Raw genomic sequence first — 110,181 nt, forward strand, 5'->3', positions numbered from 1 at the left:
TGCCGCGGGGTCCTCCAGGGCCCGGCACAAAGCCGGTTCTGATTCACCCACGGGGGCTCCGGGGAGAAGCAGGAGCCGCGGGGCCGGCGGTGAGCGCTGGCAGCCACAGGGCTGAGTCACGGCCGTGGGCCCACGCGCGCCGCAGCAGGCGGGCCGCCCCGTGACTCAGCCTCACCGGCAGCACCGCGCACGGCTCGCCCGCCGCGGCGGCAGGGTGGGCTGGCTGCTCGCAGGGATGCTCTGCACGGCGCCTGGCTGCTTCTCCCCGCTCCAGCATCACAATTGCATCCTGCCCGCCCTGGCCGCTGCCGCGGGGAGAGCCCCGCAGGGATGCCCTAGCTGAGCCCTGGAGATGCTGGATGCCACCTCTGTCCTCTCCCTGGTGACAAAGGCACCTGCAGCCGGGCAGGAGCTGTGCTGCAAAGCAGAGCCTGCGCATCACCCAGCTCCAGGTCCACAGTGGAAGGAAGGGGTCAGGGACCACAGAGGAGGGCAGGGGCTTGAGGACCATGGAAAATAACAAGGGGTCAGGGACCACGGCAAACTCCAGGGGCTCCCACCAGCCACCCAGTGAGAGGCGGATGGAGGCACCATCCCACTGGAGGCTGGGGCTCACACAAACTGCTTATTATAACGCTACTGCCTGGCCTGCCTGGCCGTCTGCCTTTCCAACTATTCGCCTCGCTCGCTAATCAAAGAGGTTGTTCCAAGAAAGCTGGAAGAGGAGAAGGAATGTCTCACTCGGTCGTGGCTTCCTTTGGAAAGTCTGGAAAAACTGTGGCATCTTGACGTGCGTGAAGGTCTGACTGGCGAGAAGCATTTTCCTTCCAATGCTGCTATAAAGATGTGAATCATGAGCCGGTAATGCTCCTGGCAGAAAGAAAACTGATTCCACTGAGACGTGGTGCTGGCAGTGGTTCTGCCGTATCTCTTGGATGGAAAAGACAAACATTTATCTTAGAGACATCGCTGGGGAAGAGCCGCCAGTGCTGCCGAGAACCTGGCGGCGGCCGGATCCTGCCTGTGCCCAGGGTACTCCCGCCAAGGGGAGCCTCAAGCAGGTTTCCCAAAGGTTTCCCAAAGCCCGGCGGTGGCGTTGCCAATATCCAAACGCAAGCCAAGGGGGTTGCAGTCTCCTTTGGTTGCCCTCCACAACCTCAACCCCTCGGCGGCATCTCCTTTTCAGGGATGAAAATATGCCATATCCCAGCAGCTCGTTTGCGATGATGTCCATTTGATTTCTCCTTTTTTACAGGCATCACGTCGGATATGGCAGGGAGAGGCAAGGAGGGGATGCCTGAGCAGATCAATTTTTTCTCACTGTGAGCTCAAGTCCAGAGCTTCTTGCGGTAATGAGCCAAACTGCACCTCTGCAGCCACAACCACACCATGGCAGAGCACGGGCCTTCAACCACACATGGAGAACGTGGGGATTCATTGCCCCTTTCATCCCAAAAGGACCTAAAACCTTTGGAAAGGTCTGCCAGGAGCTGGGGGGGAGCCTGTTGCTCCACCTGCAGTGGGGTGGAGGTCTCTCTGTGCCACCATCCCCATCCAGCCTGTCCCCTGCTGTCCTCACACACCCAACGCTGGGGCCAAAACCCCACCAGACTTTGCCCCCAAAATGCCCCGTGCTGCGATCGCAAGATCCCTGTGGATCTGGCATGTTTACCAAGCCACTCAATCGCTTCCCAGGTGGCCCCCAAAATCTGCCAGCCTGGTTCTCCACCACGGAGCTGGGGCTGCTGCCCTCCCCACTGCACCCACCACGCTGGTGGCAGCTTGCCTGACCGGCTCAAGCCACCGCTTACAGACCCCAGAGCAAACAAAAACCCCCTTTCCATGCAATTCCCTCCTTCTTGGGACCTTCGAGGATTTCAGAGCCCAGAGGGAACCCCGGTTTACACCATCCCCAGCCTTCGGGCCATGCCCTCCCTGGGGTGCTGTGGCAGGGGCCGAGCTCAGACTTCATCCCCGCTTCACTGTGCGGCCTCGGAAGAGTTTCAACATTAAAGCATTGATGTGCAGAGTGTGGCTTCAGCTCATGTCGGCTGAACATCCCCCGTCTCAAGCCAGAGCACTCTGTCTGCAGAGAGCCCCCAAATCAATATATTTTGCCCAAGCCATGAATGTGCAGGACACTGAATCACGAGGGCAAGTAAAGCCGTGTCCTGAAGAGCTTCCAGGTGCTTTGGGGACACCTCCCTCGGTCAATACCCATGGGATGAGGACCGCCCATTTGCAGGTGGCAAAGGGGTTCGGACCCAGAGTTGGGGTTTGCAGGTGACATCGGATCTTCCTGGTGGAGATGGGACGAAGGATGGGGAGCAAGCCCACCTCTCGGGATGTCTGCCTTGGGCAGAGCCTCAGGCTGGAGACCAGCCATGCCCCAAAGGATGGGCTCCTTGAGAGAGATGGGAAAAGCCTGGACATTGCCCCCAAGAGGTCACCGTTTGCTTTAGCATGCCTGAGTGATGTTCAGGGCAAGAGGCAGAGGAGACAGGGCAGCCCGGAGCCCTGGGAAGGTTATTTTCTACCCCAGGGGGTGTCGAGCAAATGTAACCCCGGCAAAACGGGGGCTGGAGAGCTGGTGGGGGGGTGGTTCAACCGAGAAGCTCATTTGGCTGCTGGAAACGAAAGAGGTAAGAGGGAGGTGGGTGGTGGGCCAGGACCTGGGGGGGTCCCTTGAAGCAGAGGAGAGAGCGGAGGGATGGCAGGGTGCTCAGGCGCTGCCTTGGGCCGGCCGAGAGCCCGTGCAGCGCGGGAGGCAGTTCGGTGCTACGATACAGTGAATTCCCCTGCAATTATTATGTATACGCCCAGCCCTCCCGCACGGGTTATCTCATTTGGCTGGTCCTTTAACGCCTTCATTAGTGGTCATTTAATGACAGGACGCAAAAATGAGCCGTTCCTAAATACCGATATACGTATGCAAAATATGCAAGGAGCAATTAGCGCTGCTAATGAGAGAGGGAGGTGTGGCAGCAGCAACGGGAAAAATACAGCAAGGTCCCAGCAAACCCAAGCCCCGACCCAGCTCAGCCGGCCTGCTGTGACCTGGAATTATTATTTCGGGACACGGAGAGAGAAAATGAAACACGGGTGGGTGAACTGACGGTGAACGGCTGCTTCGCACCCATGGGAGAGACACGGGGTGTCCGAAAACACCCCGTACTCACAGCGAAGGTGGTCAGAGGGGATGGGAAGGGGGTGCCGGCACCACTACTGCTTCAACTCTGGATCTAAATTCAGCGGCACGGGGAAGCCCCATGCTTCCCGGCATCTCTCCAGTGCTGTTTGCATGGAGACGGGAATCGATGGGGCTGAGCATGGGAACCCAGCGCTCCCGGGGCCGGGGAACGCCGGCTGGTGCTTCCCAGTAGCTGTGATTAATTGTTGTTAATATTAAATTCAGCGCTTTTATGCAGGACGGAGAAGTGTTTAGGCAGAAGCCCAGCTCCTGTCCCACCTGTCATTGAAAAACATTGCAATTAAGCCATAGTGGAAGGAAATAAGAGTAAACGCATCCTCTGTAAGCGGCTTCAGCTTTCCACGGACATCTGTGTCCCACCGTTTCCTCTTCGGCTGGCCGAGCTGCTTCTCTTTTCCCTCTTCCCATGACCTGTACGTTGCTTTTTCTCCTTAATCCTGCCCACAGCTCCCGACGGCAGGGGCTCGGGCAGGGAGGAACGGAGCCCCAGCTGCCTTTGACCCATCGCTACCCGTGGAAATTTCACGTCAGCAGCAGCTGCAGCCCCAGCCCCGGCCAAAATCAAGGCTCTGCTCCGGGTACTTGCACACCTAGCTGGTCCCCGATGCTCTCCTTGCTCCTTTGGAGCCGGTGCCGGGGCAAAGTGCTAAATCCTAACGCTCTGCCAAGGAGGTGGCTTGTTGGCAAAGCTGGGTACAGGAGCACGGTGTGCCCCAGTAAAATCATTAGGGGGACAGCAGGAGGCCAGGCGTGGGGTGCTCTTGGTACCTGCTCGTGCTGTGACGAGAGATGCTGGGAGCTGGGGAAAGGCAGGAGAGGGGCCGGCTCCCCACTGGCACTCTGAAGCTCCATCGGCCAGAGGAGCACAGCACAGCTGGGAGGTGCTGCCAGACCCCAAATCCCGCCAGGAATGCCGGGAATGGGCACCATGAGTACCAGCACCCCCAGATGAAACATCGCATCCTGCTTCAACCGCTTTTTGCCACATTGAAGCAGAAAACTGAAGAGTCTTGGAAACCGTGAAGAAGGGTTTAGAAACTCTGGGGGTGCCCATAGAAAACCCCCTCCATCGGCAGAAACCCGAACGCTCTGTGCTTTCTGCTTGATCAAGAGTTGCTACTGCCCCAATATAAAGGGTTTATCAACTTGTTTCCACCTTGCAGCGGATCTGGATGGGATTCTCAGCAGTTGAGATCTGCTCCTGCTTAAGTCAACTGTGACTGACCTCAGCCAAACGTTCCCGCAGAGCCGTCCCTGGCTATGGACCCCATGGCCTCGAGGTCTGCGACAGAGCTGTGCCCGCAAGCGTGATCATGGGGCAAAGCAGAATGGGGCCAGGGAGGGGTTTTCCATCCCAGGACAGGGTTTTCCCATGGCGTTGTCCGCCTGGTTTATTCCGGCTGTGGCTGTCCCCCAGTGAAGGACGAGGCGGGATGCTGCGGGGCGGGATGTGGGGCTGGTGGTGACGGGTCAGCCCTTGCCAGAGGACACTGAGAGGAGCCGCGCTGGTGGTGGATGAAGGGGGACCCTCCTCTGCCTCTCCCCAGGGACCAACAGGGCTGCGACGCAGCCAGAAGACACGAGTAAAATCTAGGGAATGCCGGGAGAGATGGGTGGGAGCGGCAGCAACGTAGACCGGGTATGCCATGCCACGGCAGGTTAGAAACAGCGTGGCCAGCGTCCCCGTCCCCTCCATAGCAGCTCCTGAAACCCCTGACATGGCCTGGGGGAAGGCAAAATAACAAGATAAGACTTCGGGCGAGGGGCTTGGAGATAAAGAGACGCACCTGCGGCAAGTACGGTACCGGTGCCAGGAATGCTACATTGAAAAATTTGGACCCAGTGTGATAAAGATGATGTGAAAAGCGCGCCAAGAGCCGAAGCCGGCTTTGCAGAGCCACGAAGGAGGCCGGCAGAATTGCCCCGGGTCGGGAGGGATGGGGAGGGATGGGGCAGCACCAGGTGTGCCTAAATTGGGGTGGATCTGGGACTCTGGCAGCCCCAGAGCCCGGCCGGCTGGGGGACACTGCAGGTGGGGACAAAACGCAGGGGATTGCAGGAACGCCGCGGCTTCACCCGGCGCCGGACGGCAAAGTCCCTGCGCTGGATCCAGGTTCTGGCCACGTCCCTGGGCTCTGCCGATGCAGCGGGGAACGGACAGGCTGTGCCAGGACCACGGTGCTGATGGAGGACTTTTTTTCCCTCATTGCTCGCAAACGTTGTCATCTTGTATATGAACCCAAAATGCCAAAATGGGAGTCAGCTCCAGGGCGGTTCAGCTTCTGCACAGAAACGAGCTGGTCAAGGGCAGCGCTGCCGTTTGCAGAGGTGATTTCGTCCTGTTTTGAGGGGTTTCAACATGGCCCTTCATGGCAGGTAGAATATACTCCCATTAAAAAATTACAAAAAAAGATTTCTTTTCAATTGGTCGCTTCCCATGGATGAGAGGAAACCTTTCAGTCTCAGCTAGTGGCCAAACATCCTTTTTTTAGCTTTGATATACATTAGAGAGCGGAAAGGAGTGCAGACAGTATCTTCCTACGAGCAGTGGATTCAAACTATATAAAGGTGTCGTCGTCTTTTTTTTTTTTTTAAATAGCTGCTAAATAAGTTTCGCAGCCCAGTGCTGTGCTCCAGCACAACAAAAGATCCCAGTCAACATGAGGCAGCTGACCTGAGACCTCCTCAGGAATCTTAATTCCTGAATTTCTCAGCTTTTTTTTTTTTTTTTTTTTTTCCCCCTTCTCCTAACATAACGAATCTCGATGAGCCAATTACAGACATCTTGACATAATGGCATTTTTTCGGTAACAAACGCTGTAGTTTAAAGTCCGCTCTGTAACCACTCAGGGATGTACTTATATCTACACGTGCAAATAATCCCATGCGGGTCAGCAAAACTAACCGCATATATAACGTCAAGCGTGTGTGAAAAGTGTCCGCAGGATTGAGGCCAGCGATTGCAAAACAGTTTAAACTATAATCCTCCATTTTCATCAGTTTCTTGAAAAAATTCTGCTGTGGGCTTGAAATCCTTCCTGTTTTGTCGAGCCAAAGGTGACTTTTCTCCCCAGGCAGCCGGAGCAAAAAACTTTCCCGCTGGTTTTAAGTTGTCAGGCTGCAAAAATCGCATTTCCCACTAAGGATGTTCTGCCCTTTTAATTCAGAGAGCTCAAGGTTGACATCTTTTGTGTAAATAAAGCTAATTAAAGACAGTTATTATTTGCTATACATAAAAGTCCTCCAACACCGCAGTCCGGTGGCTTTGGCTGCTTTTGCTAAATAAAGCTTTGAGCTTTCACTACGCTGCAGAAACGCTGAATACAGCATTAACAGCCTACTGAGGGGTTTCTTCAGCCCTGCTTGTATCTCCCGATTTTCTGTAGGATTTACGGCTTTATAAAGCGGAGATCTTTCGGAGCGCGGGATCTGCCAGCTCTTCGCCTTGAGCTGCTGCAGAGCAGGAGGTGGATGGGGTGGCGCGGCCAGCCCAGGACATCCCGGCCGTCAGCCCCACGCTGCGGCAGCACCCATCGCCGCTGGGAGCATCCTTTATTCCTATCAACGGGCTCTTCATTTTTCAGCCCGCACGCCTGGCTTTTAAGAATAAGTCTGAGGCTGGAGCAAAGTGACGAACTTGGGTGCCTCCCGGTCTAAGCAGCCCCGGCTGCGCGGATGAGACAAGGCAGGGTGAAAAATCTGGTTAAAAATCAACACGTCTCCATTCAAGACAAATTGCCTCGAAAGCAGCATGGCACGTGCCTTGAGTTTTAACCGACCGCCACAAGAAAAGGAAGTAAGAGATCCAGGTTAAGGGCAAATCCTTCATTAAGAGTTCGAACGGTTCAGATAAAAAATAAAAGATGGCAATCATTATTTGGGTTATAATAAAATGGGATTTAATAAATATGTGTCACGACCGTGAAAGGAGAATAGAATATTTTCCCTGCTTTTTCACGGAGCCGAAGCTGAGGAAGGAACTGAAATGAAGGTGGTGAAAGAGGAGAAATGAGCAGACAGGAAAAAGCCACTTAGCACAATAAATCTGCTTCTCAGCCCTCACTTTCCCGTTTTGTGGCTGGAGACTTTTCTGTCTCTAAGGCCACGCGCCTGTGCCTCCCGAAACCCCTGCAGGGATTCACAGGAGCATGTCACATCCCTTGCAGTACTGGTATCCCTCTGCCGCTGCCCGCTGTGTCTCGGCCTTATGGGGCAGAGGGGATGCTGTTCTCGCTACCATACAGAAACTTCACCTGAAGATGGTGGAATAAGTTTGCTTTTTTTTAAATATTTTCAGCCGCAATTCAGCTTTGCAGCTTATTCAGGAGCAGGTTCTCCAGGCACCCAGGAGTGGAATATTAACAACTGAGATGTTTTGATTAGACACACAGACACACAATCTGCTTGTTTGTTTGTTTGTTTGGATTGAAGTAATACTGAGAGGCAATTTCAGCTCCTCGTTTTGTTCCCTAAGTGTGCCAGGAAATAATTTACCAAATTAACAGACAATATGTGGGACGGTTTCAGCCCTGCGGTGACAGGACGGGGTCACACATGGTGGTAGCGCAGCAGCCAGCTGGGTCTGCACCAAATTCCCTTTCAGAGATATCCTTTGGTAAATAACTCCTCTGTCTAAATTTACCGACACATAACCTCTGAGCAGTTCTCCCAGGTACCAATCATGTGGAGCCCCCGAAAGCTGCAGCCTGCAGGAAACCTTTGGTGGGAAATTGCCGAAAAGCCTGTGATGGGTCACGGTTTTTCCCCTGACTGTGTCATTAGGAGTTTAGCACATGCCACGAAGCACGAGGGTTATTTGATTTTTGCTTATCAAGTGTGACTGTCGGTACTCCCGCTACCCAGTTCAAGGAGATTCCGGGTTTATAAAAGGATTAGGGCCCCGTTCCTAAATCCTGATTGCATCTAGCCAGTAATTGCTGGATTGTATCCTTTCTCCCTCTGCGATCTTTCATCGTGTTCTCTACGCCGCTTTGTTTCGCCCCGCAACTCCCCTTTTTAACAAAGATTTGCTGTCTTTTCAGCACCCCAGGACAAATATTTCTCCTTTGCTGCAGAAGCATGCACCTTCTCTTACCTTCATCAAAAAGTATTTAACGAATTCGTTTAGTGAAGAACAGCAGAACCCAGACCTGAGTGACTTCACATTTCATTTCCACACCATACCGCAGTTGTCAGGGCAGCAACACAGGTAAAAACGACGAGGAGATGTGATAACCATCTCTGCCAAAGCGTTACGCATTAGTGTTTTCAGCAACGTTTTCATCCCATCTTGTTCCCTGGAAACAGAGCCGGGCGCCCGGCAGAAACACGCATTCACGCTCAGCTTTAATCGGGATCATTTGGGAGGTGTTCGTTGCTCTTTTGGCACTCATGGTCCATCGATAGCCCCCAAAAAGTCCTGAATACTCCGAGAGCACCAAGCGCTCCATGGATATTATTTGAGAGTGTCAAAATGCTAAAATTAATTTAATTCTTTTGTAATTTTTAAGTACTTGAGGCTGAAGCCCCAACAATAGTATTTTCTTCGTGCAGTGTAAATAAAACCTTTAAGTCATGAAGCACGGAGTGCAGCAGCCACCGGTTTAGAATGAAATCAGTTTTTAATCCATGCAAATGCTAAATATCTCACCTAGTAGTAGAATCAGCGGACTGCGCTGGGCCACCCTAATTTCAGTCACCACGCTAACATAGCAGGGGTTAAACAGCAGCGGTCAAATTGCCCTGGGTAATTTCTTTTTGTTTCATTAAAGGCTTAATCCTACCACCACAGCAATAAATTGAATTAATGACCGGTTCCCGTGTTCGCAGACAGGAGACTTGTACTCTTTCTGTGCTTGGAGAACACAAGCATGTAGAAACCACCTTAAATACAAACTAAAAATTGATACAATACTTTCTCAATGCCTTCCGCTTCATACTTGTCACATCATTGCTAAATTACTCAGATATATCCGCTCCAGTTGGAGTAGGGGGGGATTGTTCATATTCCTAGACAGCGTCGGAGTTGCAGCCCCGCAGGTGAAATCTTGGGTACAGCTGGGAAGAATGCTCTCTTCTACCCTTCGGGGGGGAGGGGGGAGAAGAGAAAATCACCAAAAATCCACTATTATGGAGTTGGGTTATTCTTTAAAACGATTCTGGCACCCACATTGCAGAATAACAGACTTGTAGTTAAAATACACTGTGACAGCCTGAGCCAGGGGAAGAGAAAGCGAAATCTATTCAGGGATGCAGCTGGGAACACTCAGCTCAGACGGGAACGGCTCTCCCCACGTCCATATCGGGGTCACCTTGCCACGGCCGATCAACCGGGGCAAGGGATCAAGTCACAAAAACGCCCTGGCGATGCTCTTCTCCCCAGAAACCTGGATTTAAAAAGGGCTTGGCGTGTGCACAGCAAACGTTTTACGAAGTTTTACATTGTGTAATTCCTTGCGGCACTCAGAATCCCGCAGCCAGGATTTTCTGCGGATTTGCAGCAGGTCTTTCTTCCAAACCTGTGGCGTGTACACAAGATGATTGCATAAGCCTGTAATTGTGCCGGTAAATTCTCATCCCCACCTCCTTTTCGGTTGAATAATCCAAAGCCCTAAATATAAAATGTGTTGTAATTTGCAACTGCGCTGTTGCAAAAAAAATCAGAAAATGGGAAAATTGCAAAAATGAGCGTTTTTCCAAATCGTTTCCTTCATAGTACTGTAGGACAATCCCCTACCAAGTGTCACCCTAGGAGGAAACTTTCCTGCAATGTTCTATGAACAGTTGAGGCTAGTTTAGTTCTGAATAGTAAACTCGTTTAGAAGAGTTTGGTTCTGAGGGTCTTTTTGCTGCTCCCATAAAAGGGAACTCCCCTATCCATCAGGATCTCCCCCCAGAAGCTGTGCTATGCAGACAGGTTGTCTAAATAAGCCATCTGTGAGAGCAGTAAGGTTTTATTTTCTGTTTCTCTACAGCATTGGCTTCATAAACCTGATTTTGCAAGATCATGTAAATTGCGGTGTTCTACAGGTAAAGGAGCGTATAGGAGACCTTTGTGGTTAGAGTGGAGCAGGTCATGTTGCAGCACAGGAGACCGGCACATGGGCATCCAGCCCTTCTTTCGGAGGAGGGAGGAAAAGTTTCCAGAGAAAGTAAAATACAGCCAGACCTTCCCTACGGCAAAGGGGTTTTGTTGCCCCTCCACCCAGTAACAGTTGGATATCTCCCTTGCTCCCAGTTCAAAAGGGGTGACTGGTTTTTCGTTCGCCCAGTAGAACAGAAGGTAAAGCCAGCCGAGAATGGTTTTAATGGAGGTGCCAGCAGCAGTCATTTGCTTGGAGCAGGAAGAGTGTGAAGGGAAAAGCGGGAGCGATCCGGGGAAGGCGGCACACAACCAGCGCCTGCCTGACGGCCTCCCGAAACTCTATTTTTCACGGGTGGCTTTTTGGGGTATGCTAAAAATTACTGATGCTTTGTCTGCAAGATAGAAAGCTGTGCACCTCCAGAGGGGGTGAACGGGGGAATTAACACTACAGTTATTTTTCTACTTCTTGGCCTGACTTGGAGCCACAGAAACTCCTCCCTAATTTATATCACATAGGGACTATTTTTACATGCCTTTTCGCTGCCTTCCACCTACTCAAGGAAGTCCTGGTGATGACTTTACAGTGTCACATCCCACTATTTGACTGCAACTGTTGGTCATTTTCACTGGTTTTAGCTGTCTCATGCTGTGCTATAGAGCGGCATTACGGCACGGCAGCGAAAGTGACTCAACACTACTTTGGGAATCCCAGATGAGCGCCGCTGTAGCTGACCCCAATCGGTATTTTATAGCTTCTACCCTGTCTTCTTGCCATCGTTTCTTAACGGCATAAGACTTTGCTTTAGCCTGGTCGTACCCAGGCTCCCTAAACTCCGTTATCTCCCTAATTTCAATGTCCTGAGAAGCTGCAAGTAGATGGAGTGGGAGCCTGACGCTTGGCTCATCTAGGTGCCATCAATGACTGCCACTTGTACAGCCTTTCTCCTGACATTTATTCTTCAGTGCTTCCACACTCAGACAGTCCCATTCATAGCAAACCTAACACTCCTGTTTCAAGTAAGAAAACGCCTTTTTTTTGTTTAAAAAAAAAAAAAAAAAAAAAGACAGAGTGTCATGCAAGTTCCTCCAGCAAGTGTTTGTAGTTATAAAAGCGTGTTAGATGCAGCTGTATTTGCAGACAACAGTGGTACTTCCTCTCTTCGGAAACAGAGCAAGTTTCTATTTCAGGCTGTGCTGACTCAAGGGTGAGGTACCCAAGCTGACTCAGCAGCTTGGCAAGCCCGGAGAACTTCTGGTTATGAATGGAATGAGCAATAAATTTTAAGTTTGTCTTCATCTTACAGAAACATATATTTGAGCGAAGCCACCTCCTGGTGGCAAACATTTTTGCCAAATCAGCGGTCCAGCCTGTACTGCTTTCAGCAGAGAAGGCCGCTCGAACGGGACAAACACAAAATCCTGGTCCTATGGCAGCCAGTGATCCCCACGCAGCTGGGCTGGGTTTTATCCTCCCTCTTGAGGTCCGGCTCACATAAAAAGGTCTTCTACTGCTCACTCGCTTATTTTATCTGTGCATCTCATCTGAGATATGAAATTGTGTCAGTTATATGAGTAGTTTGAACTGCAATTTTAGAAGGATGAAAAACAGAGAACACAAGCCCAACCTGGCTGCCCCGAGGAAGTGAGAACTCGCCACTTACTCAGCTTCTGTGGCTTTGTATAGAAAAGATCTCAAAGGTAATCCTCGCGCTCTTCTTTTATGGAAGAGTGACATAAGCACCATGATACTTTTCTAATTTTAAAAACCACGGAGGAGTAACAATCCTCCAAAATATTTTCTAATGTTTACCTGTTAGTCTATGAACAGAAGTCAGAAAAGTTGTGTTTTTTTTTTTAAATCCGTAACATGAGTTCTTTCACCTAGAGGTCCCCAGGATTCAAAGCAAAGCTCATAACGAATGCCACACAAGCCAGCAAGGACGCAGAGGCAGAGGTTTGTTAGAAAGCGAGAATCTTGCTATTTGTTAAGGTAAGAAAGGAGGGAATGGGGCATCTGGGCTGTCACCCTTGAGCCTTTCTGTCTCTGGATGGACAAAACAGGTTTTAACGTGCTTTCTTCCAATATTTATACTGCCTCCAGAGCCAGACAGGATTAATAGTCTCCACCCATGGCATCCATGATGCCCGCTCTTTCAGGCTGCAAGTTTTCCTTTGACAGCACACAATAAAAGCCACAAAGTTCTAACCAGCATTCCTCCTCCCCAACTACACCAACGATACTGGCATTAACATACGCTGTTGTTCTAGCCAGCAGTTCCCATGTCATATTCTTCTGCCTGGTGAAGGCGGTTTGTGAAGTCTAAAAAAGCATCATGTGGGCTGTCACATTTCAGAACCCCCCCCTCAACAGTTTCGCACAGCTCCATCAGCCAAGCAGTGAAGCACAATATTATGAATGTCAAACAAAAGCTAATCATTAGAGCTGCCAAAGCTGTGCCTCTGCTAAGGGAAGTAAATTCAGTTCTATAGACTAAATATGTATATTTAGTGGCATGAAGTTAAAAGAAATGTGCAAGTAGGATACGCGTTTGCCCAGCTATTGCTCTGTGAAGTATTTCCTTGAACTCGGCCTCTGAGAAAGGAAATCGGTCAGAGAGTATTTTGGAAGGGCAGTTGGAGTTCTCTACAGGAGAACAGCACAACCCAGAGCTACCAGACACCGAAATGAACCCAGGAGTCAAAATAATACCGCCCCGTAACTCCCAGCTCCACCGAGATGTGCTGACTGTGGTTGCTAAGAAAGTCACCAAGAGGAAGCATCTTCCTTAAAGGACGCTACAAATACTACCCACGCAGACGCTGCCTTAGAGGGACACGCTGACCGTATCACATTCCCTGGGGTTAAACTCCTGGATAAAAAATATCAGAAGGTGGGGGGAGGGGAGAGGGGAAGGATACAACTTCAAACCACTTCTTGCCCTCCAGAACAAATTTTACTCACACTTGAAATAAATACAAGCATCACTGGCATTTCTTGATTACTGCTTATGCATATTTAATCGGCTTCTTGAATTCAACAGAGAAAAATCCTCATGATAAAAGCAAAGTGAAAGTGAAATAATACCCAATTTTGAAAATTCAGTCTTCCAGGAGGCAGCACTAGGTTTTTCCCAGCCAGTACAGAGCTAACAGAAGCAAACATGAGGGAACTGTTCTCCCTGCTGCTATACACAGCGCCTGTTTCCACAGAACTGGGTAACAGCAGAGGAAGCAGGGGAATGGCTGGGCTGGTGAGTGGTCGGTGACTGTTTCACCCAGAGATCAAAAGGAGGAGCAGGATAGGAGTCTATGAGTGACAAACCTAGTGGGAGCATCCTCTGGGGAACAAGAATTCTGAGCAGTCTCGAAATCACCATCTGAAGCTTACCAAAGGAGGGTTTTGACAAGTCAGATGTCTTCCTCAGTCCCATTTCACTGTCCTTCAAACTAGTAAACGAAAGCTGGGAAAGAGGAGACTACTTCATTAGGGGAGATCAAAAGCAATCTCTGACTAGTAGCCAGACAAAATTAGGGATCATGTGGGTACCTCAGTTACAACTTGTGATGTAGCCAGTATCTTTGATGTGATGCTGGTTATTCTAAGGACACACAAAGTCCTGCTTCATTGAGGACAGGGGGAACAAGACGCACTTCTCTCGTTCCTCAGCCTGTGCTTTGCTTCTGCTCATCCTCCGTCTCCTGCACGCACATAGCTCCGTGCCCCAAGCGTCGGCCTCTTCCGCGTGCATGCAGGGAAAACGCGTACGAGCGGCCCCTCTCCTCTGGCTGCGTGAGCACACTGCTGCGTGTGAACCCTCTCGGTAGAGCACACGCACCTGCACCATCTCCTCCCCACGCGCTCACCTACTGCTGCACACACACCAACCGCTGCCTCACAGCTTTATTTTTTTTTTTTAATCCCACATCTTCATTTTAGATGAAAACTGAATTAAAGCTTACCCAAGGAAATTTTAATAACACCAATTTGAAGGGCCTCAACTTTTACTACACTTGAGACAAAGAATGTTTTACCTATTTACCGTCCTTGCACTCTTAAATCACCTGGGACCAAAGGAACTGAGTGAAATCATGACTTTGTTGATACCAGAGGGAAAACTCACATCTTCAACTGGAGGAAAATGTACCCTGATGTTCTTTTCAACGACATCCTGATTTACTAAGAAATAGTACAGGCTTAAATTATTTCCTGTTTCCCCCCCCCAAATATTTGAGCTCTTTGTAGTTTCTACCCTTTTCGGAGGGGTGTTAAGGAAATGCAGCTGACCCAGACTGGCAGTTGAGTGAGGATATCACGAGCAATAATAAGCCAATTCTATCATAAAGCAGGGTTAAAACCAAATTCTGCTGGAATCTCAAAGTTCAAATCACCCAATTCCTACAACAAAGTAAGTCTTACAGGTTTACATAACAAACTTTAAAAACACTGGTAATTTTATGTTAAATTGTTTGCCAGTGAGGTAAAAAACTTTTTTCTTTTTCCCCACTGTATTTCTACAATATCTTTGAATCCTTGGAAGCTGTCGCACTTATTTAATCCTCCAGATTACATAAATTCACTGTCCGTTATAAAGTAAGAATGTAACTTAAAGTACATTTAGATGAATCAATAAAAAGGTTGCAAAGAAGTCTTAGTAAATTTATCAATTAATAGCCAAGCCCAGGAGGCCATCCTTCCTTTCCGCCCTGTCAGCTAAGGGATTACTTTCTTCCCAACAATGTTTATGTGAGAGCGGCATGGCAAGCAGCACTCGCTATAAAATATTGATCAGCTGGAATTCAAGAGAGGGCTATGTCATAGCTAAAACAAAACAATTATCACTATTGATTTGACTTTTTTATTATAGGTTGATTTGGTATTTGAGTACATCGGGAAACACAAGTTTCTTCAAAATAATTAATAATAATAAACACACATTTTACAGCATGGTTACTGCGCATCAAGTAATATCTTTACAAAAGAAAAAGAAGGAAAAAAAGTACAGGTTGCAGTTCCGTGTGGCCACATATTCACTATTTAAAGGAAGAAAGAAAAAAAAAAAAAAAGAAAAGAAAGGGTACATTTTACCCAGCGGTGCTGTCTTGAGAGAAGGGACTCGCTGCTGGAGGAAGGCCGCCTGGTGTGGGGCGCTTGGCGGGCAGTCAGCTGGGAAAGGCTCACCTGGGGAAAAAAAAAAAACCAAAACAAACACAAAACCAACCAAACAAAAAACCCCAAACAAACAAAAAGGAAAACAAAGAGTAAATGGGATTCAGGGAAGCGGGGAGGCACAGCAGAAGGCCGGGAAGAAACCGGGAGAAGCATCGGAGCTGAGGGGATGATGATGGAGAAGGAAGAGGTGGTGGGACCATCACCTGTGGGCAAGGGCGAGAGGTGGCGAGGGAGGGCGACGGGTGGCGAGCCGGGGAGGAGCCGGGGGGAGCGGGGGGGGGGGGGGGGGGAGGCGCGGAGGAGCCCCGCGAGGGGAGGGAAGGCCACGGGCCCGCTGTGGGGAAGAGATAAGAGAGCCGCGGGAGCGGGGCCGGCGAGATAGCGGGGCGAAGCGAGGAGAAGAGAAAAACAAACCGGCGAGTTTCCAGCGGGGATGCGGGAAAGTGAAATTGTTTGTCCGATATAAGCGCCTGTTTGTCTGCGCATGGCAAATGTCCGCCGGGCCAACGGCTCCCCCCCGGTCAGTGTACAAACAGGGCCCTGAGGGCGGCGGGACCCGCCGGGAGGGACCCACCGCCGGCGACAGGGACCTCCCCCCCGTGAACAAACAGGGCCCTGAGAGCGATGGGGACACCTCCCACTGCCGCCGCCGCCGCCGCTTACCCCGCGCTGTCCCGTCCCGTCCCTGTCAGCGCCCCTCCCGCCCGCCGACTCACGGGGTGGGGGACACACAAGTCACCTCTGAGGGACGGGGCGCGAGCCGGTCCCCTCAGGCACCGAGCGCGCGCCCCCCCGCCCGGGGAGAGGCGGGGAGGGGAGAGGGGGCGCGCGCCCCCGCCGGCCAATGGGGCGCGGCGCCGCGGCGGGAGCGCGCCCCCCCCCCCCCCCCGCCCCTTTTCCCTTCCCGTGAGGAAGATGGTGGCGGCGGCGGCGGCGGCCGGCGGCTGAGCGCGCCCCCGCCGCTCCTCTCCTCTCCTCTCTCCTCCCTCCGCCGGCAGCGGCGGCGCGCAGGCGGGCGGGCCGGCCCCCGCCAGGGCAGGGAGCTCCCCGCGGCGGCGCGGCACCACCCCGCCGGGAGGGGGGACGGGAGCAGCCCCGCCGGGCCCCGCGGCAGGCGAGGAGGAGGCGGAGGAGGCGGAGAGAGGCGGCCGAGTCCCGCGCTGAGGGGCGCCGCGGGGGCACTCGCTGAGGGCCCGAGGCCCCGTTGGCGGGGAGGGCCGCGGGGGGCGGGCGGGAGCCGGCCGTCCCCTTGGCGGCGGCCGTGAGGGGAGGAAGCGGCGGCCGAGCTGCAAAGCGACCGACATGGAGGAGCGGTCCCCTCCCGGCGGGGGCCCGGCGTTCCCCCCGCGGGACTGAGCCAGCGGGCGGCCGCCCCGCGCCTCGGCGGGGCTGCGGGGAGCGGGGCCAGCGGCGGGCGGCAGCCCCGGCCCGGCCCGGCCGGCGGAGGAGGAGGAGGAGGAGGGCGGACGAGGCGAGGGGACTATGCGGGGCTGCCCGCGCCCCAGCGCCCTGCGTGCCCAGCCCGGCCAGCGGCGGAGCGCCGCGGCGCTGCCCGGCCGCCCCTCCGCCCCGGCGGCGGGAGGAGACTAAAGGCGACTTGTCCCGGTGGCTTTCCCAACCCGAGAGACCCAAACTCTTGAGCGGGGGCTCTTCAAGGGAGGAATTGACAACATGGCTTCCCCACCGCACCAGCAGCTGCTGCATCACCACAGCACCGAGGTGAGCTGCGACTCCAGCGGGGACAGCAACAGCGTGACGGTGAAAATCAACCCCAAGCAGCACCAGGGCTGCTCCTCTTCCAAGCACTGCAAGTACAGCATCTCCTCCAGCTGCAGCTCGGGGGAGTCCGGGGGCACCCGCCGGACCGGTGGAGGTGGCGGCGGCGGCCACAGCCTCCGCCGGCAGAAGAAGCTGCCGCAGCTCTTCGAGAGGGCTTCGTCCAAGTGGTGGAACCCCAAGTTCGACTCCAACAACCTGGAGGAGGCCTGCATGGAGAGATGCTTCCCGCAGACCCAGCGCCGGTTTCGCTATGCCCTCTTCTACATCGGCGTGGCCTGCCTTCTCTGGGGCATCTACTTCGGCGTACACATGAGAGAGAAACAGATTGTTTTCATGGTGCCAGCTCTGTGCTTCCTCTTGGTGTGCGTGGCCTTTTTCGTGTTCACCTTCACGAAGACTTATGCCCGCCATTATGTATGGACTTCGCTGGTACTCACCCTCCTGGTTTTTGCTTTGACTCTTGCTCCACAGTTCCAGGCGCTGAAACCTATCTCAGGAAGTGGTGACATGTCCAACCGGACTGCCCCGGCAGATCCCACAGACACTTGTCTTTCTCAAGTAGGCAGTTTTTCTATGTGTATCGAAGTGCTCTTGTTGCTTTACACGGTGATGCACTTGCCCTTGTATTTAAGCTTGTTTCTGGGACTGTCGTATTCGGTCCTCTTCGAGACCTTTGGTTATCACTTCCGCGACGAGAACTGTTTTACACCTCTCCGAGCCGGTGCGCTTTACTGGGAGCTGTTGAGTAAAGCCTTCCTGCACATCTGCATCCACGCCATCGGTATTCATTTATTTATCATGTCCGAAGTCAGATCAAGAAGCACATTCCTGAAAGTGGGGCAATCCATCATGCATGGAAAAGACTTGGAAGTGGAAAAAGCCCTGAAAGAGAGGATGATTCATTCTGTTATGCCAAGAATAATAGCCGATGACTTAATGAAGCAGGGGGATGATGAAAGTGAAAACTCTGTCAAACGTCATTCCACCTCAAGCCCCAAAAACAGGAAGAAGAAGCCCTCCATACAGAAAACCCCCATAATATTCCGTCCTTTTAAAATGCAGCAGATAGAGCAAGTGAGCATTTTGTTTGCAGATATTGTTGGCTTCACGAAAATGAGCGCCAATAAATCTGCCCACGCTCTGGTGGGACTCCTCAATGACCTCTTTGGACGTTTCGACCGGCTGTGTGAGGACACTAAATGCGAGAAGATAAGCACTTTGGGAGACTGTTACTACTGCGTAGCTGGCTGCCCGGAGCCCCGGGCAGATCACGCTTACTGCTGCATCGAGATGGGCTTGGGTATGATTAAAGCCATTGAACAGTTTTGCCAAGAGAAAAAAGAAATGGTCAACATGAGAGTCGGTGTTCATACCGGGACGGTCCTGTGTGGCATTTTGGGAATGAGGAGATTCAAGTTCGATGTGTGGTCCAATGATGTCAATTTGGCCAATCTGATGGAGCAGCTCGGGGTGGCTGGAAAAGTCCATATTTCAGAAGCTACTGCGAAATATTTGGATGATCGTTATGAAATGGAAGATGGAAAGGTGATTGAGCGAGTTGGTCAGAGCGTGGTAGCCGACCAGTTAAAAGGTACGTGCTTTTTTTGTGCTCAGTCTTTTTTTTTTTTTCTTTTTTTTTTTCCCCTTATGAGGGAAAATATATTTTCCCTAGTGCATGTTTTGTGCTTCCTGACTTGCAGATTTAACGCGTTTTACATTTAACTCTGTGTGCTGGTGATCACAAACACTGTGGGAATTACGGAATAAAATATGCCCCGGAGATAAGCGTGAAAGATCTTCTGGGGCACTCAAAATGTACTTAGACTTCAAAACTCCTTAGCGCTCCTTGCGAGAGTATCACGTCGTAGGGAGGAGAAGGTTAATGTGTTTGCTGTCTGCAAGAGGTTTTTGTTTTACTGTTGTGTGTCATCCTTTAATTCAGTAAGTAAACTTGGTAATTGACTTCATGTGCCATACATAGAGCATATGTGTTTTGCAAAATTATGTATATCTGTGAAAAGTTTTTTTTGGCATTGGGAGAGTTGGGACTGCGAAGGCATTTGGGAAAAATGACAGCTGGATTCACAGAAAGAAATGAGCACTGTAGATTTGGCAGTTTGATATAGCAAGTTGTTACAGTTCGAAGTTAGGCTGGAAAAAGTTACTCAGGTGGTTCAGTGAGCTGGCAGATGCTCTCGTTTCTGCAGCTCTAAGGATTTGGGGATGAAGCTGCAAATTTGCCATTTGGAAAAGAAAATGAGGGATCCTTCGGTTCCCCTTTGGCTTGGCTAAGGCTCTGGTTTTCGTTTTTCTACAGGGTATTCATTTTGAAATGAAACCCTTGACTGCTTTCTAGCAGCACTTCGAAGCGCGTGCAGGAGGATTGTACATGCTGAGGGTTTAATTGTCTCTTTAGTAAAAGCTGTGTTTCTAGGGCCGTGCCTTTGTCTCATGGAGGTTTGGTTGTCCGCAGTGCTTGTAGTCCAGGGTGGGGAGCAGGCGAATCAAGATGGGAGCGGGATATGTTGGCAACCCTTTTATGCTACGTGAGTTTATTCATTCCCTTTATAAAGGTACCCATTTTTGTAAAGAATGTGTTGAAAACAGAGTGGAAGAAACTGAAGGAGTGACAGGACAGCGGTGTGATGGAGGAAGGAGAGATTTGTTGCAACAAATAGAAAATGAGGCCAGGATGGTTGTAGAAAGGTCAGCGAGTAAGGACGGGGGGGAGAGTATTGCAAAACAGTGGTGGAAGCAGTAACGGCAGGCCGCTCGCCTGTGGCAGGTGCTTATTTTGATGTGACACAAATACTTATTTTTGGTGAGCTAGCTGTCCGCATGCATATGGCAACAGGGATGAAATGAGAGGCTTACAGGCAGGAAAAACATCGACAGTGACATTGGTGGCTGGAAGCCATAGAACTGTAGCAGATGTGTGTCCCTGGGCTTTGGCTTTCTGTTTCTGCATCTAAAAATACAAATTCAGTTAATTTCTTTGGAAACTGTTGACACTGATGTATTTCAGTGGAAGCCTGCTTTCAAGAAAGAAGGATCATACATAATCTCTCTGTTACTCTAAACCGAATCTTGCTCTTCTGGTGAAAACAAATTTAATAGCTCGTAGAGAAACAGCCCTGCAATGTTTAAGTTCTGAATTTCCCTCTTCCATCTACCTTAACAGTCAGATGCAGTGCGAAGGCTGTGTTGTAGCAACAAATGAAATGAAGTATTTTTGTTAAATTTATAACTGTACTTGATATCATTAATCAGAAAGTGACGTGAAGTTACTTGTGGAGACCAATGGTACTGCTCTTAAATATTTTTATTTATATGTTTATATTTTCTAGGACATCACAAGAGCACTGTGTAGAGCAATTATACCCCGTGCCAGGAGTGTTTTTTTCATGGTCTTTCTCAGACTTCTGTTCTGTCCTTGGTTACATCTATTGCGAGAGGGCATATGTAGGCTGCTGTGTCTCGCCAGTACAGTGGTTTGGATTTTGCAGCTCTGAATGCCTTTCAGAGGTCCTGCTTTAGCCAGGGCACTACAGATGAGCAAACTGAAATGCAGTCTAGATAAGATGAAGTATGTTTTGTGAACTGACATTTTAATGGTCTCTTCTTTACCTTGAAACCTAGCTGTGAAAGCAATTGGAGCATGTGGTAAGAATGAGTTTAACGAGGAATATGGGTTGGGATTTTTCCCCTTTCCGTTCTGCATTTTGTTGTGGAACTGTAATTAGCTTGTGTTTCTTATCAATGTCTTATATAGTCATAGAAATCAGGCTGTGTTTACTTTTAAACCCAGCAGACCTCTGCCACGACTGCTGTTATGTGCAGGTCTGTGGCACACGTAGTCCCTTTCCTTCCTGTGCCCAGACCCTCTGCAGTGGCACACGGCGGGTGCTGCTGAGCTGCCACAGTACTTTGTTCCGCAGTCAGATTACTTCCCTGATAGGTAAATGGCATCAGGAGCAGGGGGGGGGGGGAAATAAAAGCAGTCTAACAGCAGTGCCACAGGCTGGCGTCTAGAACCTGCTGCAGGGGAGGGTTTTGTTAAGGAGCAGCTCTGAGATTTAATAGAGTAAACTGAGATTTCACCTCTTAATTAATTGTCCTCTGCCAAGCAGCTGCTCAGTTTTGTGAACGGAGGTGCTGTTAGGGGGTTTTGCTTTACTATTTTTCCTGAGAATTTGTTGATAGTAGTGATAGAGAAGAGGAAGTTTGTTATGGTTGTTTAATTATGTCATACGTCGTACGCTTTTCAAGTATGAAAGTGCTGCGGAGATAACAGACATAAGCATTGTTTCCCTACCAGTACTACACTTCTCAGCTTCCTTTCAACCTTTGGTATCTTAATGATAGCCTATTTTTTATGTTGTATGTCTAGTATATTGTCTCTTAATTGTCAGAGCTGCTGCGGTAGTCATAGCTATCTTTCTGAGGCTAAGTCGACATGATCAAGTAAACTCTTTATGGGGCAAAATGGGAGGTGCTGAGGACTCGGTGTCCACGTTATGCTCATTTCCGGACTTCTGCCTAAGCCTAGTTCTGGCCTGGGTCTCTGGACAAAAGTACCTCTGTGGTTGGAGCACATCAAGCGTGCTCCTGGAGCAAGCCTTCTGGTTCGGTTCACTCGGAAGGAATCCAGCTAACAACTCTACAGTGCGTGCCGAAGCGGGATACACAGGAGTGAATTGGGCAAGCTGTTTTAAAACTACGCTCCCAATTCCGTTTGAAATACTAACGTAGATGTACCCTGAGTTGCCCTAGTGCTGCTCTCCTTGTTTTTTGGAATAGACGAGGCAAAACCGAATTTCTCTCTCCTTGTGCTGTTTTGTGGTTCACTGAAATCTCAGCATGGAAATATCTTTTCTTCTTCTTTTGATGCTTCCTTGGCTCCATATTGCAACAAGTGGGGCCCTGGTGTGTTCCCTCCTGTTTCTGCCATTGGAATTCAGTAGATGGGGTCTAAAACAAACCAATAAAGAGAGCAAGCCATTGATGACCTTACAAGGTTTTTGCCCGTTTCTGACTGCTGTTTGTTTTAAGATTGCCATCTGTTTTCACAGTGCCTGATCCCCTGGATGTGGTGATTTTTTTGAGGTCCACAGATAAACCCTAGACATTAATTATATCTTCCATAATAATTTTGCCACAGGATTTGAGACAATTCACATTTTCTGTTTTCTTGCTGATCTTCCTAGCAAATAAGTTTATTGAAGACTATGAGATCCCGAGAGTCATGTAATACACGTTAATGTGTCCCTTCTGAGCTTTGTGGAGTCAGAGATCTCTTCTCAGGATATAAAAAGTTCTGCTTATGGAAATATTTTTGTTTTGCTCTGTTCTTCTTGGTTGTTTGCATTTCTCTTTCTTGTTACTGAGGAGGTCACAATATTGCTATTTGCCAGCCAGCCAGCAACTCTTCCAGAAATACCAGGGTCACCGGCATCTCTTTTTTTGAGCGCTCAAAATACGTAAGCATGTTGGGGCAAGAATGCTTTCCCTGTGTTTATAGAGCATAGCACAGCAGAACCACAATTTCATTTGGGGCATTTGTATGTATGCTGATACTCTAATGAAAGTAATTGTTATTAAAGTTTCCATAAAAATGAAAAATTAAAAAAAAAATCCCAAACTTTCTGCAGCAAGACCCCTCCTTGTTCAGTTTGCCTCAAGGAATGGCTTTATCGCTGAGTTTCTGTTAGAAGCCCTTGAAGATACAGACACACTTTTCTCTCTAATTTTGCTGTTTGCTTCATCATGGAAAAAATGTAAGTGGCTGTTGTGTGCTCTGTCGCCTGGCTAAGCGAACCAAGGAGTCAATGGCTTCAGAAGGAAGGTCAGCTTTCACGGCACTTATTGCCTGAAAATCCACCGGTTCACCTGTGGCAACTGGTAGCTGTTCCTGATAAAGCCTATCAAAGATCTGTAGCTTACTGTATTGTCTTCTGCTGTTCTCCGTGTTTCTTTTAGTATCTCCTTTACTTTTCATTATTTTTTAAGCAAAGCAAATCAGTTATGAAAATCACCGTTATGAAACCTTTTAACATCATTTAAGGCTGTTATTTCTCCATAAATAGCCTGGCTCTATACATGGTGGCAACCTGCGACCTGTGGGATGCTTTTCCCTTGGCAGACCACGGGATACAGCTCTGCCTGGTGACTTGATACTCTGCTGCTTCTTCAGGTTTGGGTTACAGGGAGCGGGTGTTCCTGAAAGACAAAAGTCTCAGATAAGGTTATGAAGAAAGAGGTCATTGAATTTTCCTTCCCTTCCTCCTCTCTATGGCAGATCGGGGGGAGACCCCAGTTACACCCTGACGGCTGCGGAGTCTTTCCTGCCTGCCCCATCTTTCTGTCTTTTACCAGACCTGTGCGCGCAGGACCCGTAGCTGTCCTGTGCTTCTGGAAGTTCATAGGTAGATGAAAGAGAAGATGAAAGTTTTCCTTATCTTTTTGAGCCCGGTTTGCTGGGCGTAGTGTAAATCTAGAAGGCTTGTGCTCGTGCCAGCAGGAGAGCTCTGCACAAATTCGGCTCGGCCAAGAGCAGTGGTAGTCTAACTGGTAGGTGTTTTGGGGGCAAGGACAGGAGGTACGGCTGCTTGTCTGGTTTGTGTCTTGCCACCCGCTGTGCAGGTCTGCCTGTTTGACCTCTAGCTTCATCGTGTTCAATAAATGTAGATCCCTAGGTACTGGCTTTTTATGTTTATTGAACTCATTTGTGACAGACATTGTAATTCTGGATTTCATGTTTTCCGATACTAATCTGACAGCCGGGCAACAACTGATAGATAGAACAAATGTCAATTTTTTTTAAAAGTGATAATGAAGTAAGCATGTGAACATACTTCCACTTTCCCACAACACAGAATTCTGAGTGCTGACTGAGACAGAAATTTTAGCAAAGAGTCAGTTTATCAATTTTGCGTAGTCTGACCTACTAATTGTTGGTATTCAGGTAGTGGTTTATGATCTTATTTTCAAGTGTGAGACTGAAAATAAAGTGTCATACATGGGTTGACTTCACTGCTGTATTTAAAAAATGAAAAGTACTCAGTGACAGATAAAGAATTATAATTAGAGGTAATTTGCATGAAGGCATATTGCCAGGAAGAAGTAAATTCTACATTGATTTAACATTTTGACGTGGTCTGTAATTTTACCATGTAATAGCAAAACGAAAAGGAGGTAAATAGTGAATACAGTTGCTCAACCAGGTTCTTGTCAAGTCTTCACTTGGTGAAGATGTGTTTCATAGCTATAAACAAAAGAATGAACTTTGTATGAAAACCTGGTGATTATTGAGCTTTCCAAATATCTTACATGATACAATGACATAACTTTTCCTGAAAGTAAATCTATGTATTTGTGCTTTAGTACTGATCAGCTTTAGTGCCAGGTAGGTTTTGTGACTTCTGCAGAATGGTCACAATTTCTACAAATTTTGGGGAAGATTTGCTGAGTTGCTCTTGGTTTTATTTGTGCAAGGCCAAGTAGAAAAATATCTCAATTAAAAAAAATATCATATATAAGCTGGTTTTATTATTTAAGGGATACTCGGATGTTGGCTTTTGAGGCTTTGAGTTTCGATAACATACTTAAGCTCTAATTTGACTGCACACCGTGAAAAATAATTTATAAGTATAGCTAGCATCTATGTAAGATTCTCCACTTTGTACAGGGTGGAGACTGACTCTAACCATATACTTTGTTTAACAACATGGGCTCCGGTTTCAATTTATTGTGTGTCCTGACACTAATTAACAAATAAGTCAAGGCAGTGCTGGCTGTAAAGTGTTGGAGCTCTGCCTGGTTAAGCCCTGTATGAGCCCTGCAGAGTGAACCAACGGTTTCAGTAGACCTGGAAACACTTACATCCTACAAGAGTTGAAGTGAGCGTGACAGGAGTGGGGCTTTATTCTAGAACGTAGGAAAGGTGAGGGCTGAAATCTGAGGTGCTGTAATATGGGAGGGACACCATGGCTTCGGCTGCACTCGGTGACGATCATCTGCGGAGTCTTTCGTTTATGTTTCTGTCTTGGGGCTACCCAAAGTATAGGTGCTGCAATGTAAACAGATACTCTGTGAGTAACAAGTCTGAGCTCTATTCTTCCTCCTTCCCGTTTACATCAGTAAACCTTAAGAGGTAGGTGGGGGACTATTCAAATGCAAGAAAACTTCTTCTTTAAATAAAAGCCTTGACATGGTGGCTTTTTGGGGAAAAAGATTGATGGAAAAGACAAAACAAAGTCAAAGACATAATTTATATTCATCTTCTGTCATGAGGAGGATGCATGGTTTGAATGGGTTGTTTAAAACTCTTTTTGCAGTTATTTCACAACACGTACTTCACTTTTCCCCCTGGCAGGCAAAGTATATAAGAATTTACATTCACCACTTTAAAACAAAGTACAATTTCAGTGGATTTCAAGTTGCTGTGGATTGTCCTGGAGTATTACTAAAATTAGCAAACTGAAATTATTTTCTCCCATCCACAATTTGTGTGTAAGCTGTCTCTCTCTTGATCCTGAATCACAAGCTCGCTCCATCCATCTTGGCTCTGTAAGGAGAGACAGCCATTCCTCTTTCCGTTACAGCTGACACTTGAAAATTCTCTGCTATTTTTAGGTGATTTTCAGTCGCATTTATGTCCTTTGACAAGAAAGAAAGGGAAAAAAAAATCCTAGCCTTTAAATTTGTAACTTCCAGTGGGAGTTGCTATTGCAAAGAAGGCAGCTAGTCAATATAGCCTCATTAACACATTTTAACAGGTTCTGTTGTATAAGCTTGCGTTATTGTGATGCCTCTTTCATAGATTTGTAGAAAATGGTTGGAACTGGATTTAAAGCAGAGCCATGCAGGTTTTGAAAGTGTAGATGCTTGCTCCCAAGTAATAATTATTGAAAATACAAAGTGGCAGTCAGAAAAGCCGTATAGACTGGAGATCATACCCTGGTGTGACAGCTCTTTCTTTGCCCCAGCGTCATGTCGGGGCACTGGTGCAGGACCGATTTAGCTGCTTAGGCTCATCTTAGTAGGCATTTGTCAGTATTGTACTGTACCAGAAACCTATACTGCCCTTCCAAGTCAAATTGTTTTCATCAAATGAATATTCTCTTTCTTTTTTTTTTTTCCCCTCAAATGTTTTAACCTAGAGCAATAGGCTTACTAGTTAGATGGCTTTAGGGATAGATATTTTTCATGGTTCTGAAATTGCTACAAAATGTTCTAGGTGTATTTCTTCAGCTAGCATCCCTTGGGCACAAAATGCCCCTTCCAGTTGCCTGAAAACTTTTTGGGTTTGTATTTGCTACAGTAACTTAATGCGGGAATTCTTAGCAAGCCATAAAAATAACAATGTTTATATTGCAAGTCTTTATTTCACTGATAGCACTTGCTGTTCCTCTGGTTGCACTTCTAAAGCTGTTGTCTTCAACTCGACTTGATAAATTTAGAAATCACGTTATTGTCATAAAATAACATTACTTATAAAATGCCCAAAATTGGAGCAGCGCAGAGGAACTAGTGGAATAAAGTCTGCTAGCTTGCCAATGGACCTTTCCTTCTGTCTGCTGCTTAATGTACGCAGAGACATGCAAACAGAGGTAAAAAGAAGGAAAATGTCCTTTGCTATACATGTAACATCTACTCAAAGAGCATTTTGCTTTCCTTTTGCTTTTTTTTTTTTTCTCCCCCCCTCCCCCTTCAGCTGTCAGTTGAAGATAACTCAAATTCACTGGTGTGGATGTCATCGTGGGCTGGAAGATTCCTGCTGGCCACGTGGTTCCTCCTTAAACCAGAGGTCCTCCCATTGCACGGGGAGGAGAGGGGCCACGCAGAAAGAGAGCCGAAAAGCATCCAAATCCAGCTGCCTGTAACTAAGTCTATAAAGACTTTGTTTCCTTCCCGTCTTGTTATTTTATAGGCCTTAATAGAAAAATTGCGCTTTTTTCCTCCTGAAAAGAGAGGGAGAAGGAGAAAGTGGAAAGCAAAGCTAATTGTTAATCAATAACAACGATATTAACAACTATTCATATGTTTTAAGAGCCAAAATGGTGGTGGTTTGGTTGATGGTGCTTAACTGTACAATAAGCAAAAAAAGTCTATAATTGAAATCAAACATGCTGTTAAATGTTGATTCAGCCTACAGGAAACATAGGAAAACTGCTTCTGATATTGGATGCTTAATTCTTTATGATAAACAAAGATATTTGAGTCAGAAATGGAATCTTGTTTGCTTTTAAATGTGCAGTTTTGATATTTGACTTAACTGCTATCCCATCTATTAGACATATGCATCTATTTATTATTTCTTTTTCTTTACAGGGTATTACACTAGGTATACTATTTTCAAAAGGCCTCCCGGGAAGCTTTTGCGTAGCTGTTCCCAGTAGTTCTTGAAATCAAATCCTCGCATTCTTTAACTGTTGCTTAATGGACATGTGAAGTCTGCCCTGTAAGGTACTAAGTGTCTTTAATCTCTGACCGACTTGGACGAAAGCACAACGGATAAATCTTGTGGAAATGCTCAGGGCCCGACAGGCCTGGTGTTAAACACAGGATGTAGTGAGGAAATGTTTCTCTAAGGGCGTTATTTGCAAAGAGCCCAGGTACAACATTAGTTCCAAATTTCCTTTGTTTAGACAGCGTGACACTTAGTAAGAGCTGTCTGTGTTTCTAGGAGGTCCACGCTTGGACTGCAGTAGGAGAAGAAATGGCCACAGGCTTCCAGAAGAAAGATGGAGGCTTTCAGTGTTGCATGTGTCCATGGTGAAATTACACTGGCAGATAGTCAGATTTTCATCCAAGGCTTTTGTAACCTTTCCCATCTATTTCCAGTTTTTTAAATTTGGTTCTGATTTGATAACAATATGTAGGAAAGTAAAAGGATTTTACTTGTTTTGCTCTGACTCCCTCTTTGGGACTGACCTTGCTACTAAGATACAGGTTATGAAAGAGATTCTCTCTCGTATGTACATATAAGTTACTAATGAGATAATATGAATAATATTTAATGTTTTACTTGCTGCTTGGCAATGTGGCATCAACTAGAAGCAGAGAGCATTCTTAAAAATACCGCATGAGCATGAGAAAGTTTATTATAAGTTGTTTCATAATCCCAATAAACCGTTTAAGAGAAACACACACACCCCATGCCTCACCCCAGGTTCTGGAATCCATAACTGAATTTTTCTGCTGAGGATGTTAAAATAACATATACATCTTAGGTTATGAAACATTGCTGCTGCTGGAATTTGCTGTGGATACAGAGGTAAACAAAAGGTCTGTTAGTCTTCAGTGAAGTCACATTTTCTTACCTGTGTTGGATACTTTAGTTCAGTATTTGACGATAGTTTTCCACAAAGAAGTCCAAAAATCTTAATTACATAAGGCTGTTGTGAGTTACTTGGTTTTTATACATACATATATATGTGTGTATATAGCATTTCAGTAAATATGTGCATCCTTAGGATGTTTCTTCTGTGAAAACACTCCCAAGTTGTCTCTACAGTCCGTTATTTCTGAATAATCGGATGCTTGAATCATGTTTAATCAGCTCAGAAAGCGTGCTTAATTCTTGTAGTACGGCTGGCTGGATGTTCATCAAATGGGTGGTGTTCTTTAGTAAAAGTTTTGCTCAGCTATCTGTATTTGTTAGGGAGCATCATAAAATCTACCTGTTGATAATAGAAGGTGGGAGCCGCATCCGAGAGAGATTTTCCAAGCACGCTTGTCTTCAGCCGTGCTTGCTTTGGCACGGCGTGGGACCTGCCCAGCTCTGCAGCGCTGCTTGCAGGAGACCCGCTCTGGAAAAGGAAGGTGGTTGCTGCCCGTGGCCTCTTGCTTTCTCTGATGGGAAGGGATGGAAAAAAAAAGGAGATAAAGGATGTCAATTTTAAAAATGTGGAGGCGAAGGCTACCGAGAGGAAGGTGCTGGTCTCTGTGCCCTGATGAAACACTGGGACTATGCTGTGCTTTCTCTCTTACTCCTGCTCGGAGATAAGAGACAGTTTGGTGATGGCTGTTTGCTGTTCAGGTGTTGGTAATGATTTTGTGTCCGTAACCGGGTACTGAAACTGAATCAGACCATAGGGAAGGCATTTTTGATCAGGCGCAGTGTTTTCTAAGTATTATAAAAAAAAACAACGCATGCATGATGTGGCTATATTTAAAATGTAGTACATCTGTTAAGTGTTTAATTCTTTCCAAGATTTCAGGAGGTGACAAAGTTGGAAATTGTCTTAAAATTTAGATTAAGATATTTTTTTTCCAAGTTGGGATATTTGCCTCCCAGGCTCCTGCACTTACCAGTGCATCTTTGAAGTAGTGTATTTGATAAACAATTAAATAAACTGCATTACATATGTATTTTGGGACTTAGATTATGATTTGCCTTGTATGAGCCTAGTATCGGCCGTAGACAAGCACGCAGCCAATACGGTCATAAATTTGTGTGAGCTGTTCTGCTGCTGCTGTAATGGAGAAGGCTTTGCGGCGTTAGATTGTGCTGACAGTGTGTTATTTGTCTTACCCGTTTGGAGTAAAGGATTTGTTAATTCTTGCAGTGCTTAGTAAGCACAGGAGTTGGACCATGCCCCACCAGTGTCTGGTGCAGCTTTTTAAACACTAAATCCTCCTAATTCAAATGGCACTCTTTGTTAAAGTTTACAGTTAAAATTCTTTTGTTTCAAAGAAGAGCCAGTTGTTTTTAACAGAATTACCAGTTTGTGGAAATAACGTGTGTTTCAATGTGATCTTTGGGACTTTATGGTAACACAGCAGTCTGTATGCGTGTGAAATACATAATACTTAGTTCAGGAACTGCAGTTAATATACACTGAGTATGTCTATAGTTTATCGAATCTATAATCAAAACTATATTTATAGTTTATCAAAATAAGACAACTTTAAATGTAGCAAATGACTTTCACAAATATGGGTAAAGCAAAATGGGGTTCTAAAAGTCCTTGCTGCTGTATTTAGGAGAGTCAATATAAAATGAACACAAAGTAAAAGAGTTAAAGCTGTAAACACAGACTTTGGGATCAGAGGAGGGTGGATGGGAGTATTTATAAGATTTTTTTTATTGCCCTTTCAACGCATATGTAAAATTACAACTCTGATCCAATGACTGTTAGAAGATGATCTTACAGAAAATTAGCCAGTGAAGTGTAGCTGATATTAGATGGTCATTGAAAGGGTTAATCCTTTGATCTTTATTTATAGAATGAGGCACTTCTCAGACAAGAAGGGTATTGAATTAATTAAGAAGTCTGTGCTGCTACCTGGGCTTCTCAGCTGATGAGGGGCTGGTGGCGCTGAGCCCCAGCGAGGTGCACTCTCGCACAGCGAAGGCAGAAAGCAGCGAGCCGGCAATGCTGATAACGTATTCCAGATGTGCCGTCCCGCTCCACGCGGCAGAGGGAGTGTGCATTGTGGGAGCAAGGAAAGAAGGGATGGCAGCTTGAATTCAGTGTTGGGCCATAATCTAGCAAAACCAGCAAGGATCCCATCCCCACGCTTGACTCGGGAATGGCTTTGCTAGGGCCTTGTAGAATAAAGAAATGGTTTTCATTTTTTGAGCATGGTTAGCTTTTTTTTTTTCGTGATGTGACTTTGCCGTGTCTTGTAAATTGAAGAGAACTCCCTTCTAAATGCCTTTCTTAAAAGAAAGCTTAAAATAAATGTCTTGATTTATATACACTTGGATATTTTTATACTAATATATAGTGGAACCATAACAAGCAGAGGATGAAATTTTACTCTCTAGTATTTACTCTTTCCTTTCCCTTGTCAGGGGATAAAAATCTACCACACAGACACAGTAGACAAACTGGAAAGATCACTGGGTATTTTAATAACCAGTGTGGATTAAGTGTGTGTTACTTGTACATGGATGCTGTGGTAAGAGTGAGCTAAGTGTTTGGTTTGAAAATGGTCTGGAGTCCCCATCTTTAGTTCATTAATGAGTAAACTCCTCATCTGTAACTGCGTAGCTCATTCCTGAAAAAACGTTGTCTAGACATTGGACTGGCTGAAGGTATTCTTTTTCTGATGTGCCCCTTCAGTAATCTGCCAGGGGAGGTAAGTCACCCCTAGTCGAACTCCAGTTATCGCTGTTGTCAGGTGGCTTGGTGTTTGTGTTTGGTGGTGTTCCTGCTTGCTCTAATAAAGCTTCTGGAATAGTTTACTTCAGTTTCCTGTTCCGTGAAGTTTAGCTCTTGCTAATATAAGTTGGGTTTGTGTTTTGTTGTTGTTGTTTTGTTTTGTTTTGTTTTTTTAACGTGAAGTTTACCAGCCACATCCTGAAAATGTGACGGTGAAGCGTTGGCTTGCTGTAACTGAGATTTTTACTGTGCATTCTACTATGTGACTCCCAAAACTCAGGTTTAAATCCCTAGCAGTCATACATGTGTTCACTTCAAAAATATATTTGTGGTAGAATGAGCAACATGAAGTGCTGGTTTGTGCCGAGGTCAGGTAATGAGTTCATTTATTGATGAGAAGCTGCGCTAATGCTTTGTTGACAGTGATTCCCAAAATGCTGAATTTGAGGTTTGTCCAGAAATCCGGGTGTCTGCTACTGTAGCAGAGTTAAATAGACTAAATAGTGAGTACTTAAAATTAGTATTACTGTTCTGTGTGACACAGGGTGTATTGCTTGATAATTCTGGCTTGGACGCCTTTTGTCTGCAAATATTCTTTTTGTGCTGAGATGGGAATATTTTCTCATATCCCATCATGGTTCCACATTTTGTACCTATAGCATTTTTCTCCCCATGTTGAACTAATGGGGAATATAGGGGAAAATTGTACTTTCCCTTTTTACTATGGCAGTATAAATAATTTGTAAAATAATTTGAGGTCTTGAAAAGGTAAATGTGTATTTGGACATTAGAATGAGAAGAGCTAGGGGGACTGTAGGGCATCATTGTTTCAAAAACCCGGATGGAGAATTGCAGGTTCGGCACAGTAGCACTTGAAATCTCTTCATGGATACAGGAAGGTGCAGTATTTGTAAGGAAGAATGTCCACATTATCTCCTCAGTAGATTCTCATTGTGCAGTCCGGTGTTCGTTTTGCTCTCTTGTGCTTGGGTGGCAGATACTCGTTAGTGATGTTTTCCCAGTTGCTCCTCTGCATCTTTTTGTTAGGTTTTCAGTTCCCGCACTTGTGGTTGGAGCTGAGTCGTAGAGCAGAGAAGTTGTCATGAACTAGATTTTTTCAGTAGCTTTATTTTTCTTTAATACAAAACAGATAATGATTTATCTTTCTTACTGCAATGTTATGATAGTTCTAGAAGAGAGAGGGGTTTTAAGTGACATTTATTGGGGAGGAATGAAGTGATCCTTTAATGGTCTAAAGTTTTCTGATGCTGCCTAGTGTCTGGGGCGATTCATGCTGTTTCCTGAAACGGAATTTAGCTTTTTGGCTGCTGGAGGTGGAAAGAGCATACTGCAGCAGCAACAGTATATCTGAGATGCTTTTTGTTGTTCATTTGTAATAAACTCTCTACAAAGTAAATTCCAAGACCTCTAAAACATGGAGAGGCCGCTGCTTGTCCCGGTGTGTAGAAGTGATTGATTCAGTACCTGTATCCAGCTAATATTTGACTGTTTTGAATACACAGACTATTTAGCATGACTGTTTGTGTGAATACTTCTTAATGTTGTGAACGTGTCTCCATGTGTGGAGAAACTGGAGTTTTTGAATTATCAGTATACATTGTACCAAAAAATTTACATAATTTTAGTTGCAGTTTTATCAGCCAAAACAGCAGAGAGCCCAAACGTATAATAGTAGATGAAAACCTGAAAGGTAAGCGCTAATGACAGCACAGTCAGTAAGTTATTGAGTTCCTTCATGTTTGCCTTTAAAATATACTATTATGAGATGTGGAGCTTTAATTACTTAATTTTTAAAATACATTGCCGTTTTTAATTTTAAATTTAAAAAAATAATCTATTTAACTAAGAAATTAGTTGGGAAAAAAATATATTTTAAAAGAACCTGAAATGAAAGGAAGATTGGCTAATTTTTGGCCCAGTGGGAGATGGTTAGTTCCCATGGTCTTCTGAGCACGAAGATGATTGTGCTTCTCTGTTTCGTGAGATCAGATGCTGGAGTCTCTCCGTGGAGGTTAGTTTTTGGGTTTGGATGCTCCTTTACATTCCTGACTGCAGATTTTAGGGGCCGCATAGGAGTTGAATCTTCTCAGTGAAGCACAAGCTGCTACCTACGGTAACTTGTGCGCTTGTAAAGAAAGATCAGATTTGCTGATAGATCACTCTCCCTCTCCCAAAAAAACCTGACAGCTGTTTTAAGAAGTTATTTTCAGGCTGGAACGTGAAACTTGGAAGAGAACCAGACTCCTTTATAAACAAACTTAGCAGTCGTGTCTGTCCGTCCGTCCCCCCTTTTAAAAATGACTCTGTAGTTGTAGTTGATCATATGTTAACGCTGCAGTTTATTTCCCCCTTTTTATTTACTTTAATGTTTTTTAAGGGTTGTTTGCTTATAATTCAAAAGCATAAACAACTGGAGGTAGTGGTGGACCTTGTGGTGGGAGTTGTAATAGTGTTTCCAGTGCAATTTGCTGATGTGCAATAGGAAAGGTAGGATTTACAGATACTCGTATTATTATGGTGTCTAGCCATACAAATGAAGAGCAAAACTTACTTCTGAGCAATTATCTCACATATTTTGCTGTGAGTTTCCAAGGTCCCATAGCACCATGGTAGCTTTTCTCAAAATATTGTGGCTTATTTAGCTAAATTTTCAGTGTTTGTTTTCTTTGTTCTCTTGCAACTGACGATAAGCCCTGTAGGCATTATAGCAGAAAAATATTTTAACGGGATGGAAGCTGTTAAGGGAAAATAGTTATTCCTAAGTTTTCCTTTGTGTTTTTAATTACCCATTAGATTGCATCTTCTGAGGAGGAAATTGGAGAGGAATTTTGTGATGGTATTTGGAAAAACTTGGGAGGCAGGGGGAAAGTGGAAATCAAAGGGATGTTGGGTGACAGTGTGAGGGAAGAGATTATAAGAAGTTGAAATGTGTAGAAAACTATCCTGAATTGCTTTTTGTGGCGTGTTTCTTGTTCAGTCCTTCAATCTCATAAATTTTGCTTCAGTAGTAGATGAAACATTAAAAGAAAGATGCAAACCAACTGGAGAGAGCCCATAAGAGAGCAGCTGAGACAGTTAGATGTCTAGAAATGGGCAAGAGAGTTGCAGTTCTTTTTGTTCTGGAGTGAAAAGTTGGATGGGAGAGGGATCCGTGGTCTTCAGATGTGGCGAAGGCTGCCTGCCGAGGGGAAAGGAGCCAGGGCAAGAAACCCTCTGCTGAAATTGCTGCAAAAGCACTGGGCATGTTGGAGGGGGGAACAACAACAACTGAAAAAGTAGTTAAGGAACTATCTGTAGTAGACTTTGGAGGTCTGGCCTGGGGCAGGTGAGTGCCTGGACTGGTCAGCAGTCCTTTGAGCCTTTTCCTTTGTTACCTCTGTGAAGGTAACTCGCCACCTTCTAGAAAGGATCAGAAAGCTGTGAATAGTGATGGATTGCTGCTGTAACAGCTTAGCCGTGCCGCTGTAAATAAAGATGCAGTATTTCAGCAAGACGGCAGTAAAAGAATTTTAATCCTCTTTTTGAATAATTTGGCATAGAGCTGTTGCTGATTTACTGAGGTGGGGGGAGATTGTTGTTTTGTTTTTTTTGGGTTTTTTTTTGTGTTGTGAACTGTGTGACTTGTCCAGGACACAGAATAAAAGAGAATTGTTTCTCTTGAAGTGGATAGAGATGATCTTTGCTGTCATCAAAAGCTACATGGAACAATAATGTGATGCTAAACCGCTGCCTTCCTTTCGACAAAGGTTTAGTACCCAGCAGTCTTGGTAGCCCAGCCCGATCGTGTGTTCCCAGGGGTGCCCGTGGATGCAGGTTTCCCCACACAGGTTGCAAAATGGTGACCCAGCTGTGTGTTGGTATCATGGTGCCTATTTCTGAAATGAACATGTGGTGTTGAACAGGTAATTGTACGCTTGCCCTACCTCCTCATGGCAGCAGCTGAGCAGAGCAAGGTGCATCCCAGGGTTAGTGTTCCTATTTTTTCTTTACTTTTCTTTTTTAACACTTAATCAGTCTCTGCTTCTTATTACCAAAGTTTTTTCCTATTGGTAGAAATTCAACATGCAATGATACTCGTTTTTGTCTTTGTACTCACACATATGTAGGTATATAAATAAATGCATGAATTCTTTTAGTTCGGAACAGCAAAAAAATATTTGCAAACGAATGTTTTGGGGGTTTGTTCTGCCTTTAAAGTGAAAACCATTGGATGCCGCAGCCATATAAAATGCCAAGATAGAAGCTGGATCCCTCTTTACGTTGGAGCTGTCAGTGAGGTGGTGCCGCCGGTGCAGAGGCAGCGTGTGTCCCGGGCAGGTAGATGTGACAGTCCCGGCCGGCGTTACCTGCGCACGAACGAATCTGGCTGTTGTGGCTTCTCTTTCTGTGCTTATCTGTGTTTGCCTTGGGCAGCCGGATCCAATTCCACTTCAGTTAGCCAGGCCTCAGTTCTCAGCGCTGGTGATCCCTGGTCTGAAGGTGTTTTTGTTGTGGGTACACTTGTGTGATAAGTTTTTGTGATTAGAAATGTATTTGTTGGTGGGTTTTATTCCGCTTTGGTCTGCGAGCCTTGCCATAACATTCTGTTTAGCTGGAAACTTCACTCATGCTGTCTGAACTTGCAAAAACAAACTAGACGTAACTATTTGGAAAGGTTGTTGTGTGAGCTGTTCTTTCTGTATATTTTCCAAATTTATATTGCAAACAGTAAGATGAAAGTGAAAAAAATAGGTGATTGGGGTGAAAGTATGAGCGATGGATAGTAAAAGATCCACTTCCTCTTTGCCTTTGTGTAGACAAGGGCACATGTGTGTCATGAAACATTCTCAAATATTTTCTCTTCTTATTTTTTTTTTCTTATCTACCACTACAATTGTATAGGCTTGCTTATTGATAAGTAGCTAAGTATCAAAGATTAAGAAAATAAACTACTTTTTTTGATTTGGCAAAGTTGCAAAGCGATGGAAATAATGTGTGTGTAAGAAAATATTCTCTGAGGTCGGTGAGCCTGATGACTTTATTGGTAATATTTCAGACTTAATGCCTCTCTCAGCTATGAGGGGAGACATCAAATAATTAATTTAATACCATGTTAGCAGTTCTCTCCTTGCAGTTATCTACAGGGAGACTAAATAAAAATACCTTAGAAAAAACATGTGACTAAGATCAAAATATCCTTAGGGGAGGATCACTTCAAGGGCTGTTTTTAGGTACCTAAAACTTGAGACTGTCCTTCCCCATCCCCCTCCCCCAGTTTGGTTTTGTATGGTATTTTGCTTGGGGTTTTTTGTGTGTTTTTTAAAATCAATATTGTTTATTTTCATAATCGGGAAAATTGTTGCCTTGAAGTACTATATTTTGGAGAGTCTAAGGAAGCTTTAGGGAATTGTGTTGTTTATATTAATCAATTTATGCCAGGGTTCTTACCTAAGAATTTCTTTTCATCTGTATTAGTTTTTATATGTCTTTAATTTTCTTGTTAAATTGTACAGGGCCATGTTTAATACGGAAAGGCTGCCAGTGCATGTTTGTATCCAGTTTCCTCAATAATTTGTTCTGACTTTGAGTTTGCAACTTGAGTCTTTTATTTGGTTTTGTTCAAGTCTGATGTAACAGTGCCAGATCTAATTACTTAAATTTCCAATTTTAAACCTCCTTACAACTTAAACATTTTCTACACTGAACTTTCGCGAGTCTTGAATTTATGCAGGCTACACCTTGCATTTAATTTGCAATTTGAAATCACAGTGGGAACTGTCTCTAACTCACTCAGATCTATCTGTCTATAGGTTGGAGAAATGAAGTTTTAAGCTCGGATTGGGGAAAAAAATCAAAGTGTAAATATATTTTGCTTGCCTCACTGGGGCTGTTTTACTAGAAAGCAAGCTGTGTCAAACAATTTGAAGTCCTTACTCATTCTGGTACAGCGCGTTCCCAAGAAAGGCCAGGGAGAACCGGTGGCCTCTTTCTCCAGTCTCCCACTCGTGTGGGATTAATGCGATTGGGATAGACTTGAGATTTTAGTCCAATAAACTAAATCCTGTTTTTTGACAGGAAGGAAACAGGCTTTTTAATTTCTCCATCCAGTTGCCAAACACGGAGTGGTTTTTTTTTTCAGTATTGCTGGAGTTAGATGTTATTTGCTGGAGGACGAGAGAATGCCTACCAGGCTGGTGCTCAGCCTGTGCCAGCAGTGGCCACGGCGCGTTTCTCTGTAGGATTTTCTGTTACAGGGGGTTATGTGTTTCCCTTCGGTGTTCTGCAGTGTTCCCATGCACGTAAGCTTGTGCAAATAACTAACCAGCAAATCTGCATCCCTACAAATCATCCTCCAGGCTTGGTGTTAATGCTCCTCAGGCTGCATCTCACTTGCACTCTTTCCCCCTTCTCCTCTCGTTAACGTAACTTTTATTCCAATTAAATTAGGGAAACACAAGGGAAAATGCGTACATTCTAGGAGGCTGGTTCTTCTCTGCTTCTCAGTGTTTGCTGCTAGGTGCTGCTTGGAGTTTGCCTCCCTACAACATTTCAGCTTTTCCTTTGTTTTAGGAGAGGGGCAGGAGCGAGCTAAGGGGTTTGTGAGTAGGGGAGGTAATGAGGCTTTGCTGCTTGTCATGTCATGCCGACAGTGTTCACATGGCTGCGTGGGTTTTTTTGCCTTCCTCCCTCCATGTAAATTAGGATTGTTGAATCACATTGGCTTCCCAACTGCCATTTGGAAAATTTGTTTTACCTTCTTTAATAAAATCTTAGAAATGTTTTCCTTCCCTGCCTCCAGCTTCTTACTTTTCCGCGTGCCTCTTCCCTTCCTTCCAGCTTTCCACTCTGAGATTGAAGCCACAAGTCAGGGTTGATTTAGAGTTTGGTACAACTAAAGGAGTGAAAAGCCGAAGCAAAGGGAGTAAATGAAGTAATGGGTGTAAGTAGCTGGGGTAGGATGGTTGGAAACTTGCGGAGCAGATCTGCTGATGGACAGGCATTCCTCGTCAGTCTGCAGCAGATCCGCTACAGGGGTTTCCCTGCTTCCTCCGGTCTCTCGTTTTCTTCCTTGTAGTTGTCCAGTTAATGTGCTCATCAGGAGAGGATTCCTGAAGAAACAGCCAAAAACTGGATTGAAAGGGTCACAGTCATCCTTTTAATTTGATATGGGCTGCAATCTGGAACATTATGCAATCTTGCTGTTGATGGATTGGCAGTGAATTTCCAGGCCATTCATCCTTCAAAATCTGTTTTAGCTGGTTTTAATATCATGAAAATGTAAAGATGTACGTGGCAGAGTAGCCAAGCCCTGTGTTGATTCCGCCACGGGAAAGGAGCCCGTCTGTGGTGGGCTAGGAAGCACCCATAAACCTTTTTCAATCCAAGTAGTTCGTTTTAAATCCGGATTTATGGGATTTACAATAGAGGAAAACGGAAAGTAAGTACTACAATATCTGGAGCATCTCTCTTGAACTTGAAAATAAGTGAGTACTAGGACAGGAAGAACCAGGATGACTCCAGGGAGAGCGGCTTGCCCAGGGATGCCAGCGCTGCGGCATGGAGCCCGGGGTGGGTGCTCCCCGCCTTCCCCCTGCCCAGACCACAGCCACCGACTCGGGGGGCCATAAAAGGAAACAACATTTCTTGTCAAAATACAGCTGTCCAGCCTGTTTGCTTTCTGGGAAAAATGTCCAGTAAGTCTGCTGAGCCAGCCTTGTGATGTGCGGATTAAAAGTATAAACATTTACTTACTCTTAACTAGAATCGTTGGCTTTTCAGAACCCATAGGGCAGGGGAATAACATAATGCTGCCGACTGATGAATGGTCGCCATGGAGCAATGTAAAGCCCAGACGGAGATTTAAAGTTCAAAACAGTTTGCTTTTTAAAAAAAAAGGTCTCTTATTTTATCAGGAGGAACATAGCAAACTCATTATTTGCAAAGATCATGCATCTTTTTTAAGTAAATTCAGTTTTGAATAAAGAGTAGTAAAGATTTTTTTTTTCCCCTCATTGTTTAATTTGAATTATTTTGTAACACTTTTCCCTTATTGCTCAGAGAATTTTAAATTTCTATAGGCTCTTTAAATGATGCAAGAAAGTCTTCTGTTAGCATATAATGTAAAGTGAGTGGAAAAGTAAGTATTTAAGGCTGACATATTGAAGTATAAATAGCCGTTACTGCGTGTAATGTTTCAATTGTAAAAATATTTCTTGAGGTCTATTAGTATGCACCATTGCTTGTTAAAATGATCGTGTTTTTTAAAAGTTGCATTTATATTTTGGAAAGTATACCTGAAATTGGTCACAAATAGGTCTTTGACAGCTGTGGTGCCTCAGATCCCTTACGCGCTTGTCACTTGTCTCCTGAGAAGGTCTGATACGCTTGTCAGCCAACACAAATTAACAGGCGGCGAAGTTTATCTTTCCCGGAGGTTTATCCATATTCCAGGCTGGATTTGGAGCTGTCTGTGTAATCCAAAAATGAGGAAGATGGTGGTGCAGCGGGAGCTGGGGAAGGAGCTCCAAGCATTACAGATTCTGTAATGCCGGCGTGCGCAGATCTCCCTGGGGAAGCCCCGGCGGGGGATGCTTGCCTTGCCCCTTACAGGTACTGTTAATTAACTTTTCTCACCTCGGGCATCCCAGCAGGCGAGCGGAGTTTGGTTTTGCTCCCTCTCTTTGGAACTTGATCTTTAGCACTTGTGTTTTGCAAGAATATTTACCGTACCTTGTGTCTTGAAGTACCTTGTCCCGTGGCCTCGGTTGAGGGACTCTCCTGTGGATTTCCCATTCTTGCAGGTTTAACAAAGATTGTAAGTGTTGTTTTCGCACAGTTCTTGTGTTTAACAGTAATTATACAAGCTTTACTGCATCCTATCTGTGTCATCAAGACTGGCTGGTTTCCATGCAGGCACGAAACCAGTGAGATGGGAGCTTTTAGTGTGCTTTGACATTGCACAACAGCTGTATGCTACTTAAAGCTAAAGTTTAGCTCAGCCCGCGCCAACCTGACATTTGAACTTAATGTTTAACGTGTTTTACTTTAGAAATAATATTACGGGGAGGCATCCTGCTGTTGAAAAGGCTTATTATGATAACAGGTAACACTCACCTGGAGTTAATTATAATAGCTAAATCTGCTTTGGAAATTTTGTATGTAAAACAAGTTTTTACTAAAAGTTTTGTAAAAGGGAATAGCGTGAGAGGTCATTCCAAATTTCAGCTTTTCCAGCTCTTAAAATACTGAGTTTAAAATGCAAAAATTAAGTCTTGGATTGCATTGCAGAATGTGAATACACTGGAGCCTCTCAGAGTGTTTTCTTACCTTTCTGAAATGTAGCTTGTTCAGACCGGATTAATAAATTTGTCAGTGATACGCACAGTTATAAATGTTAATTATCCTAGTCTCTGTAGATGCTGCTGCTATCTTTGCCAGCTCATGCTTTCTCTTGTTTATTCTATCTTTAATTCTGCCTGCTAATACTGAGTCATATTTTGAAGTTGTGGTTTGGAGATGCCTTTCCAGGACCACGAGCTCTCTGCCGGTGAAGCACTGTATTACATTACTTTCTCTAGTAGCGACTTCTTTTGGTGGTAACTCGCATCCCCTTGTTCTCCTCCTGAACCACCTGCAGCCTTCACGGCAGGGTGGAATTTTTGCTCTCTGGGAGAGCAGCCCAATGCACGGTTAGTTTTGCGTAGCAGCACAGGGACAGCAGCCAGACAACTTCTGTTTCTACCTGGCTGTCCTCATGATGGGATTATAATATTCATGGCAAGGGTCTCTTCATGCCACTAGCTGGGTCCAGCAAGAGGAGGTGGAGGATTAAGGGCAACTGCGTCCATTTAAACTAAGTCCGCTGGTTGTCACAGCATTAGGAAAGGCAATTGGGCACAACACAAACATGTCCCCAAGTAATGTTCGTAGTCATGTTATTCGTTGACCAAATTATGTCAGTAATTTTTATTCATTGAAAAATAAATTCTTCCTAAGAGCTTCTGTGGCCAAGAAAGAAAAGTATCCAGTTTTTTCCAGTAGTTGTTCAAATATGTACAGTGAAACATGGTTATATATTTAGCAATAAATACTTGTTCTACCAGTCCCATACCTGTGATCAGGGTGATGTAGTAGCATTTTTGTATTTATTTAGTAAATTATTTGTATATTAGTTTCTAATCTAATTATATAATAATGCTAAAGAAAATCAAGAACATTCTCTTAAGTGCTCTAAAAACAAACAAAAAAATCTCTACCCTTGTGAACTCTGGTTTGGATGCAACAGAGGATGCAAGATGGATGCAACAGAGAGGTATTGGCCACAGCAGAAATAAATCTGCATTCAGGGTATGAATATACTTAAATATTAGATTTTTAAAAGTACCATCTAATGTCCTACCTTACATATTTAAAAGTCTAAAGGCTTTGTTCATAATCATCGAACGTGCTGTGCTGATCGTGCAATACAGGTAACTGAGGCTGCTTCACACTTAACAAAAGTCTGATCTTGCCAACTTTCCTCTTACAGATTTGTTCTCTCCTCCGTGTGATCTGCTGCGTTGCTTGCAGCCTACTGCTACTTTTCCATCTCACTGGTTCTCTAATTTGTTTATTTGCTCTCTCTGACATACCTGAATCAACACTTGCCAAGCGTGGCAGAGTACGGTTGCCCTGCAGCCTGCTGTGCAGCAGGAGATCCCTGGGCACACTGTGTAGTTGGTAGGGGCTGGTTGTGGTAGTACAGAGCTCACCACAAGCTCTTTTTACCTTCTATTTTTCTCAAATGTTGCTTTCGTTTTTTTTAATCCCTTCTACAGACTTCTCATTTGCTACATTTTAAACATATTCCTGTACTTCAGTACACCTGGCTGTTTGGAAAAGAGCTATCCAAACTCATATCATAGAATCACAGAATAGTTTAGGTTGGAAGGGACCTTGAAGACCATCTCGTTCTCATCCCCCTGCCCTCGGCAGGGACACCTCCCACCAGCCCAGGTTGCTCCAAGCCCTGTCCAACCTGGCCTTGAACACCTCCGGGGGTGGGGCAGCCGCAGCTTCTCTGGGCAACCTGCACCAGGGGCTCACCGCCCTCAGAGTGAAAAATTCCTTCCTAATACCTAATCTAAATCTCCCTTCTTCCAGGTTGAAGCTATTTCCCTTCATCCTATCCTACAAGCCCTTGTAAAAAGCCCTTCCCCAGCTCTCCTGTAGCCCCTTTAGGGACTGGAAGGCCGCAATAAGGTCTCCCCGGAGCCTTCTTTTCTCCAGGCTGAATTACTATAGATAGTAGTTGTAAGCTGTACATTTATATCCCATTTTACATTTTATTGCAATTCATAAGTCCTATCAGTAATTGATTAGAAATGTTCTTCAAGGAGGCTAGACGTGGTACGATCAGGTCTCTGAAGTGCTTGCTTTATGCTCATTTCCTTTCTATTGCTAGAAAATTTAGATTTTTCTCACCTTGGTACTGAAGCCATGACACCATCACCCGGCTGTTTGAATGCGAGAGTGATACATGTAGTAAGAACATGAGAGTGGCCAGTGGATCCTTCCCTAACCCCAGAGCTCAGAAAAGGCCAGCACGCTTTGTAAGGTAGGAATCACTGATTTGACTTCTGTGAAGAGTATCTATTTCTGCCTATAGTAGTGTTAGCTCCAATATATTTGTGTAATTTATAAAGCTTTAATACCAACAGGTTTTACAGGTTGTATGTAGTTAATTCTTAGCCCACAATGATATGTTGAGCAAATGCTTAATTTCTTTTATTGCCCGAGAAATGCTGAGTGCTAATTTACGATGCAGTCGCGTTCGGGTTGAATCTTAATTTTATGTGTGTGTCACTTAACAACAGATGCTTTGGGGAGTAAAGACTCCTATAATTAGATTTGGCATATGTTTTCCTGATAGGTGAAATAGTTTGCATGCTTCTAGAATAAATATTTTCTGCAGCCTGTATTTATAATAACGGTAAACAATTGAACATGTTAGCTCTAAGCCCTACATGTTTAGTGTAAGCTGTGGCTTTTGGAACGTGTACCCTTGTGATTCAAAAATATTGAGTCCTTTCTAATGGCATTTTTTTGTTGTTGTTTTACTACTCCAAAAAAGGGAAAGATCAAAGTGCAGTCTGTTCTTTCCTGCCCTTCTAGATATACAAAACAGCTGCAAAGCACAATCAGCTATTGTAGTGATATGTGCCCGAGGTCTATAAATAGACATAAGGCTTCAAGTTTGAACTGTGCTGCTGGAGAGGCCAGGGGATTTTTGCTTGGGGTTACTAAACATTCCCTCGCTTGTTTGTGGTTTAGAGCCATAATTTCCTAGGCTGCTATATTCCAATTAAATTTGAATTCAAAATGATTTTACCATGAAGGCTTTACATGACTTCACTATTTGCAGTTTCCTCGTTCGCTGTTTTTTTAAGGTTGGGCTTTTTTTTTTTCCAACATGCAAGAATTTTGCAAATTTCTAAAGGAAACCAATTTAAATACAAGAACCAAATTGTTTACCAAAAGTATATTGCTGTGATGTATGGCCTTGGCAGGAAGTTTATGGTGGTACATATGAAGAGTGAGAATCTGCATCATGTTCCATTAAACTATGGTCTGGACTCTCCTTCAACCTGGAAAATGTGTAGTGTGGGGCTTGATAAGAGCTTCATGTTCTTTTGAACTGGAAAGTAGGCGGCTGCTGCGAGTACGCTCTGCCTCACTGTGCAAAAGAGTAATAAAATCGGTATGGCATTTTTAGAGCTGTTAGAGCTGTTCCCAGATTTTTTTAATTCAATATGCCACATACTTTTTATTCATCATGTTAGCTCGTATTGGAAGAGCTGTTGAGAGTGTGAGAGCTGGGGACTTGCTAGATGATGAGAGAAAAATTAGTGTATTTGGCAGAAGTAAGGTGTTGGAGATAATTTGGGGTTTGAGTATCCAGGATGTGGTTGAAGCTGCTGCTGGCAGAGGTGAAGGAGACTTGAAACTGCTCATCTCCTTTCCACGCTCTCTCTTCCTGAAAAAGAATATTGATTCCCATTGCCTTTCAGCAACATTAGCACCTGACAATATCGGTAGTGCTGTCCTGCTTTAAATTTAAATGAGCGGGAGTGATAAAAATAACTACTTTAGCATTTTAAATTAGTAATTTTCAGATGTAACCTTCGTGCTTTGAGTCAGGTGAACCAGTTCATCTCTTGAGTCTTTCAACGACAGGACTTGAAATTTGGTTTATCACTGTATATCAGAAATTATTTAGAAGGTCTTGCCCCATACAGGCATCTCACTGAAGGTGTTTCATGAAGCTTTCAGCACATAAATAGCATTTCAATACATGTGGTCAGCATTTTCCAAGGCCATGTGAGGTTACAGTGGAAATTCCTCAGCTAGAGAACAGAGTGGGAATTTCTAAAACACTTGATGTTAAACAGTGTTGTTTCTGAAGAAATAGCAATAAAAACATTGAAGGAATCATGTTGAGATTGCAACTGGAAAAGAGACTTCTTTTTTAATAATGCACAGGCTTATAATATTGCAGGACCCAGAGTTCCGTATAAGATGCCAGTATGTTTATAGGGCTGCTGTTCTGAATGGCGGTGATGGTTACTGAGCGGTGTTTGCCTGCGGTTTTTGTCAATCGGACAAAATTCACGATGAATTCAGATTTACCTGAACTGAAAAAATTCATCTAGTATGACGTGCTGCCTATGTATTCTTCTGCTGGATCAATGAAAGCCTAAACCAAATAGGTACATAACAGATATTTGAGACAAACAAAACTTTTCTTATAGTTTTCTATGTAGCAGCCTTTTGGCTTCACAGAATAACATAGGTTGTTCAGGGACCTCTGAAGGTGTCTTATCCAAACTCGTGCTCAAAAGAGGTTTCGTTAGAGCTGGTTGTTATGAATCTCCCCAGCTGTAACTTGTTCACATGGTACCTCGTCCTGTCGCTGTGCACCTCTGAGAAGAGCCTGGCTCTGTCTTCTTCCTACCCTCCCATTAGGTAATTGCAGTCTCCTCCTCTCAAAGCTGCTGAAACCCAGCTCTGTCCTCGCACATCATGTGCTTCAGCCTCCTAGTCATTGTGGTGGCCCTCCATGGCATCACTCCACTGCGTCAGGTGTCTCTATGGTTTGTGGAGCCCAAAACTAGTCATGGTTCTTCAAGTGCTATCTCAAGTGTCCACTGGTATGCTGTCATTACTGAGGTCTCACTGAATAGCAGCCTGGCCTACCAGTCTATTGACTGCTCCCAGCATGTCATCGTGTCCCGTTCCCCCCCCAGTTTGGCTGCTATATTCCAATTAAATTTGAATTCAAGATTACCATGAACTCAATGGTAATGTAGAGTTGTTTTCTTATGCAAAATGAGGTCTGCAAATTGAGGAGCTCCTGTTGTTTGTAGAGAGGAGGCAGGCCAAACCTGTGTACCAGCACTGGGTGACAAGTAAGTCCATCTTGAGAGATCTCCAGTATTTTACCTCTTCAGCCTCAAGAAAACAGACCATTTCTAAAGCACGGCAGAATGGGGAGGCGGAAGCACCAAACCTTGCTTTCATGTTGAGACAGTTATGAGCAGGGAGGACTCCTTTCTCCATAACCACTGCGACTCACCTGTGTGGAGGCAAGCATGATAGGAGAGGCTGAGAGAAGAAAAATCAATCATCTCCTGCCCACTTCCTGCAAATTGTATTGAGAATTTTAGCTGTTTTGCAAGGACTTGGACTCTTCCTTAGGGTAAATTTTGGTGAAACCTGGTTCCTTGTGTAGGAGAGATTCCAGAAGGCAGCTGGAGAACTTCATCATAAAACCTCTTGTACTTGATGCAGTTGATGGCCCTTTTCTACAGTAGAAGGGTGGGTTGAGCCTACTCAGTAGGGAACTTTCACGCTTGTTTGCCTCAGCCAGTCTGACATGTTTAATTTCTGCCCATCAGAGAGCTTTCTTTGTAGTACTTCTGGCAGCAGAGGGGTTTGCAGAAAGGATCTGGAGAAGGCAACATGCAACTTGATAATTGATCCTTGGAGGCCATTGCTACTCTTGGTTGTGAAGCTTGTCCTGATGTCTGTCTAACCTGTCAGTGGTTCTGAGCTGGTCCAGGCCTGTCTCCAGGGAAGAAGCTAGCCAGAAGTTCCCTTTGGACTGCCGGGCTTAGAGCCTGGTTCTGACTCCTCTCTTGCGGGACCTGCCTTGTGTTGTCTCAAGTGCAGCATAAGACTTGGAAGTTCCACTCTGCCCTCAGTTTAACACAAATCCATGGGTTTATCCCCCTTTTTTTTTTGGGAAAAATATTCCAACATGTAATTATAAGACTGACTCCTCACTAGAATGTCATTTTCAGAAGAGTGCAGTGAGGGGGTTCCTCTGGAGGCACTGCTGCAAGCGCAGCATCACCCTGTGTTCCTCAGCCACATACATCTGTGGGGTGCCCCAGGAGATACTGGGGGGTCTGCAGCTGTGGCACTGTGGGTACTTGTGCGACCTGCAAGCTGCAGGAGCAAGAGGAGCTGTGCTGGGCGCGCAGTCCGAGGGTGTTGCTCTCATTACGTGTTCTGTCACAGAGAATAAAGATGACAAGGAGCCTTTGGGGAGGTCAGTGGGTTCTTTGTTTTGGACTAGAAGAAGATGTCCTCTGATTTTCTTTTCCCAGAAAAGAGCATGTGAACTGCAGCAGTTTAGAAGGGTTGGTTTCTCAAGGCAGGTTCTCTAATGGATGCCCCTCTCTTTGGGGATCAGCGGGCTCCAGCATCTGTTCCTGGCATCTTTAGTGCGTTGGGCAAAAATGGGTTTAGCCTTACTTCAGTACCCATTGTTTTTATTTATTTGCTTTTGAGAGCAGTAGCTATCCTGTGTCTCCCCAAAATGCTGTTTTTTTCCCGTGAGATCATATTTGTTTTCTGATGTTGTTATGGGCCCCTCGGTTGAACTCCTGAAATCACCTTGTTATCTTGAACAAAGCGTAGCTGTTGTGATAGTCCTCACAGCAGTTCCCTGTTTGAGTTGGCAAATCTTTTCCTGAACTTGCTGTACTCTCCAGTAGATAAAGTGGCAACCTAAAAGCAACACAGGCTTTACACCAGAGGATCAGATTCAGGCTTCGCTGAGCGCAGCTACGTTTTTATTTATTTATTTTTTACCTCCAGGCTTCTGTGCCTGCTGGTTTGCCTTTGCGAAACTGCCCTTTGCGAAAGTGCAGCTAGCATGGATGTGTGCAGCGTGCTGCTGCAGCTGAAAAGACAAATGCTTTGCTTGTGCTTTGGTGCTAATGGGAGAGCAGACTTAAAATAATCAATTTTCCTCTAAAGTAAACAATTCTTGTGCTTCAGACATAAAGGATGAAAAGCACACCTCCTTTTAAAAGCAGAGCTTGCTCTTTAAGACTGTGGCAGTTTCATAAATTAAAAAAAAAAAATTGTATATGCCTCATATGAGAAATTCTTTTTAAGAAACACTATATGATTTCCATATTCTGTATATCCTTCGTATTCTACAAACAGGACTCCCAGCTGTTGTGCAATACCTTCGGTAGATGGCTGTGACTCTGTGGACCCTCCAGGAACTATTAGGAAAGTATTTCCTTTCTCAGTTGTAAGTTCATATGCTCCTGTTCCAGTTTCCCAAGTGAACTCTTGCATGAAATTCTGGTGGCCTGGATCAATGAGAAATTAAAACGTCCTTTCTTGGACTGGGCAGCTAACTGGGGGGGGGGGAGGAAGGCATTCAATTATGGGTTTAGCATAAAAAGTTTGGTTTAGGTTGGATTTTATGCTCTGCAGGAGGATAATGCGTTTTGTTTTGAAGTTTCATTTTCCTGAGAGATATGAATGGAGGTTTCCAGCTGAGGGAAGTGTCTTAAGTGGGAAAAAAACCTGCTGGCCACGCGTGTAACCTGTTGGGCCTTTTTCTCTTCAGCGGAGAGCTGCAGCTGTGTGCTGGGAGAGCAGGGAAGCCACCTTCGAAAATTATTAGCTGCATAAGGCAATTAATTTTGGCTTGCCCATTTTGGTACAACTTTTGATTATTTCTTTTTTTTTTCCTGCGGAAGAATTGATCCTTCTATAAACCCCAGTGGAAGACTGCTGTATTAGCAATGCATACTTGTATGCTCGTATATATTGCAATATACTTCTAATTCTAATTTTCCTGACGTTTCTATGATATCCTATGATGATGCTTTCTAAGGGAGAAAAATCTCACACTTCTACATGATACCACAGCATTGGCATGTCTTCCTTTATATTAAAAATTATTTTCACAGACTTTGTGTTTAAGTTTGTTGACAAAGCTTTTTAGATGTAATAATTTGGGAGGGTACTCTTTATTTTGGCATAAAATCATTCTATAATTTTGTGTTGGCTCAGAAAGGTGAGTGTGCAAGAGCAGCAGGAAGAGTGAAGTGCAGTCAGGAGTCCACCCAGGAGGAGGGCAAAATGCCCATAAAGAGTAGAGATCTCGCTGTACGCAAAAATGACGTGAAAACTGACACGTAGACTCGTGCGACTGAGGTTTTGATGTTAGCGACAGGGAATGTATGTACTTAGTAACCTGTGAACTTACCTGGTAAGCCACGCGCTCTGTTTAAAACCATTTCATGATCTCGGTATCTTTAATTTCATTTTGTTGGCTGTTTGATTTCAGCTTTCTTGAAGGAAAGTATCCTGGTTTGAGCTAAAACAGAATTGAAGGGTGATTTTTTAACACTGTCAGTTTTTCTGTTTGGAAGCTGCCTATGCATCTCTGAGCTTTGCAGCTGCCTTGCTAGACTCTAGATATGCCGTTGCTTCTAAACCAGCAGAAATAATACTGGTTATCTCGGGGTGATGCTAACAAGTGTTAGCAGTTGGTTATAAAATGCTCCCTTTACCTAAAATAGCATATACAAATGTGAGGGTAACAAAAAGCATATTCTTGTTCTCATTCAAACAATCTCATAGTGACTCCTAACTATTTATGAAAAAATAATTGCTTGTTATCAGTTTTAAAACAACCTACATTTTAAGATGAGTAAGCTAAAACCACTGTGATTCATCATGCTTCTCAGAAACCTTGATCCCTAACCTCAGGGAAAGAGTAATCCCACAAAATACTTCTTTCTTCATTGAGGAATTTTGTTTTTAAATGCTTGGTTCTTCAAATAAATCATGAAAGGCTTCATTAGGCAAGTGATTCGGTAGCAGTACAAAGAAATTGGATCGGAGAGGTGCCCCTTCCAGTTCTGGCAGAGTTCTGATGGCAGATGGCAACAGCAGCACAGAAGCAAATACAGGGGTCGGGGAAGTATTTAGCCTTTAGATTTCTTTCAATTTTGCCAAGTTTAGCCAAGAGCCCTTTTTTAGGATTTGGGGGGGGGGGGGGGGGGGGATATTTCTTTTGTTTCTGTGCTTTCACTTAATTTTTAGGTTTTTAGGGTCTCTTTTTAGCTTTTTTCCACAGGTATAGCTACAATTAAATATGTAGTTTTCACAATAATCTTGGAAACCTGAAATGTGATTTTTACTTTTCCCAGTGTCCTTTACTTCGAAGTGATTAAGAGACTTCTAATAACTCCACATCTAAATGAGATGGGATTTAAGTTATGCAGGTACAGCACAACACCAGCCGAAAGCCTCAAAAAATAAGCTGGAGAGGGGCTGATCCTGTAATTTCCATAGGTACCTGGGCCTCTTTATATAGATACCTTGCAGGGTTACTCTCTTGCTACGTGCTATAACACCCTTTGCAGGGAGGCTGGAGAAAGAGAAGAGACTTTCATGCTGTGTGTGTGCTGATCTCATGGTTTAATACTCTGCTTGAAGATGCCCGGGCACTACAAGGTGACACAGGAATTCGCATGGTCTAAAGTAAGCTTTCATAACAGAAACCTTCTGTCGATAAACCTGTTACGTGGTATCATTTAACCACAAAGAAAGCTTCCATAAGAAGAACTTTTCCCCCATTTCTTTCCAAAATGTGAAGCGTTTGGCATATCGTGAAATTACTGTCTCTTACATCGGTTTATCAACGGATTACTCAGGGTAGTTAGCTATCTAGCATGCAAGCATAACTGAAGCATTATTTAGAGTGTATTTTGTGTAGATGCGAGATGCCTCTTCCTAAGAGCTAGGAGACTGGCTGAATCAGTTCACTGGTAGATTAACTGGAGGAGATAGTGGGCCACTGTCTTGTGGTTTTGGTTTTTTGAGAGGAGATGAGTTTCCGTAGTGAACTATCTATTTATACCAGCTCAGAGCCCACTGATTTTCACCCCCGTTGTTTTTGCATTCCAGACGCATTCCTGTACTCCCCAGTAATAACTTTTAGCCTGAGAGAAGTTTGAAATGTAATCAGCTAGTTATTAGCACGAAGTCTGAGAATGTTTTTTCAAAGGATGAAGAAATCCAATACGGGACATGAACTGACGGAGGAGCTGGTTGTTGGGGGCTTGCTTTGGTATGAAGCAGGCTGCCAGGTTTGGTCCAAATGCAGAGAATAATAATAGATGATCTATGGAATATTCAAACCTTGGAACAACAGAAATGCTGATTTTACCCATGTCTGGTTTATGTCACTTGAAAGACTTCTACTTGCTTGTCAGCCAGTGGTGTTAGTATCTCCTTCGGTCTTAAAACTAGGTTTGATACCAGCACTGGGCAAAGTCTTGTTGCTCTTAGTATGAGGATGAACTCATTTCAAACCCAGTAACAAGCCAAAGGAATATGTCAACAGGCTTGCATTTGGAGAGTGATTTAGCTGTGTGTTATTTAATGTCATCCACACTAGGTAAATTTAGTGACAAGATGTAATAATGATAAAGCAAATCCATTGAGTAACAAGTGACAAAGCTCAATATTCATTTCATCAGGCAGTTTAACATTTGGATACACGAAAGAGTTCATTGTGTATGTTCTATATTTCATGGGCATGTTTCATCTAAGTTCTGATTATCTATCATGTTAATCTATGCATGTGATAGAGCATTTGAAGTGGATGCATACGATGAGAGGTAGTACGGTTTAAGTCTTGGCATGAGGTACCTGTTTGCTCTAATGTCTCCTGACCCAGGCGTTTGGCTTCTGTTTGCTGGGAGCTTTGAGCGATGGGATGAAGACCCTCAACAACCACTCATGTGACAGAAGGTTTTTTCCATGTCCTTGTAGTTCAGAAGGGGTCATCACCCTTCTTGCCCTTCATGTCATCTTCTAGTAATAAGACATGCAGCGTACTCCATTGGACAGTGATATAATGGGAGAGGGCAGTTGAAGATGTCCTAGAAGATCCCTTGTTATGGTTGTTTTCAACCTGTTCTGGTTTGCAGACTCCTATGCATGTGGGTGCTTTGGCACACTTAGAGACTCAAAGCCAGCTCTCAGCAGGCTCGTTTTCCTTGGCTTTCATTCACAGCCCCCTAATAAGTACTTCATAAATTCGCATAGTCTAAGGATCACAGGCTGAAAACAACTGAAAGTGGAATCGGCTGTTGGATAAGACTCTTCCAGTGGAGAGAGTGGCCGTGTCTTTCTCACCAGCGTAACCAGCCAAGAGCAAGGCACCCTTCATGCAGGGTGGTGGGTGCTGTCTTGCAACCAGCCATTGCAGGAGCTGTCATGACCTTGAGGGTCTGCTCCATGTGTAGCAACACATGGTTGGTCTCCACAGTGGGTTTAGTGCTGTGTCCCGGGTAAAGGGGATCTGTGTTGGGGATCCGACTTGGAGTCTGAAGGCGCCACTGCCATGTGAAGAGGACGGGGATGGTTAATGTGTCGTGTCAGGACTGGAGGTTGTCTGTTACACAGGGAGGAAATGGAAGGAATTTCAGTAACGTTTTGACTGTGTGAATAAACACAGTTCTGGAAATAGTTCTTTTTTTAACGTTGTTTTGTGACTTTCAAATTCTTTTTATTTTGGGGAGGGATTGTTTGTTTATGTATTTTACTTAAGGAGGGGAAATAAACTGTCTGAAAAGATGCTCTCTGCTTGGGGGAGACGCAACACAGTAGCTGTTCTCAGCAGTGGCTCTCAAATTAATCTTTCTTTTGTGCTAGAAACACTGCAGATACTCTGTGGTTGAAGTTTGCCAATTAAATTAAAAATACAGCTGTATAGTAATGCTTGCTTACATGGTGGCTGCACTTAAGGGTTTCTTCTTCACCACCTTACCAGTGTTTATACTACTACTATATATTGTTATTCTGAAACACCTCCCACAGCAGTTTTATATGCATTAATTTTATTTTTCAGTACTGAATTAGTAACCATTTAAAGCTGTCAACCACATGTAAACAAGTGGCGTGTAAGTTATGAAAAACAACTTACCTTGAATTACAGCTGCCTGTTTGCATTGCGCGAGGTGCAGTGTTGGGGGAATTGTGAAATGGCCAAATTCAGTAGTGCAACATCATTTCTATTTATCTGGTTTCTTGTAGCCCATTTGAATAAATATCTTGCTGCTCACACGATTCCCACAGCCGGCCATCCTGGTAGTGGCATTGCTGAATTGCCACGTATGTTGAAACACGCCGGCGCCACTCCAGTCCGTCTCCCACGTGGTGAGCAGCGTTTTTGCAGGCTCTGTCGAAGCTGTGCTTGCTCACTGCGTAGCTCTGCAGTTCTGACTGAAGAGCAACAGAGATTGGATGGGGAAAGAAAAAAAAAAATCCTTATTAACTGATTTAACAATAATGAAATGTATTTAACAAATGTGATCTTCAAACTGTGCTGGTAGGCTCTGATGACAGGTGAAAAAATGATCTTTTTCTTTACTTTGAAAACTGATACAGAGGTATAATTTAAAAAAAAAATTATATCCTCTTATTTTTAATGCAGGAGTTATCTGTCATACACAAATTTATCTCTTTTGGCTTGATCCCTTAAGGACAAATCTTTTGGTTTTTTTAGAGTACGGCTTAGGCTAATCAATTCAATGAAGTGTGATTCAAGGTAACGTCAGTGAATGTACTTCGATCAAATTTCACAAAAAATTCTCATTGCCTGGAGAATATTTCTGGCTCAATTAAGTATGTAGGTTTATTTGTGGAACGCAGAGGTTGTCTTTCTAAAGATGCCTCCAGTGCAAATAGGCAGGCATGGAGAAAAGGTGGCCAATGTTTGTAGGGAAGTTGAATAGCAGCAGCAGTGGTGTACATTTCCTAAAGCCCTGCCATGCCTTCTCAAAGAATTGCTTTTATTTTGTTAACTGCTTTTTGTAATAGGAAGAGATGATAGGTTTCACATGTGGCTATGCAATACTGAGGAATGGTTAAATGAGGAGGGTCATTCTTACCAGTACGTGATGGATATTTGGAAGTGTATGAGTTAAAGAGTTTTCATACATAAGGTCATAAAGACACCTGAGATGATACACTTTCACCTTGACTTAAGTGATACTGTGGGTGCTTGCTGTGTGCTTTCAATATTATTTGATCAGTTGCTTGGAAAAAAAAACCTGCAGATGACAGCATGGTGTTGGGTTTTTACTTTACCTTTGAAGTGCCAGGCAGTGAATTTTTAACAATGACCAACCAAAAAAAGCTCCACATGCAGAGCCCACCAGCTTGTAGTAGGTTTGTACGCCCTGCTTAATTGATTTAGGTTTACTTGCATTTGCATGGCTCTGCACAAGGCCATAATTAGCCTGTAGGATTGCCCTGGCTTAAATAAAATACTGATTTAGCATGTCAAATCCAGACTACCTGCATTATGCAAGAAGGAAAGAATTTGCCTGGTTGTAGTCCTGTCAACACAAAGGGATTGCACCAGTATAACAAAATAGACTTCTAAAGTCTTGTTTAAATTGGTGTGTTCTCTTGTCTGGATTCTATTAAAAAAAATGTTAGTACTGAGAGCCACAATAGCTGACTGTGTTACCAAGGGCCAGAGCCGGCTCCAGTTGCATCAGACTATTGTTTTTTTTTTTTAATTGGAACACTTTTGTGCATCCTGCATGCTTGCTATTCATAATTTCTAAAATATCAATCAAAAAGATAGGTGGCATCTTCCAGTCCCGAGTGAAATTTTCCTGTGTGGGTTTTCTAATAAGCCTCTAACTGCTTTCAATGTGGCCATGCTTTTTTAGTTTAAAACAAATACATTCCCATTCCTGGGAGCCTAGAGCTGACAAAACTTTCACTTGGAGCCTCTCTCTTTCTTGCACTGAACTAAATTCCGCCTGTGTTTTGCAGAGGCTGGTACGGCCCTCCGTAGTTCCTGAGGTATGCCAGCCAGTAGGTGGGCAGAAGAAAATTTAATACCTAAGATGTATTTCAGGGATGCTTGTGGCTTTGTATAATTGTCCTGTCTAGAGGAGTGGAATTTTTCTTGGAAAATCCTCATCTTTCCCTAGATTGCTGTTTTATAATGCTGCTGGTTGAATAGATCGTTCGAAGTCCTCGCCTTGAAGAGAGCCCCTGTCCAGTTTTCTGCTTGCTTGTTTCCCTCCCACAGTAAAACGTCACTTTAAGTTGGAAACAGTTTTTTGTTTATTCGATAATAAAATAAGAGGAAGTTTTGGATGTATATATTGCATGTCCCCAAAGGATCATTGCGCTCTTTGAATGATCTGGAATGCCAGAACTTCCCACGTGTGCAAATTCACCAGGGAAACGCTGACAGATGCGTGACAGAAAGCTTGGATTGAAGAGACTATTTGGGAAGCTTCTCCCAATGGCTTCCTCCATCATCTTGCTGATTTCCATGCTGTTCTCATGGCCTGGCCACCAGCAGTAATTTAATGGAAGTACAGGGATGCACGGAATGCAAGTGCATTAGGGAGGAACTCCTGGGTCTTGATGTGTGGTCCTGCATTTGTTGAAGTGGAAAGCTAGGCAGAAGTTAAGGTTGGTTATTGCCGTGGCCATCTGGTTTTGAACTTTGAGGTATGTTCTTATCAATGGCGAATGGGGTGGGGACCAAACACCCCCAAACCCACGTTTGCACCCAAAACAAGAAACTGCAAGAAAACATCTATCTTTAATGTCTTCAAAAGACTTTATGGTGTTGTGACCTTATAATTTTTCTTAAAGAACGCAGTCCCTGGCATGCCAGAACAGGCATGTTGTGTATCTAAAATGTATTTACATCTGCTTTACATCACGGCAGCCATGCAGAGCGGGCTGTGTGTCTCTACCGCAGCTCGCAACGTACAGTGACTGTAGCAGTGAGCAGGGCAGTGCTGGAGAGTGGCTTTACCGGGGCTGAGGTTGCTCACTGCTCATCCCTGCTGCAAAGCATCCCTTCTGTGCTCCTCTGCCTCCGCGGTTCCTTCACCACTGGCACCTCATTTGCAATCCAGCCAGTGAAACAAATGTTGAGTTTCTAAATGGACTGTATTTGTAGTTAGATTCAATTTCTAATTCATTATTCTTTAGGTTTATTTTCAGAAAAGGCATTCTGTGGTAGAAATGTTACAATTTTTGGAGAAGTTCAAACTGCCTAAAAATGCCATGCCACTGTGTGTTTGGTTGGCTCGTGTTTTGGCAGCTGTATTGTTCAAAAATCTCGTTTTCTCTCATCATGCTTATTCCTTCCCAGCTGTTAAAATTAACACAGAGGGCAAAAGGATAGTCAATGAATGTGAAAAAATAATGCCAATAAGATAATAGCAGATGCTTTTTTCAAACATGTCATTACATCATGGCATTTGTTTTCACAGAGGTATCACTGAGACCAAGACTGCAGGAGAGTTTACAGAATGGTTGAGCAGTGCAAGTGGAAGTCAGACAGTATCTTTACCAGTTAATCCCAAATATCCTAGAGCTAGAATTAGGTCCTCTTTGGTTTAAATGTAGAAACATCATATATCTTAGGTTTGATGAGGAACCCTTAGGATAGAGATGATTGTTTCTCTGCAGGACGTTACTAAATTTGCTGGACTTCAAGCTTCCCTAGTGGAGCACGCGATTTCCCCCGGCAAGACTGAAAAATCCCAGGCTTACCTTTTGACTCAAACCTGTCCTGAGTAAAAAAAAAATGAGTTCAAAATCAAGAGTCTCTCCAGGGAATGGGCTCGTCTGCTGTTCACTTTCAGGCCGCGGTCGATGGCACACGGGCACCGGCAAAGCTGGTGGAGCAGAAAATAAATCAGGGCAGTTGTAAACCCCATCGTGGGGATCAGTCTCGCTTGTCAGCCCATCTTTCATTTTGCCAGTAGAGTTTAAAAATACATATGTAAATATATTCCTGAGCCAACAGTGGTAGCTAGACCTTTGTGTTTGAGCTACATGTCCATGCTAGATTTGCAGAGGCCTTTTTCTGCCCCATGTTTTTTGGTTTTGTTTTGTTTTGGTTTTGTTGTTTTGTTTTTTTTTTTTTATCTCACTCAGGTGAGAAGAAGATAAAAGAGGCTGAAGGAGGATAGACCAGCAGTCTGCGACTTTATTGCTGCAGTTTAGCTATAAATTTAGATTGTGGGTTTGGGTATAGGGTTCCCCACTTAAAACTAGCAGATGTTGAATACCAAAATTACACATATGTTGTTGATCAGCGTTTTCCAAGCCCACTGTTGTCTGTTAGCTGATCAAAAGTAAGCATTTTGCTAAACAAAAGAGGCATAAGAAAAACAATGGTTTTCCATAATACAGAAGATGCCTCTGGTTTCTCTGACTTTTTGCAATTCTTTTTTGGAGATTATGAAGATAGGTCTGGGGTTTTGGTTTTTTTTGAGTTTCTTTTGTGTTTTCAGTCTATAAAGTTCTGTTTCTTATTATTGTTGTTTCTCCTTTCCAGAGACCTAAGATAACAAGTTGGCTCATAAATTCCCTTTCTAATTTTAGTCACAGGAAATGTTGGTCCATACGTTGAAAGTGCTTTTTCAGGTAGGCTGGTTTGTTAGAATCCAGACGTTTGGGGTTACGTGCTTTTGTTTGCGCTGAGCTGGAAGTGGTTTTTATGGCTTAGAGGGTGAGACTTGCTTCATCGGAAATGCAGCTTTGCAGGTTGGAGAAAATGACTTTTATTTTTTGTAAAGTCATCCAATGTCGCCTTGCGCGGACCTGCAGTGTGAGTGACAGAAAGTATCTATTGATTTAAAAGATGGTGATGTGCTCTTGGTTTCCAGCTATTTCACTGAAATATCTGGAGATAAAAAGCTGAAATTCAGAATTAGAGCGGGACAATTCTTAAGAGTATTTTAGGGCTTTAAGAAAAAAAAAAAACCTCATGAAATTTTTTTTAATGTCATTTTGCATAGCCATTTACCAGACCGGTAGGATGTGTTGTGTCTGACTTCCCGGGCACTTCCACCACTATTTTCCAAGAAGTCCGGATATCATAATGTGGGGGTTTTTAGATTGTATTTAATAATATTGAAGTGTTCAGTAAACCACTGCAGTGTGTAATGTTGCACACAAACCATGTCACACAGAAGTGGGGGAAATTTGTATATGTTTTATATAGGGGTTATAAGAATTAACATAAAAGTCTTCCTTAATTGTGTGTGAAGAAGTCTGCGGGCTTTGGCTCTGCGGGGACCAGATTGCTTTCAGGCATGAAGACAGCAAGAGGAAGGGATGGTGCCATGCAGGACACCTCTGCCAGGGGCTTTCTGCAAGGAGCAAGCTGCTCCTGTCGGATCTCGCAGCACAAACCGCTCCTGCTAGGTTTGAGAGATCAGGTCCGTGTGCTGAGGGAGACGTCCAGGTTTTTGGAGACTGCCCCCAGTACCTGGGGGAAGGACGGCAAGAGGGAGGCGATTCTGCCCCTCTGCTGCGCTCTGGGGAGACGCCCCTGCAGTGCTGCCTCCGGATCGGGGGGTCCCAACAGCAGAAGGACACAGAGCTGTTGGAGCGGAGCCAGAGGAAGCCCCGGAGATGCTGCGAGGGCTGGAGCCCCTCTGCTGGGAGGACAGGCTGGGAGAGTTGGGGGCGTTCAGCCTGGAGAAGAGAAGGCTCCAGGGAGCCCTTAGAGCCCTTTCCAGAGCCTAAAGGGGCTCCAGGAGAGCTGGGGAGGGACTTTTTACAAGGGCATGTAGTGGTAAGATGAGGGGGAATGGCTTCAAACTGGAAGAGGGGAGATTTAGATGAGATATGAGGAAGAAATTCTTTCCTGTGAGGGCGGTGAGCCCCTGGTGCAGGTTGCCCAGAGAAGCTGCGGCTGCCCCATCCCTGGAGGTGTTCAAGGCCAGGTTGGACGGGGCTTGGAGCAACCTGGGCTGGTGGGAGGTGTCCCTGCCCAGGGCAGGGGGGTGGGAACTGGATGATCTTCAAGGTCTCTTCCAACCCAAACCATTCTATGATTCTAGAGAGATGCTGCCCCTGAAAGAGAAGTAATTCTCAGTGATGCTGGGGCAGTTGTCTGACAGAACAAAGTAAATGTTCATTTGCTGTATGGTCATGGAAACACATTCTGCTCCTCTTCGAAAATCCTCTTTAGTTTATCTGGGAAGGTGGTGAAAAAGGTGAAGGTCTAGAAAAAATAAAAATAAGGGAACTGGGAGTTTGTAGTCAGAAGCAAGCAAAAGCAGGGGTATGTGTGGGGTATGTGTGGGGTGGGAGCTGTTACAGCCTTGCAGCTGGTGTAAAGATTAAAGTAAAGACAAAATACCGAGTTAAGTACTCCTGCCTTTCTCTCTGATCTTTCCTAAGGGGTGAGGGAGAGCAGCATTTTTTTTAGATACCGTGTCTAGTGTTATTTAAACACAACTGCTGGTAGTTCCTTCAGGAAGTGGGATGAGCTGTTTGGCGCAGCCCGTCGGGCGCAGCTGGCCGGCTGGGTTAGGCAAGTGCTTCCCCTCTTGGAGCATCTTGTGAACTTGCTGGAAAAGCCGCTCGTCTTGCGGTTAAAGATCAGGCTAAGAACTCCGCATCCCGGGCTTGACGCCTTGGAGGGAACCTGTAAGGTTGTGCCAGGGAAGCTCTGCGGCCTCCTCTGTTCAACGTGGGCAAGCAGATGTTTGAGCGTCTGGCTGTGCCTCTTTGGGGGGAAGGTGCTGTGAGCCCGTGGCCTCTTTGCGCAGCCTTCAGCACTGTGCAGTCCCATGAGTTCTGGGCTGCTTCAGAGGTTCAAGCAGAAATGGATTAATTTTTTTTAAAAATTATTAATTTTTTTTCCCCCCAATTGCTGAAATGCTCAATTGCGTTTTTCTCTCTAGGTGATCTAATTACAATGCAGCAGCTTGCTTGCAATTAAAAACGTACCTATAGGCCTTTACATGCCTAAATTTGAGAAAGCCAAAAACCTAAAGTTGAGCTTCAAAGTCAGAGCGACTTCATCGAGTCGTGATGTAGAATAACTACTAGAGCATGGCATTTCTGTTCTCACCACTGTGACAGTTCAATTGACCGAAAGATGTTTTATGGGTATATCGCGGCCTCTTCGATTATCCAGGTTGTATTTTCCAGATGCTGTTGTCAGGGAAGGACGTTCCGCTGAGCTTTTGCTTCTCTCTTCATTTCAACATGCACAAGTATTTTAATCGTTAAAGTATTAGATGCTTCAAGAAGAAAAACGTGCTGAAGTTATTTCTTAAGTGTAACAATCTTTGGCCAAATTAAGATTGCAAAATAGAAGAAAGAAATTTAAGTAATGACCCTTATTTACATTTAAAGTTACACGCTCCTTGGCACTGCATTCAGCTTGGCTACTGGGTACCTCTTTGAAGGTGCCTCAGCTCATCTGTGTTATGTTAGCTACCGAGTCTGGCTAGGAGGAGAAGGATTTTAAATTTCCTATCCATCCAGGTTCAGGTTTGCTCTCTAGTGAAATACAAAGTGAAAGTCTCTGTCCTTCAGTTTCTAATGTTTCTGTGTTTTGGGCAGTGTTTTATGTTCTCGCTGTATATTGTGGGCAGCTGATCCTTTTGGTTTAGTATTGCCATGCGGTGCCACCAGGCTCTGGGGGGTCAGGGGCCTGGCTCAGCTTTTGCCGGTTCTGAGGGGTTTTTTATGGTGGTGTAAAGTACCGGTTCCCGGCTCAATAGATGAGAGCATTGTGCTGGGGGGGAGGAAGGGGTTTGCCTGACCGCTCTGTGCAAGTGTGGGTCTAATAAAGTGAGAAAACAGTCCCTGCAAATACCGATTTGGCAACTGTTGAATTTTAAGAATGAGGGATAGTATTTGCTATTGAAAATCACCTTTAGATTCAGCAACAACTTGGACCCAAAGGATGCTAAAGCTTCTAGAATGATGGTATACTCTGTATTATTGCTTGCGTAAACATTAGACTGGGTTAGTACCTGAAAAATTATTTTAGCTTTGACAAGGGAAAAAATACGAGATGGAAAAGTTAGGAGAGAGGTGCCAGAAAGAAACTGCAAGTAGAACTACATTTCTGGTCACTTCTTTTTACTTTTATTTGCTTGTCACATTACATTCCAGAAATTGCAGTTAATTATTTTACAGAGCAAGTCAGAGTCTAATGAAATTGTACGGCAGTGTATTTTATTGTATGAGGAAACCTAAATGTAGGTCTCTGTTTCCTCTCCCTGGAGCGGCACTGCCTGAATACCAGCATTCTCACTCCCAGGTTTTTGGCAAAATGCAAAGATGATGTCTTTAAAAGGCATGGAGAAAACTTTGTATTGTATTTCTAAAAAGAGAAAGCATGAGCTAATGGACTGCAGAGAAGCATAACCCAAAAGTGAGTTATCACCCATCAGTTCAGAAAGAAAGGGGCTAAAGCCAATCCTGAACTGCAAAGCTTTTTTTTTTTTTTCTTTTGAGCTTGCTATACTGCTGCTACTTACTTGTATCAGAGTTATAAAAATGAGATATTAAATTATTGAAAGATAATAGCTAAGACTCTTCATCACGGCAGACTGCAGCAGGTGGTTAAAATGACTTCCTAGCTGGAAAGTAATTCTACTCTCACGTGGGAGTGACAGACGCTGGTTTTTACAGGATGAAGCAGTTTTCATGCAAATTCTAATTTTGTGAGGTAAGAGACTGCAAAAGTGGAGGGTTGCAAAATTAAAGCTCAATTAGTTTTGTAAATTTATACTTAATTATTTGGAAAGAAATATGATTAAACAATTTAAACAATTAAATTGTGTAGACGCTAAGGGAAATGATGGCAAGATAAATGATGAAGGAGAACTGTTAATATAAAGCTGTTTGGTAAAAGGGGCATAATTAATATAATTTGGATTTTCTTACATCAATACGAGGGATGTTACTAGTCTTACAGAGCAGGGGGCTATATCCTGGGAAGCAGTTATTCGGAAAAGGGAGGTCACCTGTTAGTGAAATGCTCTTTCCCCGTATCACAACTAAAAAGGTGAAGTGATTCATGGAGAGAGGAACAGGAATAGATAATAAGAGTTGGGATTCTATTTTTATTAAATGAATCAGTAAGACAATGACTGAAATATTGCCATCATTTTTTGGTGTCTCTTAGTGCTGAAAAGGGTTTCAAAAGCACTTGAAGTTCATTAGATAGAGACGTGAGAAGTATGACACGTTCAGTTTGCCAGAGGGAAAGTAATTTTCCTGTCTGCTATCAATAGAGGGCTAAAAAGTTTTAATTCCATTAGATGAAGCATCAAAAATTGAAACTTGGATCTTATTTTGCCAAGGAATTGCATAACAACTTTTGTATTCATCTCCCATCTTTTGAGGTCTCCTGCAGGAGAATACATCCCGTCTGTAAAAGGTGCATGGAGGGATGCCCTCTGCTTATGTAAAAATCGGATTAGACTGGCATAACAGCAACTTCTGTCCTGAAGTCATATGGAGAAATGAACTGAAAGAAAGGAAATTAATGATGTAATTAAGGACTTGAAGGACTAGAACATCTTTTCTCCCCCTGGAGGGCTGGAGCACCTCTCCTACGAGGACAAGCTGAGAGAGTTGGAGGTGTTCAGCCTGGAAAAGAGAAGGCTCTGGGGAAACCTGAGGAGCCCCTTCCAGTCCCTAAAGGGACTCCAGGAGAGCTGGGGAGGGACTCTTGATCAGGGAGGGGAGCCATGGGACGAGGGGGAATGGTTTTAAACTGAAAAAGGGGAGATTTAGATGAGAGATGAGGAAGAAATTCTTTCCTGTGAGGGTGGTGAGCCCCTGGCGCAGGTTGCCCCAAGAAGCTGTGTCTGCCCCATCCCTGGAGGTGTTCAAGGCCAGGTTGGAGGGGCTTGGAACAACCTGGGCTGGTGGGAGGTGTCCCTGCCCAGGGCAGGGGGGGTGGGAACTGTGTCATCTTCAAGGTCCCTTCCAACCTAAACCATTCTATGATTCCCTGTTCCTTCCCAGCAAGTGACTTCCCACCATGACCTTAGCCGTTTTTTTTCTCTGAATGCGGCTGCAGTTGAGGATGGCAGCATGGCCCCAGCCTGCCCCGTCCTGCTGGAACCCTGGGGCTGGCAGGGGACTGGTGGTGACACAGCCCCGGGGCAGGGAGCCCCACTCTCTGCCTGCCCCTGCCCCTGCCCACCTTACTGAACCTCCTACCTGCTCTGCAGCCACCGGGGTTTCTTGCACTACCAAAGCCAGGTTTAAGACTGGGATGTTTATACACACCCTTATTCATACTTTGGTTTATTTTTATGCATCCAGAAAATAATTTGTGGGTGAGTGCATGCATATGATTTTTTTTTTTTTTTTTATTGTTAATAGTATCATTTAGTGTTTGGGATGGTTTTCTGTTTTTATATGTTCAGGGAAGTACCGCTGATTAAAAAAAATAAAAAGGCTAACTGAAGAAAGGAGCCAAGTACAGAAATTTCCTAACACTTCTGAAATTCAACAGTAGTAGGACTAATAAACCCACACTCGTTCTATGGAGATCTTACCTGTTAACTATTTTGTCAAAAATGCACTTTACAAATGCTGCCTTGTCAATATTTAAAATGGTTGAATTCAAGAAATGAGTGTTTTGGCTCAGCATGCAGGAGCCACAACTCTCTTTATAAGAGAGTTGGCTTTATAAGCCAATCTCTTTATAACACAGATTTTCAGAACTTGAAGACAAGTGAAGGAAATGGCTTGTGTTTCTCAAAGTAAACGATGTCACTCTTTTTTTTTTTTTTTTTTTTTTCTTTCCCCCCCCCAGGGCAGAAAATGCTATATAAGTTAAATTGGTATGTTGGGTGGGTGGTTGCAGCCAGTTCCCCGTCTTTGCTTCCAAGAGCCGTCTCTGGGAAAAAGCAGAAATGCGCTGTAGGATAAAGCCTGACAGAGTACAGATTTGCACTTGGGCAGTCTGAGGTGGTCTTATTTTTCAGCATTTATTTTGAATAAATTCGGAGGGAGGGAGTGAGCCTAAGATTGAGAATGGCAGGAGAGGAAGAAAGGGTGAGCGTTGCCGTGATAAATGACAGTATGAGCATCTCATAGCGCTTTCTTCACTGCCATGTCTTGAGTTATGTCGTTGCGCAGCAACAGACACCAAAAATTGCACCGTGTTTGCTGGTTTTCACATAAAATAGCAGCTCCTCTGTTGTTGGCTTATTCATTTAATATTGTTGTGTTGCCAAATTGATATCAACATGCTGCGTGGTGGGGTGAAGGTTTGTTCACTCCATACACTGTTCGTATGGAAAGTGATGGTGTTGATTGTACTAATTCACTGTAGATGTAGCAGGAGGAGGAATACTGTTATCCTGTTAATACATTTTAGTTACATTGATACAGTTCTACTGAATTAGTGACCCCTTTTTGTATACGGAAATATTTCAGACTGAACGTAGGACTTGCAAGAATACTAAAGCAAATTGAATTTTCCTATCATAAGAAGGATTTAATAACAAAATATTAGGTAGGCAATTTTAGTAAAGTTCTTTAGTAAAGATGAAATATTTTTACACCTCCTCATTTTCCAAAACTTTCCCAGAATAATTTTTTTTTTTCCTTATTTGCTCTCCTGAGACCCCGACCTTGCTTTCGGCGCTAGGAGCAGCCCCGCTGACTTCTTACTAAAGGTCTGTTGCCATCGGGCAGGATATTGGCTTTTCTTTGTCCTATTTCAAATTACCCATCTTGAGTAACGCTCCTTGTTCAGGGACATGGTGGGGCTGGGGAGCGCGAGGAGGTAATAGAGTTTGATGGGGTTGGTTGGTTTTTTTTTATAGTTCTTGGCTGTTTTAGCCAACTTTAAACCCAGAGGCTGAAGCCTGTGGGACAAAGCGGGTGCGAGCAGCTGTGGGCTGGTGGCTTTGCCAGGGCTGGAAGGACGAGGGGTGGAGTGGGGCCGAGGAGCCGCAGCCCGCTGCCGTTTCAGGTTGGGGAGAGGGTGGATTCTGCTTTCCCGAACATGTTTTCAATTACTGGCGTACTGTCGCCTTTTCCCTTTTTCCTCGGTGTGGAGGGAGCTCAAACTGGAGATAATTTTACTGTATGCAACAGATTGACGAAATAATTATGCTGCGCAGCACAGTAAGACATAAAAAGTGCCTTTTCAAAAATACCAAAACCAAAATATATTAGTTTAGAAAGAAAAAACCCAGAGGAATAATAGTAGTGGTAAAATAATCCTGTTGCTTTAAGGTAGCTTTTAAAAATAGGAATAGTAAGCTTAATGCTGTAGCCTTTACCACAGTAAACATATAATTGTAAGCTGATTGTGGTGAATTCCTTAAATGACAGCCGCCATCAATATAAGTTTTAAAGAGGCAGCCCTACATCTGGAAGCCAGCAGCAGCTCAGGATTTTATTAAGCGGCGCAGCCAAATAAAATCCAAGCACTACTATAAGTGATATACAGTATAAATAGATGGGCTATAGCGTAACATCTCAAGTAGGCGAGTGAGTGCTCCGGAGCTTGGGGAGGCTGTGAGAACACTGGAGTTTTCCTGCAGCTTTTGAGCCCAAGGTTGAGACGGTGAATACAAGTTTCTGCGTTGGTTGTAGAAGTGTTGAGGAGCCTAACTTACTAGTGGAATAGACAGAGAAACTGCAGAATTGGTATTAGTATGGCTAACTTATTTTTGTTGGAAAGGTTATAGACAAAGTACTGTCTGTGTTACATATTACAGATGAGAAAAAGGTTTATAGAATATGATTTTCTGTCTGTAAAGAAGGTTATAAAGGAATGACCTTATCATAAGGAACAGAAGCCTGCCCTCTTCCAAGGGCTGCGACTTGACATTTATTTCCAGCTTTCATCCTGCGGACAGAGGCAATTGAGAGCAGTCGATGGCTGTGACAGTCATGTGTCTGGCTGCAACTAGGTGACAAGTATCAGAAAAAGGGAGGGGGGTGATGCGCAGCTGACCCAAATACAACCCAGTGGCCATCCCATGAGCGAGAGGTTGGCTGCAGAATCACACGGGACGTCAGGCTCCGGTACCACAAAACAACCAGCACTTTCCAGCTGGTGACCTGCACGCTTTTCAGAGCACGTCGGTGGCCTTCCTTGCTGCATGGGACATTTCCCATACAGTAGCAATAAAATTAACTCATTTGAATTCAGAAAGCAGTGTGATTAGTAGCTTCTTCTTAGTCTTTGTGCCTGGAAATAACCCAGAACACCATAACACAAAGTTTCAAAGAAGTAAAATAGGCAATGTTCTAAACAAAATTCAGATCTTTTATTTTTTGAACAGTTTTTTGATACAGCTCAGCTTGGTACAACATGGTATTTACCAGCCTGGCCTTTAATATCGGATCTGCTTTCCAATTATGCTTCAATTCATACAACAGTTGCAGAGAGCGTGTGTGGGCGTACGTGCGAGAGAGAGAGATTGATTTTGTTCTTTAAAAATGTGAAGTCTGCACTAACTATGAAAACCCATCAGGATTTCTAGCACTTAAACACCATTTCCTTTCTCAATGTGCTACCAGCATTAAGCAATCTTCACGACTTCTCAAAGGGAGAGTGCAAGTGGAGGAATACACGCTGATTTTTCAGAAGTAGAATATTAACACAGATCTCACTGGAAAACCAGGCTGCAGATCCTTTCCAGAAGTAAAGAGTTAATGTGAGAGCTCAAGTTACAACTTGGAAAGCGAATACATAAGGTCTTAGCTCTATTTTTCAAAAGTACATGAGTGAAAATGGAATAAAGAAAGGACATGTCAGTCCTGGCTGTTGCTGTGTGTTGGAGTAGTCTCTTGTGTCTGGGACAGCAGATGTGGGGCAATCCTAATTGCCACCACTTTACACAGAGCATCTGTATATTCCTGGTGGTCGTTCCCAGTCTTCTTTTGTGTGGTGTATTCCCGAGCCTTGATAACGCTTTGATAATTCCTGTATTTCATATCTGAGAAGTCCAAAGGAGTGTTAGTTTTGTCTTTCTGCAGTTCTGATTCTTAATTTCTTTTTTTTGTCGGTAGGTTTGAAGACCTATCTGATCTCTGGTCAGAAGTTGAAGGAGCCCCACTGCAGCTGTTCACAAGCGTTGCTTCCTGGCTTGGAGTCCGGAGAGGGCGCCAGGACACAGGGAGGAGCATCCTCAGCCGAGAACGCCGGGGACTCGACAAAGACTCTCAAACAAGCTGAAAAACCTAAGGTGAGTTCTCATTTCAAAGCCAAGCAGCGTAGATCTCAAACGGTGCAAACCAGGAGAGATGTGCAGATGGGGAAACCTTACATGTTTGCTTACGTATTGCTGTACATATTTATAGATGTATGGATGGATAGGTGTGTGTATAGACACCCAGTGACAAAATGAGGGAAGAAAGAAATTTACAAAGGAAAATGCCTTCCCAGTTGATGAGCAATGCCTAAACTTAGGTGAACGCTTTTTAAAGGTGGTTTGAAATAAAGAAGTCTCTTAATATTTGTATTTCAGGACTGAGAGGTCAATGCTGCTTTTTCAAGGGTCTTGATTTTATGGGGGAATAAAGAATATGCCTCATGCAGCTATAACTTCTATGATTTTCTGCTTTTGCTGCACCCTGCTTCTGCCTTTCCTCTGTCGTGCAGGTTGTGTACCTGTGAACCTTTTCATATGAGCATATAACAGACACCCCCATAAAAAGATAACAGGATTATTTGTGTGGTGGGAGAAAATGCTTCGGTAGGCTGTGAGATGGTGTTTTATCTGTTGGCTCTAAAAACCTCTATCTCGAACCAAGGGCAATGATTTATACAGATTCAGCTTTGAGAAATGATGACATTTTGTTATGTTCACACCTCTCACAAGATCTCTTGACAAGGAAATCTGTGAAACAATGTGTATTGCTTTGAAGCTTTGCTGTTACTCTCCATCTTCCAGCTCAGAACAGATTTCCCAAACAACAGATGTCTATTCTCTATTCTCGTTTGTGCTGAGTTCCTCGTCCTGGGTTGCCCGAGCTGGGCACGAATGTCAGAGACACAGGGGGTCACCTATCTGCAGGTCACTGTCCTTAGACTTCGGTGTGTTTTAGTCTTGAGAGGATCTCTTCAACACGGGTTTGAGATTGAGCCAACAGAATTGATGGGAGGGGGGAGTGACTTTCATGCTGCTCTGTTTTTGCTGCTTGTGTGTTTGTTGTCTGGACTAGGAGAGCATGAGCAGGGCACCTTTACCCTGCCTCTGTGCTTGGTTTTAAGTTTTGCAGTAAAAACACTGGATCACAAGTGAGATCAGCTGGAAGGCTGGCCCAAAGGTATGGTCCAAAGTGAAATGAGCTCCTCAGAGAGCAAGCCAGGACTGATTAACTCCAAAAGGTAGCTGTAGCCATCTTCATCCCTCCCAAAAATATGCACTGTGTGTGGTTTGACTGCGTCCAAGTTGCTGGTGATTCTTTTTTATTCCTTCTCCTGTGTAAGAAAAAATATATTTGCCATCCCTCAAGCACCAGCTTTCCAGCTCTCTCTTGTCTTTCATTGATGGTACTAGCAAATAAGGTAGGAAAATAAGTCTCAGAGCAGTCCGTGGGTGTCTGTACAAAAAAATCTGTCTGTGATGCCCCGTGCATGGCCATGCAGAGGTACAGATGTGTCAGTAAGGGGTAGAAACTCCTCTACTTAAAGTGGCAAAGGAAGAACAACATACCAAATGGAGCAGCATTGCTGAGCTGCCTGTCCGTGGAGCAGGAGGGAGAGCAGAGGGATTAAAGCAGTAAGACTAAGGGCGCTGTTCGGGGAGAAGGCGAGAGTGCTGCCTTAACGTCAGACAGCAAAGCAGGCTGTAACTAGAGGACCATGAAACTACAGCGAAGTACAGGACTGACCTGGCTGCAGCTAGGATTTGATAAAATTTGTTGTATTCATTTGTTAAAATGATCCAAGTCCCAAATGAAAGCTGTTGTTAAGGATCAGCTATGGAATGTCTTTCCTAAAACACAGGGTGACTTAGTGTGCAGAAGGGTAGGTACAGGCACGCCGCTATTCCTACACAGCCAGTGGGCCCTGTGGAGGCGTGCTGCTGGCCCCACGGTGTTTTGTTTTACTGCCCGGTCCCTGATTTTTCTGCTCTGAGACCATCTTGGCTGGCTGTTTAAACGCTGAATGCTGTTTAAATGGCCTGCCCAGTGCAAAAGTGCAAACATTGCTATCCGAATAAGTGAAGGAGAAGCTAAAAGAAGCTGCTTCAGAAGAGCATCTAGGATAAGCGCCAGCTCAGTTTCACCCTTCTTGGATACCCTGTCTCCCCTTGTGCTAAAGCTACTGCATTGAGTTTATGCCTACAGGTACCTGGTTTTATTCATCACCACGAGCACTGCAGGTCTGCCCAGTGATTTCCTAAGCAGCCTCACAACTCTTTAAAAATAGCGTGCCTGTCTTGCCCAAAATACACGGACGCTGGAGTGAATTTTGAATGACCCCAAACTCAGCTTTCCCTGCGGTCTGATAAGTATCCGTATGCTGCATGCCACAAACCGTGTCAGAATGCGTATAGCATAGTGATGAAGCAATCCTGTAAATGTTGAGCACTTGCTTAAAAACGTGTTCTGTGACTGTCATTGCAGCAGAGGAGTGCAAAGCATAGTTGCTTCTCGCCGCATGGCTAGGGACAGGTATTCCAGACCCCACAGCGCGCTTCCCAGTGAAGATGTGCACCAGCCTGCTCTCTGCTGGGTGATCTGATTGTGGACCGAGAAGGCTGGGTCAAGCTTTCAAGGAAAGTTTAATTTACCAGCCATGCCAGAGTAGGTCTTACAGTGTTAAAAAAAATAAAATAAATATATGTATATTAAAAAAAATCCTCACAAAGAACAACTGTGCAATTTAATCACAGATCATGCACAATTATTGAAAAGGAATGGGTTTCTTTTTACAGTTTTTTTTTTTTGTTGGTTTTATGCTCAGTTGGTTTTTTTTGATTGTTGTGTTTTTTGTGTTTTTTTTTGTTTGTTTTTTTTTTTTTAAAGCCTGCGGCTTGCTGGTAGGGTCTGGAGATAATAATTTGCAAAAGAATCATGACTTACATGCCAACTGTTTTAAATACAAAGCTGTAAACAGTGTCAGTGTAGGAGGAGATGACTCCAGCTCTGCAAAAGAGACTTAAGTAGGAGGGGCAAAATTACAGGCAAGTTGAAATATTTTAAAGGGAATAAGTGGCCATATTGGATGCAAAGGATGACTTTCACATTTTGGGCTTGAACGGGTGTTCTAGCGGACAAGATCTGTCAAGGAGTGTCAGGAAGGAGAATGCAACAGTAATCGATCCGTCAAAAGAATTGTATTTCCTCCTCTCCTCCAGTGTATCTGTAGTTCATTTAATTGCAAACCTTGTTGCAGTATGGATATCAAGAAAATGCATGTACATAGTTAAAATGGTGAAGATAGAGGCTAAAAACTATAAATCTATAATAGAAGCTGATTTTTTGAATGAAAACACTGTAACCCATGTAAGCGGTTTTGGTATCCATTTATTTTCCCTATTGTATTTTATAAAATCCATTACTTGACAGGGAATCATAAGCTGCTGTAAAAATGTTTTAATCATCTCTTGGTATGAAAACAGAGAGTACTTTTGCTTGTCTTAGTGTTTGCTGAAAGGGCATTAATGTATTATTCATCGTGATGAGGTCACATACGCACTGAGCCTGTGTGAATGTCTCTAATAGAGAGTGAAGTTAATGATGTTGACTTGAACACATGGGGTAAGTCAGATGGACTTCTGCCTCTTCTCAAAAGGTCGGGCTGCTTTTCTGAGATTGTTGTCTTCTGGTTTAACCCCAGGAGCGAAGCGTTTGAGGTGCTCTTGCTGATTCATTAACAAGATCAGAGAGTATTTTCTTTATTTTTTGGTAGAGGTATTTGTTTTTTATTACCATTAACTGACTTTTGCCATGGATAAATCTACTAACGCTCTAGGAGCATAGAAGTCTCGTTAGCCCATTGTCATATTTGTTTTTAAAGCCGTCTAATGTTGCCTTCTACAAAGTGGCCAAGGCATTCATGGTATTTATTCCTAGATTATTTTTAAACAAAAACATTTGAGAACCAACTTCATAGTTTCTTCAAGTATGCTGGTATTTCTTCAGACTGTACAGGTTCAGAACTGGATGTAACTTGTTTATTTGATGCCAGATTGGGAAACTCAGAGTAATTTCAGTGCCCCAACCCGGACCGTACCCCTGAGGAACGGCACATATGATGGTCTGCTGGCTGCTAAGAAGGCTCAGAGTCTGCATGAAAGTCTTTGAGAAGCGTTGTTGAGTGATTAGGTGGATCAGACATCACAGGAAGAGCCAGCTGAGAAATGCCACGCTGGAACAACCTGAAAATTAAACACACCGCATTATTCAATTTCAGGCGTTACACCTGAGGCAGAAAAGGGGCTTTTAGTGAAAAGTCAGTTCTGGAAAGACTTATGCACTTGTCTCTGGAATCAGGAGTGAAGCTGAAGGCAGACGTTGTGTTTTTGGACCAGGAGAATGATAGACTACAGAGGCTTGAACGAGTCCCTCCAGAGTGCAAAATAAACAGATAAAATGGATGTAAGGTGTTGAGTTTGGGGCAAAAGGCTCTGGTTGCTTGTTGGAAAATTTATCAAGATGTTTAGTGGATCACCTACCGCTATTTAGTACACAGTGTGCTGAATTTAGTGTGCTGTTCCCCATGTCTAGTGGGTGTCTGTACCCAGTAGTAGGCTTCTGGCAAGCCTGGTGACAGTAAACCGTCTCTGGAGCAGAGGAATTGCCAGTAGGGACCAGACACGGGGTCCCTCGGATGCAGGATCCTGCCTGTACGTTGCAGGACTGGAGACAAGTAAGAAGAGTTTACAAGATACAGATAGAGGGTTAATTCACCTTAAGACAATCACATTTTAACTCTAAGGGGTTAGGTTGTTTTAAAAGCTGAAGTGTGACATTTGAGGTTGCTTCCAAAGTGCATAACCTGCAACTATTACAAGTCCTGATGTTTTTTACTTTCCTTGTTTCCTATGACATTTGCTGGGTGTTTGGCTTCAACAGTGTACTGGAGTGGAGCCTGGGCTCCACTCTGCTGTCTTAGAGCACTATATGAAAAAGTATTTCCCTTTATTAGTTTCAGATTTGTTGCTTTCCATTTCCCCGTACTGTGCATAATGGATCATGGTGTTTTGTGCTTCTCTTGAATTTTGCTGCATTTTGTGCTAAGTCTTCATTCATAATGCCATTTGGATCCTTTTGCAGACAGCTTTTAAACAAAAAAAAAAAAAAAACAATGCACTGTTCTGACTAAAGCATATTCCATTCTTCTTGGGGAGGTCCTTTGCTAATATGTAGTGATTACAGTGTATCTGTGATCTTACACTACTAAAGCTTTCCTGGATTAGATTAAGCTTCAGTAAACAGAAAATCTGTGATTTATTTTTGAAATGGTGCATTCTGTTCCAGTCAAATTTTGCTCCCTGCTTCCCATTCTGTAGCTTTGTTTATCTTTTAGCCATGCCACAAGTATCCGAGTGGACCGAATTATAAATTGCATAATACTACAAGGACACCAGAACGTTTCTGGCTAAAATTTTTTTGTCTCATTGCAGCCTTGCCCTTCATGTAGTACCACCCTTGCTCCCCACTGCGATGTCAGCATAGACGAAGGAGCTATCCAAAATGGTTGTCAGGATGAGCATAAAAACAGTACGAAGGTAATTTAAGTATTTATCGTATTATCCCTTCTTTTCCCTTATTTCTCTGCTTCAGTTAGCTTTCTCAATTTTGTATTACTGTTCCTTTATTCAAGCCCTTAAACAGCAGAACCAGTTTTGATTTTGAGCAGTTGTGTTCTAAAATCTAGTTGAGCTCCCCTCCCACCCCCCTAAATTTTCAAAATTATTAGTAATTTTATGGGCCCAGTTTGAAACTCAGAAGCACCTAAAATTTAGACTCTTTAAATGATGCTGAGGCTACCTGAAGAAAGAGGCACAAACAACGCTACGATGCTCTCCGTCCCTTACACCAGTTGGCTGCATGTCACCTAGCCACAAGTCATGCCTATGTCTTGCCAATGTCTTCTGCATCGTCGCCCTGAGCTAAGACAGTCATTCCTCTTCATGCACACAGCTGAAATTCACAGCATCTAAATCAGTTTGCATCCTTTTTCTGACCGACAAAGCAGCATCTTACATATTCAGCGTGCTGCTGCCAAGACTGCTTTCCTTGCCTGTTGCTTAGATATTGTCACTGAAGCCACCTACTTCCCCTACAATACCAGACACTGCCTGCATGTCGTCTTCTCCGTGGCCTTCGGAGCTTCTCAGCTCTGCCTGTCACCACTTGCTCCTTCCTGAATATTAAGCGCCTGCCTAAATGCAGACCTGTGCTCATCACCTGATTGTTTTAATTTCAAATAAGTTTAATGCTTTCCCTTGTTGGGGAGAATGATTTTATAAACACATTCAGAGATAGCTATCTTGGGTTTTCCTTCACATGTGTCTTTAGCTCTATATGCAAGATGAGTTGTAATGGAAGAACTTGCCAACATTTATTCTGCTGATGAGCTACTACATGAATCTGTGTTCGTCTCTCTGCCTGTGTTTGACCTGTTGTGTCCTATGTGTCCTTAAATTGTAAGCTCGGAAGCAGGGTCTGCCTTAGTGTACTGGTCTGAAATGGTTTGTAACATGGTAGACCACGTTCTGTGCCAGGGTTCCTAGGAAACAGCCTAAGAAAAAAATAAAATAATAATCCCTTCAGCTCTGAGGGAGATAAAGCAGAGTGGCCAGCAGGTGCAGGTCTTGGAACAGCATGAGATCTTTAAGAGAGAAAACACTGTGGGAGATGTGCCCAGGCTGCCAAGATGGTATGCGTGAGATGCTTCTTCCCCAGGCTGCCTCTGCCCACGTGCCAGGGATCTCCAGGAACTGACTGCAAACAGAGATTTTCCTTGGGTACCAACTGCCTCGTGTCATATGTTGTCTTCATCAGAATTATCCTTTAAGTTTCTTCCTGACACAGCTGTATTAGCTTCATGTGAGTTAATCAGCAAGTCATCCAACCTTGCTTCAAAAAGTACAGTGCTGAATAAAATGTCCATGATTTCACTGGAAGAAGCATCCTAGCGGAGACCAAAACATGTGTCCTCCTTTGATATGGTTTAGTTATTGCTAAGTCAAAAATTGGACCATTTAAGTTGCTACCGGTAACTCTGGGATGCCTGTTTAACTGAAAGCTTAAAGAACAGCTACATGCACAAGGTTGCTGTGGCATTTGATTTCCAAATCTCCTTTGCAGTCTCAGCTTTGTTGGGCAGAAGAGCCGTAAGCTCCCTCTGCCCATCTCTGGAGTCTGTACCCTTCCCATGCCAGGTCACTGCGCCTGCCCCTGCAGTGCTGGTGTCCCCTGTCTCTATCTCGCACTCTTTCTGGCTCATCTCGCTAAGCGATGTCAACCACGTCCTCGGACCTGGCAGCCTCTGGAGCCTCCCTCTCTCTTGACGGGAGGAAACTGTTGCGTGGTGCGTCAGACCTGTGAGTGCTCAAAAGAACTGTACAGCCTGTTGCCATCAGAAACCACAGTAATGTTGGAGCTAACAACACTTAATAAATAGGGATTTTCTCCTTACACACAAGCAGTTTCACACTCTAATCCCCTCCTGTTAAGATTAACAGAGAGGAGACAGCACAGGAAAACCTTGAGCTGACTGAAGGGGAGAATTTTCTTAGGGATTTGAGCCTTTGCCAAGGAGCTAAAGAGAAAAGGCCAGGAGAAGTCCATGCTGACCTTCTCTGAAAGAGCAGAACTTTTCGCTGCGTTCTTCAGATGAACTTGAAGAACAGACAGGGAAAGCAAACAGTGCACAGGGGTCCATATCTTGTATTTGAGCTGCTCACAGCAAAAACTGTTCTCTCCGTTACGGCTTTTCAAGTAATGACATTTGCTGCAGAGGCGAGGAAAAGGAGAAGGATTCTTTACCAGGAAAAAAAAAAAAAAAAAGGTGATAACTATGACCTTCATTTGTTTTTTAGGCCTCAAGTTGTTCTGGGAAGCAGTCTGAGCAAATATCATCTTTATCATATAATCTAGCATAAATTAAAAAAAAACCCAGACAATGAAGACCCTTCACTTGTAGCAACTTGTTGGACAGTTCTCTTTGGTTTGCCTTTGGTAGTACTCCTCATTTCAGAACCAGGGAGGTTACCCTGGCACTGCAGTACGCCTTGTGCTCTGTAGCCGTGTTCCCTCTGGGTGGGCTACGTAACCTGTTACGGCTGAGAGAGGACTTGCTGTGAAGCTGCTGAATGTTTTCCTTTAGAAAAGAAACTGGTGACCTTTTATGTGAGAAGTTCTTGTGCCTCTGGCTTACCAGGAGAGTGCCCTTCTGTCATACGCAAGCACCTATCCGGTCCAAGAGATTATGCTCTGCTTTTGCTGAGATACGCGTTGCTGAAATCACCTTTCTCTTCTGTTGATTACGTTCTTTAGCAAAACATTGGCAGCACACCAAGAGAACTACTAAATTTCCTATTCTACTTCATCAGCTGCTGTCACTGGGCTGTGAACACCTGCGAGCTGCCAAAACAACTGTTGTGAGTGGTAGAAGGGACCGGACTGGGAATCCTTTCATCGCGTGGCTCCAGGGGCTCCTACCTCCATCGGGGCAACCTGCAGGGTGGGGATCCTGCATCCCTTCCGGGCGGGAGGAAGGGGAAGCACAGCCCACCTTCCTCCTGCTTTTCCTGTGGCTCCAGGGAACCATTCCAACGCACCTTGTTATGACTTTAGCTCTTGAGGTCTTGGCAGCGACAGGGAGCCAAAGCCCAAGTGCTTTCTGACTGTTCCCTGCACAAGATGACGTTCTCCTGCTGCTCCATTAGTCTTGTATCTTCACTGGTTGTGTCTGCACCTTTCGTTATACCTGCCCATATTCACCCGCGTCGTTTGCTTTACAGGATAAATACACAAGGAGGCTGAATTAATTTTGCGCAGGCAGCCGGAAACCAGATACTTCTTAACTTTAACTAAGTTGATTTTACAATCGAAGTAACATATTTCAGTGCATGGTTGGGGTGGTGATGATATTTATGGTATTTATTTATGGTCACTGTGGTGGCATCCAAGAATAGTCTTCTGGAGGAGCTTGTCACTGCCGTGCTGACTGCTGCACAGGCAGAAATGCAGAAACTTCTGTCGTGAGTGGGTTTTAGGATGAGAATAAATGATACGTGATAAATGATAAGACATGGCGGGGGGGGAGATGAGCATTCAAATATGCTGAATCTGATATATGTTTGCATTGGAAAATTATCCTGACTAACTGCAGTTCACTTTCATTCTAACCATATTTAGTTGTCTAACTTTTTTGGAATTGCTTCCGTGTATATCGGTCTAGGTCAAAGCAAATGTAAAAGAAGGAACTTCAGGTTCCACAAAAAAAAGAATAATTTTTGATTGAAAGTAATTTGTGTTCTCAAATGAAAGCAGAATTGGTAATAGTGTGTACCTAAGCTGTGTTGCAAGCTGGTGTCAAAATTTAAAAATGCACTATTAATTAATATAAAGGCAAAAGAAAACCAGAAAGAAGAAGTATATCTTAGTGAAGAAAACATAGTTTAATTTGCAGGATAATTATTTTCTTTTTTGTAGGATGATGAGATGTACAAAAGGGCTGTTCCCACAGGTAGGGGAAAGGAGGAAGCTCTGTCTGGGAAAGCAGCAGGGCTGTAGAGGTCAGTGGAAGGACCAGTGAGGCCTGGCAGAGTAAGTTGTCCCATGACCTATGGAAAGATAGCACAGTTTCAGCAAGTATTTTAAAAGCTTTTTAGAAGAATCTTGGCCTTAAGATGAGTGAAGGAAATTTGGGCTTGTGATTGGTCTTCATTGCCTATGTGAAAATGTACTTTGTTTTCTGCTCTTTGGAAACTTGTGCATAAAAAGCAAAAGGACGACACCTAAATAGGCATGCGCTTACAGAAGATGTGAATGACTTCAAGGCAGGTGGAGTTAGGTCTTTGACATGATCAGGTAAAAAGCTCAATGTGTTGAGGGAAGAACTTCTTTCAACTTTTGCCCCATTAAATCTCTTCTGTCTGCTTTCTCAACCACTGATATTCCCCATGTATGTTTTGCTTTCTGTCATTCAGGCTCCAGGAGGACACAGTCCTAAGACTCAAAATGGGCTTTTGAGTCCTCCACAGGAAGAAAAGCTGAGCAATAGTCAAACTTCGCTTTATGAAATGTTGCAAGAGAAAGGAAGATGGGGCGGAGTGAGTCTGGATCAATCAGCTCTCCTTCCTTTGAGGTTCAAAAACATCAGAGAAAAGACAGATGCTCACTTTGTGGATGTGATTAAAGAAGACAGGTAAGGAAAATCGAGCTGTACAGTGTAAAATTGTAGAAAGGAGAGAAGGCAATAACAGGGGTCCCATATCTCTAACCCTTATTTGTGCACTTTCTGTCTAATGTCAATAATTATTGTTAACATGTAACATGTTGTATGTTTTCTAATCTATAGATCTATCTAATCTAATCTATCTAGTCTATATTCTGTTTAAACTACAATAGGAACTTGATGTCAGAAACATTCTGCACAGGAATATGTAAAGCAAGGTTTTCAATCATTTCTGTGTTGAACAGTGGTTCTTCAGTCGAGTCTTCAAAAAGGAAAAGGACTCATTGAATGACTTGTCGTGAAGTTGAATTCTTATCTTTACATTCAGAAGTCCTCTTAATACGCGTAGCATGTACCTTCCTCTAACTAAAAGTGTCACACAATATATGAACCACAAAACTCCCATTTTTGTATAGCAAAAGAACAACATCTGATAACATGGTGTGACTAACTAATGCCTAGAAATCATACTGGGCTTGGAAGCAGAATTAATAGGAGTGAATGCTCATGGACCTACTACCTACCTACAGCATTTTGTAAAGTTAGATTCTCTCTCTGTTTCAAACGAAAAAAAAACCCTTATTTTGTGCAGAGGAAAATACGTTCTCTAAAATTCAGTAGTGTGTGTTTTTTTTGTAAACACTCAACTGTGTCTCCCTTATTATGGCAGTGACTTGACTGGATCAACTAAACAGATAACTTGAGTTTGTTATTATTTATGGCTATTCTTATTTTTGCTTCACTGCTTCCACTCAGATTTAGGGGTGTTTTATCTAAATATCCTTGAAACTGTAGATTCTGGGCTGCTTGGAACAGGGACACCCTCATCTTAACTGAAAACATGACTAAAGCAGGGAGAAGTGAGAAGGAGGGACACCAGTCCCTCTCCAGTCTCTTCTCTAGATTTTTTCAGATTACTTTGGTCAGCTCCAGTTAAAATTTAAGTTGCCTTTTTTTTTTTCCCTGTGCTTGGTCTGTCATTAGAGGCTGAGAATAGGTGTTAGGCTGATATTTTCAAATATTAGAAAACAGACGAATTGGGAAAGTCCATATATTGGCAAAAGTCAGCAAGAACAAATTGGATTTTTGTTGAAAATGTAACTAGCATGCTGCAAACTTTATAGAAGTAGCTTAATTTATGCTGTTGGTTTGCTGAAGATACCTAGCTCAAGTTCCTGTGTTCTTGCCGCTTTTCTCCTCCACTTACAAAATGGATAATTCTTTCTGGTTCGGAAAAAGTAAAAAATTGGACCATGATTTGACATCAGTCAAAGCCTAACGTTTTTTTTGGTCTAAATTAAATATCATCATTACCATATTAAGTGGGCCACTTCTTGTTGCCAGGGAAACTTCTCTGCCGAGTTCAGTTCATGTAAACATAACTTTCCAAAAATAATCTTCTGATTAATTAGGTCTATGCAAAATGGTTTAAGCCTACGTTTTATATTAATCCTTTTTAACGTTTCTCAATGTGAATTTATATGTAATAAGTCATTCTAAAAACATTCTTGATCCCTTACTGTAAAACATAATATATTGTTGGTCTCAACAAATCTGTGAGGATGTTTGAATGGGAAATTTGAGTTTTCTCAAGGAGGGGGGTGAAGTCCAGACTTCCCCTTGGTCATCTTATGTGAAACCCCATTCGCAATAATAATAATAATACTGGAGGTTTGCTGCTTTGGGTCGATGTTGCTACAAACCCAGCAGCAGCAAAGCGTGAGTTTCCCCTAGCGTTGGGCAGCGATTTCCACTGTGGTGCATGATGCCGTGATATAAATTCGTATTAACAGAAAGGGCGTACCCCAGATATGGCGATAAGGTGCATAAATTAATCATGCAGGCTTCCGGTAGAGCCAGGAAGAGTTAAACATATCCTAGGGAGGATTCCGGAGCCTGGACACTGCATTCGGAAGCTGCCTAGGGCTAGCCTGGAGCAAATGCTGGACACTGGTGATGTTTTTCATTTCCCAGCCTCTTTCCTAGAGTTTAGGTGCGTGGCTGAGAGTTTCATTGGTCTCTGCATGCCAAGATTTCACCTTGGAGCTGGTGTCTCAGCACAGTTCCAGTTGTCTTTAAAAATAATAATAACAAAGCCAGTGTTAGTGTCGCATGTTTGTTGTATTGTGTTGTACAAGAATACTTTTCATAGAAGTTATCAGCTTGCATCGTCTTACATCTTGGTTATATATATTTGGCAAACGGTATATAGTTTGAACTTTGAGTCTGGCTTTACTACAACCTCTATAAAAAGACCATGCTTTGTTCATTGTAATCTGCATGTTACTGTGTATTTTAAAAGAAAACTATAGAGTACAAAGAGTACAAAATGTTTAAACTGAATTTTATTTGGGATACCCTCAAAGGATTCGCGCTTTTTAGGTTTTTGTTTCCAAGAAAAATTACATATTCCTTAAGTTACAAGCAAGTAGTCACGTGCTAATCAGGCCAGTACTTACAAATGATCTTTTAAGACTTAGAGCAGAGTCCCAGGGAAATATGAAGTTCCCCCCAAGAAGCTGGGTTCTGTGCAGCCCTTCGTCCCCCCCTTGGGTCAGTTTCCTGTTTAAATACTTCTAAAATCTGTTTGTTTCTTTCATCTCCCACTTCCCAGTCTTGCTTGATTCAGGGAAGACAGAAATCCCCAGTGCTGAGGAGGCACAGCGCCTCCTGGGAAGCAGATTATGTACTGGACTGTGTTTAGTCAACTAAACCAGGATCTTCCTCTTTGAGACAGACGACGTGGAGCCGGACTGGCACGGTACAGCTGGCTGCCATCAGAAATGCTGCCTTCACCCTGGTTTCATTGTGTTATACCTTCTGTTTCGTGTTGCACTGGCAATCCGGATTGTTCTTCCCTACATCCTTAGGCCATCGCAGCTCCAGCACATCACCATGCTCTGTTTGAGCTTCCCTGGAGGAAGAAAGTGAATTCAATAATTCTTATTTTTTTAAAAAAAAAAAAAGCTTGCAAAATTCATATTATAAGATGCTCTTAGAAAGGTCTAAGAGAGGTGAGGGAGGTAGGAAAAGAAAGAATGAAAGAGAGAGGGGAACTCAAGTGGATGTGTCCTGTCATTCCTTCAGAGTATCGTGATGGTTTTAATACATTGGCCAAGGCCAGAATGTTTAAAGGTTATAAAATATCTGCCATATTCATGGTTGAAGTCTTCTGTCTTCTTGAGCTTCAGTCTGGGAATATGTGTTTGGTTGGTCTTGCATCTCAAGAAAAAAAATGCTTCCCACATGCCATCTTGTGCTGAGGAGCTTGTGCTTTCAGAAAAACCTCTTTTGCAAGCGTTCATAAAAAATAAACAGGGAAAAAAAAAAAAACAAAAAAACAAAATTCCCCCCTGAAAAAAAGAATTCAGGCACAGGCTAGCTGTGTAGGATCTTTCAGCTGCTTCAGCTGCTTAGAATTTGATCTCATGTGCATCTCTTTGCTCAGAGTTATCAACTTGAAAATAGCCCTCTCTAATTGTTGCGCTGGTGCTACAGTCTTCAAGGTGGGAATAGCACTTGGGAAGAAGCTGCCCCATTTCAGATTCTATAGCAATTTTAAAAACAGTTAGTTCACTGGAAATGATGAGTGGAACTGGTTGCTTGGAACTGAAAGGAGGTTCACAGCAAGAGGTTGTGCTGTGAAACCTCCGATGAGGGCTGCAGGGAAGAGAGGGTGAGGGGCTATCCCACCAATAAATGGCATGAGCAGGTGGGACCTTACTGTGCGACCATCCGGTACAAGGCACTCGGTGCTCTCTAAGTTGAGTCCTTTCAGCTTTTTGACACCTACTAGAGAAAGAAAAGGGTTGCAGATCAAGTGCCCTCGATGTCGTTAGAAAATTTCTTTCATAAACCTCTTACAACTAATGTAAAACTCAAAAAAAAAAAAAGTTCAAATTTTTCTCCAGAGGGTGGGGAATCATAGAATCATAGAATGGTTTAGGTTGGAAGGGACCTTAAAGATCATCTAGTTCCAACCCCCTGCCATGGGCAGGGACACCTTCCACTACAGAATATAATAGAATAAACCCACCTTTTTAGTGATTGAGGCCTCTTTTATGTTTGGGTTTAGTTTGGGTTTTTTTCTGCCCCTGGCACTGGAAGATAAGGTAAGCACCCTCTGGTAGATGCTGCCTCCTGGTTCGTTAGTCCTAGTGAGCTCGTTTCGTTATTTGTCAGTGCTTTTGTTGATGATTCTGGTGATTTCAAATCTTCTCTTTTCAGAAGTAAATGTGAGATATCTGTCTCCTCAGCTTCCATTCCTCATTAGGGGAATGTTCTCGGCTGAGTTACTGAGTTCTTCTAGCATCTTTGAAATAACAAGAAAGTGCCGTTTTCTAAAATGGATGTTTTTTGTTTCTAACAATTTGTACCTTTGTCATCCTTGGCTTGCTTTGAATGATAGAATTCCACCTAAGGCACAAATATCCCACAGCCACACGTCTCCTAAGGTTATGCCTCTGTAGCAGCAATTAGCCTTTACTATTTGCTGGATTATATTACAATTATCTGTAGTCATCTGCGGTTATAGCTGTTAAGTTTCTGGAAGGACTTGTTAGTCTCTTCCTGAAAATGCTATGTTTGCCCTGTCTTTTTTTTTTTGTTTGTTTTTTTGTAAAGTATTGCCTTTGACTGGGTGAGTGATGTGGATAAGGGGGTACCTTGGTGATTGAGAGCGAAGAAAAGCTACATTAACTTCAAAGCCAAGTGCTAGCGTCCCTACAAACAGAAACCACAGAATGGGGGGGCTCTGAAAGAGTTACAGCTGAACAAACTGATGTTGGTATCATCTTTTCTCTTTAGCCTCATGAAAGACTACTTCTTTAAACCGCCTATTAGTAAGCTGAGCCTGAACTTCTTGGATCAGGATTTGGAGATGGCCTACAGGACGAGCTATCAGGAAGAGGTGTGTTTCTCCTGCCATTGGTTTCCTTCTGTAATCTGTCGAAGCAACGCATTTCATTGCAGTGGATGGCAAAGCTCATGAAATGTTGCACGTGATTTACTACTTGTTATTGCTGCCTCTGAAAACAGTCTCCTTTGAGTTTACCTGTCTTGTGCCATGCCCTGAGTCTAGTCCAACGTTTAGGCTGGAAATTCATTTACACAATCCACTAAGATGCACTAATTACTTCTCACCTGCCTTTTATCCATTTTCAGGTTAAGGTTTTAAGGCCTTAGGGAGGCCAGAGGACTGTGCTAAGATGAAAGTAAAGAGGCAAACGTTACTTGCCTTCTCATCAAATATCCTAACTTTGAGAATGGTAACTTTGAATTTGATTCTTGTTCATGTCACAGCCTCATGGTTATCTCTCTGGAACCCAAACCTGCTCTGAACTCAAATGTCTTAAGTTCTGTAAGTGTGCTGCGTTCAGAAACAGGCAGTTCAAAACACTGCCTAATTGTAAGGGACAGCGAGTAAATTGTAAGGAACTTGGTCCCTTCATCAAAATTCTGCACTGAGTGTAAAAAGTCCTTAATCCCCCTGGGGACTAATAATATTGCAGTCTTTCCATGTCAGCACGTAGTCCTGCCTGGTTGGTACGAACTGGCAAGGTGTTTTAAGTTTACATATAGCAACATGTAGGGGAGATTTAGATTGGATATTAGGAAAAATTTCTTCACCGAAAGGGTTAGCAAGCACTGGCACAGGCTGCCCAGGGGAGTGGTGGAGTCGCCATCCCTGGAGGTATTTAAAAGACAGGCAGACGTGGTGCTGAGGGACATGGTTTAGGGGTGGGCTTGGCAGTGTTAGGTTGATGGTTGGACTCAACGATATTCAAGGTCCCGTCCAACCCAGGTGATTTTACGACATTAGGTGTCCTTGCTAACTGAGGCTGCATTTCCATGAGTAGCTGAAAAATTGCTGCCAAAAGAGGGCATTTGCTCTCCTCTCCTTGTTCCTATTCCTTGTTCCTTCTGATGGCTCAGGTGCTTATCAGGCGGCCCTGCTGTGAGCCGGTTCATTTTACTAGCCTAGCATAAAATATGCATGCTTTGTTTTTCTGTCTGTGTCTGTTTTCCGCTGGACTGAACCAGCAGCTCACAGAGAGGTTGGCAAGTGCCAGAGCCAGCGCAAGGTAAGTGTCCGGCATCAGGACAGGGAACGGGCCCTTCTCTGCCAGTAGCGTTGAGCTATTATTTTGGGTCATCCATCTGGCAGAATTGCATTGTGATAAATGTAGGTGTGGATTTCTTTTCTTCCCCATATGTCCTACATCTGAGGGCAGGTAGGATTTCTGCTTCTGTGGCTTGTTGCTTTCTGTCCAGGGCTGCTTTCTGTTCTGGGCAGCGTTGTCACGTTGTCCTTAGCAGTAGCCCCTATTTGTTTGTTTTCCAATGTTTACAAATGAGACCTAACTTGCTTTTTTAACAAAGGGAAGCATAGTTGTGTTGCAGTTCCATTTATTCAATTTATTCATGAGCTCTGTACTCATCTGTACTATTCAAGTGGTATCTCTCTGAATAAAGCTCACGTAGCAACAACAGGGAGAAGCTTCCTGTGGGATACAGCCTGCAAAATTTGCACAAACTATGCAGAAAACAGTAAATCAAGTTCTTTCCAATGGGATGTTTGGAAAGAGAAGTGAAGCAGTGGTAGTAAGCACATACAAATTGAGTTATTAAAGTGGGTATGTAGGAAATTCACCGAAGGTGCAGGACTGTGGTCTGTGCATTTTGTCAGTGGCAAGCTATTAATTTGAAAATTATTATGTAAACCTGCCTGGAAATGGGAATCTTCACTCTCTAATAGCAACTCTGCAGCATTTGGGGAAAAAAAACAGTTAAAGCCGTAATATTAGCATAGCACTGGTCAAAAACAACAATAAAAAAATCTTCTCGTGGAGAGTGAAGTGGTTTGTCAGCACTGTTGGTTCTTTAATTGCCTTGCAGTAAACTGGTGCTGAAAGTAACTTCCAACACCACTGAATTCACCTCTAATTACCCAGTGCCAACTGCCTGCTCATTTTGTGATTGTTCTCTGTAAGCAAGAGCTTGCTTAGCCTGTTCTTGTTTGGAAATTAAGGCCCTACTTAACACTGTTAGGGCACCCTTAACGCTGTCACTTTAGGATACAGTGCTGCTTTCCTTAATTCACTGTATGTGACTTTCTGTCTGGACTAACAGGATTGTGCTACAGTTCAGATTAAAAGGTAATTTTGGCACAGAAATGATGCTAGCTGAATTTATTAGGTCGCAGGGAGGTACAAATGAGGAACAAGTTCATTTCCCAATATTGCTGAGTGCAGATAGCGTTCTGAGGAGCCAATGAAATCTTCAAATTAAAGCAGGGTACAAGGCTGTGGCATTCAAACTGGGCTACTGCGTGGCCATATTGATAACATAGTTTTTGTTTTTCTTTGGAACTTGCTTTCTGTGGTCCCTTGGGCAGATAAAACCACTCATAAGCCAGGATGTGGAGCTCATGATCTAGTTTTCAGCTGGACTGGCCAAAGTAGCAGACAGCACAGCTGCACAAGCACTGGGGCCAGGACAAGATGGGATGGGAACGTGTGGAAAGGGGTTACGGAAGAGCAGAACTTAGTGTCCCGGGCTCTGATCGATTCAGATTACATAGCGTCCGGATTGCTGCTTTTAATCTGGTCTGAAAGGGAGATGTGAACTCTGCCGCAGGCAAGGAACTGTTTCTGTAGAGTGGTGTTTGGAGGGTTTTCTTAAAGAGCCATCGGAGCTAAAAGGCTTATTGTAAAATCTATTATTATTTTAAATGAAAGTCCTTGAAGAAAACTTCTCACAACATTATCTTCTGTAATTATGGTTTTTATGTTTCTTTGCATAAAATAGGCAATTTTCATATGATTTATTTCTGTATCATAATATTCTGTAACAATCACCCTAGCCCGGGGCTGTGCTGCCAGTTCTTTCTGTCAACACAGACTTATTCTTGGGGAGCTGAACTACCTCTTCTGTTTCTTGTTTCAAAACAGTACTTACAGTTGGATTAATGCGGTAGCAAAAAGTTCTGTATTCCTTTATCTGTTTTTGTGAGCGGCTGTTTCTGGTACAGTTGAATTCTGCAAAATAACTTTTATTCATTTTCATCCCTTCCCTCGATCCCTGTATTCCGTGCAGGTTATAAGGAATGCTCCAGTGAAGACATTTGCCAGCGCTACCTTCAGCTCGCTCCTGGACGTGTTCCTCTCCACTATAGTCTTCCTCATACTCTCTGTCACCTGTTTCCTGAAACACGGGATGGTCGCATCCCCTCCACCACCTGCAGCAGTCGTGGTGTTCGTCATCGCCATCCTGCTAGAGGTGCTGTCCCTTGTCATCTCGATTAGGTAAATAAAGCATAAGAAAGTCTTGAAATAGCAGTGAGAACTGAAACAGTGGCTGGCTTGGGAACATTTTGTTTGACAGCATCCCAGGAACTCGCCTGGACGGTCTGTAAGATTTGGAGAACAAGTGTTAGTGAAGCCAAGAAGGCTTGTGGCAGATCTTGTGCAAAGAGAGGTCTAGCTACAGAAATTGGAGGAGGGAAAGGTGACTCTGATAGAGGCCACTTAAGGAAACAGAGTCTGCATGCCATGCCTGCCCCTGCTTATTGTTCCTTGGCATGCCACACATGACTGCGTATCTTCTCCCCTCACAGGGCACCATTGGAGTGAGGGAATTTGAACAGAAAACTTCTATCTGTCCTTCAAAACAAAAAAAAAACAAAACCAAAAAAAACCAAACCAAAAAACAACCCTGCCTTTAAATTCCTAGTTAAAAGTACACCGTTCTGGTGTTAAAACTGAAATAATTTATAGAAATGAAAAGATCAGTCCTGTTCTCAAAAAAAAAAAAAAAAAAAAAAAAAAAAAAAGAAATTGCAAAAGTCACATTGCATCTGTCCAGAATTAGTTTTCTTAATGATCTCTATTTCAAGTCTCATGGGTTTAATATTAAAATAGTTTGTGTTTTCTCCGTTTGACACATAATTGGAGTCAGCCTTTCCCCTGAGTCCTGGGCTGTGTGACAGTCAGCTGCTGCTGGAGAAGGGAAGGGGCACTAGTTTGTCTCTGCAGAACGGGCGGCTTCGCAGGACTGTGATCAGCGGTGCCAGCCCCCACACTGCCTCTTCCCAGCCAGCGGCGAAGAATCCCCAGTCCATGAATTCTTATATGTTCCTGCAATCCCTGCTCATCTGCCTCTCCTGTGCCCTGGGAGGGGAGCCTTGGCTGCATGTGCAGATTCCCAATGTTTAACAGTGACTCCTCATTCCTGATTGGTACCCGGGCACCCAGAGGATGGGTGTTCCGGACTTCGAGGATGCTTGTGGGCCTTACCCCAGCATTTGTAACTCGTCGCTGAGTGCAATTCCTGTGTAATGTGGGGTTTCCCCAGGCACACTGGAGTTCCTAACGCGTTCAAGCGCAGCAGAAGACTGCAGTTGTGCATGCGTTCAGAAAAACTCATGCTCTCCTGGGTGTGTTGGCTGACTTATAGAGATACCACATGTAACCTGTTATTAACCCAGATGATAGACCTAATAATAAGTTGTTTGTTTGTCTGTACTTGTGAAAGCGAGTGTATTCTGCCCTCCTCATCCCCTGTTTTCACTGCACTTCCTTCTGCCACAAGAGCATGTTATAAGGGTGGTGTGTGGAAACGTGTGTCCTCACTTGTAGCTCTGCAAATCTAACAGGTGTGTATAAGTTAAAATGCTTTTCGTAATTACAAGTGAGAAGCAATTCTGCTGTTGCTTCAGAAGAAGCAAGAGATTGCAGTTCGCACTCTTATTTTGACTTTTCAGGGTCAAGATAGAAAATACTAAATTAGTACGTTAGTCACTGAAGCAAGCTCGTAACTCGGTGTAAATGTATGCAAGTGTATTTACAGGAAAGCTGGCATTTAGGAGTAGAGAGAGGTCATTTATGAACAGCGGAGAAAGGCTTTTTAAGGATAGTATTTCTTAGCAGGTGTATTTGATTGTTGCAATTTGAATCGTGTTGTAGTTCTGGAGTTTTTAGAAAACCCAGACATTCGGAAAGTGTTAAGGGGCCCATACTGGGAGATCGCTGAATTGGTAGGACTGTCACTCCAGTGCATCCTAAACTGGATTAACTGTTGCTCTGTCCTTTCTCTTGCAGCAGAAATGCATTTTCCTCTTTGTGGAACACTTTCTGTATTCTGTCTTGGATGGGAGCGAGGTTTTTTTGTCAGTTTTATGTGCCTGGGCAGCTCTTTTGTCGCACTGGGCAGGAGAGTAGGAAGGCAGCAGTGAGCAGGTAGTCTGGGCTTGGTGGCCCTGCCATTGTATCCTTGAATTTGTTCAGCTCTGAACAACTCAACATCACTTTGGAAGAGCTAATATCTGCTATCCGGATATGTTTAGAGAAAATTTGTGTGCATTCACCTTGCAGGTGAACTTTTATCCCATTTCAATTGGTTATTGTTCCCACTTTTTCTCCAATGCTGCATTGCATTTGCCTTTTCTTATTTTGTACATTTATAAAAATTATTGCTATAATCTTCAAATTTTTTTATATGTAGGTACCTAAGGTTTTATTTCAGTCCCATTCTATAATTGGGGGTTTATGGGTTTGTTAAGGAGAAGGAAAATTGTTGTTTTCAATATGCTGTCTATACAGACACAAATTTGCAAAGCGATTTTGTCTTTCTGAGCTGTGTACGGCTGTACAGAGGTTGAACTTTGTTGCAGCACTGTGTTGTTGAGAGCCACACTCTCTGGTAGCCAGCCTGGGCTGTTACTGTGGTGTGTTTAAGTGGCTTTATAATGTTTTTTTGATGCTATATGGTTTTGCCACTGACATTTCTAGTATTTTCATGAGACTGTGCTGGTGAAAAGCCCCATTTTTACTTTCTAAGCTGGCTTGGGTGCCCCATTGCATGTCAGTGAGATTTAAAAAGCAAGTGTTCCTGGATGACTCCAAAGTCTTAAAGTATATATATTTTTAATATTAATCATTCTTTTGTGCTTAATTCTGATTTGATAAACAGGTTGAGAAACATCTCACGCTGTGGAGAACACCTGCAGCCACCCATCAAAACTTACCTGGCATAGTAATAACTTTTCAGGAATAATTTTTCAGTAGCATGCCTGACAGCACGCAGGACTGTTGTTACCCTAATGGGCACTCCCGGGAGGTTTGGGCATGCAGGGAATACTGCGGTTCCTGCACAGCTGCTCCGGGTGCAGATGATGGGTGGTCGCTAGCTCTTGCTGCACTCATTGGAGTCAAGCTGACCAGTAATCTCAAGATCCCACAAATTCTCCTGGCTAGGTTGGGAAGCGGGAATCGCTGGATGGGGTAAGCGATTGCTGCCCTTCCCTGCCCTTTGGCAGTTGAGGAGTAGGGATGTAGGAATCGAGTCACCAGCTATCCCTTGCTTCTGGAGCCCCTGTCGTCCAAGTGAGAGTTGTCTTGCTCCTTTCTTCAGGTGGGAGGGAAGTGTCTGCAAATCCCTCTGGAGTTACTCCACAGTTACAAGCAATTGGTTCTCAGGAACTTGCTACCATGGGCTCATGTTCACAATCTTTCCTCTACTAATGAGGTATAACTTGTATTTGGCTTAACTCTGGTCATCACATCTAAGGTAACGCTTCAGTAAGTCTCTTAAAGTACAAACCAGGATGGTCGCAGATCTGAGTAGGTCTTACCCAGGGTATATTCTTGAAAATAACCTCATACTGTACACCAAAAAGAGCAGTCCTTGTAGACTGAAAATCTCAGAAGCTTTCTGATAGGTTTTCAGATTTAAATGCAATGGCAAATTTGGGGGGGGACTTTGTAGGCGATGGTATCTTTTTTGGCTTGGAGGGTGGGGGTTTTGTTTTGAATTTATATGTATTTACATTCTAGTAAACACATAAAATATGCTTTTGGGCCACTCCAGTCTCCACAACCTGAGGCACACACTTTTGTACAGTTCCCCTGAGCAGAAAGAAGAAAATGGTCTTTTTCCTCTTCAAATCCTCTTCAAAGTGAGCACTGCTCACTCTGACCACTCATTATGCACAGAAACGGTGCAGAACTTCCTGTGCAGAAATGTCATCCCAAATGACAATCACAGAATACCACCGAGATATCTGAAGGGAGGAGACTGGACTACAATGCTGGGCACAATCCCAGAATTTCAGGAAAAGGGATTATTTTAGGACCAGAAAATTCTTGCCTAAGTTTCTCATTGTATTTTCATTATCGTGATGCGAAACACCCTGCCTTTAAATCAGTCTAACTTTTAATTGAATCCAGGACTCGACATAGGAAGTACTTGCTACAGCTCTTGTGGCCAAGACCTTTAGTCCAGCTGGAGGAGCGGGAGAGGAGAACACTACCGCTGCCTGTACGAGAAACGAGTTAAAACTTTTAAGTGCTAGAAGAGCAGAAGTCCTCATGGAGCAAAGCTTACAAGGGAGAAGGATGTTTTGATTCCTCTGAAGTGTCTGATAATAAATTATTGGAGTATCTATAGATGAGGATCCCACTGTTCTCACGAGTGCCACTTGAAAATTAATTGCATTAAGTTGCACGCAAAAAGTGGTGCTTCATTTGTAAGCACGTGGAAGGTGTCATCTCCTGTTCTGTAAATGTAGTGCAAAGAATGTCCTTCTGCCCCCTTGAAATGTGACTGCTTTGACTTTCAGGAGTTCAACTGAAGTGTAAGAGGTCCTAAAGTTCTGCTATTTTATAAAAATACCTTGGGAAATGTCACTGAACATGCAGCAGTGTGTGAGATTTCACTTGGCATTCTTAGGAGTGCTGCTGCAGGCAAACAGGTAAAAGACATCTGCCCACTGTTTTAGCTGTAAATACAGGATTTTTGTTAACTAGACACTTTTGACATCTAGTTCTTGTTCTGGAGTAAATCTTGTTAAGAATAAGTTTGTTTAAAAAAAAAAAAAAGTGTTGCTGTTGGTGGTATCCTTCAGTGGAGACTTCTGGGTGAAGAGATGAAGAGATGAGGCCAAACGGCGGCTGGTTCAGCCCTGTTGAGAAGAGTGGGAGGTGGGAGCACTTGCTAAGTCGCTTTGTGCATTCAGAAGTACCTTTCTAGAGGGCACAAAAATACCTTCTGGATGAAGAACAGTCAAAAACGGTAGATTGGAAAACTGCTGTTGTCTGACTAAGGAAAACTGGCCTTTACCAGGCACTTAACCTTCCCAGGCTTGCTGGAGTAACACCCATGGTCTGTCCGCAGCCGAGACCCTGTGGCCAGCCAGGTGGATCTTCTTAAATTCCTAACGACCAGCAGCAGAAATTGTTTTCTGCAACCAGAGCTTAATGAACCGGTTCTGTTAACAACAGGACTGATGCAAAGTATTCATGCAAGGGAAAACAATGTATTCGGTTTGCCTTTATTTATTTCTAACATCTGTGACTTTGGTATTTAATATCCCACCAAATTGCTGCTATGCCAAAAGCTTTTGATTTGAACGATGGGAATTGATTTTAAACTGCCAGTAAATAGAGAAATGATGGTAACATTCCCCATTCCCCATTAATCATTTATGTCCAAGTTACTAATTTGAACTCCAGCTTGTGTAAACATCTCGGATGCTTTAGCATTTAAGCCCTGTTGAGCTACCCACTGACACTGCATTATTTACTGATACTGCCCTGTAGCCATTAAATCTGTCTGCAGCTCTCATTGCTGTCTGGATTTAATGCACTTCTTATTTCCTGCGATGGGAGGGTTGTGCTGTATTCACAGGCTTTCCCAGTTTTGTGAAGGATGAGATTTCAACCGTTTTAATTCCAGAGTGCAGAGTGTTGGATAAATACTGGACCAAAATAATAATAATAATAATAAAAAAAATCAATGCAAGAAGGTAAACGTTATCATGAGAAATGTGGCATTGTCCTGGAATTTGCAGTAGCTTTTTTGAAACACGCAGCCCCCTAAATAAAGAAGTGTCCTCATTGCAGGATTAACTGATCGGGTTCGCTGATGGATTTGTTGCTATAGTTCCCGCAAGAATTTGTCCTGGCATGGAGGCTTGGCAAAAAAAAAAAAAAAAAAAAAAAAAAAATATATATATAAAAAAAAAAAGGCAAGCTTTCTGTACCACGGAGTCGTGTTGTGTGGGTTGGGGTGAGAGACATGAGCTGCACTGGGTATCTGCCACGCTTTGCGTGCCACAGAGCTGGTTTCTGTGCCAGCCTCCGTGGGAGCGAGATGGAAGATCCCGCCAAGCGTGGGCAGAGGTGTCGCTCATCTGCCTTCGGAAAGACCGGCTTCTCCGGGCTCTCCACCCCGCCGGGGCAGCCCAGGGATGCTCTGCCTTGCACCCCGGTTCGCTTTCCTTTCTCACAGTTCGGCCTTGTAAATGCTAATCCTAATTGGTAGGCTTTGGGAGAATTACACTTTATTTTTAGAGGCATGAACTTAGGTGGCATTTCCAGAAGTACTCGATACCGGGCTGACTTGGCTGCCGCTGGAGGCAGGGATAGTTCTGTCGTTGAGGTTAGAGGTGACTGAGTTGGGACAGTATATGACGCGTTAGAAACCCCAGTTCTTACTCTGTCGAGCTTTTTTAAAAATTTTATTTTGCTTTATATACAAAATTTTCATTTCTCTATTGGGAATTCTTTTTTATGTTGAAATATAGCTATAATTTTTGGTGTAAATGGAAGGCCATTAAACTGGGAACTAGGAAATCTGTGAGCGCCCTCTCGTGGGGTCCTGGTGTGTTACAGGGTCTTCCATCCTGTTACCCCAAATTTATCTTTTTCTATGCGTTTAAGTATAATTTCTAGATTTCAATATACTGAATTAGAGAAGAGCTCTTGAAGCTTCAAAAAAATGCTTGAGGTTGTGAAATTCACGGAAGTCTAGACCAGAGAATTAAAGTATCATTCATAAATGATACATCTTTAAAGGTGTGGAATAAGTGTCAAATTCACATAAAGAGCTTTTAATTTATTCTGGTTTGTATCAGGCTTTTATCCAGCATAATACCTTGTATTTTAGACAACAGTGTTAAAAAAACAGTGATTTTTTTTTTTTCTATCTTTTAAAAGATACAGGTAATATGGAATAATTTGTGTAACTGGAGATTATGAATTTCATATTTAGTGTATGTTGTATTTATATTTTTTTTCTTTTAACTGTGAGCATCTCTGCCCAAAAAGAGTAGTAATTATTTACTGTTTGGGCTCAGCTGTCGTCCACTGTTAGGACAGCGGATTTACCTGCCTAGACTAATTCTGATAATTACATACATCCACACGTACTGGCTTTGACTGAAGCTCGCTGTACTACATTACCTTTTTATGTCTTCATAAAAATAATTAGATACTTGAACAGCAGTTGCAATTTTTCTGGAGCGACTACTGGTTTTGAGCTTTAAGAAGGAAGTTATTCTAAGGATTTGTTTCTCTCGATAAATGTTTTCTGTGCAATGTCCTTAAGCATTAAGCATCCTTTTACCTTTCCTTATTCATTTTGACAATTAGAAACGCTCTCATTTAAGAGGCATCTCTGTTCAGCTGCTCTCCAAACCTCTTCCAGTTGGCTCCTTCGGCGCTTCGCAGGTTTGGGCCGTCGTTTTACCCGCAGCTCGAGGCAAGAACCGTTCCTTCCCGCATGCCTTGTGCGGAGCCAACTGGGTTGCTGTGATAGATACCACCAGGCAAGCGGAGGAGCCTCTCGGCTGCCAGCTGGCCTCCGAGGTGCTCATCCCAACCGCTTCGTGGGCTCTGCTGCCTGCCGAGGGTGCCAGCTCGCAGCCCACGCTCCTCTTCCCCTTCCCTAAGGAGAGGGAACGGAGCCTGGCTGCAGACGGGAACTTCTGTCAGGGTGGTTGGAACTGGGAGAACTGGTTTCGATTGCAGCGTAACGTTAAGGTGGCATGGATTTGCATGGGCGCTGGGCGACTGCTGTGTTAGCAGGGTCCACAGCCCTGCTTTTCAAACATTTCTGCTCTTATCGTAAGTAGCTTTTTTAACTTGTAAAAGCTTCCCCTCTCCCCACCTGTTTTAAGGCTCAATATTTGGGAATGGAGAGGTGTCTTTCCTACGCTTACCTTCCAAGTAAGCAAAAACTGGGTTTCAGTAATTGGGTTTCAGTATGTTTTCTCAAAGCCCAGCGTCCCACATGCTCTCCTTCCCTTGCCGGAGTGAAAAACCCGTTGTCTTTCAGCAAAGGTGGATTATTTCCTGAAATTACCAACAGGTGCTGTGGCATGTAACGTCCTGTGATTGCACATAGAGTCCAAGTGAAGGATTTGAAGTTACATTATTACACATAAATTAGACATATGAAGCGATGCGCTGAAATTAATGCCTGGATCTGTGATTTCATTTGTTCCAGAATGGCGTTCTTTCTGGAGGAGGTGATGACTTGCACCAAGCGTCTCCTGGAGGTGATATCTGGCTGGCTGCCTCGACATTTTTTCGGTGCGATCCTGGTTTCTCTCCCAGCTCTTGCAGTTTTTTCACACTTCACCTCTGATTTTGAAACAAATATACATGTAAGTTGTCCAACTCTGTTTCATAATCTGACGTTTTGGATCTAACAAAGCTTGTTGCTTGCCTGCCGTCTTCCTTCGCCTCCCTCGTGCTTTACATCTGTTTGACACAGATCCCTTAGAGGGACGGGGCTTTTGTGTGTGATGAAATGTCTAGTTTGTTATGTAAATACAGTCACTTGCTTATTTGATAACTCCTGTACAAAAGAGGAGAGGGATATGCCTGCCTACGTACCTACTTTTTTTTTTAGCCCAAACACTTCTGCAGGTGTTTATTCTAGATAATGCGAGTCGTGTATCTCAGGCTTTTCATTGCATTCATTCTGGTTGTGGGTTAGAGTTCGTAGTCGGAGATGCTGTGTATACTTCAAAACTTTGCATGCACATCCGTGAATCTCAACAGCGAGAACGGTGTTAGCAGCAGATGTTTTTTCTTTGCGGAGTAACGTCAAGGGAGAGAGCTCTCAGTACATAGAAACGATTACCCTGCAGGGGCTGTGGGGCTGCTTAAAGGAATGCGCTGGCTGCCTTCTGAAAAGGAACGGCAAGAAATTGGCATATTTAGCCCAGCCACAGAAAGGTTCACAGGGGATTTGGTGTCTTCTTTAATAAAAGCATGCAAAAGAGGGGAACAAAGGGTTAAATATTAAGGGGGGGGGGGGGGGGGGGGGGAGAGAATAGTTTAATTTAAAGGCTAACTGTAGCATAAAAATCAATGTTTAAAAGCTGGTTGTGAATAAAGTGGACTCGAACCAGAAATGAAAGTTTGTTTCTCTGCAAGTTTCTCTTGGGTAGCCCAGTGCACAGTCCTTCCTTTCCAGGGTCTTCAGGGAATTCCGTTGCACAAATTTCTTGCCATTTCAGGGCTCTGGGCGTAGGTAACAACCAGGTCCTCGTCATTCTTCCTCTCACAGTTTATTACTGCATGTTGGGAAGTGTTTGTTTCATGGGAATATGTGGCCCAGACGTTTTTTATTCCTTCCTGATTTAAACATATATTCCATGCTTATTACAGTCACAGAAGAATGTGTTCGATATTGTTTCACATCTCATGTTTAAAACCATTCTGCAGCTCTTACCTTTTGTAAATTTCAGTTAACTATTTTTAAGCTGTAAATTTTTTTTTCCAGTTTGATGATAGCCCTCCTCCCTTATGTCTACCAGTAAACTAATTGTAGGAATGTCTTCCTCACACTGAAGGGAGCTGAAAAATCTTCAAAGCTCTTAAATCTATCCACTGATTTTTGTGTCATCTCATTCATCACCATCCTCGATCATCTCTCCAAACGTTTAAAAATAATGTTAGAAGAACCATTTCATTAGTGTTTTCTCAATAACCTGTTCAGATCAGGTTGTTAGTCTAAACACTTCAGGCGGCAGCCTGGTGTTCATCGCCAAACTGAGAATGAACTTTGCTTTCTTTCCTCTTGCAGGTCCTCCAGAGTCGTGGGGTGGTTGGCTCACTCTCCAAGAGATGTCCCAACTCGTCTTGTGCTCAGTGGTTCAACAGTCACGGAGCTCTAAGAAATGGAGTCAATCTATAGAGGGTCAGGTAAGTGTCATATTTTACTATGACATGGTTTTGCGAAGTTTTTTTTTAATTCATAGCATTTTATACCCTCCCTGGATATAAAATAATTAAAATCAAAATTAACAAAACCAGCGATATTAAAAAAAGAAAAAAAAAAAAAACTTTCCAAAGCCATGCGTACATAGTAAAACACAGCACTTACTGACCCTCTATAGGCTGGCATCGTGCTGGGGCATCACTTGGAGTGAGAACCAGTGCTCTACCACTTTAGGAGACCTGAAATGGGGGGAAAAAAAGTAAGTTTAAATTATGGGGGGTTTTTTATGGACACTGCTGAAATTCTTCTTATCCATTTTTGAGTCATTTAAAAAAAACCCAACAACTGTGATTGTGGTTTAAAAAGGGTAAATTATGTATGTTTTTTTCCCCGTACACCGTGTCTACTTCTGTATCACATGCTTATTTGTTATGCTACAGTATTGCTAATCTGCAGTCTCTGCACTTCAGCTGTAAAGCAAATTTAAAATGAGAGAGAAAGGAAGAGAATGATCATTTGATACTGTAAAACACAGTACGTAGCTATAACAGAACTCCGTAATGCAGTTGTGGAGTCTCTGTTTTAGCTTGGATGGTCATGAATATTCTTGATAAAACCAAAATTTGCGCCTCAGCTTGAGAGTTTTGACCACTGTAAGACTGTACCTCAAGGAAATTAAAAGCATTCTGGGGAATATATCCATCCTGCCCTTCCTTTTCTTTCCCCTTCCACATCTTTACTGGATAAAGGGGTTGGGTTTTTCTGAGATAGGGCATTTGGAACAGAAAATTGGCACAAGTGGTGGTGTTACCGAGCATCAGTTGACAGTGATTGGTGCCTGCCTTTTTTTATCAAAGTGGATTTTTTTCTTTTCTGAGTTCACCTCCTGCTGGTCAGTATGATACTGTCTTCTAAGAAGTGTTTTTAAGGGTAAGCAGTTGGGTGAAATTTCTGAGGGTGAATGTGTTCCACATTCTTAATGCATTTTAAAAGCAACAGGTTCTGACCCCGGTAACTGAGAGATTACCATGAATGTTTACTCTTTTCTTTTTTTTTTTTTTTTTTTTTTTTAAATAAGAAGAGGTACTGAGCTTTTTGCAAAGGTAAGCTGAAGGTATTGAAAGTTACTGAAATAACGGTTGTGTAATGCAGTAATACAAAACTCCATCTAGGGAAAATTGTGACAAACAACCTGTGCTGAAAGTTTTCTTGCTCTTTGAAGGGAAGACCTCCATCTTCAGGTGCTGCCTCCTGCTACAGACCCTGAGAGGGATTACTTACCGTGTATATAATACAGATAAAATTAGATCCTTCTCTTTTATATCACACATTCTTTAATTTACGCTGGCATTGATGCGCGGAAGGGCTCCAGTCAGCACGAAGAAGCTAACTCGCGCTCTCTCTCTTTGTTGCAGTATACCATGTTTATGTGTTGCGCGATTCTGATCACCATTGTGCAGTACTGTAACTTCTGCCAGCTTAGCTCCTGGATGAGATCTCTGTTGGCAACCGTAGTAGGAGCAGTGCTTCTCATTCTGCTCTACGTCTCCTTGTGCCCGGACAGGTGAGCATCACGCCTTAGCATTCACAGACTGCGTTTTGGATGAACAAATTTGGGTTTCTCTGCCAGTGAAGTGAGGGTCTGATGCACAGGATTTTAGTATCTGCCATGAATTTCTGCAGCATCTCAAATTTAATAATTGGATTTGGAAAGAGTTCTGTGGGGCTTTTTTGAGGGATTTCAGGACACTATCTGAGGGGCCCTTTTCTGTAACCTGTGTTGAAATGACACTCTGTCCTCAAGTGCTGTGTTTCTCGGGCACACTTACACTTATCAGACCCGTAAAATTGCCTTTCACTGTTTGCTTGAAAAATCTATTTTATTAAGAAATTTTTGGGGCCTTTGGTGGTGCCAGAGAGCCCAGTTGTTCTCCCACACCCGTCTGGATTTATTTCTGTCCTTAGGAACTGTGTGTCTGTCTTCCACCTCCTTCCTCAAGGAGTTTTGCACAGTGGAAGGCAGGTGCTTGGATTTAATAGGATTCTAATACCTTGTTTCCTTTCTCGCTTTCCTGCCTTTTCAGCGGACGCTGCAAGGCAGTGACCGGAGGAATCAAGTTAATGCAGTTTTTATGCAATAACCTTAAGGCTTTTTCCTTTTTCCTCTGATAAGCAGTTTTCCCTATAGGAGAACTTGTTTGCGGTATTCTCCTTCCATTTTCTTGCCGAGAGGGTCAAGGGACTCCTTCCAGCCATCCATTCCTATTGTCAAAATTTTATAATCAACTTGCACTTCTCAGTGGCTTAAGAAATATCGTAGCCTTTGGCACTCTTACCATAGTGTGGACTTTGCAAGGACTTCTTATGCTAGATTATTCTGCTTCCTATCAAAAGCCCTTCCTTTTACCCTTCTTCAGAGGTCGTAGGGTGAAAAACATGAAAAAAAAAACCAAAAAACAAAAAACAAACAAACAAAAAAAAAAAAAAAAAAAAAAACCAAACAAACCCAAAAGAGCTTACAGATACGTGGTTTGTGTAAATATTTAGCTTTTTATCCCCTTTTCAGGTGTCTTCAATAGTCTCTTTTGATTTTGATCTAATTTGTGTAGAAAAAGGCGGGGAGAATAAAAGTCACTCCTGTTCACAACTATAATTTGGAAGTGGCTGTAAGGGCTGTAGGAAGAAAGCCTTGAAAAAAAAATAACTTGGGACTGGAGTGAGCTGATTAAATGTTTTCTAAATCATATTAGACTCCAGAAAAATACCTTTCTTGTCCCTCTGCAGAGCGCTCAGGCAAGGAGTGCAGGACAGTTCTTTCTAGCTTCCTTGGAGGGATGGAGTGTTTCGTTTCTGGATGCCTCTCCTTTCTCATCTTTGATTTGTCCCTTTGGTTTTAGTTGTCCAGCTCAATCCATCGTCTCTCCTCCAGCACGCTACGTCACCCTCTCCCAGTAAGAAAGCTGGCTTTCCACCCCGTGGCCGATTCCCTTTTACTGCTGCCACTCACTGTCCAACCACCACCTTCGCTGAGAAGTTAGCCCCAGGTTTGGTTTTTCAGGGAAATTAGTGAAGACCAAACCCTTGATGCCATTTTTTGACTCCCCGGCTACCCTTCCCTACTTCCCCCCAGGCAGGGGTTCTTGCAGCTCGTTCAGCTACACGCGTGCTAGCGTGGCCGCAAGGAGCTAGCGTGGCACAACTAGATGCTGGTTCACGGCAGAGCCTTTGAAAATAGGGTAATACAATGTATTTGTAGTACCCAAAGCCTTCATACAAAGGCAGGCAGCGAAGGCAAAGCATGAAAAAGGTATCTTGGTGATCGACGTTCCCCTGAGTGATTGAACAGACCACTGTGCATCCGTGTCAAAGGCACTTTGTCACAGAAGAAAATCAGGTTTGGTGCCATAATCGTAACTCCTAATTCCCCATTCAGACGTTTTAGAACAAATGATATGTGTGATTGCTAAGTCAGCTTGTGCGTGAGCTCTGTATTAAGACTTTGTGCAGAAAGACAGATGCGAAACTTGGGATTTTCCCTGCATTTCAACTTTATTAAGGGACTGGGAAAGGCCGTTCCCAAGCCGAGAGGTGGAGACCTTGCTATTGTATCAGTTCATAGCGTCAGCTTTTGCTGGCTACTGAAGGGGTGGTGTGAATGTTAAAGAAATAATGCCGTAAGAAATTTTGCTGATGATAAAGTGGTTTTGCCCGTGGTTTGAATAGTGGTGACCATTAATGGGCAAAGTACAGAAATCGTGGAAGATGTTCTTATTTCATCTGTTACAAATAAATATTTAAAGTAATAGAGCTGTTCAACTGCGGGTTTGAAAAAGTGATTTATAGAATTGATCATGAGCAAAAATAATACAGGTTGAATTAGTGAGAACCGTAACTTTTGTTTTTTAATAATAACTTTTTTATTCCTCTCATCATTTGTCTGGATAATATTTTTTGTCACAGTGGTAATTGCAGCTTTGTATGCATCACAGGCAAATCCATTCTGCAGATTTCTTTACAACTCTTCCCAAAAGTAACTAATCTTGAGAGTTGTGATACTTGATTGCAGCAGAGAAATTGGAATGCAAGTAAACACAAAAATTGCTTGAACTACTTATTTTCTGTAATGGCATTTTCAAAAACAGGCTCTATGTTTGTTTGGGGGGTGGGGGGGTCTGTTTTGGTTTTCTGTTTTCTGTGTTTGGGGTTTGTTTTTTGTTTTGTGTTTTTTTTTAAAAATCTTTGTATTGCGTGGTCAGATAAGATGAAGGCGTAACTGGGTTTTAGAGCTCTGAAATTGCTTTTCCATATTTCCAAGGTAAGACTGGATTGTGTTACAATTATGCGTCCCAGGCATCATCTTGACTGCGTTATCATCAGTTACTTTTTCGAGGTGTTTGCATCTCTGTCTGCCTGGCTGCTTCTTCCAGGCAAAATGTGCAGATGAGTTACGTTCAAACAAAGCTTGTCTGAAGCTGATCAAGCGTGCAATGTAATTATTGGTCCTACAGTCTACATAATAGAAAAGTTTAAAATGCTAACTGAAATTCTGGCAGGATGCTTTGTTTATTGCTTTAACATTTCTGCTGAAACCAATGGTTTTTTTTTGTTTTTTATTTCAGCTCCGTGGAAACTCTTCATCTAGATTTGGCACAGAACTTTAGGTAAGTTTTATATAAAATAACCATCTTTAGGGATAGAAACATTTTCAGTCAATTATATGTAGCAAAACTTGGCATCCACCGTAATACACTTGGGAATTCGACAAATTGGTTGAGCAAGTTGTGTTTAAGTTTCCTGTGTACGTAATTTCCTTTACAGAGGACTTCGCTATGACCAAAAAGCATCAGAGAGCTGATGCTGCAGTCACTGAGTTGTGTAAAGCTATTTTCTTTTTAAATTTGATTTCTAGGAAACAGAACTATGGAGGAGCCATATAAAATAACATCTGTTTTTCTAGTAGTAGGAGTTTTTTAAGCATTATCTGTACATCACGAGCTATTTATTTGATTTCCTTGCTTGATTCACACCATTCAGAAGGGCGCTGAGTTGGATGCTGCCCGCAGCTGGCCAGGTGAGGATTCCCCGGTGGCAGAGGAGCTGCAGCTGAAGAAGCTGGCTGTGAACCTAGCTGCCTTCACCGGGCTGGAGATGCGCTGGCGATGGCAGCCTGGGCGCTGCCTGCCACCCTGAGCTCGCTCAGGCAGAATAGCAAGTCGTGTCACTGAGAGCAAATGAAATTTTAGCCCCCAGACTTTTAAACGAACAAACAAAACTCTTATCCTGGGTTACGAATAGCCCCTTATAAATAAACATGCGAAAGATTCACTCTGATTATTTCAGTGTTGAGTTTCTCATGGTTTTATTGCAAGTTTTGCAAATTTTAAAGTGTTTTTTATTGGTCTTTGGTATTAGAAAAGTATGTGTTTCCTAATTACAAATTTGGGGGCAATACTGGGGCGATGTTGTACATGACTGAACTAATGACCCTGGGAATATGTGACTCAGTAATTCATCTCAACAAACATTGCTTTATTGAGAGTATGTATCAAAACAAAATTACTTTTTTAAAAATGTCATCTACGTGAATGCTATGGTAGTTTAGAAAGTGTGTGGTTTTTAAGTACAGACATGGTAAGTGTGCTTTCACGTTAGTCATTTATTCATGAAGAAGTTAACACTTACTACAGCATTGGGGGGTGTTTTTTGGTTTGGTTGGGGGTTGATTTTTTTTTTTTTTTTTTTTTATGTGGGTTTTCCTTTTTGTATGGCTTTGATTCATGAAAGATAACTTCATTTTCATAACAGAATTCCAGTTCACTAAATCCTGAACGGAAAGTTAAAGCCAGAAGAGCAGAGGTGACTTGATTTTGTTGTAAACTAAAACACTGAAGGGAATTTCCTGAAAAGGCAGTATAGGAAATTAATTAAAGCACAGTGATCACTGGAAGTAGTGTCTTAGGATTAGCCTGTGTTTGGATCCTTAGTGGTTTATTATGAGTTCGTGAAATCGCTGAACCTTTTGTGTTGCTCCGAATTATAAACGTCTTGCCCAGCGCTGACAACAGCTTAGCAGGCTCCTGACCAGCTGCTAATCACTAATAAATAATTCATTCTGCCTTAAATAATTGACAACTTGATCTTGTGTTCAGTGACTATTTCTACATCGTCATTTATTAGAGTTCTAGCAAAAAATTAGCTGTCAAGCATTGTTTGCGTGCAAATATTTTTTTTCCATAAATATATATCATATGACTTCTAACTCGGGACAAATAAAGGTAAAAGTAGGTAAGAAACCAAACCGTGTAGGAGATGTTATTGCAAACAGGCGTGGAGCGCTCTGGGCCTGCTCTGCAAATCCTGCCTTGTGATTGAAATACCAAATAAGGCCGTGACCAAAATGCCTGGCTCATTATGCAGTTCTAAACTTCATTTTAAACTTTTTTTTTTATGAGACGTACTAGATTTGCACTTCGGTTGGGGGGAAAAAAAACGCCTGTATGTCATGCGTGCGTTAATACTACGTGGCGCTGCCCATTCTGCGTGTCAGCAGCAGTTCTGTCAGGTTAGTTGGTCTCTGTCTCTGTTTTCATGCAGGAATTTTGTCAGTCCAGAGCAATCTCTGTTAACAGTCCAGACTTCGCTGACCTCAAGCTGCCCAAACTTATAAAATGATACAATGCTTCTATGTGCTGGAAGCTAAAAGAGAGTTCATCCTAAATCTGTTTCTACCAGAATTTGGCTTCTCTTTTAATGTAAATTATTGAATACCACAGTTCTAGAGTTCTGTGCAAACAGAATTTTTCCTTTCTCCTGAGCTACTAAAACGTTGAAATTCCCTTATCCCAACAAACTTTTTTGCTGTTCCTTTCGCACTGAAATAAATGAAAAAGGTTCTTTGCTCACCCCAGTCAGCACAAAAGCTTTTCCTGTGTTTTGAGAGGGCCAAACTTATTTGCTTTGCGTGCCTTTAGTGAGGTTATACCCTTTTCTTGATCAGGAATTGAGATAATTATTAATGTTGCATGAGAAGAGAGATACTAGTCATGATAATGAAGTCTTAGCACAAAGTTCGTCTCTGGACTGTCCACACTATGCTCAATAAATCAAAATAAGGAATAATCAAAATATGGAATTTGCCTTGTTTTCCAGACAGACTGGTTCTTCAGCCCAAAAGAGATACGATCGTAAACTTTGTCTTTTAAGCAGGAAATAATTCTCGTTTTCATTCATTTCTTATCTCGGAGCAGGTAGGGTGTATCATTTTCCAGTCTGTGACTCTTCAAGGAGGAACAGTGATCGGCTACTTGAGGTGGAAGACTAAATGACTTGATGGTCAGGGGTTTTTTTATATGCATCCACTACACGTTCTTCATCGAAAGCAGCTGTTTGATTTCCCCTTTCCGCACTGTTCCGCCATTGCATTCTTTTTTAAGACTTAGCAGGCATGCATCCTCTTTAAATATAGCAAGATATCCAAATCCAAACATAGGTTACTGGCTCAGAAGCAAAATGGCTTTCCAAAAATCTTTATAAGTAGAAAGCCATTATCTTTATGATTTGTGATCAAGCCAAAGGAGATTCTATCTCCGGAGCTCTCACTTGTTCCATATTCAACACACAGCCTGGATGAAGATGCCAAGTTAATAGTCGGGCGTCTGTGCCAGGAAGCACTTCACCAGTTTGAGTTAAAGGAACATTGTCGGCTTAAGATTTGAATTTGAATGATTTTTAAAATTAGTTTTCTGCTGCAGCACCTCATAAAAAGTAGAGCTTAAAGAGACTGGGGGGATGTGTCATCCTTTCTGTCGTAGGTGTGGGGGGCTTTTTTCTTTTCATTCCAAAGGGCAGCTTCGGGTCGTCTTTGCTAACTGACTGTGTAAGATGATTTATAGTCCTGTAGGTCCTGTAACCTGGTCACTGCAGCGTCCAGAAATCTGATTTCCTAATGAGTAAGATGGAATTGCTCCCTCCTTCAGGCTGGCATCGTGGCTTTTTGTGCTAATGCTTGTAGCGGTCGCATCGTGATCAAAAATGCCTGCTCTGGAAAAGATACTGCACCTTCTTTTTTGAGATACTAACCCATTACCTTATTAATGAAATCAGGTCAGCTTACAAGTGAGTCACTCATTTTGCACGCAGATCTCTAAGGTTGTACGCCCACGTGGGAAACAAGGTCAGGCCAGCGCTCGAGGAGATGATTGAGAGCTCGCAGATGCCAGTACTTCAGCAGTGGTGAATGGGAGGCGGCAGGTTTTTCTTAAAAGGCAGATTTTGTGTTCAACACGAGCCACTTTTCGTAATGTCAAATTTGTGGTGCTTGCCTAATTTGTTTAAGAGGAATTAAAGTACTTTGAGGAGTATTTTGTACAATAAACTGTAAATAAAAAGCCTTTAATGACTTAAATCAATCCCTGTGGCAGGGATGTTTGATGTTAGAGCAGATTATCTGGATCAAATTCGTACTCTCAAAGGAGTAACATGTCATTGCCCAGATCCTCTAGCAGATCTCTTCCCGCAAGGTAACGGAAAATAACGAACTGTTCTGAAAAGAACCTGAATCGTGCTCCTTAACCAAGGTTCATTCCTCACCTTCTCCAGCCTTGTTTATTCTCTGAGATCTCTTATCTTACTTACCCTCCCCTCATTTTGTTGTATAAGCTCATTAAACTGGGAGGATATTCTGCCACCTGCAAAATAGGTAGCAAGGACTGTATTTCAGGAATTGCCACCGTTCTAGTCATTAATAACTTTGCCTTTGTCTTAATCTCTGGCTGGTCTTTCTGGGGAGAAAGTGGTGAGGTTCATAACAGAGGTTCTGTTGAGAAAAGCAGTTGTAAGGGAGAAAGGAAGGCATCTTAGTACGGCAACGCACCAGCAGTTATGGGAACCTAATTGTAAGGACCCATTCTATGAGTTGGGAGTAATCTGTTCCTTTCATTCTTCCCTCGAGTTTTTTTTTAATATCAAACTAATAAAATGAGTATACCTTCACTTCTTCTGCAAGAAGTATATTTATGGTTGAAAACAAAAGGGGTGGCTCCCAACATAACATGCAATCTTAGCTTTAATCTAAAATTCAACCTGTAAGATCTCTATTGTAAATATTTTGCTTACGGAAAACTTTTTTTCCAATAGGCTTAGTCTGATAAAAGCTAATAATTAGATACAAACAAAGACCAAAGCGCATACAAATGTTTTCAGAGATTGTGCATATTCATCTGTTTCACAACTGCTATGTTTTTGCTTCATCAGGCTTTTCTGTCAATCAAATATTTGAGAATGGACATTCGGAAAAGGAAACTGAGTCCCTAATATAGCTCAATTGCTAAAATGTCTGCTTCGATTTCGGAAGTAGGAAGCATGGAAACAAATGCCCCCCAAAGAAACAAATTGAAGTTAGAAATACAGAAACAAATTTAGTCTTCTCTTCTTGAGCGGTTGCTGGAGTTGTGCTTTGTTTTAATCTCTTTTACTAACGTACCTTCATAAGAGAAATACAGACAGACACTGAGGTGCAGATTGCCTTTCTGTTTTCCGAGGAGAAGGGTTGATGTGATGCTTTCCATTATCAAACCACCTCTTAACTTGAAAAACTCAGCATGTGTCTGCTCGTATCAAATCTTAAGCTTTGGCATAATTTTATAGAAAAAAATTGCAGTCAGATGACTCCAGAAATCTCTGCATGCCAATCTGTCTGGGTTTAGACTTCGTTTCTAGGATTGCATAGGTGGTGTCTTCTCAGATTAAACTGGTGTCTTTGCATCTCTCCAGAAAGATGAAATTGTGGACTGCAGATGTCTCCTTGTTAAGGGCGGATTGGCACTGGAAGCATCCTCCGTCAGGGCTTCATAATCTGCACAGGCAGTCGACGGATTGTCAAAAGGATTTGAAATATTACTCTCAATCTATGAGAGACATGACGGTTTTGTTTTTTTTTTTTTTTTAATCTTGGCACTTTGAGAAACTTTCTGTCTCCGCCATGAAAAGCTTCAGTGGTTCTAATGTACAAAAGATGTCAACCCAGAGCTCCATATTCTCTGCTTTCACACAGGAGACATGCGGTTCTCCATGAAGTGTCTCGTATGGGGTTATCTTCTTCCAAAACCTTCATGTGTTAACGTTAAAGGCGCAGTGCAAAGGTTATTGGTCTCTGGTGAGAAGACAAGGGAAAAGCACTAGGAGTATATAATGCAGATGTTTCTGAATATTGGATGTAATACAAAAAAGATAAATTCCACAAAACCTCCACCTCCTATACAGATATACATGTGCACGCGTGTCTCTAAACTCACATGCAGGCGTTACGAAGCGTTTTTATATACATATTTACATGTAGTGCTTCTAGTTATATATTTAGATATACCGATAACTGTTTCCTTGGTGAAGTCCTTAAAATAGGACTACCGTAAAGGCTGGGCAATTTCTGCGTTGACGAACCTGTTGATATTCCTTTAAGGAAGTACTCAGTGAGTTTAAGAATGAAATTAATTCTTTAGCATGCTTAACAGCAGATAAAATTATCGAAGCCTATTTTATAATTTAGTATGTAACGTACGCTTCCCACGCTTTTTTCTAGAAAAGGATTTCTAACCACGGAGCAGAACTGGCAGTGCCCTAACTCTGTGTTTTTAAACACACCTTTCGTGTTCTTCCCTTTCTTCTGCTTCCAGCTCCAGAAAAAGTCCGTGCAACAGTTCAGTGCCAAATGACACGCAGAGGCCAGCAGACCTCATCGGTCAGGAAGTGATTTTGGTTTCCTTCCTTCTGCTCCTCCTGGTCTGGTTTCTGAATCGAGAGTTTGAGGTCAGTTACCGCCTCCACTACCATGGAGATGTGGAGGCTGATCTTCATCGCACCAAAATTCAGAGCATGAGGGATCAAGCTGACTGGTTGCTGAGGAATATTATTCCGTACCACGTGGCCGAGCAGCTGAAGGTTTCCCAGAGCTATTCCAAAAACCACGACAGCGGCGGAGTAATCTTTGCAAGCATTGTGAACTTCAGCGAGTTCTACGAAGAGAACTACGAAGGGGGCAAAGAGTGCTACAGAGTCCTGAACGAATTGATTGGGGATTTTGATGAGCTGCTAAGCAAACCGCATTACAGCAGCATCGAGAAAATCAAAACGATTGGGGCAACCTACATGGCCGCTTCGGGACTGAACACCTCGCAGTGTCAGGACAACAACCATCCCCACGGGCATTTGCAGACCCTTTTCGAATTTGCCAAAGAAATGATGCGAGTGGTGGATGACTTCAACAACAACATGCTGTGGTTTAATTTTAAACTTAGGATTGGCTTTAACCACGGCCCCCTCACGGCTGGGGTCATTGGCACCACCAAGTTGTTGTATGACATTTGGGGTGACACTGTGAACATTGCTAGCAGAATGGACACCACTGGCGTCGAGTGTCGTATACAGGTGAGTGAGGAGAGCTACCGCATCCTAAACAAGATGGGGTATGACTTTGACTATAGGGGGACAGTCAATGTGAAGGGGAAAGGTCAGATGAAGACCTACCTTTACCCAAAATGCATGGACAATGGGATCGTGCCACATCACCAGTTGTCTATATCTCCAGACATTCGGGTTCAAGTGGATGGCAGCATTGGGCGATCTCCAACGGACGAGATTGCCAACCTGGTGCCTTCTGTACAGAATTCTGATAAGATAGCCCATGGCACAGATAACTCAGAAACCAAGGACATCCTTCCTTCCGCCAAGAAGCTTCAGAAAGATGCGGTGAGAGCAGAGGAGAGGTGCAGGTTTGGCAAAGCCACAGAGAAGACTGACTATGAGGAAGCGGGAACTGAGGAGGTCAATGAACTGACAAAGCTAAATATCTCTAAGAGTGTATGATGCACTGTCAGAGTTGCATGAAGTGCTCTGTCGATAGAAACACAAAGACGTTTGCAATGGGCAGTTTTCTTTTTCAAGAGAGACCTTCTCAACACCTGGGTTGTACGTTTGTTTTCATTTCAGCGCCTGACGCTGTGTGGATCACAGCTCCTCAGGGCTTGTTTTCATCCATCTCTCTCCTCCATGCCCCAAATCACATCCCGAGCTCCCCAGCTCCCTGTGCAACCATCTTACAGCTGAGTAGAGGATATTAAGTGCCTTCAGATATACTCCATTGGACTCCCTGTCAAGGTACAGAGGCCCCGAGTGAAATCATAGCTTTGGGTATTTATCTAATTTTAAAGAAAAGAAAAGCTGTGGTTATATCATTTTTATTGTTGTTTCTCACAAAACACTTTTTTTGGCTAATGCAACTCCTTGGGTTTTTTATATCTCTCTGAACAATGTTTTACTGTTAACAGACCTTTTGTATGTAAACACACAGACAAATGTGCATGTATCTACCATATGAGACTGACATAAAGTGCCAGTAACGTACCACAAAAGAATGTCTTGGCGAGGGGGTGACACCGTTTGACTCCGTGTTGGGCTGGAGGAGGAGTTCCGCAGTGGCTCAGCGTTTAGTTAGAGTAGGCTGAACAACTGCTGTAGTTTTACTCTCCTTTACCGATGCTTTCTTCAACCTTAACGTGCCATTGTGTGCTTTGGATACACTTCTTTTCCACATAGCCAATGAGTTACTGATCTGTGGGAATGGAATAAGGGTTCGGACTTCACCAGCTCTCGGGACGGGTTTCCAGAAGCAGATGAGTGACCGTGAGAGTGTTACAATTCAGGTCTTACGAGTCTAAAGCAGTTTCGTGTTCCTCCTTACCCAAGCTGAATTTGCGAAGGTAGGTGAAGTTGGTATCTCTAAGCTGATCTGATTTGAGGGGAAGAGAGAGAGAGAGAGAGAGAAAAGCGAAATAAATGTTTTTGGGAATGCCTTTATTTATTTATTTATTTTGTTCCTGGTTTTATTTTGTTTGGGGATTTTTGTGTGTGTGTGCGGGAAGGGATCAGGAGAGATGACTTGTTGTTTGCTTTAATAAGAGTAATAAGATGGTGTTTCAGCCTCTTTGAACTACCAACCACTGTGAGGATGTTACCTAGGCAATACTTGTTTCCAAGCTGGTGAAACTTCCGAAGCCACCAAACGCAGTTGAGCACCCCAGCTTCCCTCTGGACTGAATCAATGGTGCTGCACAATGTTTTTCAGGATTTTCCCCCCACACGCACTGTGCTTTCGCGGCAGGGAATGGAACAGCGTGCTCCCTGCATGCCACTGAAAGCAGGAATAGGGAAAACCGTCCTTTCTAGGGAGCTGAGAAGCACAATAACTTCCCAATCCTGCAGGTGCCTCTGGGCAGGTCGCTGGGACCAGAGACCTGCGGGAGCAGAGGGAACTGCAGGGTGGGGGCCTTAGACTATGCCAGTTTGCCCTCTGCATGCTTCCGTCACCATTCGCTTACATCTGATGCCCCGCTTTGGGTAATAGTAACTATTCAGCTACTCCAGTTCAACTAGCTCCTTGCGACACCAAATAAAATGGAAGAATTTTCACGCCCGAAATAAGTTTGTTAGTCAGGGAAGAGCTGGTGAAATACAGTGCTGTGCTGTCTGCGTATTGGTGTGGGGTTCAACTCTTCCTTTCTGTCTGAACTGAGGTCAGAATATATTGATACTTCTTTTTATTCCCCGTGTGATTTTTGGCGTTTGAGTAATAAATATATTCGTTGTGAAGTCCCTATTCAGCTATTTGACATCCATCTACACTCCACGGTCAGCACAGAGCCCTTGAAGCCTTTGTCAAATGGAAATCTCTGAGATTTCTGGATCTCAGTTAGTTAAACAAGACTCTGCACACTGTTCTCACAAAAAAACGCTGTTTATGCGCGTCTAAATTGCGTTTGATACTAAAGCTCTTTAAGATTAACTGTACTCGCTCAGTCTGCCAGCACACAAAAAAAAACAATAGGGGATACTCATCCCCGTCCCCTTCTGCCACAGGTGCTGTAGCCTGTTTGGGGGCTACTCCTGACGAGTGACTACATAGAAGTTTTTATCAGTGCACAGTTTTACAACAGCCTTCCCTCTCCCTACATTAAAACTCATCCCCTTCTGCCCCCCTCCCCGTAGTGGGTTGCACTTCCCAACTTTCAGGTAGTATAACTCTGCAAATACCTCTTGCATCTGAAGAATGTATTCTTGAAACCATTTTTAGGGTTCTCGTTTCAGTTAAGCGTGTGTCAGTATTCCTTTTCTTACTGTAGAGGAGGTAACGTGGTCCAGAATTGTTTACATGCCTTCTAGTGTTACATTAGTGTCTCAAAACCGTTCAAACCTTTCTCCCTTTCACTTCTTTCTCCCAGTTTTATAGACGACTCCACCCAGCATTTCTCTCTCATTGATCCGCTGTTCGCAGTGGCAGAGGTCAGTCGAGATGCGCCGGCTTCTCTCTCTCTCGCGTGAGACACTGCACAATAACTAAACCTCCACCAGCAACAGCCCTGCGTGCGGTGAGAGGTTTGCACCCCGTGATGAAACCTGAAAGGAGGAGGTGCCGGATTTGGGCCCCGCACCCAGAGCACCTTCCTCCTCTCTCTTCAAGTAATGCACTGCAGAATCCAAAAGCCTCATCCTCCAGCCTTTAAAGTAAATAACGCTCTCGTGCTGTCGTGGTATGGTGCTGCGGGAGTATTGTTGATTTTCTGATAACATTAGAACACCAAAAAAAAAAAACCATACCAGGGCCTCTGGGTTGTTTTTTTTTTTTTGGCACAAAGCAAATAAAATGACTGAGGACAGAAGTATTAGTGGACTCTGAAATCAAGGGCTGTTGGCTGCTCTGGGAACCGCCGGCGATGTTACTCTGCCTTAACACTGAAGCTGGGAAAAGAGTCATGAAAAGTTGAGTAACTAGTGGTAACCCTGTTTGCTTATTGCCACCGGGGCAGCGGCCGAGCGTTCAGCGACTGTGACTGCAGGTCTTCTCTCGGAGGTTTCACATCTCCTCTTTAATGCAGCATAGTAACGAAATCCAGACGCTAAACCCAACGTACGGTGGGGATAGCGAGGTTTTCCCGGGCGCGAGGAGCAAGGCGGTGCCTGTTTTCGATTGTAAAACAGCGGGAGCTGAACCTTTGCACCTTCCCTTCACGCCTTTCAAAAGATGTCCCAATACTCGCAAAAATTACTCTGGAGGCGTTTTTAATGGCGTTGTGCGTTCCTCTCGGCGGCCGTGACACGTGTGCGCTTGCAGGAGGCCTTGATCAAAGTTCATTTCATTAAAATACCTTTTGGGCTTGTTCTGTTAGTGCCGACACGATTTGAGCACGGCGTAGAAGTGGAGGAGTTGGCCGGGTACCTGGAAGCGTATTCTGC

General features: G+C 43.6%; 1 protein-coding gene across 1 annotated transcript; it reads left to right on the forward strand.

Annotated features, from left to right (window-relative positions):
- The first annotated feature begins 17,099 nt into the window (after positions 1-17,099).
- On the forward strand, positions 17,100-107,922 carry ADCY9 (adenylate cyclase 9). Its single transcript, XM_082490864.1, has 10 exons — positions 17,100-18,835; positions 66,531-66,706; positions 72,101-72,205; positions 76,640-76,857; positions 81,694-81,796; positions 84,985-85,193; positions 93,175-93,334; positions 96,315-96,463; positions 99,519-99,560; positions 105,570-107,922. The coding sequence occupies exons 1-10, from the start codon at positions 17,137-17,139 to the stop codon at positions 106,756-106,758; spliced, it is 4,050 nt and encodes a 1,349-aa protein (XP_082346990.1). The 5' UTR covers positions 17,100-17,136; the 3' UTR covers positions 106,759-107,922.
- Positions 107,923-110,181: the final 2,259 nt, after the last annotated feature.

This window comes from Vanellus vanellus, assembly GCF_965231255.1.
Source record: "Vanellus vanellus genome assembly, chromosome: 14".
Lineage (NCBI taxonomy): Eukaryota > Metazoa > Chordata > Aves > Charadriiformes > Charadriidae > Vanellus > Vanellus vanellus.

Coding starts and splice junctions, on each gene's coding strand:
- ADCY9 (XM_082490864.1), top strand. CDS start 17,137: ATGGCTTCCCCACCGCACCAGCAGCTGCTGCATCACCACAGCACCGAG. Junction 72,206..76,639: donor AGCATAAAAACAGTACGAAG/GTAATTTAAGTA, acceptor TCTGTCATTCAG/GCTCCAGGAGGACACAGTCC. Junction 96,464..99,518: donor GTCTCCTTGTGCCCGGACAG/GTGAGCATCACG, acceptor TTTTTATTTCAG/CTCCGTGGAAACTCTTCATC.